Here is a 144179-nt window from a genome sequence, read left to right on the forward strand (position 1 = left end):
TGACCCGCTACCTCGAGGAGAACAGCTTCCTGGACCCTTCCCAGTCCGGGTTCCGCAGCAACTACAGCACTGAAACTGCCCTCATCGCCGCCACCGATGACATCAGGACCCTGCTAGACAACGGAGGAACAGCAGCCCTCATCCTTCTGGACCTGTCAGCCGCCTTCGACACGGTCTGCCACAGCACACTGCGAACACACCTCCACGACGCCGGCATCCAAGAGAAGGCCTTGGACTGGACCACCTGCTTCCTCGCCGGCAGAACCCAGAGAGTCCGCCTTACCCCCTTCCGCTCCGAAGCCACCGAGATCATCTGCGGCGTACCCCAGGGCTCATCCCTCAGCCCAACACTGCTCAACATCTACATGGCACCACTCGGCCACGTCGCCCGACGTCAACATCATCTCCTATGTCGACGATACTCAGCTGATCCTCTCCCTTACCAAAGACCCCCACACAGCCATTACCAACCTCCACGAAGGAATGAAGGCCGTCGCCGAATGGATGAGGAACAGCCAACTGAAGCTGAACTCGGACAAGACGGAAGTCCTCATCCTCGGATCCACCTCCTCGGCCTGGGATGACTCGTGGTGGCCGACCGCACTGGGAACAGCCCCAACACCCACCAACCACGCACGCAACCTAGGGGTCATCCTCGACTCCACCCTCTCCATGACTAAACAGGTCAACGCCATCTCCTCCTCCTGCTTCAACACCCTCCGCAAGCTTCGCAGGATCTACAAGTGGATCCCACCGAAACGAGAAGAAGAGTCACCCAGGCCCTCGTCAGCAGCAGACTGGACTACGGAAACGCCCTCTATGCATGAGCCTCGGCCAAACTCCTGAGACGGCTGCAACGCATCCAGAGCGCCTCTGCACGCCTGATCCTCGACATCCCTCGCCGCAGCCACATCACACCCCACCTGAGAGACCTGCACTGGCTCCCCATCAACAAGAGGATAACCTTCAAGCTCCTCACCCACACACACAAGGCTCTCCACAACACCGGACCAGCATACCTCAACAGATGACTCATCTTCTACACCCCAAACCGCCAGCTTTGCTCCACCGACCTCGCCCTCGCCACAGTCCCCGCATCCGAAGAGCGAAATCTGGTGGCAGACCGTTCTCCCACCTCGCCGCCAATAACTGGAACACCCTCCCCACCCACCTACGGCAGACCCAAGACTTACTGACCTTCAGAAGACTCCTCAAGACCTGGCTTTTCGAGCAGTAGCAGCATTCCCCACCTCCCAGCGCCTTGAGACCCTCACGGGTAAGTAGTGCGCTTTATGATTGATTGATTGATTGAACCCTATTTAGTGTCAAGACGAGGTCTTTGCAGGCTCTTTAAACAACACATGGCTGGCGTTTTTCTTTTGGCAACCCTACTTTATATTCCTTTTAATGAAATGCATTCTCACACTACTGCAGTAGATGTAAAGTGCAAATGTAAGGAAGGAATAGGCAGAGTGGGGATCCACGGGGTACTGGAGGCAGAAAAAAACCGAAGCCTCTGTAAGCAGTTTACAAAGGTATGTAAGTACGCAATTGGTTTTTAAAGACCTGTGAACAACTCGGCCGTTCCAGATATAAGACTCCAGACACTGCCCAGCCCAGCCCACAGCAGCTCGAGCTGCAGCAGCCCGGGCTGAGGCACTGATGGGGGGCAGGGGGAAGGGCGCTGAAGCCCTTTCAGCTCTATGGGCATTGCCCGCGTGCCCTATGGACATCTAAGACACTGCACAGATTTACAGCTCTCTTGTGGAGGGCACAACCTGAATACACACAAACTATTTCATTTTTGCTTAATTCAATGGGGCTCTCCAAAGGTTAACCGGACGTCCTGGATTTGCTCAGACGGGTCCCGTTTTTCAGGGTCTGTCCTTAAAATAAATCCATGTCCTGGCTTCGAGGCACTAGTGAATAACGTTATGGTCATCGGACCCCGCACAGAGAACAGTTGTTTCTAGACTCCCCTGCAGCCTCCTGGAGCTCAGCGGAGTTTAAAAAGGGGGTGGGGGCATGGGCGTAACAATAACCCCCGCAGCCCCAGCGGTGCGGGGGGCCCCCTTGGGCACTGTGCACGGCCAGGCATGAGAGCTCGTGTCTGGGTCTGTAGCGTGGCCCAGCCGTACCAAGTATCACGGGTTGGCCTAGCACATTTGAAGGCATGTCCCCACATCACCGCAATAAAAAGGATTATCACCCATATTGTTCGCCTCTCCATTTATCAAAGCGCTTTGGGGTCACTTCGGCGTAGTTCAGCACTCGTCTGTTTACTCATTACAATGTGTCCCAGGAAGTACGAGCCCGGGCCCAGAGGCAAGGTAGCAATGGTTGCTGTCGAAAATCACCTCTGGGCCCCGATTGCTACAATTTCATTTCTTGCACTCCTTTTGTTACATTTCGTCAGGACCTTGGGACCCCTGTGTAATGTCCGGCGCGCGCGAGGCGTTCTAGCCTTCCGCTCTGCCGGGGTGCGCTAGCGCTGACGCGTGACGTCAGACACTAGCCTGTATAAATAAAGAGGCGTGGCCTCGGTGTGGCAGTCGGGAGCCGCGTGTAAACTATAAAATACCGGCTCCTGTGATCCTTTAGCGCAACCGCGCAAGCATGGAGATTAGAGCATTAGAAACGCTACACTGGCGACGAAGGGTGTATTGAGCCCTGCATTGATGTTGGTATGCCCCACTGGTGGTATGTCGGCCACACATGTTTCCTGGGCCTGTGGTTGGTGTCCCATCCTAGTGGTGACCCAGCTGAGCATGCTGGTGGTTCCTGTGGGAGACACTGAGGGAGCCCTGGAGGCCCATCCTGCAGCCTGTGGAGACCCTGAGAGAGCCTTGGAGCCCCACCCTACAGCCTGTGAGGAGGCTGTCTCGCCTGGGTGGTGGTAGGCCTGATGCCACGAGGAGCCTGATGACGGCCGCACCCTACCCCTGAGCAGGCCCAAGCCTGGCGGGATCGCCCAAGCCCCTGAACACCCTGAGGGTCCCGATGATGACTCCTGGAGATGGTGGGGGGACCACGCGCGACGCCCACAAGGGGGTGCCCACCGATCGGCTTCGCCGAAGAGGAGAAGTAGCCGGCTTCCACCGCGTGCTGCGCACGTGTCAAGATGGCGTTGATTCCTGCCATTGAGCCGTTTGTCGTCGACGGTGCCCCGTCGTCCCTCGCCCCGTGCTAGAGGGATTGGACAGACCGCCTACAAATTTATTTCGAAGGGGCAGGCATCTCGAGGGAAAGGCGCAGAGCACTGCTACTCCACCTAGGAGGCAAAGACATCCACCGCATCTACAAAACCCTTGTGGAGGCAACGCCGAAGACTTACCACACGCTGCTGAACGCTCTCAACGCCCATTTCGAACCCATGGCGAATAGAGACTATGAAAGATTCATCTTTCGTCAAGCCAAACAGGAGGCAGAAGAGTCCCTTGATGCGTTCCACGGCCGACTGAAGGAGTTAGCCAGCACGTGTGGGTTCCGCGATGAGCAAGAGGAGATCCGAGGGCAGATCATACAAGGGTGCTACTCGTCCAAGCTCCGGGTCACAGTCCTCCAGGAAGAAGGAAAGCCCCTCGCGGACATCCTCACCCTCGGACGGTCGAAAGAGCTCTCGCAGGAGAGGGCCTCGCACATGGAAGCAGCCCTACATCGCCCTGTGAAGACGGAACAAGTGCAGGTGGCGGAAGCGGTGAACGTGGTACGGCCCAAAGGGAGGCCGGCCGGAGGGAAAAGACAACCGGAGACGAAGAAGAAAGAATGCGGATACTGTGGCGGCCAGCCCCACCGCATGCAAGACTGTCCCGCCGGAGGGAAAAAGTGCAGCGCCTGCGGGTGGATGAACCACTTTGCGGCGGTGTGCCGGTCCACCAGAGTCAAGAAAGAGGCGGCCCATGCGGTGCAGGAAGGGGCGGATAGTGAATGTAGGAGAGTAGGGTCTGCTATCCTATGGTCACCCCAAATTTTTGCTTTTTGCTTCACTGGTTTTTTGACATATTGAGGCTGTGGGCCTGCTAATCAGACCCCCAGCCTGCTGTTCTCTCTGCTAAATTGACACTATGCACTATAGGTGCATAACCCATTGGAACTGGATCACCCTGGGAGCCCCTGTACTAGTGTACTCTAGGTACCCAGGGCATTGGTGTATCTAAGGCCTACCAGGGGCTGAAGCATGTATTGTGCCACCCCTGGACTGGCCTAACAAATTTGACACAACTGGCTGATCACTCAGCTGGGGTACGTTGGTGTATCCACCTATTACTTAGGTGTAGTATACCTATACCTAACCTTAAATGGGACACATGTTAACCTATAAGTCACTCCTATGGCAGGCCTTAACAATCCTGAAGGCAGAGTGCTTGGTTTCATGTGAGATGGTGCTCTGGCATGAGCTGAGCCTGTCTGCAGTGGTCGGAACAACTTCCTTCTACTGTTTCCAGATATCGCCATACCATATACTCTTAAGTGCATTATGGACCTCGCGGTTAAATGCTATCTTTGGTTTGGCTTTATTAAAACATGTCGAGTAAGGTGTCATACGAATTGGAATACTAACCCCTCGCCAATTCTGGCGACGGGGTTAGCATTCCACCCTCCTAGAGGGACACGACATGTACAGAACCTGAAACCCGGGTAAAATCAGACATAGCCTCAGCTCCACAAAATGGATGCTGCCACCACAGACACAAGTCTGCCCTCCTGCTGCTGGGAGTCCTTCCAGCTTGGGAGACGTGGACAAAGGGTTTCCTGCCAGGGGAGGTGCGAGCACCACCCCAGACAGAATTTTGTGTATTGGTCAGGTAGGGCTTGAATAGAAACAGACATGCCTGAGGCTCACACGGAGCCTCGGTGCATATGCCAGTTCAAACCGGTCCTGGGGCACACCAGCCCCGGACCTGGGGCGAGCTGGACAAAGGATTGGGGGTGTAACCACCCCCCTTCCTGGTCCCACCCTTAGGGAGGGACCTAGCAGGTAGTCCGGCCCCTAGAATCCGCTTAAAGGTAGGAGCTGTGTCCCAAGACTTTAGACATCCTGGAATCAACTTGAAACTAAGAAGAAGACAGGAACTTCGACGTTCTGCTGCACAGAAGACTGAAGGAAATCTCCCCTGTGGTCAGGGAGTGACCATCTTGCTAACGCAAGCACCATCCAGTAAATCGACGTCTGCTTTGCCGCCGCCTCCCGCTGGAGCCCGAGCCCAGAGACCGACAAGAACTAGACCTCCAGACCACTCACAGCCCGATCCACAGTCCCTGCAAAGAAGGAACCCGTGGAGGCACCGAGACACGCGGAGCCAGCCATCTTGGAAGACACTCGACAAGCTGCAAGCGCGACAACAGAGGCTCCCTCCAAGTTGTGCTTTGGGTCCTGAGAAGCCCAACATCCGAGCAGCATCTGCACCAAAGGTGAGCCCTCCAGCATCTCCACGATCTGCGTGGGGCCCCTCTGCACTTTGCAACTCAATGCGCCTACCCAGTCCCTGGCCCGTTGGCTAGTGGCCATCTTGGCGACCATCTTGAAAAACTACAATGCTGGTCTGGTGGCTCCAGACTGGCCCCTGCTTCCCTCCAAAGGAGCAGCCCCTCTGACCTTGCTGGTCAGAGCTAACAGCTTTCTTCGATTCCTGCGACTCCTGCTTTTGCCAAGGCTTGTTTGCTTCTTCTGAGTCGCCGACACCGCCGACAGCGAGAGCCTGCGTGGGACAGCTCGTGATCCGACTCCTGGACGTCGTCAACCTTCAGGGACCACGTGGCTGCAGAGACAAGCTACATCTCTTCACCTGTTTGCACCCAACATCGCCTGGTACCTACCTGGTGCCACGCCGGTCACTGGCTAGTGACTGTGAACACTGTCCCCTCTGCTTACAGGTCTTCTACATGTCCAATCCACCCTTGGATCCACCGCATCTCTTCTGGACCGACCGCCTGCAGCATCTTTGTCATCAGGCTCCATTGAACAGATAGACGAAACCCGACGCACTTCGAGCCCTATGCACCCGCTTCCTGTGGGTGAGGTAAAGCTGGCACTCCGGTGCACAAGTGTAGAGTAACATCTCTAATGTCTAGGTTTTAAGTCTTGAGTTCGTAGTCCAACCAGAAGACCCTTCTAGCAGTAACTTTTGAACTTTTACGCACCCATTGAAAACCTATGGGCGCCCGCGTGTGACTTTCCTCACTGCACACGCGACCCGTGGACCTCCTGGTCACTAACTAAAGTTAGCTCCTTGTAGGCCCAGCGATTCTAGAGGCCCTAGGCCTTTTCCCTTTCCTGTTCGTGGTACTTATACCACTATTTTAGTATATGGTTTGAGTGGCCACCAGGGCCTATCCATCTAAAGTGCAACTTCTGTATATTGTGATACTTTCTTGTTTAACGATTTGTGCTCCTGTGCTTATAAAGAGTCTAGGGGATACTTTGAGTAATAAATACATATATATTTTGAATATATATCTGTGTGGTGTCCTTTCATTGGTATAAAGGGGGGTTACCTATGGTAAAACAGCTTGCTTAACATGCCAAAACGAGTTTAGCCTGAAAGACTGCTTAGCCTACGCTACCACTAGGGCAGCTGGTCCGAAAAGGTTGACTTACAACCACACCATAAGGGTTGCTTGGCATGGTACAAGGTGGTCACTTTAGGTAGTGAACATCATATACCAAGCCAACTTCTCACAGTGAAGACATGGACGATGACACCGAAGAGTACCCAGTCCATTATGTGTTTGCGATCAACCAGCCACAAAAGAAGAAGCGCAGACTTCCAAAGTGTCGCATCTTGGTCCAACAACAGGAGGTAAAGGCGACAATTGATACAGGGGCATCCATTGAGCTGATGGCCGCCAATGTCTACCACCAACTGCGCACCAAGCCTCCGCTGTGAGAGGCGAAGATCCGAGTGTTCGCGTACGGCCAGAAGACACCCATCCCTCTCATTGGGTGCTTCAAGACAGAGCTGCAACATGGAGAGAGGAGGATCAGCACCACCATCTACGTCACCGAAGAGGGCAGTGGGTTGCTGCTGAGCGGGCAATCGGCCGAAGAACTGAGACTAATCTCGTTTGCCATGGCAGTCTTAGAGGAAGAACTGGATACCATCATGGAAGAGTTCGGAGAAGTTTTCAAAGGCATCGGATGCCTGAAAGGGAAGGAAGTGTCCTTATACATCGATCCGTCGGTCCAACCAGTGGCGCTGAGGCACAGGCGAATCGCGTTCCATCTGAGGCAAAAGGTCGAGGAGGAGCTGGAGGCCCTGGAGAGACAAGGCATCATTGAAAAGGTCAGCGGGCCAACCCCGTGGGTATCCCCGATCGTCATCGCCAGGAAGCCGAAACAGCCAGGACAAGTCTGCATCTGTGTGGACATGCGCCTCCCCAACGCCGAAGTAAAGAGGGAACGACACCTGACGCCCACCATTGATGACATCTTGGGAGAGCTGAATGGGGCCAGGTGGTTTTCGGAGATGGACCTACGATCAGGCTATCACCAGCTGCCACTTCATCCGGACTCGAGGTACATAACCACGTTCTCCACACATGTGGGCCTCAGACGGTATCGGCGTCTCAACTTCGGCATCTCGAGTGCCGCCAAGGTATTCCAAAATACCATCAGAGAAGTATCAGCGGGCTCCCCGGCGTGCTCAATGTGAGCGACGACCTGCTGATATACGTGTCAACCATAGAGGAACACCACCAGCGGTTGAGAGGGGTCCTCAAAAGGATTCAGGAGTCAGGCCTGACCCTGCACCGAGAGAAGTGTCAATTCCTGCAGAACAAGATTAGCTTTTTCGGATACACCTTCTCGGATCAAGGAGTGGCCCCAGACCCGGACAAGGTGAAGGATGTCCAAGAAGCCCCCGCCCCGACAAACATCTCGGAGGCCAGGAGTTTCCTGGGCATGGTCAACTTCTGCGGCCGCTTCATTCCGGATCTCTCCAACCTCACCAAACCCCTCAGGGAGTTGACCAAGTCGTCGACCACGTGGCAGTGGGGCCCGGAACAAGAGCAAGCGTTCCAAGCAACGAAGGCGGCCCTCTCGGCGGACACTACCCTCTCGTACTTCGACCCTGCGAAGCCCACCAATGTGGCGGTGGACGCAAGCCCTTTTGGTCTGGGAGCGGTGTTGACTCAACTCCAGAGCTGAGGAAATATGAATTTTGTGATCAGTTATGTCCCCTATCTTAGACCCCAACGGCTCCATGTATATGCTACAAGTACATGTATGTTCCCTCCAGTTCCAGTTATGAAGACGCAAACACATGTGCGTCCACCGTCAACATGTCCTCTTTCAGATCCGCCATGAATGGGCCGGATATTCCATTCCTAAGTATGAAAGGCCACCGACTTTATATGGTTTATTTATTTCATTTTGCAGTTCAGGCGAGTAGGCCCTGAATTCTGCCATCAAGCCTTTTTCTGCCTTCTACCTTCGACAGCTCCAGTCTGAGTTCGCATCTGTATCCATGAACTTTGTCCTACTCCCTGCGCGGCTAACGGTGCCTGACTCGGCCTGTCTGCCTGCCAAAAACTGTATTTCACCTTCAAGATTATCTGCTCCGCTCCTCATCCAATGCATTCCTGTCTAGTAGTTAGGGTAAACATCCTTCCAGCTACCGAGCAAGGGGCCCGGTTTCTCTGTCTTCATGCAAGTAATTCATAGTCCCTGTTACCATGGAAGATTTCTGCCCCCTCGCATCTCATGTAGACACTTAGACGCTTGTACACGCACTCACAGTCAGTATAGAATAGATTTCGTCCGAGAGACCTTTCCTTTTGGATAACACAGTTCTTTAAACATAGGATGTAAGATATGATTTGGGATTAGGTTGACTTGACCCCCCAGACTTTTGTCTCCACATGTAGAGCTAAATGTCAAGTCCCCTTCACCCCCTAGTTGCACGTCAATCACACGTCATGCGGCTGCGCGCGCATCTCTGCCAAGTATTTCTGCTGACATTGCAAGATTCTTTCATGGATCCACCCATTTGTGACATCATGTATAATGACGTTTTCTAGTTACGCCCACATGCCCGCCTATTTTAGTTACGCATGCATATTTTTATCTGCTTTATCAACTGTTACGCCTCCTGCATCTGTTTCATTGAATGCCTTTTTCTATAAAAATGATTACCTGTCAATAATGTATTGCCTTCACTTCCTGAACCCCCGTGGTGATGGAATATGACGCCTGCAGTTCGAACTGTAAAGGAATAAAGCCCTTTCAGAACCTCTAATACCATGGATTCTGCCTCTTATTTTACTGAGTTATTCTTAATATATTCTACTGCATCAAAAATAGTATCAGTAATTAAATATTTACCACATAAATTGGCGCCCGAACAGGGACACTTTCTCATCTCACGCGCCGGAGGTGCGTTGCAGGCCCGGTCTCCTGCCACAGCTGGACGGACAACAACGCGTACCCGCAGGATTTCCTGTATCTCCCTCCTGCCAAGCGGGGGTGACTGAGGCTGCGATCAACACCCAGACGAGGCGGTGAGAAGTGCGAAGTATCCCGACCAGAGCCTAGCTGAGAGAGCAAGATCCGAGGTATACAGAGGCCCACCAGGTTCCGAAGTTCCGTGTCGAGTTGAGTCCAGTCCGGTCCAGTCCAGTTCAGTTCAGTTTCGAGGCCTTCCGTTCCGAGCTACCCGGTGAGTACCATTGCCGGGGAGGCATTTAGACGTGCACATAGTTTGTGCCGGTCAAGACGGGTTTGGGTACACAAATCCGGTCTGCACTGTTTCAGCAGTGTATCTGTACTGTTTAGCAGTATATCTAGTATGTCTAGTATATAATTCAGTATCACCTAGTTAGTGTCAAGTATTATGCTAAGTGACTAGTTCCCTATAGCCATTATTGTTCGTTAAATGTTAAATGTTAAATGTTTAAATACTCTCTACATATTGTGGTGTGAATGACTGTTCATTATTGTGTTTATTGTATTAAGTGTGTTCCATACTAAGTAACCAGATCTCAAAATGCCGCTCTTCTCGAAATTAAGACAGATCAAAACTAGAAAAGGGGTACTCGAAGAAGCTGTTCCCATTCCTCCTAGGGACACTCCAGGGTACTTCATGTATCATAAACATGGCCTAGACGCCGTATTATTTCTTGATTTATGGGTGGACTACACCAAGGAATTACCAGAAAGTCAGAGGTGGCCCGCAGCTGGGACCTGGGATGCAGATTGCATCATGAGAGTAGAAGAAGAACTATGGAAAAAGAAAGCCAGACAATCACAGAAAGATGCCATTGAATTATGGCGTAAAGAATCCTATAGGCGTACAGAAAAAGCACTCAGACAGGAAGAGAAAGGTAAGGAGAATTCAAATAAAGCCCGAGAAAATCTATTAATTGAAGAAGGTGCCCGAGTGAAATCAGAACAAGTAGACAGACAAAGAAACGCCCTTATGAATGGTATGTATCCTCTTCTGACCGAGGGGTTACCTAAGGCTACCCCGGAAATACCCAAAGATTTGCCACCTCCATTGTTTCCGATAAAAGTACATCCCAAAGGGCATCCCAAAACCGCAGAGGATGTTTTCCTTTCCTCTTATTTAGATGACGCAGCCCCCGAGTATGTTAACACCGCACCACATAGACCGCTTGCCGATGGTGCTCAACGCCAAGACCCTCCGTCTGTACCTCCGCAACAACAAACTCTGACACACATTCCGACAAGCACATCTGTTTCTACCGCTTTTCCCGCATCTACGGTTTCTGTCTTACATCCAACAAATCCTTTCACGTCCAACACCTCAGACGGTGCTACAGGAGGTACGACAGACATTTTTTCTACGCCACCCAGAGGAAATAAACTTTCCCTTAGAGAATTAGCACACCAACGTACGCACAAACTAGCAACTCCCGACATGCTTAAGGAACTTCTAGTAGATTGTAGATATGATCCTGTGCCCGGTAAACGGGACGAAATGCTGCTGTCATCATTACGTATCCGACGAGCTACAATATATTTAGCGATGCTACCAGGAATGACGACACATTTAGAAAATATATATCACTTTGTCCAATCAGGGCGAGGTCCTGAAAGTATTAGCAGAGCCATGGAGTACCAGAAAGCGGAGGTACAGGGGCAACTGTTACGTTTCCTCATAAACTGTGTAATCAGAAATCAAGACCGGCCTGGGGTAAATCCGGAAGAAATGCAAAAACTTGTCACTTGGGGGCGGAATATATCAGAAGGGAAACATGATAAACAGTTATGTATAGTAGCTATGTGCCGAAAGATCCGCAAAGAAGTAGAACGAATACACGAAGAAAGATTAGAGATAGACGAGCCTGAACAAGACAGAGAGGAGGGGGAAGAATCAGGAATGCCAACAGGACAATTGGACACGATGGCTTATGTAGGTAGAGGAAGATCTTTTAATAATACTAGATGCTTTAATGATTCGGTACGTCCGATACGTCCAGAAAATAATAGAAATTTCCAAACCCCTATAATAAACATAAGATCTCCCGAACACTTATTCCAAGCCGCTGACAACTTACTCCGAGAACGAAGGGGATATCATATACTTGATTCAATGGACGAACAAGAATTAGCTAGATCAGCAGTACTATGGGCTGACAGTCCCGGAAAGTACGGTGATGATGCACTAGCACACACGTTTTTGAACCTTACCCCAGATGAACAGCGTTTAGCTGGTATATACATGATTCAACAACTCCTTATATTATATAAAAGCCAACACTCCGATCCTGGTCCTTTACCTGATATATTGACTGAATTACTCACGAATAAATGGAGAGGTTCAGGTACTGATTTAATTAGAGAAATACTAGAATTCAGAAACCAGTACATTCTTTTTGTATGCCCAGAACATGTCTCACTGCCCATCAAGGAAAGAACGACGTATTATATGGATAGACAGAATCCCTTACGCGAGGTGCACCCAATAAAAGGGGATGACAATCAGTTTAAACGCGTGTTTGTATACACACCCATATCTAAAATGGAATTATTAGAAATGAAGAAAGTGGTACCCAGTCATGACAAAGACCCAGCGGGTTTCCACCGTGAGATTAAAGACATGTTACTCATGGGAGAATATACCTACCCCGACATTATGAAAATATTGAAAGTACTAATGCCTGCTGGCATTTACGAAAAACTCAAAGAAAAAGATTGGGAGGTGGGAGACCAAAAGATAGATTGGACAGCATTAGAAAACGAAGAAAAGGCCCGAGCTGCAGGTTCAGGGCTTGGGGAAAAGACTAAAACACTACCAGGTTTACTAGTACAGGTACTGCCACGTTTATTAAGTACGAAAAAGGAAGACTGGGGTGCAATCTCAGCCTGTAAACAAAAGCAAGATGAAGACACTAGTGATTTCTATTCTCGATTCGAAAAATGTTTTGGTATAAATAGTGGCATAAAAGCAAGTAGCGAATCATATCCACATCTGTTTGTGACAAAATTAGTTGAAAATTCCCTGCCCCAAGTTAAGAATAGAGTATTGAAATTCGAGAGTACCTGGCAAGGTAACACCCCGTCACAAATGTTACAGATGTTACAATATCACCACAATAGAATTAGGGAGGAACAAGAACATGAACAAAGACGCATGAAAGACACGAAAATGAAAATGCTTGTTGCCCAGTCAGTTCCAGTTGACGGTCATAAAAAGGGTATGACACCGTCCAGTGATTCAGCAGGTCCTGTGAAAGGGACATGCAACTATTGTAAACAGCCAGGTCATTATATACACGATTGTCCAGTCTTAAAACATAATATCGCCACAGGTAAAACACAGGAAAGACCACGGCCACCTAGACAGGATCAGAACCAACAAGGAGTTCCGCAGCATGCACAGTCCATGCCAGCCCCACAACAGTCCATGCCAGCTCCACAACGGAACGTAGTCACATCACAGCAGCAGCCTATTGCTGCCACACAAGCAACAACGCAACAGATGTACCAGTATGCACAAACTGACTATCCTGATTATCAACGATACGTATGAAATAGCCTAGAGAGGGAAGTTGGCTTACCCCTTATCGAGGTTCCTGTAGATCAAGAGGGACCTTATGTACATAGTGAACTATTAGGTCAAGATAGAAAGTTTTTACTTGATACAGGGGCAAGCAGAACAACGATACGACGCAGTGAAGTTCCAGGGGCACCCCTCTCAGGCTCACAGAATATTTCCCTTGGTTTTTCAGGAAAACCTATCATTAATGAAGTGTCACAACCTCTTCCACTCACGGTTGGTCCGTTGACACGAACTACAGATTTATTGCTTACTAAATCATGTCCAGAAAACCTGTTAGGTATAAAAACATTGAAAGCTCTAGGAGCTATAATATGTTGTTCTCCGGAAGGAGTAAGATAATTTTTACGTGATTTCAAGGGGCACTATGTGTCCAGAGATATGGATCACAGACTGCAGAATTTACCTACACATTTATGGGCACAAGGCCCCACCGATGTTGGTTGCATGAACATTACACCATATCGAGTCACACTAAAGGCAGGAGTGGTACTACCACGAATGCGACAATACAAATTACCACCAGATGCTGTAGTGGCTTTACTGCAAATCATTGACGAGCTTATTTCCCAAGGAGTGGTTGTGGAAACTAACTCCAATGTATGTAATTCCCCGATATTTCCGATTCTTAAACGAACTGATCCAAAGGCCCCGCCAGTATATCGATTGGTTATTGATCTGCGCGAATTAAATAAATGCATTGTACCACAATACCCCGTGGTCCCAGACATTTCTTCATTACTGACAGCCATTGACTCCGAAGCAACATTCTTTACTGTAATTGATCTCAAGAATGCCTTTTTCAGTGTCCCCATAGATCCGGAAAGCCAATACTTGTTCGGATTCAGTTTAAATGGACGAAGTTTTAAATTCACACGCGCACCTCAAGGATTCACAGAAAGCCCCAGCATCTATAGCCAAGCACTGAAACGAGAACTTGACAGTATCCACATGCCAGCTAACACTGCCCTGCTTCAATATGTCGATGATCTGCTGATCACCGCTCGAAGCGAACCTGAATGTGAAAAGGCATCACTGACGGTTTTACAATTTTTGGCCGACAAGGGGCACAAGGTGTCCCCTTCTAAGCTGCAATTTTGTGTCCAGCAAGTTGTTTATCTTGGGCACTCGCTGTCCAAGGAGGGAAGACAGCTTACACCTGACCGCATCCAGTTAATTGCTAACATGCCAATACCCAAGACACAAAAGGAGGTGCGGGCTTTTATAGGCCTCACTTCGTACTGTAGGCAGTGGATCCCTCAATATGCATTCTTAGCAAAACCACTCATTCAGTTGACAACACAAGAGGCAGCCACATCGACTGTCCTCCCTTGGACTCAGGAACATACACAAGCCTTTGAAAGCTTAAAGAAAGCTTTATGTCAAGCACCTGTTTTAGCAACGCCATGTTACAATAAACATTTTACACTCTTTGTTACAGAACGCGAAGGTACTGCCTTGTCAGTACTCACTCAGGAACAAGCAGGATCACACAAACCATGTGCCTATTTCTCTAGTACGTTAGACCCCGTAGCTCAGGCTCTTCCTGCGTGCCTGAAATCAGTGGCAGCAACAGCTTTAGTAATCAGACAAAGCGATGCTATAGTGTTAGGACATCCATTGACAGTACAGGTACCACATGCAGTAGAGGTTCTTGTGAACCGAACGCAAACACAACACTTGACTATAGCAAGACTTACCGGTTATGAATTAACATTGTTTCAGCCACATATAGAAATCAGACGTTGTAGTACATTAAATCCTGCCACACTTTTGCCAGTAAACGGAACAGACCCACTAGCACATGATTGTAGTGAAGTTATTACTATCACGACGAAACCCAGACAAGACTTGACAGACGTCCCATTGTCAGATCCAGACCTGACGTTGTATGTAGACGGTTCATGCATGAGAACGAGTACAGGAGAGTTAGTGGCCGCGTATGCAGTCACAACAGACACTGAAGTCCTTGAAACAAATTGTATTAACACCTTGTCAGCTCAAGCAGCAGAGCTCATCGCTCTGACACAAGCCTGTATTCAAGCTAAAAATAAGAAAGTAAACATATACACGGATTCACGTTATGCATTCGGAGTTGTACATGACTTCGGCGTGCTATGGCGAGAGAGAGGTTATTTAACTTCTCACGGTGCCCACATTCAGCACGGATCCCTCATTCATGCTCTATTAGACGCAATTCATCTACCCACTGCAATATCGATTATGAAATGCAAAGCTCATACGAAAGTTACCGATATCATTTCTCAGGGTAATGACCTAGCTGATAGAACAGCTAAACAAACTGCTCAAACTCACACAACTGACGTGACAAAGACAATAGTTCCGACACCAACACAGTGCATGACGGTTAAGGATCCCACTCTTGATGTAATTGACATACAGACACATGCTACACCAGAAGAAATAAAGAAATGGACTGAATTAGGAGGGATCCAAACGGATCAAGGTTGGATGACGAAGGAAAAATCTATATGGTTTCTTCCCGACTCTATGGTTCAAGTCATCATTAACACAATACATAGTCCAGCGCACCTAGGAGAGAAAGCTATGCTAGACAGCATTCAACACATTTGGTTCAACAAACATTTACGAGCAGCAGCTAAACAAAAAGTTCGTACCTGTATGATCTGTTGTCAGTTTAACCCAGGTAAAAGCATTCCCGTAGAACAGGGTGGATTTCAGCCTCCCGATCGCCCTTTTGAAGTCCTCCAGATGGATTATATCCAGATGGAACGATGTCGAGGATTCAAATATGTTCTCGTAGTTGTCTGTGCTCTTTCCCGTTGGACAGAAGCCTACCCGGTTTCAGATTATACTGCCCCGACTACTGCCAAACAGTTAGTTCGCGAATTCTTCCCACGGTATGGTTTACCACGTGTTGTCTACTCAGATAACGGCCAGCCGTTCTCATCCGAACTGATGAAACACGTTTCACTTTTGTTAGGTTACCAATGGAAATTCCACTGTGTCCGACACCCCGAGGCAGCAGGTCTTGTGGAACGCCATAATCAAACTCTGAAAATTAGATTGTCCAAGATATGTAGGGAGAAAGGTGTTGATTGGGTAGTAGCCTTACCAGTTGCACTCTTTTACATGAGAATGGTAGCACATTCTCGAACAGGGCTATCCCCGTATGAAGTGATCTTCGGTAGACCACCAAATATGTGGGGGACGCCTATACCTCGTAAAATAACTGATGTTGACTGTAATATGCTGACAGATTACCTGGCTTCCTTGATGTCTGCACTACAATCTTGTCGTTCACAGGTAGCCGCAGCCTTTCCCGATAACACCGAGGTAAAACCCCATGACGTAGTTCCCGGGGACCTGGTGCTGGTACGGAATTTTGACCGGAAGACTCAGCTAGATCCCAGGTGGAAATCGCCTCAACTCGTTCTGCTAACAACAAGGACAGCCGTGAAGATCGAAGGTCGTAAAGGGTGGTTACATTCGAGTCATATCAAGAAATTTCATGGACTACCATCCGATGTGAACATTACGCCTTGCATTTCTTCACCGATTGATTCAAAGCCCCCCTTGGTTGAACAGTCGGATAAAGAACTTTACAAACTGAAATTAAGGTCTAGCAAGTCAGACAATTTGATTGTTTAAGTCCTCTCCAAGGTGAATCGGTTGAATTTGTCTCTGACATGTATCCTCTAGACCTAAGTAGAGAAAGAAATCGACAGATGCAGCTTAAAAAGCACGTGTATTGCAAATCACTTCGTAGTCATTGCATAGTGACCTTATTAATTATGTTCTTCTTAAGTCTTCTGATCATCGTCGCAAGTATATTGCTTCATATATATTACCCTATTTCTAAAAGTGCTTACAATGTTACTGCTGAACATTCTTTTAGCGAATTACCCCCGCATGAGTTGTCCTATAGATTTGCGCTGCGCAACAACACTTTTATTAGTATGTTACATCACTCCCATCAGACCAGCAATGCTACTAATTGTTGGATATGTGGCCGACTCCCTCCCTATCAGAACTATAAGGGAGTCCTGCCTCTCTTTCCATATCCGTTCACACACAATGGCTCCTGTGGAGGATGGTTTAGTTTAATTAATTCCTTAGATTCAAATTCAGTAGTTTATCAAGACAATTGGGTATGGGGAAACCTGAACCTAGTTTTACTCAAAGTCTGCTACCCTAACAAGGAGGGACTTCCCAAGAGAACAGGAACTGATTTAGAAAATGAAGTATATGGATTAGGTAACTTTACGCTTAACCTCATGATCCTAAATGTTGAATCCGAAGCTGTACCAATTTTGCCCGCTATGTCAGTATTTTCAGTTAAAGGTGAATTGTGTGTAAGAAAGAATGGTTCAATACATATGGGCCATAGTAAATGCACCACTGTCATAGAATTCAATGATCAAGGCAAGTCTACATTTAGAGCTTCTCGCCATTCCTATTTCGTATGTGGTCAGACTGCATATATACGTCTGCCTCTAGATTGGGATGGTACCTGTTACATCGCATTTCTCTTGCCACCTGTTTTCCTAGCCCCTCCTGATTATCACAGAAATACCCATTTAGTACACAATAGAGAACGGAGAGATCTCCCAATTGTCGATTACACTGAAACGGCATGGGAAAAATATACAGATTTCAATAAAGGTCTCTTTCCCTATATAGGTACAGTCACCAATAGTAAGCTGATACGTAGATTAACTAGGACCCTTGAAGCCGTAGTAAATGAAACTACTTCCGCCTTAGGCAACTTAACAGAGGAGCAGTCTGCGATGCGGATTGTTGTTCTTCAAAATCGTCTTGTCCTTGACGTCATCCTGGCCGATAGGGGCGGAGCTTGTAGGGTCATCGGATCAAGTTGCTGCATATTCATCCCAGAAAATTCGCCATCTGTATATAAAGCCATAACCCGTCTTCACAAAATTGTAAGCCAGATACACCAGAATCCAGGCACCTGGACTTGGTCCGGTTGGTTCTGGAGCATGTTGTCAGCCTGGGGATGGAGGATCCTATCCTTCCTAGGTATTGGCTTTCTCATACTATTCAGTTGCTGCTTATGTCTACAATGTGGGCCAGCGATTTGTGGTCTGTGTGCCACATCGTGTATTCCACATCCAAGTTTTCGTTCAAAATCCCGGATGAAGAAAGAAGAACAAATGATGCTATATGAACAGATCGATGGATTGATGAAGATTGATATCTCCTGAGGGTCCGTAGGGGACAAGGAGGGAATGAGGAAATATGAATTTTGTGATCAGTTATGTCCCCTATCTTAGACCCCAACGGCTCCATGTATATGCTACATGTACATGTATGTTCCCTCCAGTTCCAGTTATGAAGACGCAAACACATGTGCGTCCACCGTCAACATGTCCTCTTTCAGATCCGCCATGAATGGGCCGGATATTCCATTCCTAAGTATGAAAGGCCACCGACTTTATATGGTTTATTTATTTCATTTTGCAGTTCAGGCGAGTAGGCCCTGAATTCTGCCATCAAGCCTTTTTCTGCCTTCTACCTTCGACAGCTCCAGTCTGAGTTCGCATCTGTATCCATGAACTTTGTCCTACTCCCTGCGCGGCTAACGGTGCCTGACTCGGCCTGTCTGCCTGCCAAAAACTGTATTTCAACTTCAAGATTATCTGCTCCGCTCCTCATCCAATGCATTCCTGTCTAGTAGTTAGGGTAAACATCCTTCCAGCTACCGAGCAAGGGGCCCGGTTTCTCTGTCTTCATGCAAGTAATTCATAGTCCCTGTTACCATGGAAGATTTCTGCCCCCTCGCATCTCATGTAGACACTTAGACGCTTGTACACGCACTCACAGTCAGTATAGAATAGATTTCGTCCGAGAGACCTTTCCTTTTGGATAACACAGTTCTTTAAACATAGGATGTAAGATATGATTTGGGATTAGGTTGACTTGACCCCCCAGACTTTTGTCTCCACATGTAGAGCTAAATGTCAAGTCCCCTTCACCCCCTAGTTGCACGTCAATCACACGTCATGCGGCTGCGCGCGCATCTCTGCCAAGTATTTCTGCTGACATTGCAAGATTCTTTCATGGATCCACCCATTTGTGACATCATGTATAATGACGTTTTCTAGTTACGCCCACATGCCCGCCTATTTTAGTTACGCATGCATATTTTTATCTGCTTTATCAACTGTTACGCCTCCTGCATCTGTTTCATTGAATGCCTTTTTCTATAAAAATGATTACCTGTCAATAATGCATTGCCTTCACTTCCTGAACCCCCGTGGTGATGGAATATGACGCCTGCAGTTCGAACTGTAAAGGAATAAAGCCCTTTCAGAACCTCTAATACCACGGATTCTGCCTCTTATTTTACTGAGTTATTCTTAATATATTCTACTGCATCAAAAATAGTATTGGTAATTAAATATTTACCACAGAGCAACGGAGAGTGGGCCCCCATCGCCTACGCAAGCAGGTCTCTGACCGAGACAGAGCAGCGTTACTCGCAAATCGAGCGAGAAGCCATTGCCATCCACTGGGCCTGCAGGTACTTTCATGTATATGTGTACGGCCACCACTTCACGGCGGCAACCGATCACAAGCCCCTCATACCTCTCTTCCAAGGGTCAGCCTCGAAGCCGCCACCCCGGATCGAAAAGTGGATACTCCAACTACAAGGGTACGACTACAGGGTGGAGTACAAACCGGGGGCCACGAACCCGGTGGATTATCTGTCAAGGCACCCGCGGAAAGCCACAACGAAAGAAAAGGAAGTAATAGCGAAGTTTGAGAAAACCATCGCCACTCATGGCATATTCGGAGTGGTCAAGACTGACAATGGACCCCCCTTTCAGGGGCAGGAGTTCGCAGAATATCTCAAGAGTTGGGGTATCCATCATCGCAAGGTGACACCACGATGGTCCCAAGCCAATGGAGAGGTGGAGAGGTTTATGAGGACACTCAACAAAACCATACGCATAGCCATGGCTGACGGATCTCCACTGGAGAGGGCGATCTACAGTTTCCTGAGGGAATACCGGATGACCCCTCATGTCACAACAGAGGCAGCGCCAGGAACAGCCACCATGGGAAGAATAGTGAGTGACACGATCCCTCACCACCGACTTGGATTCCGGCACAAGCCACTAATGAAAAGACTCTAGCCAATCGGACGCGCTCGATTGACCAGGCCAGCCGACGAAGGGGAGCTAAGGAGTCCACGATACAATGGCAGGATCAAGTGTATGTGAAGGACCGCTACCCAGGCAGCAAGTTCAGACTTCCTTTCGAACCACAACCGTGGATCGTCACCCGCCGGACAGGCACGATGATGACCGCCCAAAGAGGAGCTGAAACGGTCACCCGAGATGTGTCCTTCTTCAAAAAAGTCCATCCAGGGACACCTTCATGTCCCAGAGCCGAACCAGAGGGACCCGGCCCCGACCAGCTGAGCGGAGACCAGGAGGGGGAGGACGGTCTGGGTGAGGATTGTGGCCCTACCCAGAGGCGGCCAATCCCGCTACAGCCTGCGGAAGAACCGGGCACCGTCGTCCCAGTTGGCGGACTATATGGTGTAACCTGAAAGGACTGGCAGACTGGTAACAGACTCATCGTTGGTTTTGATTTTGTGTTTTGATTTGATGTTTTATAAAGGTTGGAAGGAGTGTAATGTCCGGCGCGCGCGAGGCGTTCTAGCCTTCCGCGCTGCCGGGGTGCGCTAGCGCTGACGCGTGACGTCAGACGCTAGCCTGTATAAATAAAGAGGCGTGGCCTCGGCGCGGCAGTCGGGAGCCGCGTGTAAAGTATAAAATACCGGCTCCTGTGATCCTTTAGCGCGACGGCGCAAGCATGGAAATTAGAGCATTAGAAACGCTACACCCTGTGCTGCTGTGATTGAATCACGCTCTCAATGCCACCCAACCCTACCCTTCCGCTTCTCCACTGCCACAACCTCAGAATTAGCCTGAGTGAAATTTTAATTATGCCGCTGAAATGTGCTCTGCGAAACTTGAATTACCCAATGTCACACAATTTTCACCCGCAGGAAACTTGTTCTTGCAAATAAAATAAGCATTAAAAATGCAATAGGTCTCGTCTTTTATTAAGTTAAAAAAGCCATTTGCTTTGCTATACAATGCCATTAGCAAAGCAAATGGCTTTAACTTAATCAAAGGCGAGACCTATTGCAGTTTCAATGCTTGTTTTTTTTATTTGTCTCCCACAAGTGCTTCCCCTCCCCCCACTCCATGTTGCTTTCTATCATCCCATCCGCTTTTTCTTCCTGCGTGCTATTCTCTCCTTTTCTTTTTTTTGTTTTTGTTTTGTTTCTGGTCTAAAAATTCATATATTTTTTCTACCATCATAGATCAGTACACCATGGTACCTATGTTATTCTGCTGGTGCACACGCGTTCTGAGGCATGCTGATGCCAGTGGGATTACACGGCCGCAATCGCACTTTTTGAACCATTTTCTACTAAATGTTCCTTTAACAATGCTGCACAGCACCCCCCAGCCTGTGAAGCATCACCGAAAGCAACTGCCAAAGCCATTCTGTCCTAAAGGTGAGACCGATTGGCTTTGTCCATGCTTGTTAATGACTTCTTGTGGTTTCTGGACATGTACACGCTTCGCATACATTACACTAGTTGTACAGTGATGTTGTGAGCTCATAAATGACGTCGGTTGAGGTGTCACCAGTGGTGATGTGTGAGGTCATAAGCAGTGCATGGCAGGGGCATGAGTTGTCAACCATAACTGGCCAATATTAGGAACTATTAGGTTTTATTTTATAAACCGTGTTTATCTTTTAGTAAGATTTTTTTTTAAGTTAGATTTTTGGATATGGCTCTGGCTCTGGGCGGGTGAAAAGTTACTTTTTCCATGTGGGACATCCGCATGGCATAGCAGGGAGCTTGCATCGCCGGAGGCAGCACGGAAGAGCAGCAGTTGGGCAGCAGGGCGCCGGCTGCTCAGAATACCAGTGACGGCGCCTCACGATGGCTCAGCAGCAAGGCAGCAGACTAAAGATGCTCCTTGGAATAACGGAGGCATCCTAGCGCAGTGGCGGCGTTGAATAACAACCGAGGAGTGATATACAGGCAGGGAACACAGCAGAACACGGAGGCTGCCCATAATAAGGGGGGCAGCACAGCAGGAGGGAGTGTGGGTTACCAGCATGAAAACAATGAGCCAGCAGAGAGTGACGGCAGTGAGGCAAAAGCAAGGAGGGTCTCAGAATTATAGGAAGACCGCACAGTGGGAGGTGACACAGAAGTGAGGCAGCACTGCGTACAAGCCAGGAGGCCAGGCAGAAAGACCGCAGTGAGGCAGCGTTTCAATCAGGCAGAAGTAAATAAGAGTCTGGAGGCAGGAGGAGAGAGCAGGAGTAAAACAGCAGAGAATAACAAAGGAGGGAGGAATGTTGAAATCACCAAGCAGCGCTGGCCGTACACAGGGGCAGCACGGATAGCCTCGAGGAATATTACCGTTAAATGTGACGCTAGTACAGGCGGACGAGGGGAGCGACGCTAGTACAGGCGGCCGAGGGGTGCAATGCTAGTACAGGCGGCCTCGAGGAATATTAGCGTTAAATGTGACGCTAGTACAGGCGGCCGAGGGGTGCGACGCTAGTACAGGCGGCCGAGGGGAGCGACGCTAGTACAGGCGGCCGAGGGGTGCAACGCTAGTACAGGCAGCCTCGAGAAATATTACCGTTAAATACGACGCTAGTACAGGCGGCCGAGGGGTGCAACGCTAGTACAGGCAGCCGAGGGGTGCGACGCTAGTACAGGCGGCCTCGAGAAATATTAGCATTAAATGTGAGCTAGTACAGGCGGCCGAGGGGTGCGACGCTAGTACAGGCGGCCTCGAGGAATATTAGCGTTAAATGCGACGCTAGTACAGGCGGCCTCGAGGAATATTAGCGTTAAATGCGACGCTAGTACAGGCGGCCTCGAGGAATATTAGCGTTAAATGCGACGCTAGTACAGGCGGACGAGGGGTGCGACGCTAGTACAGGCGGCCTCGAGGAATATTAGCGTTAAATGCGACGCTAGTACAGGCGGCCTCGAGGAATATTAGCGTTAAATGCGACGCTAGTACAGGCGGCCGAGGGGTGCGACGCTAGTACAGGCGGCCGAGGGGAGCGACGCTAGTACAGGCGGCCGAGGGGTGCAATGCTAGTACAGGCGGCCGAGGGGTGCAACGCTAGTACAGGCAGCCTCGAGAAATATTACCGTTAAATACGACGCTAGTACAGGCGGCCGAGGGGAGCGACGCTAGTACAGGCGGCCGAGGGGTGCAACACTAGTACAGGCAGCTCGAGGAATATTACCGTTAAATGCGACGCTAGTACAGGCGGACGAGGGGAGCGACGTTAGTACAGGCGGCCGAGGGGTGCAACGCTAGTACAGGCGGCCTCGAGGAATATTAGCATTAAATGTGACGCTAGTACAAGCGGCCGAGGGGTGCAACGCTAGTACAGGCGGCCGAGGGGTGCGACGCTAGTACAGGCAGTGGAGGGGTGCGACGCTAGTACAGGTGACCAAGGGGTGCAACGCTAGTACAGGCGGCATGGGGGAATATTAGCGTTAAATGTGACGTTAGTACAGACGGCTGAGGGGTGCGACGCTAGTACAGGCGGCCGAGGGGTACGACGCTAGTACGTGCAGCCGAGGGGTGCGACGCTAGTACAGGCAGCCGAGGGGTGTGTCACTAGTACAGGTGGCCTGGGGGAATATTAGCGTTAAATGCGACGCTAGTACAGGCGGACGAGGGGTGCGACGCTAGTACAGGCGGCCTGGGGGAATATTAGCGTTAAATGCGACGCTAGTACAGGCAGCTGAGGGGTGCGACGCTAGTGCAGGCAGCCGAGGGGTGCGACGCTAGTACAGGCGGCTGAGGGGTGTGACACTAGTACAGGCGGCCTGGGGGCATATTAGCATTAAATGCAATGCTAGTACAGGCGGACGAGGGGTGCGACGCTAGTACAGGCGGCCTGGGGGAATATTAGCATTAAATGCAATGCTAGTACAAGCGGAAGAGGGGTGCGACGCTAGTACAGGCGGCCTGGGGGAATATTAGCGATAAATGCGATGCCAGTACAGGCGGACGAGGGGTCCGACGCTAGTACAGGCAGACGACGGGTGCAATGCCAGTACAGGCAGACGAGGGGTGCGACGCTAGTACAGGCGACCTGGGGGAATATTAGCGTTAAATGCGACGCTAGTACAGGCGGACGAGGGGTGCAATGCTAGTACAGGCGGCCTGGGGGAATATTAGCGTTAAATGCGACACTAGTACAGGCGGACGAGGGGTGCGACGCTAGTACAGACGGCCGAGGGGTGCGATGCTAGTACAGGCGGCCTGGGGGAATATTAGCGTTAAATGCGCCGCCAGTACAGGCGGACGAGGGATGTGACGCTAGTACAGGCAGACGAGGGGTGCAACGCCAGTACAGGCAGATGAGGGGTGCGACGCTAGTACAGGCGGCCTGGGGGAATATTAGCGTTAAATGCAACGCTAGTACAGGCGGACGAGGGGTGCAATGCTAGTACAGGCGGCCTGGGGGAATATTAGCGTTAAATGCAACACTAGTACAGGCGGACGAGGGGTGCGACGCTAGTACAGACGGCCGAGGGGTGCGATGCTAGTACAGGCGGCCTGGGGGAATATTAGCGTTAAATGCGCCGCCAGTACAGGCGGACGAGGGGTGTGACGCTAGTACAGGCAGACGAGGGGTGCAACGCCAGTACAGGCAGATGAGGGGTGCGACGCTAGTACAGGCGGCCTGGGGGAATATTAGCGTTAAATGCAACGCTAGTACAGGCGGACGAGGGGTGCGATGCTAGTACAGGCAGCCTGGGGGAATATTAGCGTTAAATGTGACACTAGTACAGGCGGACGAGGGGTGTTACACTAGTACAGGCAGCCTGGGGGAATATTAGTGTTAAATGCGCCGCCAGTACAGGCGGACGAGGGGTGCAACGCTGGTACAGGCAGACGAGGGGTGCAACGCCAGTACAGGGAGATGAGGGGTGCGACGCTAGTACAGGCGGCCTGGGGGAATATTAGCTTTAAATGCAACGCTAGTACAGGTTTACGAGGGGTGCGATGCTAGTACAGGCGGCCTGGGGGAATATTAGCGTTAAATGCGACACTAGTGCAGGTGGACGAGGGGTGCGACACTAGTACAGGCAGCCTGGGGGAATATTAGCATTAAATACGACGCTAGTACAGGCGGACGAGGGGAGCGATGCTAGTACAGGCGGCCTGGGGGAATATTAGCGTTAAATGCGACGCTAGTACCTGCGGCCGAGGGGTGCAACGGTAGTACAGGCGGCCGAGGGGGGCGACACTAGTACAGGCGGCCGAGGGGTGCAACGCTAGTACAGGCGGCCAAGGGGTGCTACGCTAGTACAGGTGGCCTGGGGGAATATTAGCGTTAAATGTGACGCTAGTACAGGCGGCTGAGGGGTGCGACGCTAGTACAGGCAGCCGAGGGGTGCGACGCTAGTACAGGCAGCCGAGGGGTGTGACACTAGTTCAGGCGGCCTGGGGGAATATTAGCGTTAAATGCTACACTAGTACAGGCGGACGAGGGGTGCGACGCTAGTACAGGCGTCCAAGGGGTGCAACGCTATTACAGGCGGCCTGGGGGAATATTAGAGTTAAATGCGATGCTAGTACAGGTGGACGAGGGGTACGACGCTAGTACAGGAGGCCTGGGGGAATATTAGCGTTAAATATGACGCCAATAAGGTGGCTGCGATGGAGACCGTCCAAAAGGGCCTCATGCACCGAGCAGAAGATGCGGAAGGACGGGCCCGACGTAACAACCTCAAATTTGTCGGTTTTCCAGAGGGCTGCGAGGAGGGGAACATGGAGCGCTTTCTCACCGCCTGGCTGGAGGGTTGGCTTCCCCCGGAGGCGATGTCCAGGTGCTTTGTGGTGGAGCGGGCTCATCGGGCTCTACTGCAGAAACCCCCGGTAGGGGCACGCCCGCGGCCTGTTATCGCCAAATTCCTGAATTATCTGGATAGAGATGCCATCCTGAAGCAGGCTAGGGCCAACGAGCCCCTCCTTTACACGGATTCTGATCTTCCCTGACTATACGCGCCAGGTCCAGCAGCAGCGTCAGTCCTTTATGGCCGCCAAGGCTCGGCTGAGAGAACTTAAACTCCCGTACGCTCTGCTCTTTCCGGCCCGGCTCCGAGTGGTCTTTCAGTCGCACACTCACTTCTTTGATACTCCGGAGGAGGTCTTTAGATGGACAGACGAGACGGTGCGGGTGCGGCCTCATCCACCGCCGGGTGGGGAATCAGACTCGTCTTTGGTGGGTACGGCGTGGGGGGGCCCCCGTAGCCGGAGGCAGAACAGGGATAGGCGATCAAGGTCCAGGCGGCGCTCGAGGTCTAGTGGAGCCGCCAGTCGCGGGGGACTGGCCCCTGGGGAACAATCATTGGAGCCTTAATGCAGGACACAGGGGCTGTGTAATGACGCTCTGTCTGTTGGTTTCCGGGATGCCTTGAATTGGGCTCACTCTACCGCTGGCTGTGAGCTGGCGGGTGCCCTGGTGGGAGGTTATGGGCTTTGATATGGGGATCCATTGGTTGGGGAAGTCTGCACCCCCCGTTGGGGGGTGGGGGCCAGCCCCGCCGCGACAGATACTTCAAGAGTTCTATTGAGGTATGGGGTGGGGGGTTTGTTGGGGAAGGGTTGTTGTTGTTGGGGTCAGGTCGCACGTCCACTGCAGGTCCACTACAAGCGGTACACACGCTCCGAGGCTCCCTGGTTATGAGGGATAGCGACACAGTCCCTCATGGCTGACATATCCGGGGGGGAGGGAGATGCAGGGAGGTCTTTGTGTCCTGAGTTGGAACGTGCGAGGGGTCTTGGATAAGGTGAAGCGGGGGGCCGTACTCTATCATGCGAAGCGGATGAAGGCGGATATCCTGCTGCTGCAGAAGACTCATCTCCAGGGCACGAAGGCCCTCTGCTTGCAGCGGTATGGGTACCAACAGGTCTTTCACGCAGGCTTTGTGAGAGGGTCTCGGGGGTGGCTATCCTGATCCATTGCAGGGTCCCTTACATGCATGAACAGCAGTGGGTTGATGGGCAGGGTCGTTACCTAATTCTCCGGGGCAGGGTCGGTGGGGAATCATTGATCATTGGTAGTGTGTACGCCCCTCTCCCGTTGCAGTGGAATCTCATTGAGCGGCTACAAACGTTGTGGGCAGATATGCCGGATGTGATGTCCGTGGCGGGTGGGGACTGGAACGATGTTATGAGCACTAGGGTGGACAGGTCGGGGGGGTGGGGTCGTGGGAGAGCTCCTCCAACCAAACTACACTCTCTGGTGACGGGCATGGATTGGGTGGACACATGGCGGAGGGCTCATGGCGTGGCTAGGGAGTATACGTATGTATCGGCTGTTCACCATTCCTTCTCCAGATTGGGTGGTATTGTACACCTATTTAAGACCATATGGTCAGTATTTCTAAGCGCATTTCAGACCATCCTCAGATTTATTCCAAACTTCATACATTCTGTATTTGGAAGCATTTTTGGAGGTCTACCTCTGATCCTGCTATCAATTACGGGAATTCTGATTGTCATCTATTTGCTACGCAATGGACGGCCCTATCACCACCAACATCACCAACAAGATAGCGAAAGCGCTTCTGGAGCGTAATTACTGTGAACGCTTGGTACAGCATCTGGGCACACCGCGCCTACGGGAACTGAGCGCCTCTTAGTTCCTGTCATTTCGACCCGTCTGAATGGACTACATCTTACCTGTACTTTGATGCCTGTTTTGCGGTGATGAATGCGTGTTGGACATCTGTCTGACACTTGCGACGGACACGCCTGCGGACTTGAATACTAGGCTGGAACCATTAAGGTCCCATGTTTGGCAGTGTCCCCAGCGTATTCCTATCCTGATTAATGCATTCCTCGAAAACCCACAGGTGCCTCTTATAACTGGGTAGAGCATTAGCTCTACTTCTAGCACCCTGGCATCGACTATAGCACCGGCAGTCACTACACCAGCTATTGGCTCTAGTGAATATTGTCTGTGCTCCATTGACGTGCTCTGCGAGGTGTTACAAGGACCGTCCCCTGCAGCAGCAAGCAACGATGATGTTGCGTCTCCCAGCCAGGACATTTAATCTAGAATTGTCTCGTCGTGTGCGGGGAAAGAATTTGGGTTTTCTTTTTTTTCTAAACCTAAAGTAGATTTGGAACATTTCCTACAAATTGACACTTTCTCTCTAAAAAGCATGGCCTTTTGACGCTTGTTGAAATTGAACTTGTGTGAAGGAACTCAGTTAGGACTATAACTTAAAGCAACAATTCCAAACAACTGATTTTCGCAGTAAATAACGTTTTTTCACTTCCACCTTTTTAGACTGGTTTTTAGACTGTTTTCCAACTGATTTTAAAGCAAATTTTTACAGAGCCCATTCATGGTGGTTTTTATGTGTTACTATCTAGTATATGAACCTTTTTACTTAGTTTTGTCCTGGGTGCCGAAGGAGGGTTTCCCTGAACAATGGCGATCTATGACTTCATCTTTAGACAGACATAGTATGAATGAATATTCATGAGGGTTCTTAGAAACCAGGCTGGGGCTACACCACTTTCCCCCCCAAATCTACATACACGGTTCATCCCGGACGTCATCCTCAGAGCCAACAATGGCTAATAGAAGAGATAAGGGACAAGAGAGCACTATATACTTTCTGTATAAATATAGCACCTCTTGCTAGTATTAGGCAGAGGGAACCAAGACTTCCAGGCAGACACACTGACCAGAGACGCTGAGGCCCCTGCACGCAGATGCTCCAGCTGAAAGTGGTCTGAACATCCCTTGCGGGGTGTCCAACTTGAGACCAAGACGGGCTCCTACATTCACACCTCAGGTAATGGGGTTCGACTAAATCCTAGAGGGATTCTTGGCTACATACCTACTCACGTGCTGGTTACACTTAGGTACATTTATATTCGCTGTACTGCTAATCATATATCTCTGCTATTGTCTAATGGTTGTTGCAACTCATATATTCTACACAAGAATAACAACTGTTCAATAAATCCTTATTGAAACGCCCAGACTGTTTATTCTGTGTATCTCTGAGACATAATCAGTACGCATGAGTGACTGAGCAAAAAGTAGTACATTGTTTCCACGACTCTGAGGGATCAGGGTTGTCATGTTCTGAGGCTGCCAGAAACTATTCTCTCCCCGATAAGAGGGGACATTAGTGGCACTGTGAGCTAGCCATTTGCAAACAGACTAACATTTTCGGTGGGGGTGTACAGAATCAGTCTGCCACCAAGCCCACAGTGTATGTTCTCCAAACACGCAGGTCCTGCAAGGGTACTATAGGAACTACACGATATCCTTTACTCACAAAATAGGTACATCAGGGTGTCAGCAGTCTGAGCTTGCTTCTCACAGAGCAGGTACATCAGGGCTGCAGCAGTGCAGGCTTCCCTCACTCACAGAATAGGTACATCAGAATATCAGCAGTCTAAGCTTGCCTCTTATGGAACAGGTACATCATAGCATCAATAGAGCAAGCTTCCATGACTCACAGAACAGGTACATCAGGGCTGCAGCAGTGCAGGCTTCCCTTACTCACAGAACAGGTACACCAAGGCATCAGCAGTGCAAGGTCCACTCACTCACAGAACAGGTACATCCGGGCATCAGCGGTGTAAGCTTCACTCACTCACAGAACAGGGACATCTGGGGATCAGCGCCAAAGATTGTCTCTCACAGAACAGGTAAATAAGGGCAGGCTTCCCTCACTCATAGAATAGGTACATCAGGGTATCAGCAGTGCAAGGTTTACTCACACACAGAACAGGTACATCAGGGCATCAGCTGTGCAAGCTTCCCTCACTCACAGAGCAGGTGCATCCGGTCATCAGCATACCAAGCTTCCCTCACTTACGGAACAGGTACATATCACCATCATCAGTGCAAGCTTTCCTCACTCAAAGACCAGGTACATCAGGGCACCACCAGAGTAAGCTTCCCTCTCACAGAACAGGTATATCACGGTAGACACAGTAGAAGCTTCCCTCACTCACAGAAGAGGTACATCAGGGTATCAGCAGTGCGAGCTGTCTTTGACAGAACATGTAGGTCACATCATCAGCAAAGCAAGCTTCCCTCAGTCACAGGTACATCAGGGCATCAGCAGTCTAAGTTTGCCTCTCACTGAACATGTATATCACGTGAGCAGCAGTAAAAGCTTCCCTGACCAGAACAGGTACATAGGGCATCAGCAGTGCATGCTTCCCTCACTCACAGAACATGTACATCAGGGCATCAGCAGTGCAAGCTTCTCTCACTCACAGAATAGGTACATCGGGGTGACAGCAGTGCAAGCTTCCCTTACACACTGAACAGGTACAGCAGGCAGGAGCAGTGCAAGCTTCCTTCTCACAGAACATGTATATCATGAGAACAGCAGTGCAAGCATCCCTCTAACAGAACAGGTATAGCGAACAGGCACATCATGGTAGCAGTAGTGCAAGCTTCCCTCACTCACAGAATAGGTACATCAGGGCATCAGCAGTGCAAACTTCCCTCACTCACTGAACAGGTACAGCAGGCAGGAGCAGTGCAAGCTTCCTTCTCACAGAACATGTATATCATGAGAACAGCAGTGCAAGCATCCCTCTAACAGAACAGGTATATCATGGTAGCAGCGAACAGGCACATCATGGTAGCAGTAGTGCAAGCTTCCCTCACTCACAGAATAGGTACATCAGGGCATCAGCAGTGCAAGCTTACCTGGCTCTGAGAACTAATATAGCGAAGGCAATAGTATTTAAGCGTCCTTTATTCAGAACAGAGAATAACGGCAGCAATATATTCTTCCCACACAAACAAACTACTAGTTTACTGGCCTGAGCAGCATTGTTATGGTAAGGCCAGTAAAAACATTGAGAAACGAGCAAACGTTTATCTTTTTCAGCCTTTAAAACAAAAATTAAAATACAGGAAGAAAACACTTTAGAAAGTATTTTAGAAATGTTTATGAGATTCCTAAAAGATTTTAAAAAGCGAACTTGCAGAGTTGTCATGTAAAAAACATAACACAGAGGATTTTCCAGAAACCAATCTACAAGCTCCAGTTCTGCATTTACAGATTCTCGAAACATAACCACATGACGCGTAAATGGTGTCACCCCAGAGTCAATCAGACGCAGCAGAGGAGTCAGTTCCCTGCTCTGACTGTAACATGAACCCGGAAGTCCCAGCGCAGCCAGAGACGGGCAGACGCACAGACACGCCCACTTCACAAAGAGAGAAACTAAAACCAAAGTTCACTTCCTGCATTTCTGAATCATGGCGGCGGCAGCTCAGCTCGGGAACCTCAAGGAAGAGGCCACTTGTTCCATCTGTTTGGAATATTTTACTGATCCGGTGACTATTGATTGTGGACACAACTTCTGCCGCTCCTGCATCACTCAGAGCTGGGAGGGAAGAGATGGAAACTTCCCCTGTCCACAGTGCAGGGAAATATCTTCTGGGAAAAGCCTCCGACCCAACAGGCAACTGGGGAACATGGTGGAAATGTTAAAACAGCTTCATCTGCCCCCCGTGAAGCCCCCGGAGGAGAATCTGTGTGAGAAACATGAAGAGAAACTGAGGCTGTTCTGCGCAGAGGATCAGAGGATGATATGTTTGGTGTGCCGGGAGTCCAAAGACCATAGAACTCACTTAGCAAGTCCTGTAGAGGAGGCTGCAGAGGAGTACAAGGTATGTGCGTGGGCATTCATGGATTCCAAAGTCCCAGTGTGAGCCCCATTGAGCAACCTGCTAAGGAGCACAAGGTGGGTGTGTGGGTGTTCTGGAACGACAAGTGAAGATCACAGGGTATGTCTGTGGAAATTCAGGGTTCACAAAGTCCCTCTGTGAGCCCCATCAGGGAGGCAGACTGAGAGCAGAGCTATGTGTGCAAGTGTTCAGTCATTCACTGCACCCCATACAGGAAGCTGCAGAAGAGCACAAGGTGTGTGTGTGGGGGTTCAGGATTCACAAGTTAATACATTACTGGAGTCTCTCAAACGATACACTATCTGGGTGTTCAGGGATCAAAGGCACCCTGCTGGTCCCACATAAATGGTTGTCCAAGAGCACAAGGTATGTGAGTGGGAGTTCAGAGTTCACTAACGAAGACACACTATAATTCTCACAAAGGAATAAACGGCATTAAAATCAGATTTTAGGGTTCACAGGTTAGTCGATCCTCCTAGAAGAGGCCAAGGGAAATCTGTGATCATTCAGGGATCACAGTTCACTCTGTGGGTCTCCGCGGGTCCCTGGAGAAGGCTACTCATACGCATTAGGTAAGTTTGTTAGTTGTAAGTGAGTTTCAAAGTGTGACCCATGTAAGAAACTGTAGAAAGATCGCACCACATAAGTAGCTGCAGATAATCAGAAGTCATATGTATGTGGGTGTTTTGTCGGTGTTAGAAGACTTTGGGGCATATTTACAAGGGCATTGCATCACAGTAACGTCACTTTTAATGATGTTCCTGTGGCGCAGCGCCCTGCTCTATATTTACAAGCTGGCCATAAGCCGCTTAACGTGGCTTAACGTCCACTTGTAAATATGCCACTTACCGCAGCAGTCCGCGGCAGCAAAGGGAGGGGTTATGGGTGTTTCTGTGGGCGTTCCATCACATAAACCCCATTGCTTTTTGACGCTGCCCCTTATTTACAAGGGTGGTGTAAATATGGGACAGCACCAAAGATAAGACCAGGGAAACCTGGTCTTAAACAGGTGCAACGAGGAGAAATGATTAATTTCTCTTCGTTTTTGCTGTTTCTGTGTGTGTTGCGTTCTGCAGCACACACTGAAACAGCAATTCACCATTAGTGATTGTTCATGTGCAGCAAGGGGTCCCTTCCTGCACATAAACAATCATTAAAAAAATGACGTTTTCCAACTTCTATATGTGCTGCATTCTGTAGCACACTTAGAACATACAAATCGCCATTAGTGATTGTTTATGTGCAAATGAAAAATCATTTGCTGCAACACAGGCACCCTTGCGGCGCTAGGCAGCTAAATTTAGTGGCATCACTAGGGAACATGCAGGAGTGCGCCGCATTCTTGCAAATACGGCGCATCCCTGCGTTTTGAAACTGTTGAAGCGCGGCGTTAGCAATTTTGGCTTAACACCACGCTCCGAATGTTTCTTGTAAATATGCCCCATGATGTGGCAATGCAGGGTTATCTTAGGAGCTCATGTGGTTATGGTACACAGCAGAGGCGGTGCAGTAATGCAGGGTTCAGCAAACACAGTCTCATGGTCATGGTACACAGCAGCACAGGTGCAGACAAAGAGCTGCAGTAACGCAGGTTGTGGCAGAAACGGTCTCATGGTCAAGAGACACAGCATAAGAAGTGCAGTAATGCAGGGCATAACAGTGTCTCACATGGTCATGAGACACAGCAGATGATGTGCAGTAATGCAGGGTGCAGCACACACGGTCTCATGGTCCTGGTTGACGGCAGAAGAGGTGCAGATGCAAAGGTGCAGTAATGCAGGGTTCAGCACACACGGTCTCATGGTCATGATAGACAGCAGAAGAGGTGCAGAGGGGCAGTCATGCAGGGTGCAGCACACACGGTCTCATGGTCATGATAGACAGCAGAAGAGGTGCAGTAATGCAGGGTGCAGCACACACGGTCTCATGGTCATGATAGACAGCAGAAGAGGTGCAGTAATGCAGGGTGCAGCACACACGGTCCCATGGTCATGATAGACAGCAGAAGAGGTGCAGAGGTGCAGATGCAGAGGTGCAGCACACACGGTCCCATGGTCATGATAGACAGCAGAAGAGGTGCAGAGGTGCAGTCATGCAGGGTGCAGCACACACGGTCCCATGGTCATGATAGACAGCAGAAGAGGTGCAGAGGTGCAGATGCAGAGGTGCAGCACACACGGTCCCATGGTCATGATAGACAGCAGAAGAGGTGCAGAGGTGCAGTCATGCAGGGTGCAGCACACACGGTCTCATGGTCATGATAGACAGCAGAAGAGGTGCAGAGGTGCAGTAATGCAGGGTGCAGCACACCCGGTCTCATGGTCATGATAGACAGCAGAAGAGGTGCAGAGGTGCAGTAATGCAGGGTGCAGCACACACGGTCTCATGGTCATGGTAGACAGCAGAAGAGGTGCAGTAATGCAGGGTGCAGCACACACAGTCTCATGGTCATGATAGACAGCAGAAGAGGTGCAGAGGTGCAGTAATGCAGGGTGCTGCACACACTGTCTCATGGTCATGGTACACAGCAGAAGAGGTGCAGACCCAGAGATGCAGTAATACAGGGTGTAGCACACGGGCATACATGGTCGTTAGACAAAGCAGACCAGGTGAAGATGAAAGAGATGCAGTAATGCAGGGTGTGGCACACACTGTCACATGGTCATGGTACACAGCAGAAGCGGTGCAGAGGTGCAGTCATGCAGGGTGCAGCACACACGGTCTTATGGTCTTGATAGACAGCAGAAGAGGTGCAGATGCAGAGGTGCACTAATGCAGGGTGCATCACACACTGTCTCATGGTCATGATAGACAGCAGAAGAGGTGCAGAGGTGCAGTAATGCGGGGTGCTGCACACGCGGTCTCTTGGTCATGGTACACAGCAGAAGAGGTGCAGACCCGGAGATGCAGTAATACAGGGTGTAGCACACGGCCATACATGGTCGTTAGACAAAGCAGACCAGGTGAAGACGAAAGAGGTGCAGTAATGCAGGGTGTGGCACACGCTGTCACATGGTCATGGTACACAGCAGAAGCGGTGCAGTAATGCAGGGTGTGGCACACACGGTCTCATGGTCATGGTACATAGCAGAAGAAGTGCACATGGGCTCACATTGGCTTCGGCGCAGTATTGTTGTTTGAATATAATTGGTAGCATCTCATCTAAACTGTATCCATAATATATGCTTCGAGCACCGCCCGCTATGTACCGTTAAAGTCAATAAAATGTGTTAATAATAAAAAAAGACTGCACTCCATATATCTACACTTATTTCTTGCACTCTCATCTCTGCAGGTAAAACTTCAAGAGTGGCTGCGTCTTCTGAAGAAAGAGGAAAAAAATATTCAGGAGTCTAAAGTCAAGGAAGAGGAACAATACAAAACCATGAGGGTGAGTGGCTGCAGTGAGTGCTGTGTCTCTGTGTGTCTGTGTGTGTCCATGCCCATGTCTTTTTGTGGCCTCTTAGAGTTCAAGAACACAGAGGCTGATGAGTCACCCTACAAACTGGGTCATGGTCCCCACCAAATAAATATACTGACGGGAGTCACTGCACTTGGATATTGGGGCTGAAACCAGCCACGGGCTCATCCTAAAAACATCATAAAATCAAGAATTACTCTTCTGATCCTAAGGTAGTACTTACATACTCACGCAGTGTGTGTTAGAGTATGTGTGCACAGGTGTGGCATTAGCTGGCTGTGAGTGCGTACACGCTTAGGTGTGCATGTCTAAGTGTGTGTTCAAGTATGGATGGCCCTGGAGTTATCTGTGGGAGTGCATGCATGTCTGAGCATCTCTATATCTGTTTGTTTTTTGGGCTTGGATTAGTGCTTGTGTGTGTCTGCATTTGCATATATAGGTTTTGAGACACAGAGTATGCAAATACATGTGCGTGTCTATGTGCATGTGTGGTTGAGGGTTGTGTATGCTTTAGTCTGTATTTATTGGCTGTGGGTTTGTACTTGCGTATGTGGATGCCTCTCTGGGTTTGCGTATCGCAAGGTCTGATATATGAATAAGTCTTGAGCAGGGGTCTCCAACCCTTTCTGTATTGAGAGCTACTTCAGCTCATGGGAAGTCCTGTTGAGCTACTAGCAAATGTTATCACTGTAAAATATTGACAGCACATGTAAACATTAAACTATGACCACCCTAAGTAGGATTATCATAGTACCACCCAAGTATTCCAGGTGATAGTGCCAGAAGATATGCTAGGGAAACATTTATCAATATTAAATGCTAAATGCCCACACCTGACTGATAAAGTAACATTCAAATCTTCACATGCCTTGTGGCACAAAGCAATAAGTCTCCTCAATTCAGCTTGGCTTATCTTTCAAGTATCAACTTTAAATGTGTTTTGGAATTGCACGAATAGTTCATCTAAACCAAATGCCCTCTAATCTTAGCACGTTTCGGGACATTTACCTTCCCTTCTTCAGGACATATGCATTTTGAATTCCAGAAATGAAATGGGCAGAGCTCAGCTTCAGCCCCTGACCTTGGACATTCTCTGTTCTGCTCAATCCTCATTGCAAGGTTTTCCTTCAACAGCCTCATTAATCGGCCTTAGTTTGACGCGTCAGTTTTTATGCCTTCATTAGACCTTTCTTACAGGGATAGGCCACAGCCGACTGGTATTTCCCAGGATAACTGGCGCACTTAACTCTGCCTCAGGATGGGAGAAAGGGCAGGCCTGTAACGTGGAAGCCCCTTCAGCAGTGGTGCACATTTATCACCACTCTGACACTGTCATTGGTCGTGATATTTAAGTATTCAACAGGGGGTGTCTTGTAGAGATACATTTAACAAGGGTGTCATTGCCATAAACCTTTCATGGTATCTGATAATCTCTCCCACAGTTTTCATGAAGTGTTTCTCCTCATGTGCACTCTTCATTCTGTAGTGGTTGTTACCTCCTTGTCGCTATAACCCCTGGTAGTATTGACAGCCGAGTGCCCGTTCATTGCTGTAAAACACTGCGCACCAGATCCTAGCCCTGCGCACGAGGCTCAGGGTTTGAGCACGGCCAGACCACGGTCAGGGGCAGGAGGGACGCAGGTCAGAGAGGGGCTAAGGATCATGTTGGTTGAGGGTGTTTGCCTCTGGTGTCCTGCGGTCCGTCCTACAGTGGCTATGAAACAGACCACCGACATCCCTTTCTGCACTTGACTCGCAGGATAACGGGGTCGAGCAGTCAAATGATTCTGACGGAGGCAAAGGGTGCGGCAGGCACTCAGAACCCAACAGTCAATAAACAGACACAATAATGTTATGTCGAGCCCGGTACTTATTTTTAGTAAGAACAAAAAAATACCACCCAGTTCAATAAAGGTGCAATTACACGTTTGCACTGTACGATCCCCAGAATAGCGCAGCGTGCCTCTGGTGGCCTCTACCCTCTGTAAGAGTTCTAGATACTATTGTCCCCGGTATGTCATATGAGCATAGGTATTAATCAAGCACAGACTCTGGGTTACCCCACTGACTATTGTGTATATCAGTTCAGTGACTTTTGCCTCAAAGAGTTCACCCAGGCAAAAACTATATTCTTCAGACTGCACATTTCTCTGCCCTGCTATACCTACTTGGTGGCGGCGTGCTCGGAGTACCCGTTCCTCTAGCACAGGCTTTAATTGTACGGAGCTGTAGGGCAGCCTCATTTGAGCCAAGCACTGATCGTGTTAATCAGTTTGTCAGGTCTCCATCGCGCCACTTGTCTTTGACAGTGCGGGCTTCAAGGACGGTTGCACACAGATGCTCGAAGATAAAAGTTGCAACCGCAGAGTTGAGTCTTCAGCCAATAGTGGTCATTGGCAGTTGTGACTAAAGCTCCAAAGCTTTAAAACTGATTTAGTTAGTCTCCGGGTCATGCCATAAAATCCAACATTATGCAAATCTCCTTTATTGCCAGCTCACAGCAGCAAAAATTGAAGAATATAGAACTTCAAAAACATTTTAATATTCTATAAAGTCCCGCCGCATGCAGTGTTCTCCCTTTCGTTGTTGCTTCTGCTCTCACGATAAGTACAGCCTTCATAATACTAATACTTAGGGCTGATTTTGATGTCAGCGGTCCTGACCGCCTCATTAGGATGCGACGGAACACTGTTCTGTCGCATGCCTATCTTCCACTATGGGAGCATGCATTCCGGCTGTAAACCGGCCGTAATGCATGCTCCCATAGTGAAATTGGAGGTGCGGTTCATCCCTGCCCCCAGTGGCAGGCACCTCAAGGTGCCTGCCACAAGGTGCAGGGATCAGCAGGGGGGCACCATAGGTGCTCCCTCGTCCTCCAACGAGAGGACGTGCTCTAAAAAGGGCCCTCCTGGGGGCCCCCAAACATGCTTTCGACATGGTTTCCATGTTAGACATACCGGCCCTTGAGAGTACAGGCCGGCTGCCAACTGGCAGATGGACTCTCCGAGCCCATCGGAAGCCAGCCGGGTTAACCAGGAGGTTTACTTTCCGACCGCCTATATCTTATATCTCATCCTAATTAGGTCATCGGAAAGTAAACCGACAGGCCCATTATGATGCGGCCCGAAAGGCTCTGACCTAAGGTCGGAGCCTTTACAGGCCGCATCATAATCAGCGCCTTACTGTGTTATTTTACCTTGAGATATCCCACCCTCCCCTATAGAAAATAAGGATAATATCCCCCTCCTACCCTGGTGCTAACACGCTCAACCAGTTTATTGTGTAACTTCCCATGTGTCCCAGTGCCTTTTCCTAACCCTAGGAAGGAGGGTGGTTGCTTTTTTATATTTAACTTCCCTCTCTCTTACAGCGTCGGGTTGGATGTCCCACTACCTCCGTACCCGACACAACTTTTCGGCGTTTACCTCGGCTCCTTAAGGCCGAGAAATACGCCATTGCTGACTTTTCTTTCAAAGACCGACCCCACACCACTTGTTGCTGCGGGCCAGCTTTCTTTGAAAAGAGTGTGCCCGCACCCTGCTGCCATAGTAGCGGGAGCTTCGTGAAAGAAAAAAAGTAAAGACCGACTCGCGAAGGACACCTCCCACAGAGGCCGTCGAGCTGCGCACGCGGTGACTCACCCATCAGCAGCAGTCCAGTGGAGTTATCTCACAAACGCGGCCACGGAAGAGAGTCCGTCTACTTAACAAAGATGCCGGCAGCCCTCCTTTCCCCTCAGCGACTACTGGCCCATGTAAATAAAGGCAATGGTGCAATGCACAATCATTGCACAGTTTAATAAAAAAAAGAGATAGTCCGGGGCACAACAATAAAGAAAGGACCTCACAACTAGAAGAAAAACCCTAAAGAGATGGTCAGCCACACTCTGTATGTGCTGGGGCCATTTTAGGAGATTGGGTCACCTTAGTAAAGTCACTACAGTGGCCATTTTAACTGATTGGGCAAACTGCTTGAATTCTGGCAGTTGCAGTCCAACAAACTGCCAGAGCAGCTGTTTCCTTACACTGAGCCCAGTAATCTTAAATAATATTTACCTTCTGCCATGTCCCTTGCACCTTCAGAGAATACTATGGAGCACAGACTGGAAGAACTTCTGAATAAGGCACTGGATAAGGTAATGGGACACTGGATGACACAATTAATAAAAAAGTTTAGGTTCTCTCCAAGAGGGGTTGGCCAGTTGCTGTCCCAGGACACCCTGAAGGGGGAGATGGGGTGACTAAGGCCCAGAGGAAAGAGGCTGCAGGGGAAATCCTGCCAAAGGGTGTAATAAAGCACAAACCCTCAAAACAAATGACTTCACGCTTTGGCGGTGACAAGGATGGTGCCTCGGGCACTGCAGATGGGCAAGAAAAAGGCCCAGAAGTACCTGTTCCCATCCATTGTGATGAAACATTGGAGGATGAAATTAACATATCCTGTTCCTTCGTTTTTGATACGGATATTGAGGAGATGGACATGAGGAATATGGGTACAACTGACGAGTCATCAAAGGCCTCCAGGTCAAAAAATAGGCATTGTTGACCCATTCGGAGAGAGTATGTTTGACCCGCACCTCATCAAACACCCCTTGTCTCCAGAGTTGGCTCCATCGCGGCATTTTGCAGAGTACCTCTCCTTTTGGCTTAGGAACGAAATACCAAAGAGGTCAGGTCCCGTCTTAGATCCGATTACCCACGCCCCGCCCTCCCGGATAAAGTTGGGTCTACCTCAGAGTTAGACGCAAAGGGGGTGGCTCTAAGCGTCAAGGGAGGAAAAGGCCCTAGGAAAGGTATCGATAAAGGCCTTAAGTCCTGCCAAGACTGTCTGCTTGATATTACTGGCCCACTCACAAAGACGTTTGAGATGGCTGAAGTGGCTCATCTTACAGACACCCTCACTGACCCCAAGGAATTGCGCCAATGGGAACAAAGAGCCATCTGCCTCCTGGGGAACGCAAATACTGGACTCTCAAATGAGAGAAGAAAAAGCATATTGCAAAAAATAGATCTCAAATTGGTCAAACTCGCCACTAGCGGAGGGGTAGCTGCCTCCCAGGGTCTACTTTTTGGGGGACAGTTTTATTAGGGACATAGCTAAGTACATGGGAGCTTTTATCTCAATTCAGAAGCCCTAGAAAGCCATCAAGAAAGTTTTCCAGGATAGGGTTTTTGGCAGGGCAGGAAGAACAGGGGGTCGGTTCCTTAGCCGTGGCCAAAGCTCTTCAAGACCCTACCTGGGACATGGCGCAAGATTTCGCAGCCACACTTTGCTCCACATTCGTCATTTATACCCCCAGAAACAAATACCTCACGGGAGAGGCTTCAGAAGTGAGCGGAGACAAAGAGGCTTTTCAGTAGGTAAGAGCTATGAAAGACCTTTCGGATACCCCACAAAGGTGAGAGGCAGAGCAGCCCAATTTTGTGGAAACTTGAATTTGGTGAATCAGGACCCTTTGGTCCTAGACTCAGTGAAGGGATACATGATCAAATTTACAGATACACCTTTACAAAGGAAAATTCCCCCAGAACTGATATTCTCACAAGAAAATTATATTTTTGTAACACAAGAAGTAGAGGATTTGTTGACCAAAGAGGCAAAACAAGAGGGAACGGAGTCAGGTTTTATCAGCAATATCTTTCTAGTGGAGAAGAAGGACATGGTGATGAGACCAGTGATAAATCTAAAAGAGTTGAGCGAATGGGTGGTCTACCACAATTTCAAAATGGAAGGGATGCACCTCCTTAGAGATGTGCTAAGGAAAGGGGATTGGCTAACTCGGTTAATCTAAAGGATACATACCTGACCATACCAATTTGAACTCCACACCAAAAGTTTTTCCAATTCACCTGAATGGGTGGACTATGGCAATTGTGCAGTCTCCCTTTCGGACTTTCTTCATTCCCTTGGTGTTTCACCAAGGCTCTTCATCCCATAGCGGGATGGCTAAGGGCGAGATGGGTGAGACTAATAGTTTACTTAGACAATATCCTGATAATGGCACAGTCCACATAAGTGGTCTCACGCCACATAGAACTTACAATGAGCCTACTAGAACCCCTGGGTTTTGTCATAAAAAGGAAAAAATCTTGCATGGACCCAAACCAGGAAATGCAGTTCTTGGGTTTTGTCCTGAACATAATAAGGGCAGAATTGAAATTGCCAGGGAAAAGTTAAGGAAACTTCACAAGAATTGAGGAATCTCTTAGGGAGGAAGAAACTCCCCTTGTGGGCTCTAGCAAGGATCCTAGGCCTTCTGTCCTCAACAAGCCGAGCAATCTACCGTGCACTCCAAAGACTCAAAGCCAAAGCATCAAGACCTTGTCAATCTTATTCTCAAATGCTGTCTCTGGACCTGGACTCAAAGAAGGAACTACGTTGGTGGCTGAGGAATGAAGAAGCATGGAATGGCAGAGCCATTTTTGGGGAAGACCCGGAGATAGTGATAGAATCAGACGCAAGTTTAGAGGGAAGGGGTGCAAGATGTGGCGACTCATCAGGAGGGGGACGCTGGACCGATCAGGAGAAGGAGTTACTCATCAACTGCTTGGAATTACTGGCCGGTTCATTTGCAATTCGCTGCTTCACCAAAGACTTAATGAAGTGTTCTGTAATGTTGTGCATGGACAACGTATCTGCGGTCAGATACGTCAACAAAATGGGGGGCCCTCACTCCAGGGGTCTTGCAGATTTAGCCACGGTCTTCTGGGGTTACTGTCTGAGCAAGGGTAGGCATGTCAGCAGCAGCGGAGCATATCCCAGGATAGAGAAACAGTGTTGCGGATTGGTTCTCCCAGAATTTCAGAGACTCTATCAATAGGAGGTTGAACAAGGACATTTTCCTCAGTTGCCAGTCGATATGGGGACCCTTCGGGTGGACCTCTTGGCGGACAGATTGAACACTCAACTGTCAACGTGTTTCAGCTGTATACCAGACCCTCAGGGTGGAAGCCTTCCTTCCGAATTGGCAGGGCCTAGCACTTTATGCTTCCCCTCCTTTTGTTATGCTACCAAGACCTACTACTGCTACCTAAGCTACTGTTGCACGTTCGCAGAAGCAAGGAGGTCTCAGTAGTGATAACACCGCTCTGGAGGTCACAGGCATGGTTCTCAATTCAACTAGAAATGAGCATAGGCTTACCAATCTTAATTCAAGCTTTCAGGGAAGTAATTACAGGCCCAGGCAGACGGAGAGTCACATCCTCTTGTAGAGCAGGGACATCTGACGCTGATGGCCTGGAGGATTGCAGGAGACAATGGAAGATCCTAGGCCTTTCGGCAGACGCTTGTAGACTCGTATCCGAGTCATGGGCGCCTGGCACAAGGAAAGCATATAGACTAATTGGGAGGAATGGGTTTGTTCCTTTGAAGGAACTACAATCCCGTTTCAACTGATTTACTACATGTAGTTAATTACTTATTGGATTTATTCACTTCAGGACTCTCTTATAGAACAGTTAATTGTGAGAAGGTGGCCTGATATATGCTGTCCACTAGTTCTAGTGGGCACCTTGTATCAGTCCAAACAACCCCTTATGGTGATAGGTTAAAGACAACCTTTATTGAAAGCTATCCTAGTGATAGCTATGGAGAGCAGCCTTCAGGCTAAGTCTTGAAGGAATGTAAAGCAGCTTGTTTTACCAGTCTATAATCTCTTGAAGGATCAAATGAAAAGACAAGCACACCAGGTATATATTCAAAATATATGTATTTAAGATAACACACACCCCTCTAGTCTCTTTATGAGACTGGAGTTCGAAGTACTTAGATTGCAAGTCAGCAATTATCAGTAATAGCACAAATACACGTTTGGGCCCTAGGGGCGTACCAAACCATATACCAAAAAAGTGGTATAAGAACCACGACTGAACTAGACACAAGGCCTAGAGCCTGTAGAATCGCTGGGACCCCAAGGAACCACCCAAGGTAGTGACACAGGGGACCCACGGGGACTGTATGCAGTGTGTAAACCGCGGGTTCCTGTTATCTTCTATGGGCAATGTCGCTGTTGGAAATGTAAAGATTAGGGACACTTCTAATCGAGTCAGGACCAAACCCTTTTGGACTTAAGAAGTTCTAGGGCCAGCACCCACGGGAGCACCGGAGTACTCGAGTTACCTCACCCAGGGAAGCCGGGTGCATAGGTGTCTTTTGGTGTCGGGTCGTGTCGTCGATTTCAATGAAAGCCTGCAAAGAACTACTGCTGCCATGAAGAGGAGAAGTGTCCGAAGAGATCCAAGCCTGGATCTAGGATGGAAGGAACCTGAAAGCAGAGGAGACAGAGTCTGGGTCACTAGCCAGTGACCGAGGACAGTATGAACCAATGCCCACAGATGTCGGGTGCTTCAGGTGAGTTGATGGGTGTCTTGACTCTTCAGTCACGAGGTCCTGGAGGCGTCGACGAAGTCCACGAGCCGGATTTGAGCTGTCCCACGAAGTCTGTCGAGTGCTGCGGTGTCGGCGACTAGATTGGACCCAACAAGCTTTGGCAACGGCAAGTCACTGGAAATCAGAGAAAGGACTGCGGTGCAGACCAGCAAGGTCTGAGGGACTCACCCAGCGAGGGTAACTCAGGGCACGTCTTGAGCAACCAGGAAAGCCCAATTAGAAAAAGAGTTGCCTTCCTGGGAACAGGCTAGCCAACGGGCTAGTGATCGCGAACGACCCTCGAGCGGTCGCACTTGAATGGCCCACGGGTCACTCGTGGAGTGGAGGCCAGCAATCTTTGGTGCAGGAGGTGCTCAAGGCTGGGGCTACTCGGAGCCCAAAGCACAACTTCGAGGAAGCCCAGGAAGATGCTGTTGCTGCAAAAGACCACGGTGTCCAGGGGACACGGTTCCACGTCACCCACGATAGCCACGGGCCTCAGCTTTGCTGTGGACCCAGGGTAACCTCGGGGAAGTCTGGAAATCCACCTTTGGTGATGCGAAGTCTTCGGCGTCCGGCGGGAGCTTCAGTGATGCAGACCGGTCAGTTGCTTCTTTGGTGCCTGCCAAGCAGGGGAGTCACTCCTTGACCCCAAGGGAGATTTCTTCAGTCTTCTAGTCAGGATAGAAAGTCGAAGGTCCAGGATACATGGTGCAGAGTTTCGTCCAGGGTAATCTAAAGCCCTAGGGACTGGATTCCTATACTTATAGTAAGCTTAGGGGATGGACTAACTCTAAGGCCCCACCTATGGGTGGGCTTGGAAAGAGGGGTGGTTACACCCATTTCCTTTGTCCAGTTTGGCACCAGAGCAGGGGCAGGTAGCCCCTGCAACCAGTTTGAATTGGACTATGCACAGGGACAAAGTGTGCCCCTAGTGCAGGACTTCAAAGTACCAGAGAGTGCTCCCTCCCAGCCCCAAAACACATCTGCCTGTCTGGGGAGGTGGTCACACCTCCCTTCGACAGGAAACCTATTGTCCAGGCCTCCCCTGCCAGAGTTTCGGTCAGCAGCAGGTGGCCAGACCCGTATCTGTGGCAGAGGCATCCATTTTGTGATGCCTGGGCTCAGGAAAGTCCTAGCGGGTTTAGCCAGTGTGAACATGTCTCTCCCTCTAGAAGGGTGGAATGCTACCCCCGCCACCAGAACTGGCGAGGGGGGGGGGGGGTAGTATTCCAAAGCCTTTGACACCAAACATGTTTTGATGCAGCCATTTCAAAGTTAGCATTTACCGTGAGGTTATAATGCACTTAAGAGTATATGGTATGGCTGTATCACAGAACAGCCATAAGGAAGTATTTCTGAAAGCTGCAGAGGGGCTCAGCTCATGCTTGGGAACCCTCTCACACAAAACCAAGCACTCTGCCTTCGGCATTGTCAAGGCCTGCCATAGGAGTGGCTTATAGGTTTATATGTGTCTGTATAATGGTAGTGATATAGGTAGCCTATACCACAGTAAGGGGTGCAAGCACACCCTTACCCAGGCTGCAGTACCAGACCTGTGGTGCCATTTTGGAGTGCTTCCCAGGGGTGGCATAATACATGCTGCAGCCCCTGCTAGGCCTCTGAGGTACCTATGCCCTAAGTACACAGTATACCATATACTAGGGGCTTATAAGGCACTCCAGAATCCAATTAGATATGTACCTAATGCACATGCAGACCATTTTAGAGAGGAAGCAGCTAGGCTGGGGTCCTGATTAGCAGGGCCACAGCCAGACTAAGGCCAGCAAAAAGTGGGGGTACCCCTGTGAAGCAGATCCTACTCTCCTACATTAATGTTTGCAGATCAGCTTTTGCAGCATGTCACTGCCTTGTAGACGGAGTCTCTGTGGGACAAAACGTACTGACTAAAACATTTATGCGAAGTATGTGGGTACTAAACCCACCTTCTGCAAAATATCCTGCATTATGGACATTCGAGATGCTGAATGAGGTAAAGATTTAGTTAATATCAATAAATAACAGAAAAGCAACACAATCTTTAAAGAAGGTAGTGCTGGACCTTTTCCACATTTTTACTACATTAGAGATGTCCTACAGGTATTAATGTGTTGGGGAGAGAGTTATAGGTTATCCCCAAGACGTATCTCTTATAAACTCACTGTCTTGCTATGCCTGGTATCTTATAGATGGACCGTCAGACATAAATGCCTTAGACATCACCAGCAGGGCCTACCAACCAGAAAGGGTTTTCTTTTATTTAAAAGGCGAACAGAGACCATGTCAACTTCTGTTTACTACCCCTTCTTTACACAGAATGCAAGAGTTTGTGTAGTGAAATGCTTCTTGGAATATGAGAGAAGGACTGTGAGTATGAGAGGAAATACAGAACAATTGCTAATATCCTATAAATCGCCTCATAGAGCAGTTTCCTCCCCAACAATAGCAAGATGGGTGAAGGAAGTAATGAAAGAAGCAGGTGTAGACATTACTATGCTTGGTGTACACACCCTTAAGCCTCCAAACCTCTCTTCCCGGGAGATATCCTTGGGGCTGCGGATTGGTCCATTAAAAGTATGTGAAAGAAACTGTTCATCCAAGTGAGATTTAAAGATTTATTGTATATAAATGCAGCACAGCAACAGGAACAACAGATGCTTTGACAGCCCCAGTGCAACTGGCTCAGTCTCAGCTCAAGTTCTACAAGATGGTTCCAAATGGAACTGGAATGTACAACAAATGATAACACATCTGGCACTGAGTAAATGTGAGAATACAACATACCTCCCTTATATACAGAAAAATGAAATGAAAATGAAATAAATGAACAAGGACAGGAAAAGTGGAACTATCTAGCAAAGTCTAACAGCTTCATGGGTAAACATCGTGCACAAGTGGAGTCCTTAACTCTAAGAGCAGCAGAGTCATTGTGTGGAGCTGTGGTACCCGAACCAGTGGAAGGCACCTGCGGGGACCCAGAGGGAACATATAAATTAGAAGACAAGGGATGAGTATTGCTATAAAAAGATTCAGACCTGGACCTAAGATTTGTTGGACACCTAGAAACCCGTCTGACATTCCAAAGCTCACCATCCTGAGTTATAAGAGAATTCTTGAATATTTTGGTGATCTTAATGGGTTTAGAAAACCTACTCATGCACTTCCCCAGAAAACCCGGTTTTTTAATTCTCACCCATTCCCCTACCTTAAAATTGTGTTCCTAGTATTCCATTTCCTGTCATACCATTCTTTGTACTTTTTTTGTTTTTCCTTCACCCTACTGCTGGTATCCCTTATTTCATGAACATTCTTTATTTTATGGTTACATTTCTCTTTAAGCCACCATGGACAAATATAAGAAGCTGGATCTCTGCCCTTCAAAAGGCGACATTGACTGACTTCAGTAAGAGAATGTGGAGTAATTCTGTACATCCATAATCTCTCCCTTAATGCATTTTTCCAATCCTGAGTTTGTTTAACAACCTCCGAAATGTAACCCTTTAAAACACGATTGAAACGTTCAACCCGACCATTGTCATGTGGTGCATACAACGATGTGTGACATGTATGATATGGTGACATTTAAGATACTCCTCCACATCTCTTGAAGTCAATTGAACACCATTATCAGTAACAATGATCGACGGACAACCTTCCCTTGCAAATATTTCTTTAAAGAAATCCAATACTCTAGTAGTAGTGGCCATTGGGACACACTTGACCTCTGGCCATTTCGAGTGGTAATCTACTAAAACCAAAGCATACTGTGAATCCAAAGGAAGATTTAAAAATGGGCCAGAAATATCAAAGGCCAGTTTCTTCCAGGGTTCCTCTGGCCAATCTGTACTTTTAAGAGGGGGAACATTGATCTTAAGCATTTTCTCATTTGAGATGCAAATATCACATTCTCTAACCACCCGATCTGCCATGCGATCCATCCCTGGCCACCGAAAATATGATCTGATTAAGCGTTTCATAGCAGACATACCTGGATGTGATTTATGAGCTATTTTAAGCATTATCTCTCGTATGCCAAAGGGTGGAACGCATTTTCCTGTTTTGTAAACAAAATCCCCTTCTAATTCTAAATCATCTGCAACATTAAAGAGGCGCATGAGTTCTTCAGAAACACCCCTTCTCTTGGGCCAGCCTTCCACGATATATTTCTTCACCAATTCCCATAACGAATCGTTTTCCTCACTGGATTTCCATGATTCCTCTGAAATATCAGAGAATGCGCCTACTACCACGTCCTGAATAGCTGTGACAATATCTAATTCATTATCTTTTCTTTCAGGGTATGAGTCACAGGGATGACGCGACATAAAATCAGCAGTTGTTCCTTCTTCCTTACGGTTTAAATATCTTCTTCTGTAAATTCCATAAATCATTCAAATTGGGTTCAGGAACATTAATCTTCGGTGCTGCTTCTTTGTGTTGAGAATAATGTTCCTCCGCTCGTCGCCATCGAAAGAAACTGTTCATCCAAGTGAGATTTAAAGATTTATTGTATATAAATGCAGCCCAGCAGCAGGAACAACAGATGCTTTGACATCCCCAGTGCAACTGGCTCAGTCTCAGCTCAAGTTCTACAAGATGGTTCCAAATGGAACTAGAATGTACAACAAATGATGACACATGCGGCACTGAGTAAATGTGGGAATACAACAGTATGGTTAAAAGTTGCTATTTTAGACCTGTTGCAAGCGCCATTGACCATGTATCAAATGCACTTTAAACTTGCATAATGCTAGCCTCTGTGTCATGCCATAAAATTTAGATTTTTCACAGCCTGGTGGGCAGAAAATCTGGATTTTATTGAAGACACGGAGGCTAAGATTATCTCTCCACATTGGAATGGAGAAAAGTTATTGATTTTGAATTGGGTTTTTCTTTTCCAGAGTAAGAAGTTTTCACTGATGAAGTTTTTTGTTTAAAAGTTATGGATCTTAGAAACTATCTTGTTCGCAGCGCCAAAAAAGGGAGAACACCGCGTGCGGGAGAACTTTATAGCCTATTAGAATGTTATTGAAGTTCTATATTCTTCGATTGTTGCTGCTGTGAGCGGGCAATAAAGGAGATTTGCATAATCTTAGCCTCCGTTTCCTTAATAAAATACAAATGTTCTGCCCACCAGGCTGTGAAAATTCTAAATTCTCTTTCAAATGTCATTTTTTGGATGTCTCTCACACAAACCCTTTGTGCAAGGTGATATCAATCACAATAGGCCGCCCCTCCTCCCTCCTCCTGGACCCCCACTCTCAGGACGGCCTATAGGAAGCTTTATAAGATCTAACCACCATTTCTTTGCTTCTGACAGAACAAGCTAAGAACTGAGAAGAAGACACTTGAATCTGAGATTGAAAAACTGCGGCGACTCCTGAAAGAAAATGAGCAAACCCTGCACGGGAGACTGGAGGAGATGGAGAAGAAAATTACCATGGTAGAAAATGCAAATATCACCAAACTGTCCAATCAAATCACCTCTCTCAACGCCCTGATAACGGAGATAGAGAAGAAGTGTGAGGCGCCGGCGTGGGAACTCCTGAAGGTGAGATGCTGTTTGGGAAATAAAACAAAAGAAGGAAGTGAAATATTCCTATATTGTGTGCATTAATAAATGTATGAGTGGAACACACATGATCTCCTGGCAGGGTCAATGCACAGTGACCCCACGCACTCTGACAGCCGCACACAATATACAGTCATGGATTATTTACACTGTCCTACTTGATGCTGAGAGCACAATTCAATATACAAACAGTGCAATGTACAGTGACCTCTTACATTGTCATATACAAGTCAATGCAACACACCGAGCAATTCCAGTGGCAGACTATGATATGGAGACCAAGGAGCAAAATGTGAAGAAAGCTGGATAAAAATGTAAAGCATAATGTGAGCAAACATCTTAGAAATTTGGAAAGAAACCAAATTCTCCTTTTCTAAGAAGTGTGAAAACATTTCTGTTTTAAATTGATTACTTTTCTCCTGATGCAAGTGGCCACCTACTTTCGCATGCACTGATCTCTTGTTAGGGTGACCAGCTATGTGACTAGGCATTTGCAATAGGTGATGGCGTGTTGCCTCAGATAAAGGTAGAGATTTCCACACAAAACTCTTTAGTTTGAAGAATAGTGACAATTTTATATTGTGAGTATCCCTGGATTATATTACAAAGTGTGCGAAATTAATGTCTGCAAATTGCTGCCAGGCAGCATTATCAATCAATCAATCAGGGGTTTGTTAAATCGCGACTATTCACCTGTAAGGGTCTCAAGGCGCTAGGGGTGGGGGGGAGGTCACGTGCAGATTCCATTCCATCAAGGAGGGGGTCTGTGGAAGAGCCAGGTTTTGAGGTTTCTTGCGAAGATGAGGAGCGTTGTTGTCTGTCTGAGGTGGAGCGGATGGGCGTTCCATGCTTTGGCCACGAGGAAGGAGAAGGAGCGGCCTCCCGATCTGGTCTTTCTGGTGCGGGGGACCACGGTGTAGGAGAGCTGGGCTGAGCGTAGGGTCCTTTGGGATGCGTGGAAATTGAGTCGGCTGTTCAGGTATGCTGGTCCGGTGCCGTGGAGGGCCTTGTGTGTGTGGGTGAGTATCTTGAAGGTGATTCTCGCCTCGACGAGGAGCCAGTGGAGTTTGCGCAGGTGCTGGGAGATGTGGCCGTGTTTTGGTAGGTTGAGGACCAGTCTTGTGGCGGCGTTTTGGATGTTCTGTAGCTTGCGGGTGAGGTTTTTGTTTATTCCGGCGTAGAGTGCGTTGCCGTAGTCGAGTCTGCTGGTGACCAGGGCGTGAGTGACAGTCTTTTGGTGTTCGAGGGGGATCCATTTGAAGGTCTTAAGAAGGAGGCGGAGGGTGAGGACGCAGGAAGACGACACGGAGTTGATCTGGCAGTCCATTTTGAGCTCGGAGTCCAGGATGATTCCCAGGTTGCGTGCATGGTCCGTGGAGTTTGGCGGATTTCCGAGGTCGGGGGACCACCATGTGTCACTCCAGGCGTCGGGGTTTGGGCCCATAATGAGTACTTCCGTTTTTTGGTGTTTAGTTGTAGGCAGCTGTTTTTGATCCATTTGGCGACAGCTTCCATGCCTTCTCGAAAGTTGCATCTGGCGGTGTTGGGCTTGTTGGATAGGGAAAGGATGAGTTGGGTGTCGTCTGGCTATGACACAATGTTGAGTCCGTAGGTTCTGACGATGGGGGCGCGTGGAGCCATTTAGACATTGAAGAGCATCAGGCTGAGGGAGGAGCCCTGGGGGACTCCGCAAGTGGTAGGTGTGGGGTCCGAGAGGAAAGGGGGGAGTCTGACCTGCTGCGTCCTACCGGAGAGGAAGGAGCGGATCCAATCGATTATTACTCATGCAGCTTTGGAGAGACGTATTATTAATAATATTACCATGGGCCAGGGGCATTGCACCTATGGCCGTCATGTATTACTCATGCGGCTTTGGAGAGGTGTATTATTAATATTATCATCATGTGCCAGGGGCATTGCACCTGTGGCCATCATGTATTACTCATGCAGCCTTGGAGAGACGTATTATAGATATTATTGCCATGGGCTGGGGGCATTGCACCTGTGGCTGTCATGTATTACTCATGCAGCTTTGGAGAGACGTATTATTAATATTGCTACCATGGGCCGGGAGCATTGCACCTATGGAAGTCATGTTTTACTCATGCAGCTTTGGAGAGACGTAGTATTAATATTATTACCATGGGCCGGGAGCATTGCACCTATGGATGTTATGTATTACTCATGCGGCTTTGGAGAGACGTAGTATCAATATTGTTACCATGGGCCGGGAGAATTGCACCTATGGATGTCATGTATTACTCATGCGGGATTGGAGAAACGTAGTCTTACTATTGTTACCATGGGCCAGGAGCATTGCACCTATGGATGTCATGTTTTACTCATGCAGCTTTGGAGAGACGTATTATTAATATTGTTACCATGGGCCGGGAGCACTGCACCTATGGATGTCATGTATTACTCATGCGGCTTTGGAGAGACGTAGTATTAATATTGTTACCATGGGCTGGGAGCACTGCACCTATGGATGTCATGTATTACTCATGCGGCTTTGGAGAGATGTATTATAAATATTGTTACCATGGGCCGGGAGCATTGCACCTATGGCTGTCATGTTTTACTCATGCGGCTTTGGAGAGACGTATTATTAATGTTGTTACCATGGGCCGGAAGCATTACACCTATAGATGTCATGTATTACTCATGCAGCCTCGGAGAGGTGTATTATTAATGTTATTACCATGAGCCGGGGGCATTGCACCTATGGACGTCATGTATTACTCATGCAGCCTCGGAGGGGTGTATTATGAATAATAACACCAAGGGCCAGGGGCATTGAACCTATGGCTGGAATGCTTTACTCATGCAGCTTTGGAGAGACGTATCATTAATATTATTATTATTACCATGGTCCGGGGGCATTGCACCTATGGCCGTCATGTATTACTCATGCAGCTTTGGACAGACGTATTATTAATAATAACACCATGGGTCAGGGGCATTGCACCTATGGCTGTCATGCATTACTCATGCAGCTTTGGAGAGATGTATTATTAATATTATTACCATGGGCTGGGAGCATTGCACCTATGGATGTCATGTATTACTCAAGCGGCTTTGGAGAGACGTAGTATTAATATTGTTACCATGGGCCGGGAGCATTGCACCTATGGATGTCATGTTTTACTCATGCGGCTTTGGAGAGACGTATTATTAATGTTGTTACCATGGGCCGGAAGCATTACACCTATAGATGTCATGTATTACTCATGCAGCCTCGGAGAGGTGTATTATTAATGTTATTACCATGAGCCGGGGGCATTGCACCTATGGACGTCATGTATTACTCATGCAGCCTCGGAGGGGTGTATTATGAATAATAACACCAAGGGCCAGGGGCATTGAACCTATGGCTGGAATGCTTTACTCATGCAGCTTTGGAGAGACGTATCATTAATATTATTATTATTACCATGGTCCGGGGGCATTGCACCTATGGCCGTCATGTATTACTCATGCAGCTTTGGACAGACGTATTATTAATAATAACACCATGGGTCAGGGGCATTGCACCTATGGCTGTCATGCATTACTCATGCAGCTTTGGAGAGATGTATTATTAATATTATTACCATGGGCCGGGAGCATTGCACCTATGGATGTCATGTATTACTCAAGCGGCTTTGGAGAGACGTAGTATTAATATTGTTACCATGGGCCGGGAGCATTGCACCTATGGATGTCATGTATTACTCATGTGGCTTTGGAGAAATGTAGTATTAATATTGTTACCATGGGCCGGGAGCATTGCACCTATGGATGTCATGTATTACTCATGCGGCTTTGGAGAAACGTAGTATTAATATTGTTACCATGGGACGGGAGCATTGCACCTATGGATGTCAAGTATTTCTCATGCAGCTTTGGAGAGACGTATTATTGATATTGTTACCATGGGCCGGGAGCACTGCACCTATGGATGTCATGTATTACTCATGCGGCTTTGGAGAGACGTAGTATTAATATTGTTACCATGGGCCGGGAGCACTGCACCTATGGATGTTATGTATTACTTATGCGGCTTTGGAGAGACGTAGTATTAATATTGTTACCATGGGCTGGGAGCACTGCACCTATGGATGTCATGTATTACTCATGCGGCTTTGGAGAAACGTAGTATTAATATTGTTACCATGGGACGGGAGCATTGCACCTATGGATGTCATGTTTTACTCATGCAGCTTTGGAGAGACGAATTATTAAAATTGTTACCATGGGCCGGGAGCACTGCACCTATGGATGTCATGTATTACTCATGCGGCTTTGGAGAGACGTAGTATAAATATTGTTACCATGGGCCGGGAGCACTGCACCTATGGATGTCATGTATTACTCTTGCGGCTTTGGAGAGACGTAGTATAAATATTGTTACCATGGACCGGGAGCATTGCACCTATGGCTGTCATGTATTACTAATGTCGCTTTGGACAGACGTATTATTCACATTATTACCATGAGCCGGGGGCATTGCACTTATGGATGTCATGTTTTACTCATGCAGCTTTGGAGAAGTATTATTAATATTATTACCATGGACCGGGGGCATTGCACCTATGGCTGTCATGTATTACTAATGTCGCTTTGGACAGACGTATTATTCACATTATTACCATGAGCCGGGGGCATTGCACTTATGGATGTCATGTTTTACTCATGCAGCTTTGGAGAAGTATTATTAATATTATTACCATGAGCTGGAGGCATTTCACCTTTGGCCTTCATGTATTACTCATGCAGCTTTGGAGAGGTGTATTATTAATATTATTACCATTAGCCGGGGCAATGCACCTATGGCTGTCCTGTATTACTCATGCAGCCTCGGAGAGGTGTATTATTAATGTTATTACCATGGGCTGGGGGCATTGCACCTATGGATGTCATGTTTTACTCATGCGGCTTTGGAGAGACGTAATATTAATATTGTTACCATGGGCCAGGAGCATTGCACCTATGGCTGTAATGCTTTACTCATGCAGCTTTGGAGAGACGTATTATTAATATTATTACCATGGTCCGGGGGCATTGCACCTATGGCCGTCATGTATTACTCATGCAGCTTTGGAGACACGTATTATTAATGTTATTACCATGGGCCGGGGGCATTGCACCTATGGCCGTCATGTATTACTCATGCAGCTTTGGACAGACGTATTATTAATAATGACACCATGGGCCAGGGGCATTGCACCTACGACTGTCATGCATTACTCATGCAGCTTTGGAGACACGTATTATTAATGTTATGACCATGGGCCGGGGGCATTGCACCTATGGCCGTCATGTATTACTCATGCAGCCTTGGGGAGACGTATTATTAATATTATTACCGTGGTCCGGGGGCATTGCACCCATTGCTGTCATGTATTACTCATGCAGCTTTGGACAGACGTATTATTAATAATGACACCATGGGCCAGGGGCATTGCACCTATGGCTGTCATGCATTACTCATGCAGCTTTGGAGAGATGTATTATTAATATTATTACCTTGGGCCGGGGGCATTGCACCTGCAGGCATCATGTATTACTCATGCAGCTTTGGAGAGACGTATTATTAATATTATTACCATGGGCCGAGGCATTGCACCTATGGCCGTCATGTATTACTCATGCAGCTTTGGGGAGACATATTATTAATATTATTACCATGGGCCAGAGGCATCGCACCCGTGGCTGTCATGTATTACTCATGTATTACTACTGTGGAGAAGTATGGCTCAATGATTAGAGCGGCAGACCCTGATGCAGAGGTCTAGCCCGGGACCAGGGTTCAATTCCCCGCCTCGGCGGGTCTTGGGCTAAAAAATTCCACGGACCTGATAATTCTCGCCTCGGTGCCATTCCAATCATGGAGTCCCACTCTGCAGCACTTCTGTTTCTAGAGAAAGCTTCACACCCACAGGCGCCGCACTAGCAATGCAGCTGATGCACTTCTGTTTCTAGAGAAAGCTTCACATCCACAGGCGCCGCACTAGCAAAGCAGCTGATGCACTTCTGTTTCTAGAGAAAGCTTCACATCCACAGTCGCCGCACTAGCTGATGCACTTCTGTTTCTAGAGAAAGCTTCACATCCACAGGCGCCGCACTAGCAAAGCAGCTGATGCACTTCTGTTTCTAGAGAAAGCTTCACATCCACAGTCGCCGCACTAGCAAAACAGCTGATGCACTTCTGTTTCTAGAGAAAGCTTCACATCCACTGGCGCCGCACTAGCAATGCAGCTGATGCACTTCTGTTTCTAGAGAAAGCTTCACATCCACAGGCGCCGCACTAGCAAAGCAGCTGATGCACTTCTGTTTCTAGAGAAAGCTTCACACCCTCAGGCGCCACACTAGCAAAGCAGCTGATGCACTTCTGTTTCTAGAGAAAGCTTCACATCCACAGGCGCCGCACTAGCAAAGAAGCTGATGCACTTCTGTTTCTAGAGAAAGCTTCACATCCACAGGCGCCGCACTAGCAAAGCAGCTGATGCACTTCTGTTTCTAGAGAAAGCTTCACACCCTCAGGCGCCGCACTTGCAAAGCAGCTGATGCACTTCTGTTTCTAGAGAAAGCTTCACATCCACAGGCACTGCACTAGCAAGGCAGCTGATGCACTTCTGTTTCTAGAGAAAGCTTCTCATCCACAGGTGCCGCACTAGCAATGCAGCTGATGCACTTCTGTTTCTAGAGAAAGCTTCACATCCACAGGTGCCGCACTAGCAAGGCAGCTGATGCACTTCTGTTTCTAGAGAAAGCTTCTCATCCACAGGTGCCGCACTAGCAAAGCAGCTGATGCACTTCTGTTTCCAGAGAAAGCTTTACACCCTCAGGCGCCGCACTAGCAAACCAGCTGATGCACTTCTGTTTCTAGAGAAAGCTTCACATCCACAGGCGTCACACTAGCAAAGCAGCTGATGCACTTCTGTTTCTAGAGAAAGCTTCACATCCACAGGCGCCGCACTAGCAAAGCAGCTGATGCACTTCTGTTTCCAGAGAAAGCTTCACATCCACAGGTGCCGCACTAGCAAAGCAGCTGATGCACTTCTGTTTCTAGAGAAAGCTTCACACTCACAGGTGCCGCACTAGCAAAGCAGCTGATGCACTTCTGTTTCTAGAGAAAGCTTCACACCCTCAGGCGCCACACTAGCAAAGCAGCTGATGCACTTCTGTTTCTAGAGAAAGCTTCACATCCACACGCGCCGCACTAGCAATGCAGCTGATGCACTTCTGTTTCTAGAGAAAGCTTCTCATCCACAGGCGCCGCACTAGCAAAGCAGCTGATGCACCTCTGTTTCTAGAGAAAGCTTCACATCCACAGGCGCCGCACTAGCAAAGCAGCTGATGCACTTCTGTTTCTAGAGAAAGCTTCACATCCACAGGTGCTGCACTAGCAAAGCAGCTGATGCACTTCTGTTTCCAGAGAAAGCTTCACACCCTCAGGCGCCGCACTAGCAAAGCAGCTGATGCACTTCTGTTTCTAGAGAAAGCTTCACATCCACAGGCGCCGCACTAGCAAAGCAGCTGATGCACTTCTGTTTCTAGAGAAAGCTTCACATCCACAGGCGCCGCACTAGCAAAGCAGCTGGTGCACTTCTGTTTCTAGAGAAAGCTTCTCATCCACAGGCGCCGCACTAGCAAAGCAGCTGATGCACTTCTGTTTCTAGAGAAAGCTTCACACTCACAGGTGCCGCACTAGCAAAGCAGCTGATGCACTTCTGTTTCTAGAGAAAGCTTCACACCCTCAGGCGCCGCACTAGCAAAGCAGCTGATGCACTTCTGTTTCTAGAGAAAGCTTCACATCCACAGGCGCCGCACTAGCAATGCAGCTGATGCACTTCTGTTTCTAGAGAAAGCTTCTCATCCACAGGCGCCGCACTAGCAAAGCAGCTGATGCACCTCTGTTTCTAGAGAAAGCTTCACATCCACAGGCGCCGCACTAGCACAGCAGCTGATGCACTTCTGTTTCTAGAGAAAGCTTCACATCCACAGGCGCCGCACTTGCAAAGCAGCGGATGCACTTCTGTTTCTAGAGAAAGCTTCACATCCACAGGCGCCGCACTAGCAAAGCAGCTGATGCACTTGTATTTCTAGAGAAAGCTTCACATCCACAGGCGCAGCACTATCAATGCAGCTGATGCACTTCTGTTTCTAGAGAAAGCTTCACATCCACAGGCGCCGCACTAGCAAAGCAGCTGATGCACTTCTGTTTCTAGAGAAAGCTTCACACCCTCAGGCGCCACACTAGCAAAGCAGCTGATGCACTTCTGTTTCTAGAGAAAGCTTCACATCCACACGCGCCGCACTAGCAATGCAGCTGCTGCACTTCTGTTTCTAGAGAAAGCTTCACATCCACAGGCGCTGCACTAGCAAAGCAGCTGATGCACTTCTGTTTCTAGAGAAAGCTTCACATCCACAGGCGCCGCACTAGCAAAGCAGCTGATGCACTTCTGTTTCCAGAGAAAGCTTCACATCCACTGGCGCCGCACTAGCAAAGAAGCTGATGCACTTCTGTTTCTAGAGAAAGCTTCACATCCACAGGCGCCGCACTAGCAAAGAAGCTGATGCACTTCTGTTTCTAGAGAAAGCTTCACATCCACAGGCGCCGCACTAGTAAAGCGACTGATGCACTTCTGTTTCTAGAGAAAGCTTCACATCCACAGGTGCCGCACTAGCAAAGCAGCTGATGCACTTCTATTTCTAGAGAAAGCTTCACACCCTCAGGCGCCGCACTAGCAAAGCAGCTGATGCACTTCTGTTTCTAGAGAAAGCTTCACATCCACAGGTGCCGCACTAGCAATGCAGCTGATGCACTTCTGTTTCTAGAGAAAGCTTCAAATCCAAAGGCGCCGCACTAGCAAAGCAGCTGATGCACTTCTGTTTCTAGAGAAAGCTTCACATCCACAGGTGCCGCACTAGCAATGCAGCTGATGCACTTCTGTTTCTAGAGAAAGCTTCAAATCCACAGGCGCCGCACTAGCGATGCAGCTGATGCACTTCTGTTTCCAGAGAAAGCTTCACATCCACTGGCGCCGCACTAGCAAAGAAGCTAATGCACTTCTGTTTCCAGAGAAAGCTTCACATCCACAGGCGCCGCACTAGCAAAGCAACATTATTCAAGAGGTGCAGACAGAGCCGCTGCATGCAGGGGTTGGCAGAGGCAGTGCACACACATCCATGACTGCGTATCCCGCCTTGTATATCAGCCAATGGGAAGCGTCCAACATGGACTGGAAGCACACCAGTCTCTGTCAGTGGGCAGTCTGACGTCACTCGCTCTGCTCCACCCCTCCCCTAGCAAAGCTTAGTGGCCAATGGGATCAGATGGTGTGTGCGACAGCGGGCAGGAATGGATAAGAGTCCAAAAAGCCTAAAAATAAACAAAATTGCAATGACAGGCTACAAAAGTGGGGGTCAGGCTGCGAGCTACGGACAGGATGTTGGCAAGCTACCTGGTTGCAGACCCCTGCTTCAAATGTTTGTTGATTTTCTCCCCCATAATTCTAGACAGTAATTTCATTAACCATTAGCCAACATACGGCCACGGGACGCTTGCTTATTATTCTGAAATTTTACCATCCTGAACTCGTACTGTATTACCGTTTTAGTGCCTCTTGGCCATCTCAGATCGTCTCCGAGGCTGCATGGTTCACTTAAATGATGAAGTCTACATTTTACCAATCAGAAAAAGTATATTTTTGTGCCTCACTCATCTGGCTTCCCCTTGTGATTTTATTTTTCACTCCTCTTTTGTTTAGCTCTCTACACCCTGTAATTTCATGGCCCGTTTTCATTATGTTTTTTACCATATTCTGAACATCTTCTCAGGTATCTCTTATGTCCGTTTATCAGGTTAATTTTCTGTCTTGTAAAACATCTTAAGAAAACATGAATCCTGTAAAATAGTTTATCACCATAACCGTTACTTACAGTAGAGCGACTGAAGGGAAGGCAGCAAGGGATAGAAAATGACCCATCACTGCGTGGCTCCATAATAAAGCCATGCTGTGATTGGCCATGCCCTTCTGTAAAGCAAAACCTGCTGCCCCCAAGACTAGGCCTACACTTCGCCTCTTGAGCCAATCAAGAAGCTGCTTCACAGCATAAGAGCAGCGTCGGGATTGGCTGTAGCAGGCAAAGTCAGCGCTCCTTAGGAGGCCAGGGAGGCTGCGGATATGATCCCTGGCTCCCTAACGTTGTGCGGGTAGGAGAGGCCTTATGTCCACATGTCGGGTTAGTCGTAGGAAGACACCCATTCACCCTCACATGCGCACTTGCACATCTTTAGACCCAGACACTCTTCCGGTGCTGTCTATAATGATGCCACGCCCCCCGCCCACTCATAAATGGGAAGTCTGCTGCTTGCAATGTGCAGCCGGCCCGCGGCTGTAATATAAGCACCGTGGCCAGTAATATAAACAATAATTGCATATTAGGGTCCAGGGGGGCAGCAAATACAGGGCGGCAATGCCCCCATAGATAAACCGCCGCTAGGCAGAATTACGTCTAGTACATCAGGACTAGAATTTTGTGATTGTTGCCCCCGTATGTCATGGTTTTCCTCCCTTATGCCAAGAAACATCTCCAATGAGCTAGTGCCAGTATTTTGTCATAGTTACTCCCTATGCCAACAATTGCCTACTGTGTGCCAGTAGCAGTGGTTTTCACAGGTGCCTGCCCATGCCGACAATTGCCTCCAGTGTGCCAGTAGCGGTGGTTTCCACAGGTGCCTGCCCATGCCAAACATTGCCTGCCGTGTCCCAGTAGCAGTGGTTTTCACAGGCGCCTGCCCATGCCGACAATTGCCTCCAGTGTTCCAGTAGCAGTGGTTTTCACAGGTGCCTGCCCATGCCGACAATTGCCTCCAGTGTGCCAGTAGCGGTGGTTTCCACAGGTGCCTGTCCATGCCTACAATTGCCTGCCGTGTGCCAGTAGCAGTGGTTTTCACAGGTGCCTGTCCATGCCTACAGTTGCCTCCAGTGTGCCAGTAGCAGTGGTTTTCACAGGTGCCTGCCCATGCCGACAATTGCCTCCAGTGTGGCAGTAGCAGTGGTTTTCACAGGTGCCTGTCCATGCCTACAATTGCCTCCAGTGTGCCAGTAGCAGTGGTTTTCACAGGTGCCTGCCCATGCCGACAATTGCCTCCAGTGTGCCAGTAGCAGTGGTTTTCACAGGTGCCTGCCCATGCCAACAATTGCCTCCAGTGTTCCAGTGGCAGTGGTTTTCACAGGTGCCTGCCCATGCCGACAATTGCCTCCAGTGTGCCAGTAGCGGTGGTTTCCACAGGTGCCTGCCCATGCCGACAATTGCCTCCAGTGTGCCAGTAGCAGTGGTTTTCACAGGTGCCTGCCCATTCCGACAATTGCCTCCAGTGTGCCAGTAGCAGTGGTTTTCACAGGTGCCTGCCCATGCCGACAATTGCCTCCAGTGTGCCAGTAGCAGTGGTTTTCACAGGTGCCTGCCCATGCCGACAATTGCCTCCAGTGTGCCAGTCGCAGTGGTTTTCACAGGTGCCTGCCCATGCCAACAATTGCCTCCAGTGTGCCAGTAGCAGTGGTTTTCACAGGTGCCTGCCCATGCCGACAATTGCCTCCAGTGTGCCAGTAGCAGTGGTTTTCACAGGTGCCTGCCCATTCCAACAATTGCCTCCAGTGTGCCAGTGGCAGTGGTTTTCACAGGTGCCTGCCCATGCCGACAATTGCCTCCAGTGTGCCAGTAGCAGTGGTTTTCACAGGTGCCTGTCCGTGCCGACAATTGCCTCCAGTGTGGCAGTAGCAGTGGTTGTCACAGGTGCCTGTCCATGCCGACAATTGCCTCCAGTGTGCCAGTAGCAGTGGTTTTCACGGGTGCTTCTCATGCCAACAATTGCCTCCAGTGTTCCAGTAGCAGTGGTTTTCACAGGTGCCTGCCCATGCCAACAATTGCCTCCAGTGTGCCAGTAGCAGTGGTTTTCACAGGTGCCTGCCCATGCCGACAATTGCCTCCAGTGTGCCAGTAGCAGTGGTTTTCACAGGTGCCTGCCCATGCCGACAATTGCCTCCAGTGTGGCAGTAGCAGTGGTTTTCACAGGTGCCTGCCCATGCCGACAATTGCCTGCCGTGTGCCAGTAGCAGTGTGTGAGAAAGTGGCTCTGTATATACTGTTCCTTAATAGGTACAGGGTGTACAGAGTCCACAGACCCCAAGGGTTTAACAGAGGTTAAAGTTAGATATAACCTTACTCTCTAAAGTGGTAGCTTGGTCGAGCAGTAAGGCAATACCAGAGAACAGTGTAAAGCATTTGTTGTACACACTCAGTCAGCAAATGGTTCCACACACTCAATAACTGAACTCTAGGCCAATGGTTTGTATATAAAAAATATATGCTTGTTTTATTTTAGAACCAACACTTGGAATTAAAATATACTTTCTCGATAGGAGATGTTTCATAAAAATACTTTTGTATATGCAATAGACTTTTCAGTAAACAGTTACAAGTAGTTGCAGTAGGCAACTCTATTTCTAAACACAATACATTGAGCTCAATGATAATTTCAAGATATTTGTAACAGATTATTTTTTAGATTACTTTTGTAATTCCAGGTCTGGATCCTAGATTCAGCCCTGGGTCAGTTCTCAGAATCAGTTGATGAAAGTCGACTTTGGTACTGTAATGATTTTTAACTAATATTTAGCTATTTTAAAAGTTAACACTTAAATATTTCAGAGCAAACAATCAATGATTCCCTATGGAAGAAAATTCAGGTTATAGGTACAGTAGGTTATCGTTACTTTTGTAATCCAGTACTGGGTGCCTAGACTCAGTACTGGGACATTTATCCAAAACAGGTAAGTAATTACGTTTTCAGAAGGTATACGATTTTTGAAGAATATTTAGAAATTGCAGAAATCAACACTTAGAAGAAATTTCACAGAAAAACAGTCAATGGTTTCCTATGGAAGAAAAATGAGTTAACGGTAAGTATAGTTGTGGGTACTTCTCAGAGTCAGTGCTGGGCACCAAGATCCAGCACTGGGAGCTCACCTAAGAGCAGGTGAGTAAATTCGTTTTTGTCACTCGGCTGATTTTTGGTGAATATTTGAAGATTTGAAAAGTTCACACTTAAAAGAATTTTCAGGAAAAACCCAGTCAATGTTACCCTATGAGGAAAATAGAGTTTGCGGTTTAAGGGTAAGTACTCGACTGGCAGAGTTGAGGTTCTGGGCATAGACTCAGGGGTCCCCCAGTGTCAGGTAGGTACGGTCAGTTCACCCTCAGCGGTTTCAGGACGGCCGGGTGCAGAGAGAGTTAGGCCCAATGTTATCCTATGAGGGATAGGGGGGCCTTGTTTGGTGGCTGCTGTCTGGCAAACCACGCGGCTGTGGGAGCTGGGCTCCTGGTCACTTACTCAGGGCAAGTGGGGAAGTAAGAAAGTGTAGAGTTTTCACTGCCAGGGCCACTCGGGCGGCTGGGTGCAGAGGGCTTTTGAGCCTTTGGGCGCTCAATGGATTCCAATGGGAAATCTGCGGTTTGGAAAAAGACTGCAGGCTCGGGGACGAGGACTCTTCAGGTGCCACCACCACTTCGAGAGGTAAGTTGGGTAGTTGGAGGATAGGTAGGTACCCAGGGATTGGGCACAGAGGGCCGTGGGGCTCCGGGTGCAGGGGTGCCTTTTGGTGTCGGAAAATCTTACCCTCTGTTGATCGCGGTTGGGGTGGCACTCTGTTCTGAGGCTGCAGGCTTCTTCAGGATTGTCGAGGGGGGTCCTTGGGTGCCGGACTCGGGGTCACAATCGCCGTGGGGTCGTCCTCGTGGGTTTAGTTCACTCCGGCACCGGCCAGGCTTGGCTGGTGCAGAGTGGGCTGGGATCGCGGTTCCGGGCTGCTGCCAGGGGTGAAAGGTAGGTTCTGAGTAGAGCCTCTACTCATGGGAGTCCCAGGGGATCAGAGTTCAAAGGTAGCCAGGTCCTCCGGGGTTTCTGAGGTTGCTGGCCACAAGAGATGCCGGGTTTGGAGCAGGAGCAGGTTTGAGGTCGACAGGCCGGTAGGGCTGGGGCCAAAGCAGTTGGTGTCTCCCTCTCCTTCGCAGCTGCAGGGCAGGTCTTTTTTTCTTCTCGCTCTTCTTGTAGTTTCGGAATCTGGAATCTGCGGAAGGAAGGTTCAGGGTGCCCCTAAATACTAGATTTAGGGGCGTTACAGGTAGTTGAAGGCCAGGGACGAATGGGTCCTTGTCCTGGGGTGGGTACACCCCCTATCCTGCCTCTCTCCTGTGGGAGGGGGGCAGTAGCCTAATCCTGATAGGGTAGGGCCTCCCATCTTCAAGATGGCGAGAGCCCGGAGATGTGCTTCACCTCGCCTCCCCCACCTGAGGGGTGGTGTGGGCAGGCTGGCACATCCCCTGTCCTTGTATGGGGTTTCCGGCCAAGCTTCCCGCCAGAGTGGGGGGTTGCAGAGGCCTGGGGAAGCTCACTGAGGCGGCAGGCCTTTGAAGCTTCCCTTTGCTCATCCTGGGGGAGGAGATTTTTCACCTCACCCAGGATGTGCATTGTTGCAGGCCCGGGAGAGCAGGGGCTCTCCCACCCAGGGGTCCAGCAACGTGTCTGCTGTGTGGCAGCCTGGGCAGCCTCAGAGCATACGTGGATTGTAGGTTAGTTGTAAGGGGGCATCTCTCAGATGCCCCCTGGGGTGCTTGGTACATTAAATCCCACACTGGCATCAGTGTGGGTTTAATGTGCTGAGAAGTTTGATACCAAACTTCCCAGTCTTCAGTGTTGCCATTATGGTGCTGTGGAGCTCGTGTTTGACGAGCTCTCAGCACCATGTACTCTTAAATGGCAGCACTGCACTTACAGTGCCCAGGAATGGACCTGGATACTGTAGGGGCACAGGGCTCCTGCTCCTGTGCCCACACCATGGGCATAAGGCACCCAGCCAGAGGGGTGGCTGACATATGCCTTGGCAGTGTAGGTGATGGGCATGGCACACAGAGATGTGTGCCATGTCGACTCTTCATTTTGTCCTGCACCCAGACACTCATCCTGCAAAGGCAGTGTGTGTGTGTAAGGGTACAGGGCCTCAAAGAGTGGCACAATGAGTGCTGCAGCCCTTAGAGGCCTTCCCAGGTCACAAGGCCCTGGGTACCTAGGGTACCATTTACTAGGGGCTGACATGTGGCCAGGGTTTGCCAATTTGGAGTTTGTGTGTTTTAAGGAAGGAACATAGGCCCTGGGCACCTGATGGGCAGGAGTCCAGGGTACACTCAGTCAAAGTACATTCAGCAATTTAGCAAAAAGTGGGGGCATACCATGCAAGAAAGATGGCACTTTCTCACACAGTGGTTTTCAAAGGTGCCTGCCCATGCCTACAATTGCCTGCCGTCTGCCAGTAGCAGTGGTTTTCACAGGTGCCTGCCCATGCCGACAATTGCCTCCAGTGTGCTAGTAGCAGTGGTTTTCACAGGTGCCTGTCCATGCCTACAATTGCCTCCAGTGTGCCCGTAGCAGTGGTTTTCACGGGTGCCTGTCCATGCCGACAATTGCCTCCAGTGTGCTAGTAGCAGTGGTTTTCACAGGTGCCTGTCCATGCCTACAATTGCCTCCAGTGTGCCCGTAGCAGTGGTTTTCACGGGTGCCTGTCCATGCCGACAATTGCCTCCAGTGTGCTAGTAGCAGTAGTTTTCACAGGTGCCTGTCCATGCCTACAATTGCCTCCAGTGTGCCAGTAGCAGTGGTTTTCACAGGTGCCTCTCCATGCCAGCAATTGCCTCCAGTGTTCCAGCAGTAGAAGTTTTCTATGGGTCCCTCTATAAGCCACAAAGTACCTTCAGTATGTAAGGGCCAATGGCAGACTAGCGAGCATTACATCATATTCTCACTCACATTTACTCAGCCACACTCAATCATTCATTCTCACTCAGTCTACCTCACTCTCACTCATTTTTACTCTGAGTCCAACATACTTACTCATACTAATTGCTCTAATTGTCATTCTCACGCACTCTGTATCACCCATTCTCTCTCCTTCATTCACACTCACTCCAACTCCTGCTCACTCATACTTTTTCACTTGTGCACTCACTCTTATTGTCACTCATTCTGACTCTCATGCTCACTGCCACTCATTCTCACTTATTCTCACTCACTACCTTTTAGTGGCTCTCACACACTACCGGTCGCTGACACTCACTTTTACTTACAAACACTCATGCTCACACGTACAAACACACTCACAAACACACAACCACACTCCGATCCCCAAGCACGTACCCTACATACATTTAAAAGCATTTTTTTATTTTAGACATCTGCTACAGAAGTTCTCATTCTAGATCCTCGTGCCCCAGTTTTTTACTACACTAACAGTGAATAATAATCTATTATTCACTATTAGTTTAATATAAAATTGGTTGAAAACAAAGGCGGAGCACGACTCCCATAAAGGCGAGCTTCCACTGTGTTTTCGGTGCTCATTTTGCTTCCTCTCAAGCCAGAAGTCGCACAAGCAGTGCCAGGGGTAAACCAGGAGTCACAGCTGCGACCCCTGGCAATCCCTAAATGATGCCCATGCATGTGACCCTGTTGCGAACATCATACAATGTGTCAGGTGACTCCATTCAGAATATCAGAATGTGCTGTGTTTTGTGACCCCATTCAGAATTACACTGTGCTCTGTCATTACCATTCCGAAGATCAGTTTCTGTTATATCATGTGACCTCATTCAGAATCCCTCATTCTGTGCTTAGTCATGCGATACCCCAGAATGTGCTGTGTCATGTGACCCCAGTCACTGTTTTTTAACCATAGATAGAAGTGTGTCACTCCTAAAAATACTGCCATAACTTTAACATCTCCTGTTGAAACTGATTTCTCTGTATTTCTTTCTCTATTTTTCAGGATGTCAGAAGCACCCTAAGCAGGTAAGGCCGGTTTATTATCCTCCTGTCAGTGTGTAAGGAGCAGGTCTCACTGCTGCAGTGTGTAAACACCGCTACTGAGCTCACACAAAGTGTTAGGAAACATTCAGACCCTCATAACATCACTCCACATTCTGAAAAATACCTTTAAGTCCTCAGACTCCCCTGACAACTTAATTTCTCAGTAAACTCCCCTGTGTCATCAGGAAACTCTTAAATTTTCATAAATCCCTGCGAGTTGTCAGAAGACTCCTGTGAGTCCTGACATAATTGCAACAAAAATGAGCTGCTGTCTTCACAAAATCTATTTGCATCTTTAAAGTTTAACTGAAGTCCTAAGAAAAGTAACCTGAACCCACAGAAAACGCAAGCACATTCTGGAAAGATCTCTTTACGTGTTACTCAAATCAGAGTTGTGCAAAAACGAAGTCCTAATGTCCTAACTATACAAACACAAATGGTGGCTCTGCTCACAACAATTGCAGATCCAATTTTCAGCACTATTGTCAGGGATGTTAGATCATACACATATATCTTCATGTGGGGTAGAGGTGCCACCATGGTACAGCAGACACCCTGCCACCGAGGGTGTTCCCCTGCTTAGGACAATGTCCTTGGCAACAATTATACAAATAATAAGTACTAGAGCACACGTAGAAAGGCCATTTAACCCCTTCAGTGCCCGCCCCTTTCCCCGCCCTGTGCCGGCCGTTTCATTAGCGGGCGGGGTTTATGACGAGCTGGTCTCGTCATGGGCACAGCGCAACCGCGGCCCATGACGAGACCAGCTCGTCACGGGCATTGAAGAGGTTAATAAAGAAAGTAGTCCTAATGTGAAGTCCATCAAATTATTTGCCCTTTTTTGTGAAGTTAACTTATTCCATTTGTAGCTTCCACAATGTTTGGTTTATATACAAGCAGGAACGGCCAATATCTCGTCTATACAAGCAAAAGCAGCCGACCCATGTTTCGTCCATTGGGCTTTGTCAAGGCTGCAGACAAAATACATACATTGAAATGGAACATCATCTCTCATGAAATCTTTTACGTAAAATTCATATGTGTCAACCTCATATAGCAGTGATGAGCCGAAGGAAAATAGTGACATGAAATTATATATGCCGGTCACAACGCACTGAGGATATTGTGTAAAAATGCATTGTAGCGTCGGCTCACCCAAAGCCATAAAAAGCGGTACCCATGATTGGTGATGTTGACCGAAAGAAGAGAACCCATGGAGGCCACAGGGAATGCCAGTATATATTATAATGCAAGTGAATAACTAGATTTTGCATGCATTGTGCTCTCTAAGATTCAAAGAAATATGTGCATTTGGTGTTCCTTTTTGCATGCAAGGAAAGAATATATATTAGTTGTGAGATTTAATAAGAATATAGAATACCTGAGCGCCCTGTAGTAAGGACAATGTCCAAAAGTAGTCCGTTAGATACAGAGAGGATCTTGTCAGAATCTATTTAAAATATATATAAAACTGCATGTATATGCAACCATGCTGAGGAAAATATAGGATTGTGCAGAAAAGTAAAAATCAGTCCACCGTAAGGAGAGCAAAGTCTCCTGAGTAGTAAAAAGGGAAGTGCAAATAACAACATATAAAAGTAGACCAGTTTAGAATGAAAACTGGTCACCCAGGTGAAACGAGGGAAGTGATTCCATGTGTAGCGGAATACAATGAAAAGGACCAATGTACCAATAGTTGTCCCGTGAATTTACGGATGGAGTATATAATTCCATTTCTAGGGCCTTGAAAAAGTCACTCTTGTCACTGCTTTAAGCAAGCAGATATTCCGGCCATTCAAAAGGTTGTGTATGAGTATGTAGCATTCTGTCACGTCCGCAACCCGGCCACTCAGCTGAAACAAGAGCCCCGAGCCACCCATATGGATACCTCTCTGGCATAGGATGAAAAAGTGGATGAGTAAAGCTGTCCCCTCCATTTTTTGGGGAGTTTCTGGGCTTCTGTCTCCAACATATGTGTCTCTCGGAGGAGAGCTAAATGAACTCTAATCCTTCTAAGATAGATGTGTGTACTATACTGTTTCACAAAGGAGTTTAGACCCCTCACATTCCATGTGGCAAATATAAAATTTCACCCATCTTGTAACATCCCATCCCCCCTCGCTCTCCTCCTCTGCAGACACACCTCTCCACACCATTCCCAAACCCCCGCCACCCTCAGACACACAACTGATGCTTCAACAACGATAATAACCCCAAACCATATGCGACTCCCATTATACCACCCGAGTAAACACCTTTCAACTTAGCTAGTGTCCTCCCACACATAATGCTACTCCCACCCGCCCAAAAACAGTCTCAATTGTACTACAGTGTGTGTACAATCCCTCTATTGGGTATAAACTTGTATTATATCTTAGGGGCAGAAAACAGTCAGATCTCACCCCAGGGGGCGGCTCAATCAGCAGTTCCACTCCCTAATACCCTAAGGTACTCACACTGGTAGTCAGGTAATCAGTCACACCACAGAAAAGTACAAACAGGAGAAGGTGTGGGATAAAAACAAGAAGTAAAGTATAATAGAGTCACTGGAACCTCTTCCTCATCGGCTACTCTCTCCTCTTTAGATTCAAGTTCGTCATCTGTCTTCCCTGGAATAAGTAGTAGCTTTTCTGCTAACGGCCAGATGCCGCCTATGGTCTAGAAGCAAGTACCCATATCTAACTCAGACTTTCACTAATATAGAGGTGCATTCTCTCATGGAAATTTCCAGCTCGAAACCTGCCGCCCACCAAATTCCTGTACCTCCCCGTGCCAAGGACACGTTCCCAGCCGGCCGGCCTGATGTAGTGTCTTCGGCAGGGAAAAAATACACTCCTTCGATAAGGGCCGGCCTGAACCGGTTCTCTCCGAGCGAATAACACCTCATAACTAAAACATCGCCCTCCCTCTAGAAGTGTCCCAAGCTGCCGGAGCAGAAAGAAAGATGGAGTCTCTCCTGTCTGAGGCCTACCAGGCCTGAATTCAGCACGACTCCATGAAATACCCTCACTATAGGGCAAGTTATCCTCGATGCTAACGAATCTATCCCCTAGGCTATGTATGTAGGCCCTGATCTATGGGTAGGAGCACGGGATTATGTCAAAGTGTCTAATAGATAGGCCCTATTCACTACTCTAGTCCTTAGACTTGGATGGAAAGAGACTGAAGTCATATTGATCGCTCTACAACACAAGAAGGCCAGGAAAATCAAGCAGTACACACTCACCCACCCGAGAAAATCCTCCTGCACCGAACCGCTCCCCTCTGACTACGTTTGGGATGACCACTAACAACAAAGCTGCAGGCATTTAAATTTTGAAAGCCAAGCTTAGAGAGCGCTTGTCATGTCACTCCAGGTGGAAAGGTTGCCATGCTGGAGAGGGTAACTAAGTTTATCTTTAAGTCACTTGGGGGTTCCAGGAGAGCCCCAAATTGGTGCCAGGTCCGCATTGTAATCTATCCTGAGAATTCTCCTAAAGGATTCCCACACCCTCAGGGTTGTTAAGAGTACCTTTAACCTACCTTGTTTAAAAACTTTGGGTCCCCAAACTTAAAGAAAAAACGTTTTCAAGCTTAAATGCTTCAACATAGCTCCACACAATTGACCCATGTGAGAATGATCTAGCTCTCCAGCCAGGAGCCAGGAATTCTTGAACTGGAAAGAATAACAATAGCCTTGAAAACCCGGAAGAGCGAGCCCCCCTTGATTCAGTCTCATCCAGACCTTTTTTCATGAGATCCTGGCTCCCCTGGATGCCCATATAAAGCTGCCGACCCTCCCTTGCTTCAGTCTCCTCCGGAGCTTCTTTCATAAGATCCTGGCTCCCCTGGATGCCCATATAAAGCTAACGACCCTCCCTTGCTTCAGTCTCCTCCGGAGCTTCTTTCATGAGATCCTGGCTCCCCTGGATGCCCATATAAAGCTGCCGACCATCTCTTGCTTCAGTCTCCTCCTTCTTTCATGAGATCCTGGCTCGCCTGGATGCCCATATGAAGCTGCCGACCCTCCCATGCTTCAGTCTCCTCCGAAGCTTCTTTCATGAGATCCTGGCTCGCCTGGATGCCCATATACAGCTGCCGGCCCTCCCTTGCTTCAGTCTCCTCCGGAGCTTCTTTCATGAGATCCTGGCTCCCCTCGATGCCCATATGAAGCTGCCAACCCTCCCTTGCTTCAGTCTCCTCCGGAGCTTCTTTCATGAGATCCTGGCTCCCCTCGATGCCCATATTAAGCTGCCGACTCTCCCTTGCTTCAGTCTCCTTTGGAGCTTCTCTCATGAGATCCTGGCTCCCCTGGATGCCCATATAAAGCTGCTGACCCTCCCTTACTTCGGCCTCCTCCCGAGCTCCTTTCATAAGATCCTGGCTTCCCTGGATGCCCATATAAAGCTGCCGACCCTCCCTTGCTTCAGTCTCCTCCGGAGCTTCTTTCATGAGATCCTGGCTCCCCTGGATGCCCATATGAAGCTGCTGACCCCCCCTTACTTCAGTTTCCTCCAGAGCTTCTCTCATGAGATCCTGACTCCCCTCGATGCCCATATGAAGCTGCTGACCCTCCTTGCTTCAGTCTCCTCCGGAGCTCCTTTCATGAGATACTGTGTCCCCTGGATGCCCATATGAAGCTGCTGACCCTCCCTTGCTTCAGTCTCCTCCGGAGCTCCTTTCATGAGATCCTGGCTCCCTTGGATGCCCATATGAAGCTGCCGACCCTCCCTTGCTTCAGTCTCCTCCGGAGCTTCTTTCATGAGATCCTGGCTCCCTTGGATGCCCATATAAAGCTGCCGACCCTCCCTTGCTTCAGTCTCCTCCAGAGCTCCTTTCATGAGATCCTGGCTCCCCTGGATCCCCATATGAAGCTGCCGACCCTCCCTTGCTTCAGTCTCCTCCGGAGCTTCTTTCATGAGATCCTGGCTCCCCTGGATCCCCATATGAAGCTGCCGACCCTCCCTTGCTTCAGTCTCCTCCTTCTTTCGTGCGATCCTAGTTCCCCTCGATGCCCATATAAAGCTGATGACCCTCCCTTGCAATTTCTGCAAAAGCTTTTTGGGGAAAGGAAGTAAACAAGACGATCACCTTCGGCAGAACCAGCTTCTTAATGGTGTTCACCCTCCATAGATACCGAGGGGCAGATCTTCCCTCCATCTTGTAAGGAGAGCATCTATATCACGGTGTTGTTTGAACATGAAAAACCTTTGAAAAACCTTTGGCAAAACAGGAACAGTTTGTTTAATTAAACATAGCGGCCGGGAGAACAGTTACAGACACAGGGTCTGAGGAATGTCTCAAATTACAATCAATCTGTAGCGTTCTTTTATACAATTCATTATAGGCAATAAAATGTTTCTGGAGATACCCACGGGGAGCACGTGATCACTGCGTGTTCCGTGTTCTGCTTTGCTCTATGTTCCTAACTCATGTGGCATCTGACTTTATGCTGTTTTTGGAGCGCGCGTACCCCCTCCAACCATGTGCACTTCTTTGGGGCCAATCTCCCTTAACAATTGTAGTGTCTCTTCACTAATCTGTGGGATTGATCTCGGATTTCCCGTCCATGCATTTGTCTGCCGGCTACGTGCCACCCCACCTGTGGCCTGTCAATCAGTAACCTTGGGCCTCGGTCTCAGTGCTTGCCAGGCTACGTATATGCGAGTCGGGTTGATGCGGTGTTCACATCGGGTGAATTTGTTAATAAGGACGTGATTTTGTTCACATAAATAAACGTATCATTTGTCATATCAGCATCGATTTTTTCCTAATTGACAGTGGGATACCCTAGTTAAGTTTTATAGATATTTCCTCCAAACTCTGAGTTACGATGCTCCCATGGTTCCTAATCTGATTTCTGGTTTGAAGCCCTACTTTCTCTCTAGCCCGGTCTTTCCCTTATTGATTAGATACCCTGACAGACTCCCAAAATCTCCGGCATGCGTCTCAAGCTGTGGAACAGAGAGCTCTGGCTTCGATGCATAATAATAATAATAATACAGAATTTTGTAGAGCGCGAACAGCTACCTCACAAGGAGGTGTCCCGGCACTGAAGACTGCTGGGGAACCCGTCCTGGCTTTCCCTGTGAGATGGTCCCTTTCTGGGTATCTCCAAGGTGAAACCAGGCATCCCCGGCGTCTGTGGGGGGCCGTTGTAGAGATGAGGCAAGCTTAATGCCCAGAGTTGCCGAGTGTGTTCCTGGTTAGAGTAGGTACCGAGGCGAGAATTATCGAGTCCATTTTGACCCTGGTCCATGACCCTGCCGCATCAGGAATTGAACCCAGGTCCCTGGCCGAATCTCTGCTTACGGGTCTGCCGCCTCTAACCAGTGAGCTACACCTCTCCACATACAGAACTATGTCATCAGCATGCAGTGCTAGTCTGGTTGGTAACCCTGCAGCTTCAAAGGGAAGAATGGTCTAATCCTGCCGATTCATCTGGGAAAAGGGATCAATATATACACGGAACAGAATTGGTGACACAGGACACCGCTGTGTAGTTCCCCTGGATATCTGAAATTAAGCTGTAAGTTTGCCATCCAAAATCTTAGCGACCGGCACCTTATATAGCATTTGCACAACTTCGGTAACATTGCTGCGGAAACGATAATCCTGCAATACCTCCCAAAGATAGAACCAATCAACCATATCAAATGCTTTAGCAGCATCGATTCTTGCGATTGTCAACAGGAGATTAAAGGCCTCGGCCATATCATTCGCACCGATAAGTCAATGGGTTCATTTATACAGCTTCCTTCCAGGCACAAACCACTTTTGATCGAAATGGATCGAAATGGATCAACTTTTGAAGGACATCTGACAACCTCTTAGCCAAGATTCCTGTAATCATTTTGTAATCACAGTTCAACTAAGATATTGGTCTATAGGAATCTCCTAACCTAGCACCTTTAACCGGCTTAAGGATCATAACTACAGGTGCCTCATACCAGGAAGGTGGAATTTAACAGCCTTCCAGAGAGATCTCATCAAAATAAGATACCCAGAAACAGAAAGAGGATTCAGATGGGATCCCGTCTGGGCCTGCTGCTTTCCTTTTACTGAGCCTCCGAACCTGTTTCCTTATCTCTCCCTCTGTGATCCCGTCTGGGCCCGCTGCTTTCCCTTTACTGAGCCTCCGAACCTGTTCCCTTATCTCTCCCTCTGTGACCCCCCTGGGCCTGCTCCTTCCCTCTTCTGAGCCTCCTAACCTGTTCCCTTATCTCTCCCTCTGTGATCCCACCTGGGCCCGCTGCTTTCCCTTTACTGAGCCTCCTAACCTGTTTCCTTATCCCCTCTCTGTGATCCCGTCTGGGCCTGCTGCTTTCCCTTTACTGAGCCTCCTAACTTGTCCCCTTATCTCTCCCTCTGTGATCCCGTCTGCGCCTGCTGCTTTCCCTTTACTGGGCCTCCTAACCTGTTCCATTATCTCTCCCTCTGTGATCCCCTCTGGGCCTGCTGCTTTCCCTTTACTGAGCCTCCGAACCTGTTCCCTTATCTCTCCGTGTGTGATCCCGTCTGGCTCTGCTGCTTTCCCTTTACTGAGCCTCTGAACCTGTTCCCTTATCCCCCCTCTATGATCCCGTCTGGGCCCGCTGCTGTCCCTTTACTGAGCCTCCGAACCTGTTCCCTTATCTCTCCGTTTGTGATCCCCTCTGGACCTGCTGCTTTCCCTTTACTGAGCCTCCTAACCTGTCCCCTTATCTCTCCCTCTGTGATCCCCTCTGGGCCCGCTGCTGTCCCTTTACTGAGCCTCCTAACATGTCCCCTATCTCTCCCTCTGTGATCCTTCCCCTACAGCCTAAAATCTGCTGTTCTGTACGACGTGGGAGTTTTTGTTTTGCAACCACTTTTTCATTACTAAGCGGTCTGGGTTCAAATCTTCCTCTCTCCAATATCTTAGCTGTAGAGAATGGTGACAAGGTTTACACCGGCAGGGATTGGATGTGACAATGTTGTGTTGTGGGCGCTGTCAGGAATTCACGTGGACCTCAGGTAGGAAGGTATTTATTAAGTATATACACAAGACCCCACCAGAAGCAGATGTAACCTGTCTCTGCCCCCCTCTCATTGAGCTAACGGCCACTCCTTGAGACCCACGCTGTGGCACTCCGTGGCATCACATGAAGCGCGCTGGTCTCACTGAGCTATCTGCCTTAGAACACCCACATCCTGTCATAAGATGTTAAAGGTACTTTTGGATATCGTTAGAGCTTTGACTGTTGTGTATGAACAGTAACTCACACTGAGCTCTAGTCCGCAGGCGCTGCTCCTAATACTGAATCGTATTTCAAATACAGGTCCTATGTGATGTTCATCCTTTGTTCCTGTAGCTGTCATTGCTCTTAAATACAAAGATGCTGTGTGTGTTATTACAGGTGTAATAATGTGAAGATTCAGAAACCAGAGGTGGTGGTGAAGAGTTATAAAGGTAAATACCATTGCGATGATTAGCTCTGAATATTACTGTTTATGAATATGGTATGGTGTGGTATGGTATGGTGTGGTGTGGTATGGTATGGTGTGGTGTGGTGTGCTATGGTATGAATGAATGAATGAATGAATGAATGAATGAATGAATGAAAGGGCATTTGTAAAGCGCATGGCTACCCGGGAGTGTCCCAGCGCTAGGTGTGGTATGGTATGGTGTGGTGTGGTGTGGTATGGTATGGTGTTGTGTGCTATGGTGTGGTGTGGTATGGTGTGGTGTGCTATGGTATGGTGTGGTAGGCTATGGTATGGTGTGGTATGGTGTGGTGTAGTGTGGTATGGTATGATATGGTGTGGTGTGGTGTGCTATGAGATGGTGTGGTGGGCTATGGTATGGTGTGTTATGGTGTGGTGTGCTATGGTATGGTGTGGTGTGCTATGGTATGGTGTGCTACGGTGTGGTATGGTATGGTGTGGTGTGCTATGGTATGGTGTGGTGGGCTATGGTACGGTGTGGCGTGGTGTGCTATGGTATGGTGTGGTGGGCTATGGTATGTTGTGGCATGTTATGGTATGGTGTGGTATGGTGTGCTGTGCAATGGTATGGTGTTGTGTGCTACGGTATGGTGTGGTATGGTGTGGTGTGCTATGGTATGGTGTGGTATGCTATGATGTGGTATTTTATGGTATGTTGTGGTGTGGTATGTTTTGGTATGCTATGATGTGGTATGTTATGGTGTGGTGTGGTATGCTATGGTATGTTGTGGTGTAGTGTGGTGTGCTATGGTGTGATGTTGTGTGGTGTGCTACGGAATGGTATGGTATGTATGGTATGTTATGGCATATTATGGTGGAATGGGATCAGATGGGATGGTGTGGACTGGTATGTTATGGAATGGTATGATGGTATGGTATAGTGTACTATAGGGTGAGATCATTGTATAATATGGTATAGTGGTATGGGATAGTTTGTTATGGTGGTAATGGATTGAATGGGATGGCGATATGGTATGGTGTGGTCTGGTATGGTATTGTATGGCGTTTTATGGTAACGTGCACTCACGTCAGGGTACAGTTACTTGATTTGTGTCTCTAAACTTTGTCTTTTCCAGATTTTTCTAGATTTCTACTTATCTCCATTCTGTATACGTGCTGCCGCATTTCCTTTGTTTAAATCATTCTTCCCCTTGGACATTCATGCTAACTTTATTGGAAATTCAGATGCTGTAATTTCACACCTCACATTAATGATACTGCTGGGATTGACAACTGCGGGCAACTCAGTTACTGCAGTATTCTATTGAATGGGAAATTACCTCAAAATGTGGTATTTACCACATAACATTCTATTTCCCAGAGTTTTAGCACCAACAGGGACCTAGCGCATGCATCTACACGGACCCAACGCATGCATCTAAACTGACCTGGCACGTGCACCCGCACTAACCTAATCTACACGGACCCAGCTCATGCAACTACACTGACCTAACACATGCATCTACACTGAGCTAGTGCATGCATGTACACTGACCTAGTGCATGCACCTACACTGACCTAGTGCATACACCTACAGTGACCTAGCACATGCACCTACACTGACCTAGAGCATGCACCTACACTGACCTGTGCATACACCTACACTGACCTAGAGCATGCACCTACACTGACCTAGTGCATGCACCTACACTGACCTAGCGCATGCACCTACACTGACCTAGTGCATGCACCTACACTGACCTAGAGCATGCACCTACACTGACCTAGTCCATGCACCTACACTGACCTAGAGCATGCACCTACACTGACCTAGAGCATGCATCTACACTGACCTAGCGCATGCACCTACACTGACCTATTGGATGCACACAATTCATGAGATCTTCCCTCACAGTCCACACTCTCACTCTGCACTTGCAGTTAGGCCCGTCGCATCACGCACATATGCACTCATGCCATGCATGCACACACACAACACCAGACAACAGTAGAGTACTGCTGCCCTGATTTCTGCAGATAATTCCTGAATACTATTTGTCGTTTTCCTGCTACAATTTCTGTAATTTCAGCCAAAGTGGAATGTGTCCCCAGTAATATCTGGTTGATTTGAACCGCATGTGGTTATACTGCACATGGCAATCATGCACGTGGGAATACTGCATGTGGTAATCCTGTATGTGGAAATACTACATGGGGTTATGCTGCACATACTACTGTATGTGGTTATACTGTTATACTGCATGTGGTAATCCTGCATGTGGTAATACTGCATGTGGCTATGCTGCATGTGGTAATAATGCATGTGGCTATGCTGCATGTGGTTATGTTGGATGTGGCTATACTGCATGTGGAAATCCTGCATGTGGTAATACTGCATGCGGTTATGTTGGATGTGGCTATACTGCATGTGGCAATCCTGCATGTGGTAATACTGCATGTGGTTATGCTGCACATGGCTATACTGCATGTGGTAATCCTGCATGTGGTAATCCTGCATGTGGTAATCCTGCATGTGGTAATACTGCATGTGGTTATGTTGGATGTGGCTATACTGCATGTGGCAATCCTGCATGTGGTAATACTGCATGTGGTTATGCTGCACATGGCTATACTGCATGTGGTAATACTGCATGTGGTAATTCTGTCACCTGGAATACCACCTGGAATACCAGTTGGGCAGAAACTTCATTTTTTTGTCAAGTTAGTGTTGACACAAAACTGGAAATAGGAATCTTTGGACTGTGGCTTCTGACAGGGTGTTGGAGTTCAGTAAGATATTCTGGCTCAGCCCCTGTAGTGTTTCTACAAGATACCTTAGTCTCAAATATGTCTGTAAATAATCAGACACCCAAATTGTAATCTTGCTCTGTTCCCACTGTAGCCTTCTGACCCACAAACGATGTGCGGTGGTTTATTTCCCCAAATACTTGGAGTTTTAAATAAATGTATTGGGAAAACGTGAAAATCCTCCCACACAACCCTGTAGTCTCGACTTCACTAGAGCTTAGCTCAGGCCTGGGACCGGCCCCGGCTGGAAGTGAATCAGATTAAAATGATCCTCTCTCCGGCTGCACTGACCTGAGGTAGAAATGTTTATTCCCTCTCAGACATTCCTAAGGCTAGACAGGGGCCCTGGGAACATGGACGTGAGATTGGACATCCCAAGAGATGGACCTCGGCTCTCCGGCCTTCACGTCACAACCAAATGTCTTTCGTTCACAGCACTTCTGATCAGAAACTTAACTGTGACCCCCAAATCCTGGCTGAGGTCTAGTAGGAATAGGGAGGCGGCGTCTGTGGACAGCTAAAGCCAAAGGCAGTGTCTGCAAAGTCTGTGGGACTCTAAAAGACACGGGGACCACCAGCAAGATGTGCAGAGTGGTATCTGTGCATGAGTTTACCTGCTGCGGACTTACACCTGGAATAACAGCTGTATCTACACTCAATAATTCTACTAATACCAACCAATCGAAGCATCCCTAAAGGGTGGTGTCTACCTGGGCCACTAAACTAGCACAGTATACCTTCTAGTAGCTCTGTCATTCTGTACCATCTGATACTGTGTGCTCACTAGTACAGTATACATTGAAGTAGCTAATTTACTCTGTACCATCTAAAGCAGTGTACTGACTAGTACAGTATACCTTGGGGTAGCTCTACCACTCTGTACCATCTAATATAGTGTGCTTACTAGTACAGTAGACCTTCGAGTAGCTCTGACACTCCGTACCATCTAATGCCGTGTACTGATCAGGACAGTATACCTCCAAGCGGCTCTGTCACTCTGTTCCATCTAATGCAGTGTACTGACTTGTACAGTATACCTTGGACTAGCTCTGCCACTCCGTACCATCTAATGCAGTGTATTGACTAGTGCGGTATACCTTCTAGAAGCTCTGATTCCCTGTGCCATCTAATACAGTGTACTCACAAGTACAGAATACCTTCTAGTACCTCTGTAATTCTATGCCATCGAATTCAGTCTACTGACTTATACTGTATGCCTTTCAGTAGCTCTGTCACTTTGTACCGTCTAATACAGTGTACTGACTAGTACATTATACATTTGACTAGTTTGGTCACTCTATTCCAACTAATTCAGTATACTTACTAGTACAGTACACCTTCTAGTAGCTCTGCCACTCTGTACCATCTAATGCAGTGTACTTACTTATACAGTATACCATCTCGTTGCTCTGTCATACTGTACCATCCAATGCGGTGTACCGACTAGTACTGTATACCTTGGAGTAGATCTGCCACTCTGTGTCATCTAATACAATGTACTGACTCGTACAGTATATTTTCTAGTAACTCTGTACCATCCAATGCAGTGTACTAACTACTTCAGTACACCTTCTAGTAGTGCTGTCACTCTGTACCATCTAATGCAGTGTACTGACTAGTACTGTATACCTTGGAGTAGCTCTGTCACTCTGTACCATCTAATGAAGTCAACCGAGTAGTATTGTATACTTTGGATTAGCTGTGTCACTCTGTACCATCTAATACAGTGCACTGCCTAGTACTGTATACCTTCTAGTAGCTATGTTACTCTGTGCCATCTAATATAGAGTACTGACAAGTACAGTATGCCATGGAGGGGCTCTGTCACACTGTAACATCCAATACAGTGTACTAACTGGTACAGTGCACCTTCGAGTAGCTTTGTCACTCTGTACCATCTAATGCAGTGTACCGGCTAGCACAGTATGCTGTCTAGTAGCCCGATTGCTCTGTTCAATCTAATACAGTGTACTGACTAATACTGTATACCTTGGAGTATCTCTGTTACTCTGTGCCATCTAATACAGTGTACTGACTAGTACAGAATACTTTGGGGTAGCCATCTTACTATGTACCATTGAATGCAGTCCATTGACTAGTACAGTATACCTTGGTGTAGCTGTGTCACTCTGTGTCATCGAATGCAGTGTACTGACTAGTACTTTATACCTTCTAGTACCTCTCTTGCTCTGTATCATCTAATATAGAGTACTGACTAGTACAGTATGCCTAGGAACTATCTAATGGATGGTACTGACTAGTACTGTATACCTTCTAGTACCTCTCTTACTCTGCACCATATAATGCAGTGCGCTGATTAGTACAGTATACCTTCTAATAGCTCTGTCACTCTGTGCCATCTGATTCAGTGGACTGACTAATACATTACACCTTTGGGTAGGTCTGTCAGTCTGTACCATCTAATACAATGTACTGAGTAGCACTGTATACCTTCTAATAGCTCTGTCACTCTGTATCATCCAATGCAGCGTAGTGACTCTTACTTTATACCTTCTTTTTAAAAAATAATCTTAATTCAATTTATTTTAAATACCTGTCGATCCACCCCCTCTCGTGACCCCCCGACCCCCACCTCAGACAGGTAAAACATCATTGCATCAAACATAATTAATCAAGTGTAGGTCAATAGATGACATCATTTCATATTTAAAATACATATAAACTCCCACGGATCTGTCAATCCGATACAATCCTGTTACAGAGCAATTTGTGTGACGCGCATAAAAAATTCCTAAAGTGACATGTGCAGATTTCCTCTTACAATATAAACGCCATTATTCAGCCAGAAAAAACCACACGGGAAAATAAATACACATACTCTATCATGACACGCTCTGACCTTGAATCCAAGTAATCAGGAGGTCCCAGATTTTCATTCCATGCTGTGTACTATTTATTGCAGTGTACTGAGTAGTAATGTATACCTTCTAGTAGCTCCTCCACTCTGTACCATCTAATGCAGTGTACTGACTAGTAATGTATACCTTCTAGTAGCTCTCCTACTCTACACCGTCCAATGCAGTGTACTGACTGGCACTGTATACCTTGGAGTAGATCTGTCACTCTGTGCCATCTAATGCAGTATGCTGACTACTACATTATACCTTCTAGTAGCTCTCTTACTCTGTACTATCTAATATAGAGTACTTACCGGTAATCTTCATTGCTCCGAGTATAGTCTTCCTCGCCACATGAGTAACGAAGAGAGCTTCAGCTCCACATCAGAACCCTCCAAAGCAAAAGTTAGCCTCCCATGCCTCCCATCCCTTCCCAACATGGCCGACCTCTATCACCCCTGACCTCTATAAGAGGAGGATCGGCCCAACCCTCAGCCTGAGAACTACCAAGCAGAAACATGAAGCCGATAGCAACACAGGGAGGGAGGGATGGGAACTCATGTAGCGAGGAAGACTATACTTGGAGTAAGGAAGATTACTGGTAAGTAACCGGGGCATTATCTCCTTGTAAGTCTTCCTCGCCACTTGATTAACGAAGTGAGCACATACTAAAGCCAAGCGGCTTCATGGAAACTCACAAGAAACTAATGGACCAGAAGGGGATGCCAAAGAAGCAGGGCAAACCCAAAAACACAGACGAGCCGAAGAAAACACCCAAGAGACAGGCAACCATGAGCAGGGAGAACCAGCCCGGGACAGAGAGACACCGGGAGGGGAGGGCCGAAAACCCAAAACCCCTGAGACCCGAAGGGCTGCCAGAAAATCCACCCGAACCAATGACTGAAGGAGGACAGAGAAGGAACGGAACCAGACCGTATGGAGCCAAAAGCAACAAACAAACCGGCACCACAACAGCAAGAGGACGGCTGGCCCAAACTGCCAAGACTGCCCGACAGACAGTCAAAAGAGAGAGGGAAGCAAACGCCCCAGGCTCTGGAATCGAAGGAAAGAGGGCAACGCCACCACAGAGACAACAAGATGCCACAGCAGCCAAAAGACACAGTCTGACGCAAACACAGCAAAACAGCACGTTGGACCACCACACAGAGAGAACAGAAACCACCCCAAGTCCAGTGACCGGAGGAAAGAAGGAAACAAAACCCACCAGGCCGGCGGTCAACTGAGGAAACCGAAGGCAGAAGCCGAGGAACCAGACACAGCCAATCAGACCGGCAGGAGCCGCAAGAACGGAGGAGAGCGCAGAAAGGAACCCAGCACCCCCTCCGACCCGCAAAACGGAATGCCAACAAAACACCATCGACACAGTGAAAAACAGGCAGGCCATGGACTCTATTGGCTCAAAAGACACCCCGGAAGGGAACGCAACACCAGCAAAGGCACAGGGCAAAACAGCCCCCGGTAGCCACAGGAAACAACCCGGAAGCAACCCGGCCACCAAAGCAGCCAACAGCGGAAAGCCCGCAAGGCCGCCCAAGGAGCCCGAAAATCAGAAGGAACCAGGTCCATGGCTAAGCCACCAGAAAGGAAAGCGAAGTCCAATCACAGGGCCACTATGCACAAGGCAGCATACAGCACCAGCAGCATGGGGAACGCTGGGTGAACGAGTGTGACATCCCAGCGCAGGGGCCAAGCAACCTGTCCCTGTAATGGTTCACGTGTAGTGAACGAGCTGCCGAAGCGAGGACCCAGGAGGCCACCAAGCCAGCCAATGACCAGGCTCGACCCAGCTGAACAACTGAGAGCCACCAAGAAAAGGAGCGTACAGGGAGGTAAGGCCATAGGCAGAAACACACCAATGGCTAGAAGGAAAGAAGAGCCGGGCGAAACGACCCCGAGGCAATGACAACACCTCCAGGGAGCAACCCCAAGCCAGCAGGTACCAGTACCTACCCCAGAGCCAGGGATAAAGAAGAAGAGGTCACAAAATCCGGACAGGAAGCGGAGAGCCCCGCAAAGGGTATGGAGGAACTGGGAAAGCCCAGCCACCACGGACAATCAACACCCAAAGCGGCAGAAACCAAGGGAGAAGAACCCAGGCGAGCACCACCAACAGGTCAAATGACCCGTCCAGGCCAAACAAGCCCAGAACCCGCGTAAGCAAATGGAGTGGAGGAAAGCGCAAAGCCTGAGGCCCGAACGAGGAAGCCAAAGAGAGCCACCACCGAGGACACAAACCGAGCCCAGACCAAAGGAAGCCAGCTGTCCATAGGAAGACGGAAGTCATGGGAGGAAAAAACCTGCACCAGAGAAACAACATGCAGAATACCCCTGGGAGAGAAACAGTCCCGATTGACCACCCCCGGATCCCAGCCAAGGCCAGAACAAATTGTCAAAGGAACGGCCAACAGAAGGTAGATGAGAAAGCAGGGGGACCAACCGACCCCGCACAGACCGGGAACCCAAGCACGCCCCACAGGCCGGAAAAGACCACAACCACCTGGGAAGGGGACACCAGAAAAGGAAGACCCCAGGCCGCAACTGCAGACAGGGCAGAAAGGGAGCTGCATGCCCGACCCGCGACCAAGAAAAGGGGAAAAGCATGGACATCACCAACCCGGACCGAACCCGTGGAGCACAACCGCCGGCATAACGGAACCGTGGGCGGGACTAGAGAACGTAAACCCACGAGGACATGTGAAGACGAGAATGCACCAGAACGGAAAAAGTTACCACAATCAACCAATGAAAGCTGTTAGGCAAACACAGACCTGCCGTGCAACTGGTGTCTGAAACCCCTCTCGGAATATTAAAAGATATGTATACATAAATATCACACTCCCCCAGAGTACCATGATCCTGTATAACAGCACTGGGTCACCACGATCCCAAAAAACAACGATATGCCAGAGTCCGAACCGTGACCGCAGCAGAAGAGCCAAGCAGAATCGAGAGCTCCTACCATTACTTGCTCACTTTTCCTGCCATCTGAAACCCAGGATTTCAGTTTCGCTGCGTGAGAATAACGTAGCGTGCATGCGTGGGTGCCAGACACCTCAAACAACATATACACAACGGAAGCTACGTGTAGTAAGGTGAGAGAAACACAACTCACTACGTATGTAAAAGAATCAGAAAGAATCCCACTAAGGACTGGTGCCATGCAAAGGACACCAGTAAAGTACAAGCCGCACGCCCTCGGCCTGAGGAACGGATGAGTAATGCGGCATCATACGGGACAGGGATCGGCTGAGGCAACGGCCGCAGCGTGCGGCTCCAGGATGAATGAAGCTGCGCGCAGCTCCTGGTAACTCGCGCGCCCACTCCGGAGGAAGCTGCAGGGATCCAACCTGTCCAAAGCGGCTACGCCCAGCAAGAGGACTATCGCGGCAAGCCCCATGAGTCCGGCTCCACATCAAGGAGCCGTAAATGCGATACGGGGCAAACCGCCAACCGAGGCCGCTAGAGGTAGCGAAGCCCTGCAGCAGCCTGTGCCCCGCCAGTCCCTCAGGACAGAAACAGTATAGTTTTGTCCCGAAAAACCAAACAACCACGAAGCGCGCCCGGGAACCATAGAACGGACCGCCGGGCGCCCCCACCCTCACCTCACACACAAGCCCCAAGCCACCCCAGCAATGGGAGACGTGGGGACGTCAAGAGCCTCACCAACAAAAGGAGCGCCACCAGGGGGGGTGGGGAGGGGAGGGGGTCCCGGGCACAAATATAACCACCAAACGGACGAGGGGAGAGGAAAAAGGCTGCCAGGAAGAGCCCCAGCCCCCTCGTCCGTCCCCCTGTAAACCCTTGACTCGCTAAAGCAGAGCCTAACTGGCCCAGATCTGACAACGGGGGAAGGAAGGAAGATGGTCCCAGAGTCCTAGGGCCCGCTAGAGCAGGGCCACCAACCAGGGACCCAGTTCCAGCTACAGCAGGAAACACTTACCTGAAACACGCGCTGGAGAATCTGCAGTGCAGAACCAAAAAAACAGGCTGAGGCTTGGGCAGGCCCTCCTCTTATAGAGGTCAGGGGTGATAGGGGTCGGCCATGTTGGGAAGGGATGGGAGGCGTGGGAGGCTAACTTTTGCTTTGGAGGGTTCTGGTGTGGAGCTGAAGCTCACTTCGTTAATCATGTGGCGAGGGAGACTTACGAAGAGGTAATGACTAATACAGTATACCTTGGAGTACCCATCTTACAATGTACTATCTAATGCAGTCTACTGACTAGTACAGTATTCCTTCTAGTAGCTCTGTCACTCTGTCCTATCTAATGAAGTGTACTGATTAGTACATATACCTTGGTGTAGTTCTGTCACTCTATGCAATCTAATGCCGTGTACTGACTAGTACAGTTTATCTTTTAGTAGCTCTGGTACTCTGTACTATCTAATGCAGTATACTGACTAGTACAGTACACCTTCTCGGAGTTCTATCGCTCTCTACCATCTAATGCACTGTACTGACTTGTACAGAATACCTTCTACTCTGTCATTCTGTGCCATCTAATGCAGTGTACTGAAAAGTGCTCTATATTTTCGAGTAGTTCTCTTGCTCTGTACTATCTTATATATCGTACTGACCAGTACAGTATGCCTTGGGGTAACTCTGTACTATGTAATGCAGTATACTGACAAGTACCGTATACCTTGGAGTAGCTCTGTCACATGGTACCATCTAGAGTGTTCTACTGACTAGTACAGTATGCCTTGGAGCGGCTCTGTCACTCTGTAATATCCAATACATTGTACTGACTAGTACAGTACACCTTCTGGTAGCCCTGTTACTGTACCATCGAATGCAGTGTACTGACTAGTACAGTATACCTTCTAATAGTTCTCTTACACTACCATCCAGTGCAGTGTACTGCCTCGTACTGTTTACCTTCGAGTTGCTCTCTCACTCCGTACCATCTAATATAGAGTACAGACTATTACAGAATGCCTTGGAGTAGCTCTGTCACTGTGACATCGAATGCAGTGTACTGACTAGTATGGTATACCTTCTAGTAGCTCACTTACTCTGTACCATCCAATGTAGTTTACTGACTAGTACAGTATACCTTCTAGTAGCTCTCCTACTCTGCGCCATCCAATACAGGGTTCTGTCTAGTACTGTTTACCTTGGAGTAGCTTTGTGCCTCTGTCATATAACACCGTGTACTGACTAGTACAATATACTTTCGAATACGTCTGTCACTCTACCATCTAATGGATTACTACAGTACACTTCTAGTGCCTCTGTCACTCTGTGACATGTAAGGAAGTGTACTGACCAGTACTGTATAGCGCAGGGGTCTCCAACCTTTTCTGTAGTAGGAGCTACTTCTGGTCAGTAAAAGTTGTCGTGAGCTACTAAAGGCAAAGCAACTCGCACATTTTTTCGAGAGACGCCCCACGCCCAGTTTAATTGACTTTAAGCCTAATTTCTTTGGAGCCCTTACTGTCGTTTAAACAAAAGGGGCAACACTCCCTCTTTTGAAGTGACCGACAGCCGCAGGTTGTGCTTCCTGAAGCTAAAGCTTGTCTTGCTTGGATGCATTCCTGGAAAGTGTAACGAGCTATGTGGGGTACAAGCCTAAGACCTCCTTTTGTGATTCTCTATCAACTTGTTCACACTGCAAAAGTTAAATCTCAACATATATTCCTTACCAGATGTGATTTATTGAAGTCTAGCTTAGATGTGCACTCACTAGTTTTCGAAAAAGAGACCCAATTATTTCCCCTTCACCACATACTCTTTTTTTGTAAAGTTTAGTCTACTGCTTATTAGTGGTATTTAAGTTTATCATGTGTGACACTTTTAATAAAATGTTATCAAGAGAAGTTAGAAAGAAAGCGTGTATGGGACAAAATATCAAATCATCCTCCATGTATTGAAACACCTAGATTCGATCACCGATTCCACCGTAGGAGAGTTTCGGATTTCCAAAGCTGTTGTGCATCAGGTTCCTTAGTACTGTGTGTAGGAGAGTAGGGTCTGCTATCCTATGGTCACCCCAAATTTTTTGCTTTTTGCTTCACTGGTTTTTGACATATTGAGGCTGTGGGTCTGCTAATCAGACCCCCAGCCTGCTGTTCTCTCTAACTAAATTGACACTATGCACCCTAGGTGCATAACCAGTTGGAAGTGGATCACCCTGTGAGCCCCTGTACCAGTGTACACTAGGTACCCAGGGCATTGGTGTATCTAAGGCCTGCCAGGGGCTGAAGCATGTATTATGCCACCCCTGGCTTGGCCTAACAAATTTGACACAACTGGCTGATCACTCAGCTGGGGTAAGTTGGTGTAACCACCTCTTACTTAGGTGTAGTATACCTATACCTAACCTTAAATGGGACACATGTTAACCTATAAGTCACTCCTATGGCAGGCCTTGACAATCCTGAAGGCAGAGTGCTTGGTTCCATGTGAGATGGTGCTCTGGCATGAGCTGAGCCTGTCTGCAGTGGTCGGAACCACTTCCTTCTACCGTTTCCAGATATCGTCATACCATATACTCTTAAGTGCATTATGAACCTCGCGGTTAAATGCTATCTTTGGTTTGGCTTTATCAAAACATGTCGAGGAAGGTGTCATATGAATTGGAATACTAACCCCTCGCCAATTCTGGCGACGGGGTTAGCATTCCACCCTTCTAAAGGGACACGACATGTACAGTACCTAAAACCCGGGTAGAATCAGACATAGCCTCAGCTCCACAAAATGGATGCTGCCACCACAGACACAAGTCTGCCCTCCTTCTGCTGGGAGTCCTTCCAGCTTGGGAGGTGTGGACAAAGGGGTTCCTGCCAGGGGAGGTGCGAGCACCACCCCAGACCGGATTTTGTGTATTGGTCAGGTAGGGCTTGAATAGAACCAGACATGCCTGAGGCTCACAAGGAGCCTCGGTGCATATGCCAGTTCAATCCGGTCCTGGGGCACACCAGCCCCGGACCTGGGGCGAGCTGGACAAAGGATTGGGGGTGTAACCACCCCCCTTCCTGGTCCCACCCTTAGGGAGGGACCTAGCAGGTAGTCCGGCCCCTAGAATCCGCTTAAAGGTAGGACCTGTGTCCTAAGACTTCAGACATCCTGGAATCAACTTAACCACAAGAAGAAGACGGGAACTTCGACGCTCTGCTGCACAGAGGACTGAAGGAAATCTCCCCTATGGTCAGGGAGTGACCATCTTGCTAACGCAAGCACCAACCAGCTGTTTAACGTCTGCTTTGCCGCCGCCTCCCGCCGGAGCCCGAGCCCAGAGCCCGACAAGACCTGGACCTCCAGACCTCTCACATCCCGATCCACAGTCCTGCAAAGAAGGAACCCGTGGAGGCACCGAGACACGTGGAGCCAGCCATCTTGGAAGACCGACGACAAGCTGCAAGCGCAATGACAGAGGCTCCCTCCGAATTGTGCTTTGGGTCCTGAGAAGCCCAACCACCGAGCAGCATCTGCACCAAAGGTGAGCCCTCCAGCATCTCCACGATCTGCGTGGGGCCCCTCTGCACTTTGCATCTCGACGCGCCTGCCCGGTCCCTGGCCCGTTGGCTAGTGGCCATTTTGGCGACCTATTTTGAAATCAACGATGATGGTCTGGTTGCACCAGACTGGCCCTAGCTGCTCTCCAAAAGAGCAGCCCCTCTGACCTTGCTGGTCAGAACAATCAGCTTTCCTCTCTTTCCACGACTCCTGCCTTTGCCAAGGCTTGTTTGCTTCTTTCGAGTCGCCGACACCGCCGACAGCAAGAGCCTGCGTGGGACAGCTCGTGACTCGACTCCTGGACGTCGTCGACCTTCAGGGACCACGTGGCTGCGGAGACAAGCTACCCCTAACCACCTGTTTGCACCCGACATCACCTGGTACCTACCTGGTGCCACGCCGGTCACTGGCTAGTGACTGTGAACACTGTCCCCTCTGCTTTCAGGTCTTCTACAACTCCGATCCACTCTTGGATCCACCGCATCTCTTCTGGACCGACCGCCTGCAGCATCTTTGTCATCAGGCTCCATTGAATCGATAGAAGAAACCTGACGCACTTCGAGACCTATGCACCCGCTTCCTGTGGGTGAGGTAAAGCTGGCACTCCGGTGCCCAAGTGTAGAGAAACATCTCTAGTGTCTGTGTTTTGAATCTTAAGATCGTAGTCCCTCCAGAAGACCCTTTCTGCAGTAACTTTTAAACTTTTACGCACCCATTGAAAACCTATGGGAGCACGCGTGTAACTTTCCTCACTGCACACGCGACCCGTGGACCTCCTGGTCACTAACTGAAGTTAGCTCCTTGTAGGCCCAGCGATTCTAGAGGCCCTAGGCCTTTTCCCTTTCCTGTTCGTGGTACTTATACCACTATTTTAGTATATGGTTTGAGTGGCCACCAGGGCCCATCCATATAAAGTGCAACTTCTGTATATTATAACGTTCTCTTGTTTAACGATTTGTGCTCCTGTGCTCATAAAGAGTCTAGGGGATACTTTGAGAAATAAATACATATATATTTTGAGTATATATCTGTGTGGTGTCCTTTCATTGGTATAAAGGGGGGTTGCAATTGGTAAAACAGCCTGCTTAATACGCTTTAACGAGTTTAGCCCCAAAGACTGCTTAGCCTACGCTACCACTAGGGCAGCTAGTCCGAAAAGGTTGACTTACAACCACACCATAAGGGTTGCTTGGCATGGTACAAGGTGGTCACTTTAACTAGTGAACATCGTATACCAGGCCAACTTCTCACATTGGTGAGCAGCGGTTGGATTTGAGCTTGCTGTGTTTTACCATTGTAATCTCTTGGTTACCAATTGAAAGATCACATAGGTACCTGTAGGTACATATAAAACAAGAATAGTTATATACTTAAGTTCTACTGAACTTAGTTGTCGTAGAGCAAAGGGAGTAGCACACCCTGACTACAACTACTAGATAGGTTTAGTAGGAAAACCCAAGTGTAGGTAGATTGCAAAACATCCACCCACACTTAAGAGCAATGGAGGGGGCAGAGGGGTCCAATGTACACGTCTCTGTCGAGAGTGACCTCCAGAGGGCACCAACTCTCTTTGCTACCCTAAATCAAAATGAGCTCAGGCAGTTGGCAAATATCAGGGGCCTTAAACAGCCCAAGAACCCTACTTCTGCTGAACTCAGGGAGCTTTTACAAGCTGATGAAGATCAGAGAGCTCTCAAGAAAGCCTCCCAGTTAGGCCCCTCAGGGACTGGAACAGGAGGCCCCCCTTCTGAAGATGCTATTGAGGTACCCCTTTCCAATAGTCACCCCTTAGATGAGAATCATACTACAGAGGATGAAAATGATAGGGGTACAGATGTTAGTGGGGATGAAGGGAGAACTAGCCCAGTGCCAAGTGTTATTATCAAGGCCTTTTAGATGAAGATGAATTGCTGTATTTAAAAGTGAATCGTCCACGTTATCCCTGTCTATATACTTTGCCAAAGATTCATAAGGACCTCCCTTTTCCACCAGGGAGGCCCATTGTGGCAGGGATAGGTGGTCCTACAGAACGAATTTCACAGTATGTCGACGTGTTCCTACAGCCGATGGTAGTGAATCTGCCATCATATATTAGGGACACGAAGCATATTTTAAATATATTGAGTGATATTACTTGGGAATCAGGAATGAAACTAGTGTCGTTGGATGTTGTATCACTGTATACGAGTATACCCAACGATCTAGGTCTGAAAGCTATTGAATATTTCATGATGAAAAAACCAGCTAGCCAATGGGGACATACTCAAATGTTATTAACAATGACGGATCTTATTTTGTCAAATAATTATTTTCTATTCAATGGGGAATGGTTTAGGCAAACCCAGGGAGTGGCTATGGGTTCAAGATTTTCGCCTGCTTTCGCGAATCTATTCATGGGCTGGATGGAAGAATCAGTGATATGGGGCCCAGCGGGTATTTACTGGAATGATGACATCTTATATTGGGGACGATATATAGATGACTGTCTTTTAATATGGACAGGAACAGAAGAAAAATTAAGTGGATTTATTGATTACCTGAATAACAATACTATGAATATCAAATTTACTTCTTGTGTTAGTTCGACTAATCTGGTTTTTTTAGATGTGGAACTGTTTATAGACAATGATAAAATCTGTAGTAGGATGTATCGTAAGCCTACGTCCTGCAATGCTATTTTACATGCGGGCAGTGCGCATCCCAAACATCAGATTAGGGCAATTCCCTATGGAGAAATGTTACGGGCGCGACGTAACTGTAGTGAGGACAACCAATTTAGAGAATGTATAAAGGACATGGAAAGGAGGTTCACCCAAAGGGGCTATGATAAAAGAGATCTTATGGTGGCGACACAGAGGGCTCTCAAGATAAAACGCGCATCCACCTTAAACCCCAAAAAAACTAAAGATAAATCTAATTTGATTAGGATGATAACGGATTTCAATCCTATAAATTCAATTCTCTATAAGAGCATGCACAAGCACTGGCATATCCTGAAGGCGGATAGGACGCTACGGGAATTTCTGCCAGACAAACCACAAATTACATACAGAAGAGGGAGAACATTGGGTACAATATTGAGTCTAAGTTACCCGAGAGAGGCTGAGAAGGAACAGTGGCTTACCCAAATGAGTAAGGGTTTTTTCAAATGTGGCCATTGTGGGATGTGTAAACATGCGAAAGACAAAACTAAACAATTTCAGTACAATGGTAAACGAGTATATGACATTGTGACTAATATTAACTGCAGTACTAAATATGTTGTATATGTAATTAATTGTATGTGTGAGCAAATATACGTGGGAAGCACAATAAGGGCTCTTAAAGATAGGATTGCTGAACATTGGAGAGCTGTAAAGAATAACGATCAAAGATATCCAATTGCGGAACACATACAAAATTGCACTTCGCAAGGTTTACATAAATCATTTCAATTTTGTGGCATTGAGCATGTTAAGAGGGAAGCGCGTGGAGGTAACAGAGAACTCGCACTGCGGAGGCATGAGGCAAGATGGATCATGCGCTTGAGGGCCGTGGAGGATGGTCTTAATTATGACCGTGAGTTACAGTATTTCCTAGGGGAATGAGAACTTAATGGAGGGGTCAGTTTGAGTAAAAGAGTGATCGATAAGCAGATCTTGTGTTGGCTTGTTGGAGTTGCGATGTTTCCTTTAGTTGGTAGCTATTTTCTAGCTGTATGTTTCATGCAGTTCTTAGTGTTTTCTGCATAGGTACTTATTCCATGTTATACTGTATTAGCAAAGAATTAAATAAAGAAAGATGCTCAGGTTCTATTAATTAGTGATGACGGTGGAGTTGTCACTTAATGTGTGAATGTTTAGTATAATGGATTGATTTAACTTAGTACTTGGAGATACCATTTTTAATATATTTGTTGCCATAACAACAGAAACGATTTACTGCGGGAAAGCTTTAAGGTTGCCCTGTTAAGAATGGCATTATTATCCAGACCTTATTATGGTACGCGTTTATGGGGAATTTGTAAACTCAAATCATAGGTATGGCGGGGTATAACTAAAAATAATTATGGCCTCGAACAGTTTCGTGGATCACCTTATTTTTCCGAATTAAAAGATAGGTCTGATTCGATTTGCAGTGTTTTGTTCGTAACATTTCGTAAATGGCGCCCGAGAAGTGCGTTTCTGGTCTCCCTAAACCTATCCAAAATGGCGCTCATTAAACTACGGAGTAGTCACCTCGTTTATGTTGATTGTAGTGATAAAGAGGGTTAGGAAACGCGACGCGATTAGACACAAAGACGGTTCCTTATCCGGGGACGTTGTTATTGCTAAAAGTAAGTAAGTTGGGAGATTTACAAAAGATTATTGGGGGATGCCATGTAGTAATGTTAGGATTCATATTAAAATCTGGTGTTCATTGTTATTTATAGGTCTCCGTACTTCAGAGACTTGGAATACATATTTGAGGATTACTGCTTAAACAATTGCGCTAATGGTCACGTACAGTGTTCAGTGATATCAGGTGAGACTATATTTCAGTCTATTTAAGACATGTGGCCTGACTGACATAATATTTTTAGTGCAGGGTCATTTACAGTTAAATTTGTATTTTAGGTGTTGTTGGATAACAAAACGACCATTAGGAAGGAGATACGGATATTATTGATTTCAAAGTGCTTTAAGGTATGTGATATTAATAATGAATATTTGGTGTTTATCCTCGCCATCCTTGCCTCATGTATACCGCAGTGTGTTTGACTAGGTGTTTTTGTACTTTTTTGGAACTTAGGAGACAGTTACACAAGATTAAGGTACCATTTGGCTTTATTTGGAGGCATGATTATTTGGTGTGGTTCACTGTTGGGAGAATGGTGCCATCACGATTGTGTATAGTGTTTCACTGTTACAATGGTGGATGATCTTTTAGAGTGAATATTCAAATGATGGGTCGAATTCCTTAATGTATTAATTATATATATTTATGTGATTATATTAATAGTGTGTTGTCACACAGCATGTTTTTCCTTTGCACATGCAACAATGTGGGCTATGGGATATGAAACAAGTGAGTTTCTATACTCCAATGTATATTATTTATTGCTTCCAGCCCTGAGGAAGTCGCATGGGTTAATCCCTATCGACGAAACGCGTTGGGAGTGGAAGAATGTTATGAATAAAAGAAGTTTGGAGATTCAAATGAAAATAAAGGAAGAAGAGAAGCCCACTACAATGTGTATTTAGTTTTGTGACAGTAACAGGAAACGTTGTTGGTTAATTTGCGAGTGCTTCGACACGAGAAAATACATGAATCAATTTGATTGTTGTTTTGAGGATTAGGGTGCCTATCCTCAAGTTGAAAGCACCGCACTAGGATAATTGTGGATCAATACTACTAATGGTGTGAAATTTGCTGGTTGCGCGTTCTTTCCCTTGACACCCATTCTTTTGTTGTTATACTTGGCCCAGCTAACTTAAGGCTACTGGGGACTGACAATGGGATCACCCCATTGGATCTCCCTAGTGGACTTAACCAGGGGCTTGGGAGGCAGAGGAATCACTCAGGTGAGTCTAATGCTTCTCATGCCTCTAGAGGCTCTCAAGGTCACTCCAGAAGGAGGATGACCACCCCTCAGAGGAGGGAGCATAAGGCCAGAATGCAGGAAGCTCAGCTGAGAATCAGGAGACAGGAGCTAGAAGTAGCTCTGATGGAAGAGAAACTGAGTAAGGCTAGGCAACCTAGAGAGAGTGGGTCTATACCCACTGGTGGCAGCATTGTCCCTAAGGACAAAGATAGGGTCTTTGACAATAGGAACCTGTCCAAGGTTGTGCCCCCCTACAAAAGTGGGGATGACATCCACAAATGGATGACTGCTCTTGAGAGAGCCTGCAAAGTGCAGCAGGTTCCTGAGGACCAGTGGGCAGCAATCTTATGGCTCTCCTTTGAAGGTAGAGGCAGAGATAGACTCCTCACTGTTAGGGAGGAGGATGTCAGAAACTACAGAGCCCTGAAGAGTGTCCTAGTTGATGGGTTAGGCTTAACCACTGAACAGTACAGGTTAATGTTCAGAGACACCCAGAAGACACAGACTCAGGACTGGTCTGAATACATTGAATGTGCCACTAAGGCTTTGGAGGGTTGGTTGCTGGGAAGTAAGGTATCTGATTATACAGGATTGTACAATTTGATGATGAGAGAACAGATTTTAAATAACTGTCAGAACCAGCAACTGCATCAACACTTGGTTGACTCAGATCTGACCTCTCCCCAAGAATTGGGAAAGAAGGCAGACAAATGGGTCAGAACCAGGGTTAAGCAAAAGAACCAGAACCAGGGCCAAGGGGGTGATCAGAAGAAAACAGACCAAAAGGGTGGAGATCAGAAATCCAAAGACCAGAAGTCTTCAACAGGGCCCCAAACTAGTACTAACGAGGGTGGGTCCCAGCCTAAAGGGAAGAAGAAAGAAGGTTCAAAGAAACCCTGGTGCAAATCTTGCAAGAATACAACTCACTGGACAAGTGATTGTAAGAAGGGTGGAGCCCCCAACACTGTTGCCCCTAAGGCACCTGCTCCCAGTACTACTGTTAGCAGTGTTGGTCCCCAGACAAAGGGTGTAGTGGGAATCACTATGGGAACTGAAGGAGATTCTGACTTAGACAGAACCCTGACACAGGCAGTCTTGATCTGTGATGGGGACATGGATTTGTCCCTAACTGTGAGCCCCAGTAACCTGGGCAAGTACAGACAGACTCCTTTAATAAATGAAAAAGTGGCTCAAGCCTACAGGGACACATGTGCCAGTGTCACTATGGTGACACCAGGCTTTGTGGACCCTGGACAGTACATACCAGGTGAGAATTACCTGGTGACCAATGCCAGCAATGCCACTACTTCACACAGTGTGGCAGTTGTTAACTTCTCATGGGGAGGGGTAACTGGCCTCAAAAGGGTTGTGGTTAGTGCAGACCTCCCAGTAGAATGTTTGTTGGGCAATGACCTAGAGAGTTCTCTATGGTCAGAAGTGGAGTACAGGACACATGCAAAGATGTTAGGTATATCACCACATGTCCTTGCTGTGACCAGGTCACAGGCCAAAAAGTGCCTTACTGAACCACAGGTCGTGGATCCTGGAACAATGGACCAAGCACCTACCAAGAAGAAGAACAGGAGGGTTAAGGCTGTGCCTTCCCCCCTGCCTCCAAGTAATGATCAGCCTTCCCAGGAAGATGATCTAGAGGACCCTGAAGGAACTGTCCCTGAAGAGCTTGAACCTGATCAGGTTGAGTTTCTGGGGACAGGGGGACCTTCCAGGGCTGACTTGGGGCAGGCTCAGTTAACCTGTCCATCTCTTGAACCCCTCAGACAGCTGGCTGCTGCTGAGGCTGCTGGGAATGCTCAAGGTACCCATAAAGTGTATTTTGATGAAGGGCTCCTTTATTCAGAGGCTAGAGACCCATAACCTGGTGCAACCAGGAGGTTGGTTATACCTCTGCAATTTAGGGGCTTCCTTCTTACCTTGGCCCATGATATTCCTCTAGCAGGACACTTAGGCCAGAACAAGACTTGGGACAGGCTTGTCCCTCACTTTCACTGGCCTCACATGAATGAAGATACCAAGGAGTTTTGTCGCTCCTGTGTAACCTGCCAAGCCAGTGGCAAATCAGGTGGCACAACAAAGGCCCCCCTAATACCACTACCTGTGGTGGGGGTCCCCTTTGAAAGAGTGGGAATAGATATAGTGGGTCCCATGGATCCTCCCACTGCATCTGGGCACAGATTTATACTGGTGGTAGTGGATCATGCCACCAGGTATCCAGAGGCAATTCCCCTTAGGACCACTACAGCTCCTGTTGTGGCCAGGGCCCTGCTGGGAGTATTCTCCAGAGTGGGGTTTCCTAAGGAGGTGGTTTCTGACAGAGGTACCAACTTCATGTCAGGATACTTGACAGCTATGTGGAAGGAATGTGGTGTCAACTACAAGTTCACCACTCCTTATCACCCACAATGCAATGGGCTTGTTGAGAGATTCAACAAGACCCTAAAGGGTATGATCAAAGGATTACCTAAAAAGCTCAGGCGAAGATGGGACATCCTTCTACCCTGCCTTCTGTTTGCTTACAGAGAGGTCCCACAAAAAGGAGTTGGCTACAGCCCCTTTGAATTGTTGTTTGGGCACCCTGTAAGAGGCCCACTGTGTTTAGTGAAGGAAGGATGGGCGTTACCTCTCAAAAAGCCTAAACAAGATATAGTGGACTATGTACTTGGTCTCCGCTCCAGGATGGCTGAGTATATGGAGAAGGCATCCAAAAACCTTGAGGCAAGCCAGGCCTTACAGAAAGCTTGGCATGACCAAAAGGCTATCTTGGTTGAGTTTCAGCCAGGACAGAAGGTATGGGTGTTGGAGCCAGTGGCCCCAGCTGCACTCCAAGACAAATGGTCTGGACCCCATACAATCCTGGAAAAGAAGGGAGAGGTTACCTACTTGGTGGACCTAGGAACTCCCAGGAGTCCCCACAGGGTACTCCATGTTAACAGGTTAAAAGCATATGTTGACAGGGCAGACATGGGCTTGCTCATGGCTACAGATGAGGGACAGGAGGAAGAGAGTGACCCTCTCCCAGACTTGTTGTCTCAGAACCCTGAAGATGGCTCAGTTGAAAGAGTGACCCTTGGAGGCAACCTCACTGACCATCAGCAGATTGAATGTAGACAGGTTCTACAATCATTTCAACATATGTTCTCACTGATACCTAGTCATACTGACTGGTGTACCCATGTGGTGGACACTGGTGACAGTCTGCCTGTGAAGAACAAACTTTACAGACAACCTGACCACGTCAGGGACTGTATAAAGGCTGAGGTACACAAAATGCTGGAATTGGGTGTCATTGAACCCTCAGAGAGCCCCTGGGCTAGCCCAGTGGTTCTGGTCCCCAAACCTCACACCAAAGATGGCAAGAGAGAGATGAGGTTCTGTGTGGATTACAGAGGACTCAATGCTGTCACTAGGACAGATGCACATCCTATTCCAAGGGCAGATGAGCTCATAGACAAACTAGCTTCTGCTAAGTTTTTGAGCACATTTGACTTGACAGCTGGCTATTGGCAGATCAGATTAGCTGAGGAGTCTAAGGCCAAAACAGCATTCTCAACCCCAGGTGGGCATTATCAATTTTTGGTGATGCCCTTTGGTCTGAAGAATGCACCTGCCACCTTCCAAAGGTTGGTGAATCAAGTCCTTACTGGGTTGGATGACTTTTGTGCAGCATATCTTGATGACATTGCTGTCTTTAGCTCCACCTGGGAGGATCACCTGAATCACCTGAAGAAGGTACTTGAGGCTCTGCAAAAGGCAGGCCTCACTATCAAGGCTACTAAGTGCCAGATAGGGCAGAGTAAGGTTGTGTATTTGGGCCACCTTGTAGGTGGAGGCCAAGTTCAACCACTGGAGAGTAAGATACAATCCATCAAGGACTGGTCTCCTCCAACCACCCAGACTCAAGTTCGAGCTTTCTTGGGCTTGACTGGGTACTACAGGAAGTTTGTTAAGAACTATGGGTCCATTGTGACTCCTCTTAATGATCTGACATCCAAGAAGATGCCCAAAAAGGTTCAGTGGACAGTAAGCTGTCAAAAGGCATTTGAAGACCTGAAGAAGGCCATGTGCTCTGCACCTATCCTGAAAAGTCCTGACTACTCCAAAGAGTTTATTGTCCAAACAGATGCTTCTGAGTTGGGTGTGGGAGCTGTGCTGTCACAACTTAATGTAGATGGTCAAGACCAACCCATTGCTTTTATTAGCAGAAGGTTGACCCCCAGAGAGAAGAATTGGTCAGCTATTGAGAGGGAGGCCTTTGCTGTGGTGTGGGCCCTGAAGAAGCTGAGGCCATACTTGTTTGGCACTCACTTCAAGATTCAGACCGACCATAAGCCCCTCTTGTGGCTAAATCAGATGAAGGGTGAAAACCCCAAACTGCTTAGGTGGTCCATTTCCCTACAGGGGATGGACTTTACAGTGGAGCACCGGCCAGGTACAGACCATGGGAATGCAGATAGTCTCTCCAGGTACTTCCACTTAGGACATGAAGACGAGACTGGTCAAGGCTAGTTTAATGTCCCTGCGTTTGGGGGGGGTTGTGTAGGAGAGAAGGGTCTGCTATCCTATGGTCACCCCAAATTTTTTGCTTTTTGCTTCACTGGTTTTTGACATATTGAGGCTGTGGGCCGCTAACCAGACCCCCAGCCTGCTGTTCTCTCTAACTAAATTGACACTATGCACCCTAGGTGCATACCCAATTGGAAGTGGATCACCCTGTGAGCCCCTGTACCAGTGTACACTAGGTACCCAGGGCATTGGTGTATCTAAGGCCTGCCAGGGGCTGAAGCATGTATTATGCTACCCCTGGCTTGGCCTAACAAATTTGACACAACTGGCTGATCACTCAGCTGGGGTAAGTTGGTGTAACCACCTCTTACTTAGGTGTAGTATACCTATACCTAACCTTAAATGGGACACATGTTAACCTATAAGTCACTCCTATGGCAGGCCTTGACAATCCTGAAGGCAGAGTGCTTGGTTCCATGTGAGATGGTGTTCTGGCATGAGCTGAGCCCGTGTGCAGTGGTCGGAACAACTTCCTTCTACCGTTTCCAGATATCGTCATACCATATACTCTTAAGTGCATTATGAACCTCGCGGTTAAATGCTATCTTTGGTTTGGCTTTATCAAAACATGTCGAGTAAGGTGTCATACGAATTGGAATACTAACCCCTCGCCAATTCTGGCGATGGGGTTAGTATTCCACCCTTCTAGAGGGACACGACATGTACAGTACCTGAAACCCGGGTAAAATCGGACATAGCCTCAGCTCCACAAAATGGATGCTGCCACCACAGACACAAGTCTGCCCTCCTGCTGCTGGGAGTCCTTCCAGCTTGGGAGACGTGGACAAAGGGTTTCCTGCCAGGGGAGGTGCGTGCACCACCCCAGACAGGATTTTGTGTATTGGTCAGGTAGGGCTTGAATGGAATCAGACATGCCTGAGGCTCACAAGGAGCCTCGGTGCATATGCCAGTTCAAACCGGTCCTGGGGCACACCAGCCCCGGACCTGGGGCGAGCTGGACAAAGGATTGGGGGTGTAACCACCCCCCTTCCTGGTCCCACCCTTAGGGAGGGACCTAGCAGGTAGTCCGGCCCCTAGAATCCGCTTAAAGGTAGGAGCTGTGTCCTAAGACTTCAGACATCCTGGAATCAACTTAACTACAAGAAGAAGACGGGAACTTCAACGCTCTGCTGCACAGAGGACAGAAGGAAATCTCCCCTGTGGTCAGGGAGTGACCATCTTGCTAACGCAAGCATCAACCAGCTATTCAACGTCTGCTTTGCCGCCGCCTCCCGCCGGAGCCCGAACCCAGAGCCCGACAAGACCTGGACCTCCAGACCTCTCACCGCCCGATCCACAGTCCCTGAAAAGAAGGAACCCGTGGAGGCACCGAGACACGAGGAGCCAGCCATCTTGGAAGACCGACGACAAGCTGCAAGCGCAACAGCAGAGGCTCCCTCCAAGTTGTGCTTTCAGGTCTTCTACAACTCCGATCCACTCTTGGATCCACCGCATCTCTTCTGGACCGACCGCCTGCAGCATCTTTGTCATCAGGCTCCATTGAATCGATAGAAGAAACCTGACGCACTTCGAGACCTATGCACCCGCTTCCTGTGGGTGAGGTAAAGCTGGCACTCCGGTGCCCAAGTGTAGAGAAACATCTCTAGTGTCTGTGTTTTGAATCTTAAGATCGTAGTCCCTCCAGAAGACCCTTTCTGCAGTAACTTTTAAACTTTTACGCACCCATTGAAAACCTATGGGAGCACGCGTGTAACTTTCCTCACTGCACACGTGACCCGTGGACCTCCTGGTCACTAACTGAAGTTAGCTTCTTGTATGCCCAGCGATTCTAGAGGCCCTAGGCCTTTTCCCTTTCCTGTTCGTGGTACTTATACCACTATTTTAGTATATGGTTTGAGTGGCCACCAGGGCCCATCCATATAAAGTGCAACTTCTGTATATTATAACGTTGTCTTGTTTAACGATTTGTGCTCCTGTGCTCATAAAGAGTCTAGGGGATACTTTGAGAAATAAATACATATATATTTTGAATATATATCTGTGTGGTGTGCTTTCATTGGTATAAAGGGGGGTTACATTTGGTAAAACAGCCTGCTTAACACGCTTTAACGAGTTTAGCCTCAAAGACTGCTTAGCCTACGCTACCACTAGGGCAGCTAGTCCGAAAAGGTTGACTTACAACCACACCATAAGGGTTGCTTGGCATGGTACATGGTGGTCACTTTAACTAGTGAACATCATATACCAGGCCAACTTCTCACACTGTGGTTCCTCTAATTTTTTTTTATTACATTCAAAATCTATTTCATTCATTGCAACAACTAACTGCCCCACCATCATTAACAACCTTAAAAACTCATTACTGCTCTCTTGCCCCCCCCCCCTCCCCCATCATTGAAATGCCTGCCCAGAGGCCTCAAAATAAACATACCAGGGACAGGGCAGAGAACCGGAGCCTGGGAGCGGCAATAACAGGGCGTCAGAGGAGGAAATAATACAACCTAAGACAGGGCAATAACAACATCGGAGGGGGCAATAAGAAGGCATCAAAGGAAGCATTCATTAGAGACAATAGAGAGGGCAATACTAGCATTGTTGTCATCAAAGGGGCTAATAAGGCCTAAAAGAGAACAATGGCGAGGCGTCTGTGAGGGTAACCAGACACGACAATAATATGGCACCAGCGGGGGCAATAAACAGGTACTGGGCATCATAGAGGGCAATAATGCAGCATCAGGGAAATGGAGCACCAGGACCAGAAATATCGAAATGATACCTACTTCACTTGGCCGCTGCCCGGTGGCAGAGGAGTCCTAAAGTTTGTGTGTCCGGGAAGCCGCAGATGGGTGGCTCACTCCGGCCTGCTAGGGCTGGCTGCAGCAGGCTGTGCTCAGCCGAGGCCGTGATTCCGGGACCATTTGCCGCCTGGCCCGCGGCCTCCACACAGTGATTGGGCTGCCACTGTCCTGAGAGTTCAGTGAGGGGCCGCCCAGTGATGCTCTCCTGGCAGCCACTTTGCGCTGAAATTCCAGGGTCATCACTTCTCCAAAGCGTCTGCATTCGGTCATACTATTGAAAACACACATTCCTATCCTTGAATATTGGATATCAACACATGCATAATTTACATGAGCGTGCCTGTGCTCTGTCAATGACCTGGCAGCCGAGGGTATGAGAGAGTTCAAACGGGACCGTGAATTCATAGCTCTTCTGAAGAGTGGGACAATGACATTCTTTGTGGGAGAGCAGACGGGAAGAGCTTTTCTTTATCGTGTGCCTTTGGTAAAGAAAACTGAAACTTGGCAACACACTGCCGTCCTGATTTACAGCCCAGAGCTGGAAAGCGGGAGAAAAAGATATTCCCAGTCTTTCAAAAGCCCGTGGCATACCAGCGGCTAAGGCGCACATCGCAGCTCCAGTCTACAGATCAAGGCATATGGCGTTTCCCGGCCAGGCCAGCGCTGACCGGGTTTGATCTGCTGCTGCAATATGTTCCAGGCAGAAAAGGGCAGGTGGTGGGGTTCATAGCAGGTCAATACTGCTTGCGCCGCCTGCATGGTAGCTGACTTTCCGGAACCTGCTGCTCCACTCTGACCGACCTGTTGCTTGCTCCGGCACATGTCTTGCACAATCAAGACTGCGGTGCCAAGCTGTGAAAGGCAGGTGGCGCGGACTCCAGTTCAGCAACAGCGTCATCATCTTTTGCCCTGCCCCGCCCCAGCTAAGCTCAGTTAGACCAATCTGAGCATGAGGTTTTGGTGATGGCAGGCAACGGCTTTGAAAATAGGCCTAAGAACAATAAATGACAAGAATAGGCTACAAAATTGAGATGAAATTCGCAAGCTACTGATGGGGGTTCGGCGAGCTACCGGTAGCTCGCGATCGACCAGTTGGAGACCCCTGGTATAGCGTCTAGTAGCTCATATCACTTCGTTCCATTGACTAGTACTGTTTTCCTTGTAGCAGCTCTGTCACTCTGTACTATCTAATATAGAGTACTGACTAGTACAGAATGCCTTGGAGTATCTCTGTTACTCTGTGCCATTTCATTCAGTGTACTGACTAGTACTGTATACCTTCTCGTAGCTCTCTCACTAGTGTACTGACTAGTACTGCTTCCTTATAGCGGTTCTGTCACTCTGTGCTATCTAATGCACTGTACTGACTAGTACTGCATACCTTCTAGTAGCTCTGTTACTCTGTACTATCTATTAGAGAGTACTGATTAGTACAGTAAACCTTGGAGTAGCTATCACTCCGTACCATCTAATCAAGTTACTGTTACTCTCTGCTATTGTAGTGTGCGTCATATGTGGTAGAGCAATGTAGTATGCTGCGTGTAGTGTGTAGTAGAATGTCCTATGTAGTGCAGTGTGCTGTTCAGTGTAGTGTGTGCTCTGAATGAATACGCACTCTAGTTTAGTGAGCAGTCTAGTGCCGCACGCTTCAGTGTAGTGAGCAGTTTAGTGTTGTGCGCTTTAGTGTAGTGAGCAGTCTAGTGCTGCACGCTTTGGTGTAGTGAGCAGTCTAGTGCCATACGCTTTAGTGTAGTGAGCAGTCTAGTGCCGTACGCTTTAGTGTAGTGAGCAGTCTAGTGCAGCGCACTTTAGTGTAGTGATCAGTCCAGTGCAGCACGCTTTAGTGTAGTGATCAGTCTTGTGCAGCACGCTTTAGTGTTGTGATCAGTCTAGTGCAGCACGCTTTAGTGCAGTGAGCAGTCTAGTGTTGCGCGCTTTAGTGTGTGAGCGGTCTAGTGCCGCTCGCTTTAGTGTAGTGATCAGTCTAGTGCTGTGTGCTTTAGTGTAGTGAGCAGTCTAGTGCCGCACGCTTTAGTGTAGTGAGCAGTCTAGTGCTGTGTGCTTTAGTGTAGTGAGCAGTCTAGTGCCGCACGCTTTAGTGTAGTGAGCGGTCTAGTGCTGCGTGCTGTAGTACAGTGAGCAGTCTAGTGCTGCGTGCTTTAGTGCAGTGAGCAGTCTAGTGCTGCACGCTTAAGTGTAGTGAGCGTTCTAGTGCCGCGCGCTTTAGTGTAGTGCGCTATCTAGTGCCGCGCTCTCTAGTGCCGCGTGATCCTTCCAGGTGTGGTGTAAATTAATCATATGTAAAACAGAAGCAGTAATTACAGCCTTTCTTTGTGTCATTAAATCTCTAATTGTGAATCTCTTCTCTGCAGTGATGGTGACTCTGGATCCGGACACGGCTCATCCACAGCTCCTCCTGTCTGAGGGGGGGCGACGTGTGAGAGAGACGGACACAGCACAGCGCCTGCCGGACACCCCCAAGAGATTCACCCACTACCGCTGTGTGCTGGGGAGCGAGGGGTTCACCTCCGGCAGACATTACTGGGAGGTGCAGCTGCCGCAAGATTGGGGAGCGTGGCATGTGGGGGTCGCAGCGGAGTCTGTGAACAGGAAGGGAGACATCACATGGTCACCGGAGGGGGGAGTCTGGGCTGTGCTGGGGTGTGAGGGTCAGTACTGGGCTCTCACCTCCCCTGAGACCCCTCTGTCCCCTCGTGAGAAGCCCCTGAAGCTGGGGGTGTATCTGGACTACGAGGGGGGGCGGCTGTCCCTGTACAATGCGGACTCCATGGAGCTTCTCTACTCCTTCCCGCGGGCGCCCTTCACGCAGAGGCTCTTCCCCATCTTTGGTTCTGGTGTCAGTATCTTGTGTCTCTGGAGAGGAACGGAGCTGAGGCTGGTGTGACCCCCCCCACACCACACCCCCCAACTGCCATCCAACGTTCAAACCCCAACATTCCAAAGGACCTTCTTCACAATGACCCTCTCACCTGTTTCCATGACAACCAGAAGCCTCACGTGAAACTATGTATCTCTTCTCCTTCTACATTTTTAAAACATGGGCAGACAATGTTTGCCGTGTGAATCATCCACCAAACCGCATGTAACATATGATAAAGTCTCAGCAGAATTAAACAAGCATTGGCTACGGTCTCGCCTTGTATGTTGCAGAGTAGTGTGGCTGCTGTGCTCCGTACTGCAAACTGGGGGCCAGATTTACAAGCCCCTTGCGCCACTTTTGCATCACTTTTCCCATGTTAAAAGTGACGCTAAAGTGGCGCAAGGGACTTGTAAATATGCCCCTTGGTGTCTAGTTCACTGACGTGAGCCGTGGCATGGTGTGGTGTGTTGGTATAAGGTGTGTGTTGGCGGGATGCATGTGGGTAGGTTGCTGGGGTGCATGTGGGTGGCATATGCATCTTTACAACAAAAATCCCCAATTGTAATTAGATTAATAATGCTTGTCTGCAAACTATTGTAAGGGCAATAAGGGTAAATGTAATATGCATGGCCCTATGGACCAATCTAACATGTTTATAATAGTAAAATAGCGATTGAAAACAACGAAACAACCAGCCTGTCGTTTGTGTTTCCAAATTCTTAAATCCCTAACCACATCGATTGGCGGCAATTTCCAAGAACACACAGTCACTCAATCCAATGATCTAGCAAAAAAATTTTTTTAAATCTCCGAAATTTACTGTTCCCTATAAAGTACAATAAATGCACCAAATTCTACCCCCAAAAAAAAGACTCTGGACTCACCCATCGTCTGCATCACAAACGCCCCCTCCCCATTACCAGATAAACTCTTCCAACACTTTTTAGTAAAGTGAAATCTAGTTCCGCTCTAGACCCCACACATCCCCACATACTCCTTCAAGGATGCAGCCACTACTTCCTTCCCACTCCCGCAGGAACCTTAATCGCCAAAGTTACCTTTACATTTTTATTGTTGCCTAAAAACGTACATATGTTTAATCTCAGCGCCAGTTTTATCTTGCATAACTTACCTTATCGTACCGCTTGCTGCTGTATGGTGTGCACACGGATACTGGCATCTGTGCGGTGATACATTGGAGGTTTCTTTTTTTATGGTTTGTGCGTAGGTTTTTGGTGCTGTGGAAATATTCCACTTCAGCACAAAGTGGGAGCTCACGGAAAACCATTCTTTGCCCTATCGACATTGATTTTGTGAAAGCTGCGCTGGTTACTGCCCCATTTCCACACACCCTACTATTACAATGAACACACTTAGAAGCACAACTCGTAATGTAAACATGTACGGTGCTGAGCACTGGCTTATATACGTGCGCGCACACTGGGTTGTTTATCCTTGAAACGTTGTTACAGTTATGGGGTTTTATGAAAAACGGCAGTTTGTGCCATTATTTTATCGGTAGTTAACGTACTCACCATCTGTTACAAATGTACTTCAACACATACTTCCCACAGAACAGACACATGCCCTCAAGCCTTTGTTTACTGTCTGGTGCTCAATTGTGTCAGTGTAATCTATGTCGCCATCTTTTGCTACTGAGGGATTAGCAGCAAATAGCAAAGTGTCCTGTTTGTAACCACATGCTGTGATTTGTAGCAGCTCCATGGCGCTTTCAGTTTGACAACAGCCAACAACAAAAGGAAGAACAGAAAGGAGCCTTGGCTACCTACTAACGTGTCGCCAAGTACCATTGGATTACATATATATTTTTGGGACGCAATATATGGTGGCAAGCATCCTGGTTAGTTAGCTGTAATGCAGGTCACAGCGTTTGTAATCTTCCAAAGATGCCATTTTCTTTCGTTCGTAGCACAACAAATATTATTGTTCGCTGATGCCCAAGCACAACTGTTCCCAAATGTGCCAACTTGCCACAACAAGCCTTTTACACTTAACATTCCACCAGCACGTGGAAGTAAAGTGAGGGTGGGGGAGAGCAGCGCGCATATTCACCAGAAACCAAACAAAGTAGAGCCTCTAAGGATACAGTAAGGGTCACCAAGTAGGCGTTTATGGAACCGTAAACTATATGATATATACATAAGCTGTAATATCGCATAGTGTTCTTTTTAGCTCCCCCTCCTTTATTTCGCCTTTGTCTAGACAGCCTCATGAAACCACTATTTTAGCATTGGGACGTAGATATTTTTTATACTTTTTATATTACACATGGGTTGGGTGGGTGGGAAAAAAAATGCATTTATCAAATGCAGATATATGTGTTAGCCTTATTGGTTAGGTACGGTAAATAGTACATTTTCACACACTGATTAAAACGGCAGTTTGCACCACTATTAGAAGTATTGTTATACAGGTACTGCATAGCTATTGCATACGGGCATATGATTTTGAGCATATGTATTTTTTTGAAAGGCGCAAGGCATAGGCTCATATACGTGCGCACCACAGTGTTCATATGTTGGTAACATTATAGTGATTTATACAATACCTTACAACGACAAGAACCGCACTTGTAAATACAACTTTAAATGCAAAAAATTAATGCGCAAGGCAGAGGCGCACATACGTACGCGCCCACTGGGCTGTTCAGTCTTCATATGTTGGTAACATTATAGTGATTTATACAATACCTTACAACGACAATAACGCACTTGTAAATACAACTTTAAATGCAAACAATTAATGCGCAAGGCAGAGGCGCACATACGTGCGCTCACACTGTGTTTTGCAGCTTTAAAATATCCTTGTTATTTTGGGGGTTTATGTCATACAACACTTAGTTCTCAGTTCGTATCTTGCTTCATTTCCATCTCCCCTTATGCTACACATTGGAAAAATCATTTTGTGGACGCTGCTATGCGTTTCACGGTTCTCTGTTCTCGGCATTTTTGGTTTGATGGACACACGCGAGCTTATCTTTATTGAGCTAGTTACATGCTGCTGTTCACTGCACTTAATGCATCTATACTATCTGGTGCACAGGAAACACCCACTTTCCCCTATATGCAATGCATTTGTTTAAAGCTACGCTGGTCACTGGCCCATCCAGTGTGCCTTGGTTTCATTGATTAGACACGACTGATCACTTTCCGATGGCATAATGATGTATGGCAGCTTTGTTCTGCAGGCACTGCGTAGCTTTTTGCACACAGGCAGAGGTTTTTGAGAATATGTATTTTTATGTGGGGTGCAAGGCACAGGTTTAAATATGTGCGCGCCCACTGTGTTGTTCAGCCTCGGAATATTGGTTGAATTACGTTGAATTATAAAATGCGGCAGTTTGTGCCACTGTCTCGCTTGTTTCTCGTTATGTCTCCCCTTTTGCTTCTCATACAGCTGCACCCCCAGCTCTTCCATTTTTTTCAATTTGTCCACTCTGGGTATCAACTTTCAAATGTTGATAAATAGTTCACTTTAGCACAAAGATCTGGTGCATGGAAAAAAACAATTCCCTCTATTGGCATTGGTTATTTAAAACCTACAAAAAAACAAGCACCTGCAATGCAATAGGTCTCGCAGTTACGCGAGTTTAAGCTATTGGCATTGTAAATTACAATGCCTTTTATTTATGTTTTTAAAAATAAAATAAAAATAAAAGGCATTGTTATTTGCAATGCCAATAGCTCAAACTCGCGACCTATTGCATTGTAAATGCTTGTTGTTAAATTGGAGCCACTGAAAATGTGTATTAAAACTTGACTAACAACAAGCTATATTGTTCACATTGGCAGGTTATTTTTGATTTTTTTCTCATTTGCCTTTTAATTCTCTTGACCATTATTGTTTCGAAATATTGGCCATCGAGGAGGAAGACCCCCTGGAGAGGGCGAGACTGCTCTAATTCTTGTTGAAGGAGAGCCACCAACAGACTGCGCCCTCGGCTCTGGACGGTCATGATGGACCAGAGCATGGCATGGGCTGGAAGGCTGATCATTTTACGATGCTTTTGTGAATCCAGGGAGCACACACCTTTGAGATCTGGGTCTATGGGATCTGAATCAGACTTGTTTCGAAATAGTTTGATACAAAACAAATCTCTAGATTGCGAAACCAATTTAAACCTCTTTATTAAGGCCTGAGACGGACTCGACATGGAAAGATTATGAAAGGTTTTTCGGGTTTGGCGGCTTGAACATTGGACACAAGAGTTGCTGGGCTAAAGAACGGCTGCCGCCGGGCACCTTGAGATTGGTAACCTTTCGTAATTTGATCCTCTGTGAAGATCCAAGATGCTCACTTTAACCTCTCGTATATTTGTGAATAATAACCCAGAATAAAAATTTTAAAAAAACGTTTTTAAATAGCGCTTCTCACAGCGCTCCTGTCATTTGTAAGTGCTCTAAATAACAGCTGTTCGTTAGTATTTCCTATTCAGTGGTACTTCCACCTCCGGGGTTCAACTAGGATGCAATATGGTTTTCGACCCCGCTTCCATAAGAGCTTGAGAGGGATCACGAGGTGAAGAAAGGCACGGAGACCCAGGGAATATATAATGGCAGCCGCAATGCATGCCAAGATACATCGGAGGGCAGCGAGTGGCAAAGAGGCAGCCTTACACCCTTGATGAAGTGAGTAAACGCAGGGTATGAACAGAAAGGGGAGCAATGGACTTATTAGGTGTAGCGGGACCCCGAACATTTGATGAGAGTAAGGTGGACTTGAGAATGTTATATCCCAATCCAGATACCCGATTAGGCAGGGAGATGCGAAAGGGGTGACGCAAGCATTACAAACAAGCGGCTCTGCGGCCACGAAAGTGATCGCGATCAAACATCAAAGCGGCCTCGAAAGTGAAAGTAATCACGTCAAGCGCGGCGCGTGCCCGTGCACATGCACTGGAGCTCTAGACTGGCCTGGTAGCACTTTTTGGAGCCCTCTCAAAAAGTCTCGCCAGTGCAGCGCATGCGCTGGGTCAGGCGAGACCTAAAAAGCAGATGGCCATGCGTGGGTTGAGGGGAGAGGGGGCTCCAGAAGAGGTAATGAACTGCAGGATCAATTAGAGAAATCTGTGGCAGATCGACAAACGCATAGCATTTTACGGTTTGTTCACAATCTTAAAAAAAATATAAAAAAATAACCATCTCAGTACCAGAACAGTCCCGGAGATTAGGGGAAATGGGCACAGGATGTGTACAAGGGTTGCCTCTGGTTTACTGGGCACTGGTGGAATGACCAGCCGAGGAATGAGCCATCGAAGACTTGTACTTTCATTTTCGCAGCAGTGTTCGGACAAGCCAGGTGGCAATAGTGGTTCCTGTGACATCATCCGCCATGCACTGACCTCCGCCGAGGCTAGTGGTGAGGCTCTAGCCGAGGCCTCCCCGCTAGAAGACCGACTCTTAACAGATCCCCTAACACGTAAGGCTAGATCGCTTACATACCGCAATTTAATAAACAACAAGCCTGACCCGCTGGTGCGTCGCCAACAGCTGTGGGAATCAGACCTTGGGATTTAGAAGATGAGCCTTCTCCTCCCCCAAAGAAGTTGCAATTCCAATGCGACTACGACTGATTCAACTCAAGATCTTACACAGAGTCTACCTAGCGGCACGTACACTGGTTAAGATGGGACGTCGGACGGATCCTGGGTGCCTCAGAGGGTGCACAACTGAGGGTACATTTTTCCACAGGGTTTGGGAGTGTCCATCCATTCAACCATACTGGGTGAAAATCGTTTCCACACTTACAAGGATAAGCGGGAAGAATATTACTCACGCCCCGCAACTTTGTTTATTGAATGTGTGGGAAGCTACTGATTTGACTCACACTGAGCACACATGGGCATCATTGGGGTTTGTTCTAGCCAAGAGGAATATTGTCCATGTATGGGGGACTGGGGATCTGCCTAAATGCCAACAAGCATTGGCAATGCAATAGGTCTCGCAGTTACGCAAGTTTATGCCATTGGCATTGTAAATAACAATGCCTTTTATTTATGTTTATAAAAAGAAAACAAAAAGAAAAGGCATTGTTATTTGCAATGTCAATAGCTCAAACTCACGTCAATGCGAGACCTATTGCATTGCAAATGCTTGTTTTTTTTGGGTGCAGTTTTATATAGCGCGCACTCGACCCGGAGGTATCAGAGCGCTTTACATGCACTAGTTATGTTACAGACGGACACATACATTTTACAATAGCGATCGCTTTCAGTGCCGCTTGTTATTGCAGTCTCTTGATTGGCTACAGGCCAATTCCTGTTTACTAAGGGTTCGTCCCCCTTATAATTCTTTTCGTGACGTCCCGTTCCAACAATCTTGAAATGTTGTGATCTGATGATTGTTTTATAGTCTGTAAGTTTTAAGGGATCAATTTTCCGAAATAACTTTATAGTGATGGAGCTGCGTGAATCACTGCCAGGGGCAGATGCCGGGTGCCATCAGGTGCAGGTCAGGAGAGAGCCTGGCACATATCGCCAGCTCGCACCAGTATCCGACCGCTGCTTAGCGCCTGGTTCAAGTTCCCACTAAGTGGCACTACAGGTGGACCTTGGAGCTAGGCACAACTCTCCAGCTAGCGCCAACGTGTCTTTCTGGCAGCGCCTCAAAGGCAGCCGGTTAGACGCCAGCCTGACATCCCGGGCTTCAAAGAATAACGTTTGGGCGGGGGGTGGGGGGGAGGGTGATCCACAGGGCTGCGCACCCACAGGATCCCATGATCCTGCCTCACGTGACACTACGGATAGGGAGGATTCATTCTGAAAGTGAATGAACCCTCCGGGGGAGTATAAGCGAGCAGAGCCCCTCTGCGCCCCAACCCCGGCCCTGGCTCAGTGCTTCGAAGGGTCCAGCTTCGGAGGCCAGGCACAGGCCATGAAGGCTGTCCTATGACCACATGTCCTCTCTGAGGCCTTTTTTGGGGAGTCGGGGGACATACTAGACGTGCAGAGGAATGTAGTCCCAGCAATCAAGGTCACCGTATTCCTTCATCTTGATCCGCAGCTAAATTGTTCAATTTGAGTTAAACCAGAACTACAACTCCCACAATACTTTGTCGTCTACTTAAGGACAAGACAGGAACATAAAGTCTCTGATGACGTGGTGGCCAGTCACCTTAAGGGACCGGTCTGGAGGCGCGCGCCTTACACAGACTCCTGGGTAAAAATGCCTGGTTTGAGACCCCCCCCCCCAACAAACCCCCCCTACAAGGGATACTTGTGAGGGTTTCTCTGGGGCGATGATACATGCTCACAGAGCTGCCAGGCCAGGCCTTAGAGCCAGATCTGAAAGGCTTTGATGGGCCATGCGCCATGCCCAAGGGGCGGAGCTTGAAGGGACATTTGAGGAGCTGGCATGAGGAACACCCAGTGCTTAATTTGTAAGATCATAAGTGCCAGGGCTCTAGTCGGTGGGCCACTGCCGCTTGCACCCGCCATAGCCCCTGCCAGCGCTGCCAATGACAGTATCAACACAACTACCAACCCTCACACTCCTACAAGGGTGATAGTTCAGACTGTTGCGACCAGAACTACTATGCGAAAGGCTTGGGCCTTAGATGTTTACTGCAGCGGCTGTTCGGGCGCTGAAAGGAAGTTTGGAAACCTATGAAAATGTTTCCTCAGCGCCTCAGTGGTGCCTGCCAGAAAGTATGCAACTGGCAGCTGCAGTGTCGGATTGAATTTCAGATTCATCTTGCTTAAAGTTCCCTGTACCTCCGACAAAACAACTAAATCCCTTTCTGCGTTGGGAGTTTAAAACAAATATCAGTGCATAATCTCAAAGCTCCAGTAGAACCAACCTGCTACAGGGCTTAGGCCTTCGGCTCCATGGCGGCAGCTACAATTTCATCAGGGGTCCACATGGGGAAGATTTTTCTTGCCTAAAAGTGACAAAATCCCTTTTTCGCGTTCGGCCTTAGAAGAAATTTGGATTATTTTCTTCTGCAAGTGACAAAGTCCCATTCTGAAGTGGGGCTTAAAAACGTTTTTGACTTTCAGACTTCAACCAGGATCAATCCACTAAGGTTAATCCTACCAGGGAGCCCACACAGTTCAGCCTTAAATTGTAAGAAAAAATTCCACCCTCAAGAACAAGGGAGAAGGATGTCACCTGCCACCTGATAATAAAGGAGCGTAGCCACGTCTCCAAAGGATAACAAACACACCCTAGATTTAAATCCGGGGAGAATAAGATACATAACAAAGAACATATAAACAGAAACATAGTACAAGTACAATATTTATTTAAAGATATAGTACATTCATATTATTTGATTTTCAAAAATATATGAAGGAGCAAGTCAAAGGACAAGGAAAACACAGAGGCCTCTGAGTGTTTTATACCTGGGCCTTTTTTCCTTTTCCTCTTCTAGCGCCATTTATCAGCGCTCGATCCGTTTCGTTTCATTCGTTTCAAAAGCTTTTATTCGATTTGTACATACAAATCATACAAGCAAAAACACAATTGAAATATTAAAATCACCAAATAATCTTTCCTAAAAAATGGAAAAAGCTAAAGTGCAACAAGTGAAAAGTAATCATGCCTCTATAGATCAACATGTTTTTATAAAATACACGACGGTCTTACATAGACTAACTGGGAGTCAGAAAAAATTACTTACTAGGCCTTTACTGGGAACTGTATATTAAAATTATTAAATAATCATTCAATACTGTGGGGGACTGCATAAATACCTTAATACAGACATGGATATAAAATTCAAAGAGAAATAAAACATATGTATACAGACAGGGATAACAACATTAATTTCATCATGAATAAACCCTGGCAGCTGTATAACACAGGTACAGACAGGTCAGTAAACAACATTAAAGTACAATACTTTTCCTGGCAGCTGTACATTTTAAAATAAAAGTAGCCAAGAAGAAACAAATCTCCTCGTTCACTAGTAAAGATAAAAATATCAATGCTGTTTGTGTGGTACAGATGTTGTATTTAATAAAAATTGGTTTAAGGTATTTAAGCCTAAAATACTGATAAAATTTACAAAAAAATAAAAAATGGCAACTACTCTGACGAGAAGTACCATCACACGGACAAGGTGTGTTTGAACTAGTCTTTGTGTTTGGAAAAGCAACCAAGTGGTGTACTATACCCAATCTGACCCGTGTTAATACATACTGGTGGGAAGGGCGGGTCACAAATACAAGATAGGATTGTAGTCCAGGAGCTAAATTTAGATCTTTGTAAAATTTCAAAGTAGCAAGATTTCCAACAGCTTTGTCTCGCTCAGCCTTACGAAAATTAAGGAACGTTATCTTAATTTCTTTTTTTGAAATGGATACAACCTTTTCCGGCTCACGGAACACATTAATGTTGAACAAAAGTAGATACCAATGATGGATGTATCTTAGCCATAATACCCGTGAGGAATGATCCAAACCTATACAATCAAGGATAATATCCTGAGTGAATCGGGTCTCCGGTTTAGCCCAAATAGATCGCCACAATAAAAGTGGCCGAACTGCTGCTAAGTCAGAGATGTACTCGATCCCAACTTCGTCATGGATCAATTGTATGGAGGCGGAAGGGGGAACACATAATAACCTCCTTAAGAACTTGTTTTCCTCCTTCTGCAGGGAAATACCCTCACAGTGACCCCATACCCCTGCCCCATACAGAGCAGAGGAAGCACAACATACATTATATATGTTCGTCATATCATAGATACTTCGTGAGCCAAGTTTAGAGGCAAAACGAAAAATACTACTAGTGGACCGTAACATTTTTATTTTTACGGCATCAAATTCCGCATTCCAGGACCCACTGTTACTATATGTTATTCCCAAATAACAAAAAGATTTAACAGAGGTCAGTTTTTCCTTATCTAGAAAGAAAGTATGTTTTACCTGCTTGGCTGCCTGACCACATGACATTACGTATGTCTTAGTTTTATTCACACGAAGCTGCCTAGCTTGTATAAACTGCGTGAAATTATCAATAAGGCGCTGTAGGCCCAACTGTGTTCGAGATAAAAGAACAGCGTCATCCGCATAAAGTAACAGCGGAACAGGTTTACCACCAATCAGGGGGGCATCTGCTAAAATGTTGATCAAGGATCGGTCTACACCATTAATAAAAAGGGAAAATAAAAGCGGGGCTAAAACACAACCCTGACGAATGCCCCGGGACACTTTAAAGAACGGGGTACATTCGCCAAGGGTGCCATAGCGGACTTTACATGAAAGTTTTTCGTATAGTCTGGCTAAAAAATACACTATTTCCCTTGGTGCCCCTGCATCAAGCAGAACCTCCCAAAGAATACGATCCATCTTTCGACTCTACTGCTTGGATTAAGAGCATCTATTGAGCTCTTACCCACTGGACGCTCAGTAAATTAGTTAATACTCTTGTTGCACTCTGCTCTCTTTTTCTATCTTGGATTTGAGCACCCTTGTTATTATTTTTTTTTACTATGTTTTGAGATTACCTGATTGAAATCTAGGGTGTGTTTCTTATCCTTTGGAGACGTGGAGAGGGTGGAATTTGTTCTTACTTGTGCTCCCGAAAGTCCCTTCCTGCATTTGTTTTTCTCGGGGTCCCTCTGACTTTGGCCTTGCAGCCTTAAATTGTGCCTAAGTCTCAGTCTACCGCTTAAGTAAACTATCATTGGTGCTTAGTGCTTTTTTTTGCGCTATTTCTAATTAAAACAGTAAAAATTGTTATATACGTTAATTCACTTGTTAGAATATTATTGTTTTCGTCTTCTTTTTCTCATATTTGTTTCTTTTCATTTAAAAATTGGTTGTGGAGTTTTATTGTGTTTTGTGTGACTTTCTCTCCTCTCTATGTACCGCTCAAGTGCTTTCCATATTGCCTTTGATTTAAGCCTGGCTGCTTTGTGTCAGGTTACCAGGGTTTCAGCACAGGTTTATTTTATTTCATTTGTGTGACATCTAGCATATAATGGCATTATCCTTTGAGATGGTCACTTGTCCACCCCAAATAATAATACACTTTCCTACACATCCCTTAAGGGGACATGGCTAGTCGCTAGGAAGCACCAGGGACTTCCGCTCCCATTCAGATCTGAATAGGCCATATAGAGTAGTTATCCTGGTGGACAGTAAACTATTGCTTACTCCTCTCTCGTTCACAGATGAAACCCTCTTTGACTGTAAACAGACCATGCCATATGCTGTCCCTTAGACCTCCAAATCCGAATCAGCCTGCAAACTGTGTACACGTTTGTTCTTTAGTGGACACTGAAGAGCACGTACCTAGTCTGCGTGTAACCAGGGCATGCCAGGGCTGTCCCTAGCTTCTGGTGGGTGAATCTAGGGAACACTTCCTGCCTGTTCCTGTGGTCCTAGAGATGGACCCTTGTAAGTAACAACCAAAAGTCACCTGGCACCACAGAGTCTTCATTGCAATGCAGTGAATGTTATTGCATGGCCTTGTAATTGGTTATCTATCACATCTGACTAGAGTTTTTGCAACCTAGGGTCAGAGCTGCATGTAGGCAGTGCCTGTCAATGGAATAACCTGTTGTACCCCTGGCTGCCTGCATCATGCATCTCACTTTGATATTCTCTGTGGCTCGTCTATCTTACGTTCTATGCCCGCCTGGTGTACTTTTAGTCTTTATTAGGGGTGGGCGGAGTTGGAGGAATGTAGTATTTCCATGTATGAATTCCACTGCTCCGTCAGCGGGATTAATCGCCACTGTAATCTTTGTACTTATGTAAGCACAACAAGGGGTATGCAGTGCACTGCAGTGCAGCCCATACCCCTCATTGCCCTTAGATAAGTATGTAAGGGCACCAAGCAGTATGCACTGCACTGGAGTGCATACCCCTCAGTCCCTTTCATACTTATGTAAGCACAACAAGGGGTATGCAGTGCACTGCAGTGCAGCCCATACCCCTCATTGCCCTTAGATAAGTATGTAAGGGCACCAAGCAGTATGCACTGCACTGGAGTGCATACCCCTCAGTCCCTTTCATACTTATGTAAGCACAACAAGGGGTATGCAGTGCACTGCAGTGCAGCCCATACCCCTCATTGCCCTTAGATAAGTATGTAAGGGCACCAAGCAGTATGCACTGCACTGGAGTGCATACCCCTCAGTCCCTTTCATACTTATGTAAGGTCACCAAGCAGTATTAACTGCACTGAAGCGCAGCGCATACCCCTTTGTTCCCCTTAGATAAGTATGTAAGGTCACCAAGCAGTATTAACTGCACTGGAGTGCATACCCCTCAGTCCCTTTCATACTTATGTAAGCACAACAAGGGGTATGCAGTGCACTGCAGCGCAGCGCATACCCCTTGTTCCCCTTACATAAGTATGTGAGGGCACTGAGGGGCATGCACTGCACTGGAGTGCATACCCCTCAGTCCCTTTCATACTTATGTAAGCACAACAAGGGGTATGCAGTGCACTGCAGCGCAGCCCATACCCCTCATTGCCCTTAGATAAGTATGTAAGGGCAGCAAGCAGTATGAACTGCACTGGAGTGCATACCCCTCAGTCCCTTTCATACTTATGTAAGGTCACCAAGGGGTATGCAGTGCACTGCAGCGCAGCGCATACCCCTTGTCCCCCTTACATAAGTATGTAAGGGCCCTGAGGGGCATGCACTGCACTGGAGTGAGTACCCTTCGGTGCCCTAACATACGTATGTAAGGTCACCAAGAGGTATGCCCTACATACGTATTTAAGCACGCTGAGTGGTATGTACTGGAGTGGTTACCCCTCAGTGTCCTTACATTTTTATGTAGGGGCACCGAGAGGTATGCACTGCACATTGCGGGAGCCACTTCCTGAAATTCCATGGAATATTGCAACATTTTTATGTAATTCCGCTGAATCAATCTCCACCAATGCTGCCCCCACTAGATAAGATGGCCTTTTATCACATAACCTGTTGGCTTTATACAGACCACAGACCTGGGCCGCCATCCTTTTATCCCAAGGATTCACGTGTGATAGAGTAAAATAATTGTGCTTAAATAAATGCCATATTTTACACGAGGCATTAGCATGACAATACGTAATAGAATGAAACATAGGAAAATGTACCTTTTCTTAATCTTGAAAAATGAGTGTGCAGCCGTGGACTCATTTGAGGCTAGTTAGGGTGCCGCAGCTGCGACCTCCAACTTGGCCCCTGCTACTCCTGGCCTCAGAGGGGGGCCAAACCCGTTGCAGAGGTCCCGCCCTGTTACAGTCCCTCGTCTTCCCATTTGTCCCTGACATGTCCCTCAGGCCCTCATCTGACTATATCAAGAGTACAATGAGGATAAAAAGAGACAGATGGTGAGGAAGATCCCATTTGGTCCTAAAACTTTGGAACTCAATGACATCTGAATTGCGACTTCTAAAGGACCTTCGTAGCTTCAGGAAGAAACTTAACACCTGGCTGTTTCCATGGCCTGCCCTCCACATCGGTGGCCTCCCAGTGCTGGGAAGCCCGTGTGCAGCTATGAGCTTTACAAATCACATACATCAAATAAATAAATAAATGGACTAGATGCACTCATAGACACGTTGCAATACTGGGTAGAAACTACGCATTCAAATGTTGTGACTTGCCTTTCATTAATATGTTGTCATTGGTGGAACTTGTGGAAACTGATGAAGGGCTGTTTTGCTGATGCCGAGAACATTGTATATAGATGCCGAACTAGGTTGTCTAATCTAAGCTATGGCTCTGCTATTTATAATTAGGGCTCCTGGTTTTATGGTATTTATTTTTTCAACATTTCCGTCTGTATTTATCCATATTCATTTTATGCTTTGAGAATAAATTGGGTCATAAAATTGTATTTGTACACATTAATTTTAATTGATAAGCATGCACTTATACTTTGATGTCTGTCGTGTTTAAGCAAATTAACCCCTTCGATGCGCATGACGGAGCGGTTCCGTCATGCGCATCGGTTGCGCTGTGCGTATGACGGAACCGCTCCATCATGCCCCGCCTGCGCAATAGTACCTTCAGTACAGCGCGGTAATCCGCGCCGCGCGGAAGGGTTTAAGCAGCCACATATAACAAAATACTACATGTATGAGTAAATATAACCATTATATACAAATATATGTTAAATATGCCTGTATTTAAGGGAATCTGATTCTGCTTCTAAATCCCCACGTTACCCTGCTTAGCCGTTAGGTCAACAAGGAGAGTCACTCACAAGAAGCACCATTTTCTGGGTTTTTTCGATTTTAAAAATAAATACAGACAGGAAATAGATTGTTTTCAGTCTGTATTCATCTGTAAAAATCAGAAAAAGGGAGCGCCTTATTTATAATGTGCCTGTTTAGTTATGTGATTATACTATACACATCATGGACCGAATCGTATTTCGGTGCCTGAAAACATAGTCGCCGGGCTACCCCAAACTAGGGGGTTTGAGAAAAGAACCAGCTTTTTATCTCTTCCCTGAAATACAGATGAGATTGCTTCTCCCTCGGATGCATTGGAAGTCTTCCCGAGCCTTGGTCCATGGACAGAGGGTATTCAGTAGCTCTGAAAAAGAGACTTTAGTTATAAAAGACCTCCAGAGCGGAGCAAGGCTGGTATTTGGAAACGAGCCCATGAAAGCACTTCTGACCTGAGGGTGCTCATCAGTTAGTTTTCCTTTAGGGTGCTCCCAGGGTAATGTATGGTGGAGACGGCAATCAGCGCTGTATAGAAGCCCCCCTCGCCTTCCCCGTTGTCTGTCTCCAAGGGGATGTTGCCCTGTTTCCCGTCAGCACATGAACTGTCCCGCAGTCTAAGTTCGCCCCATAATATCTCACCCTTGCACTGTAACTCTTATTTCAGTCCTCGGAAGGCAGGGCCACGTTCTGCTGGCGAGGGGTGGGGGCTGCACCCCTCCCAGTGCTGTACAATCTCACATGATCCACCCAGTGGGAATATGTGGACTCTGCTTTGGTGGCTGTTGTTGCTGCCTCGTTTTTGGTGCAGACGAAGGCCTCTGGTTGGGCAAAGGGGCTGTATGAACACAGGGGGAGTTAGCCAAAGCTCTCCGCTTGCTTCATTGGTGGTTGCGCGCATCTTTGCTCGGGATAATTCCTTGCGCTCAAACACAAATCCAACTCCCAAGCAAAGTGAAGACCCGATGCAAATCACAGGTAGAAATAATGGCCGTTTCCCGTTTTAGGATGGGTATGGCGCCAGCTTCCAAAGGCACATCTGCCGGTCAGGACACTCAACGCCATGGAGACCTTTCTGTAGAGCCCCATCATCACAAGTAATGTGGCTTCTTACATTTCTTTTCAAGTGCCAATCCGATACAAACATGTCTGCTTCCAGGCATGCCGCCGTGCCCCGGGCCATACATTAGTGTTGCCTGCTCTAGGAAAACCCAATGCGCGGGGCTTCAGCTCACCTTCATCCTCACTGGACTTGCTCAATTGCTTTACAAGCTTTGCGGTGTTGTTCTGAAAGCAGAAATAAAAAAAAATGAAATTTAAGTGCCAAAGTCACATAAATCCGATTCTGCACAAGAGAGCACGTGGCGCTCTATCATAGACTCGAGGTGCAGAGATGTCCATCAGGCCCCCAGGACAGGTCATGGATAATACAAGACCTCACCTGCTGCACAGCAGAGGCAGACACAAGGTTAGGCTGTGGAAAAGATGGCCCCTTTTACTAGAAGCCAGATTGCTGCCTTTCTGCAACTCTCCCGGGGGCTCGGCGCCCTATTGCTGCGTGCTGGTGCAGGTCCTTTACTGTTACCCCTGTTCCAGCCCCCCCAGTCCTCCTTTTCTAGGCTCACTCTTATTGTGTCTAATGGCAGCCCCTCCCTCTTCCTCAGAGGTCTACCAGCTCATTCTCTGGACGCAGGTTCAATGCAACTCCTCTGCTGGCAGGGTTCAGAGCACCCACATTCCTGATCCTGAACCTAACAAATGGGAAGCATGCAATAGTTTCTCAGACTCCATCCCTGTCGAACCATGGATTCTGGCTGTTGAGAAATCTTGGCACCTGAATAGTGTTCCTGTCCCATATGTGTCCCTAGTTTGCAAACAGAGTATGTATATTCCGCAAGTGGGGCTTAGAACCAATTTCAGACATTTAACTTTTGTGTAATTCCCCTGGACTGGTCAAGCCACAGTCTTTGTCATTTAACGTGTCAGCAGGAAGGTGGGGTAGAGCTGGGCGCTCCCAGAGTAAGAAGGCCCAAGAAAAAGGCACAAAAGATAGCGGGGCTTACCCACTGAGCTACATCCCGACTTGCTGTGGGGAACACTTCTGGCCAACTTTGGAACAGGAAGGGGGGAAGGGTTTCTGTTACTTTCCAAAGGAGCCATTTATCTCCCACCTCTACATTCCAAAGGCTGGTGCGCTACAAAGAACCTCGAGACTACTTTGAGGGCTCTACAATTCGCATTGCTCTCTGGCGGTGTCTGTCTTCCATTTTCTGTACCACTCAGCTGCAGGGGGTCAAGACGTGTTCCTGGCCTGCCACAGATACACATGGTGTAAAGTAGGGCAGTGTGAAGTGGCGAGTCCCTGATCCCACACGTCTTTAAATTATCTGAGAAACTTTCAATTGTGTGATTTCGTTCAATATTTCAAAAACGTTATTTGGAGGAAAACACTGGGACAGGTTATTGTGTCACACTTGTAATTTAGCAAAATATATTGCAACCTGTACATTATGGACCACACGCATTAAGAGCCAGGTTGCAATGCTGGGTGGAAACTGTGCATTTACATTTTGTGACCTATCTTTCAATACTGGGAGTTACCTATTTACAAGTGGGCGGTGTCAGAAAATGTCCAGTCACAGGGGGTCACAGAAGGACCTGTTAACAGATATTAATTGAGCAGGTAGGTATTCCCAACCCCTGCATTTGGCTATAAACTCATGGGCGGGGGACTACAAGGGATATCAAACCACTATCCCCGCCTTTACGTATGAAGAAGAGAAACATTTTTTAAAGAAACATGTTCAGTGGATGAACAGATGCAACTTCTTAAAAAACCCTGCCTGGTTGTGACAACTGGCTCCTCTCTCAGAAGCTGTCAGGCACCATTTCCAAAGGAGAGGCTTTCCAACCAGGATACCTTCTGCTTTGCAAATAAGTTGCCACCTCATCTCCTTTCATGGTTTCAGCTTTGGTCACAAACAAACAAGTGATCTAACCAGGGCCACTGGAATTATGCGAATGTGCAGCTGTGGCGATGTTGCATAATTAAAGATTTGCTGCATTTGCCACATAATCCATCATCTGTCGCACAATCTGCAGATTTTAGCAAAAAAATTGTTTCTAGCTCAATCGGTGCTAAAAATGCATCAACACGTGTTGCTGCGCAGTGGAAGGCCTTGTGCCAAGCTGCACGGGACACCTTTCTGATGCATATAGCTTTATTTAGGGATTAAACTAGTATTGATGTGGTGCGATCAATGCTCAGACACATTTACCAAGTTTAGAAATAGTGAAATAAAACTATTACAAAATGTGTCGCATTATGCTGCATAATTTGTCTTTTCTTGCTGCAAGATTTACTCAGCCCTCCTGCATATTTTGGCCTTCTCCTGCCGCTTAATTCCAGTGGCCTTGGATATATCTCACTACAAATAGAAAGGGGGGTACCTATCAAGCCCTCTCCTAACTGCAATTTGAAATGAGCTGAAAATCCTTTTTTACGAGCCAGTAAGGATTTTCTTTCGCACATCCTACCACACGCACATAGAGTAATTTCGTATTTCATGTCTCGTCGGCCTGGTGCGCGCACATATGTTTGCTATGGGGTGCAAGCTGCTGCGATACATGCAGGAGACCTTTGCAGTCGCCAGGGCGTAAATGCGGCCACTGGGGTAATTCTGCTGTCTCAGGTAAAGCCTCTAAGAAGGTATAGGGTCTCAGAGCTATACACTGTGGCAACACTCACTCTTTGAGGGGTTTATGCGTGGATATTACTGTGATAAATCAGAAATGCTTGTGCTGTATTGAGGAGTTAAGCAAATGTTAGCAGAGATGCAGAACAATATATTCTAGGGAATTCACGAAAATTCAGAGTTCATGTCTGGCAGGATTTTCATTAATGCAGCCCCCGGCAGATGTCTGCTTTATTATTGATGTTGCTTCGGGAGAGTTTGAATGCCTCCAGGGCAGGTACTCCGACAGAGCCTCACTAGGCAGCTGCCTTACAGCACAACCACAGGTGGCCACCTGCGATGCCACATTGCAACGAATGGCCTTGTTGTTCTGGCAGGTGGAGCACCCCTGGTAAAATGCCATTTTGCTGGGGGCCACAAAACCCGCCGCAGCCGAACTGAATGTCTCTGATAATGCATTACTAGGATTGGTTGGGAATGCATCATGGCTTTAGGAAACTAACATTAACATTGATAAAACTGAAATTGAAAACATTAACTTGAATTTGCATAGCTAAGGATGACGTGTGCTTTTAGGTGTGAATAACTTGTTCAGCCTGAATAATGCCCCGGCTTTCCTGGCCAGAGTGCCTCACCTGTACATGAACGGGAGCCCTCGATTTTTTGATTGGTCTAATTTGAATCCTATTCTAATGGACTTGGACATCCCAAGGGGGGCTGTAGGAAAGATGAAGCCTGACTGCGATTTAAGGATCGCGGGTGTGTTCACCTTCTTACATGGCTAATTGTGCTCTATTTCTCAACAGTTGTGTTAAGTAAACTGCATCATATGAGTGTAAGCTAATGAAAACACTGTGTAGATATATAGCACGTATTAGACCAGTGTTTCCATTCTCGCAAGCGGTGCCTAATTTAACAGAGCTTACTCGGACCTACAACCACTGAATATTAGGCATGTCAAACTTTTGGTGAAGCGAGAGTGTTATTCCATTGCACTGGAACAGAGCAGGGGTGTCCAAAGTTGGCCCAAGGGGCCAATGCCTACAGCATATTTTAGGACTACTATGGAACAGGTAATGTTTCTCATTTAGAGAAGTTGTGCGACTTTTCTCCAAAAATTGGCCTGGATCCCGTCTTCCAAGATCAGCACTGGGCATCTCTAATCCAGTGGTTCATCTGTGCTCTACTCCAAACGGGAGATGGCAAATGTTTGTCCTCAGATTAGCAAACTGAGAAGTGTCCCTGTGAGGGCTGATATTTTTTTTAATCCGGTCACAACTCAGTTTGATACTTTCTTGGCGGCAGTTGGGTGTAACAGTGAGCAAATTGCAAAGTTCAAGACCTCCCAAATTTGCTAAAAAAAAATTGTTTTACTTTGCTAGCAAACGTTAGGGCAAAGAAAATACCTCCTGCCCCGCAGGCCCCGAGCACATCCCACAGCAGCGTCTGCAATCCGTGGAGCAACTATGGTTTCAGGGCCCCAGGGCAGCTACAAGTGAGAGTGGAGAACTATCCAGCCTCTCCAAACGGAACAAGCCTCGTCCATGTTGGGTGGGAGATCCGACTGCATGGAATGTGCGGCTTCAACATTATTTGTGAAGTGATCTTTCCTGACTGCAGGACTGCGCTGGAGGTGACGCTTTGCATTCAGTCGCAAGTCATTGTAACGACTTGTGTTGTAATGACTGCGTTGTAAATGTATCACGGTGTAAAGACCGCGATGTAACGTCATACGTTTGTGAGGGGGCCATATATTTGATCACATGCACTTATAGACTAAGGCATCTATTCTAAGCATGACTGCACACAAGACCAAGATTCGGATCATGGATCGCAGGAGTAACATCAGATGCCGGCGTAACACCATTAGGATGAGTATTTATTTTATGCAACAGAGTCACCATGAGAATGGCACCAGATGTCCTGTGATCGAAAAGCCCAGACCTCTGAGCACCATGCAGGATTACAGCTGCTCTCTTCCGTAGAAGGAAGAACAATGGATTTTAGAGGGATTACACATGTCCGCTGCCTAAATGATGAACTATCATGGACTGTACTTGAGTTCGTCCTTTTAGGTCCCTGGTGACATGGACTTTGGAGGCAGTGAAGAATCTTATCAGACTGCAACGTTGTAGTTTTTCTCTATACTCAGGACGGTTTTAACCATTATTTGTTACTACCCGCTGTATCTCCATCTCTGTATAGACAACACTATGCGGTCAACTCTTTAATCGCCTATTTATATAATTAGCCAGACTCAAGATTAAGAAGACTGAACGCCCAGGCCATACTGTACATTGTTAGTCATTACTCCAGGAATTGAGTTAGTGACAAATGCCTGACATACATAGCCACGTCCATATATGTACTTAATAGCTGTTATTCTGACTGATATGTTTGTAGCACCATTTTTTGTGCTAAATAATTTGACATTCAGCCTAGTGCAGTGGAAAGAGATAATGATGTGGGTAATTCTGGAATAGGTAGAATCCCCTTTCATTTAGAACATCTACGGAAAAAAAAAAAGTTTACTACTTTTCTTAAATTGCAAATGTTGAAATTCCCACAAAGTGACTTGGTCCTTTGTCATACATAATTAACAAGGGGATTTTTTAAATGGGTTTTCTCCCTTCTATCACAGAGAGAAAAGGTGATTTCATAAAGTGGTGTCTCCACACCACTAACCAGAAAGATCATGCGAAGGGTGATAAAGAGCCCAACCCTTATCCAGCAACAACACAAGAAGCTTAGCAAAGATGACTCCACTACACCAAACCTCCCTAGGATTCGTCAAACAGTAGACAGAACTCCACAAATTTACATTGTGTAGGTAAAACAAAAATTCTCCCTTCTACTTACACATTTACACATGCTACACTCTGTTGACACTGAACACTATTTCATGTAAAAATGCCTAGTTTATTCAAAATGTATAAACCATTACATATTCAACGTTTAGAAATATACTGTATACAGTATTTTATTGCAGTAATTAATATCTTTATTTAAAAACAATATTCATACCATGTACAGAATACCTCTCCGCCAAGTCCTGGAATGACCTACCCCTCCACCTGTGAACGGCGCCCACCCTCACCGACTTTCGGAAAGGACTCAAGACCTGGCTGTTCGACAAGAGGCTGCCAGAACTTCAGTGCCTGGATACCCCCCAGGGGTGATGAGCCGCGCTTTACAAATACGTGATAGATACGTGATTGATTGACACACTCCTGTTAGAAAATACCATCTTGTGCATAATATTCACCCAGATTTTTTTGCCTTACTACCATAGTATACTGCACCCATTTTCAGTGCCCTCTTAGGACTCTGCCTGTTTTACTTTAGTGGCAAAGTATTTGTGCTCTCCCTTTGAAGTCGGATAAAATTGCCATCCACCTTTTTGGTGCAATTAATTTACCTATAGGGCCCTAGTAAATGATACTACATGTACCTTGGGTCTGTAAATTAAATGCTATAAGTGGGCTGCAGACTCATTGTGCCACCCACAAATTAGCACAGTAAAACATGTCTCAGGCCCGCCACTACAATCTGTATTGCAATTTTAAACTGCCATTTTAGTCTGGCAAAAAAAACATTTTACAAGACCTATACCTTCCTTTTTAATATTTGTAAGTCATCCCTAAGGTAGACCCTAAAAACTCATAAGTCGGGGAGCACGGTTTAAAAAAATAGGGCATGTATACTTAAGTTTTGCATGTCATTGCAGTGAAACCCCCCCCCCCCCCCAAAATCCTTTTTCCTTTTGGCAAGGTTGGCTCTTCCATTGAAAAGCACTGGGTTACATTGTAACAAGGGCAACTGCAATTATGTGATTGATTATGCGGTAGGGGCATTTTTAGCATAATCTTGGATTTGCCGCATTTGCAAAAATAATTGTTTCTTGCTCATATGGTTCAAAAGTTACAAAAAATGCATCAACGCATGTTGCCGCGCAGTAAAAGGCCTTTTACAAAGGTTGACTGTTTACCTTTCTATTGCTTATTGCTATATTTGACAGTATTAACACGTGTAAAAAAATGATAAAATAATGAAGTAACACTATCACAAAGTGGCCGCATTATGCCACATAATTTGCATTTTCTTTCCTCATAATTTAGTCAACCCTGCCACATAAATCCAGTGGCTCTATTTATATATATTTATAATGCATAACTAAAGTTTGGGAACAGCTAGAATAATACGTTTTCCACTCATGTGAATTGTAATTAAAATTCTTTTAAATGATAAAGTCAGATTTTAAATTACAATTTTGAAAATATCATTTTGAGAAAGATGCCAAAACTAAGTGTGTCTTTCTGCCAGTGTCCAGGGTCACATGACTATTAATGGCTCTTCTGTGCCAGATAGTCTCACCACACCAGCCTGATCCAGACGGTACTAAGTGACTTGGCTGGGGAAAACTTCAGAGAGTGATCAGAAGCGGGTCGAGAGACTGTGTGACCCCCCCTGTGCTTAGCAGACCTTGTCTGGTGCCGGAAGGGGAATTGAGGGACCTCTTGATTGAACTGGGACAGCCTCTGGCCAGTTTCTGCTCTGCATAAACTGGGTGAACGTGATCCAGTGGTGGCCAACACCTCATTTGTCGACTAATGCCTGGTTATTCTGATAGGTACTCCAGCCTTCTCTCCTGGGCCCTGACTGAGTGTGACTCTGGACTTAAATCAGTCAAGTAAGGGGTGGGGAGGCTTTTATTCTAATCTGCGGGCAGAGTAGTGGGTAGGTAACTGAGTGGTGAGGGAAGGATTGTAGCACGGAGGCCCACATTCATATTATCAACTGACCTGCTGAATATCATTTGCACTGCGTTACAGCGCTGAGTGCTTGTATGTGCAAGTGTGCTTCATACAGACTTGCTGATATCCTTTGCACACTGTTACGGTGCTGTGTGAGTGTGAGAAAGTGTGCTGCGTGGGAACAGCGTGGTATTCATTGACCGCGCAGAGGTGTTTTACTTATTTGTTTCATTACTTAAAGAATAATCCATTTTCATATTGATTTTACCCCAGCAGCCTTGGCCCACGGTGCTGCTGAAAAGTTTTATAAATTCCTGAGTGTACACATTCCTGGTATCATTACCAACTGAGGTGCACTGTAGAAATGTGTGGATTTGAATTGTGTTATTGCCAGGGTGGGCCCAATTCTGACAACTTATTGCACTGCATGAAGGTGCTGGGTGCAAAATAGGATTTTTCCCAAGTGTGCATATTACTGATGTCATTTTAACGTTGTTGGGCCTAGTACTGCTAGTAATATTTACAAGTGTGATTTATACCCAGAAATACGTGATGTACATGTCGTGTTAATTAATGTGTGTGTTGAATACAATCTTTATTTACATACACCACTTGTGGTCTCTTTTGTGACACTCGGTGTATTTATTGTGAGTGAATGCTGTGCCAATGCTTCACACATTGCCTCTGTGAAAAGCCTGACTGCTCAGTGCCACGCTACCAAGGGGTGAGCACAGGTTATACAGTGCGTGTAATCAATCAACCCTGACAGGAGTGGGAGGTTCTGCCTGGCTTGGGCACCGCCTCAGCCAACCAGAGAAGGGCCAGTTCCAACTCTTCCCAACTAGATCATAGTGACAACAAATGAAGTCTTTGAGAAAAGAAAAAAAAACATATGCGGCATGTAGAATTCCCTCTGATAGGCAAAATTGCATTGGTCGTATCAACCAATGTTAGTCTCACAGCATGCAGAGAAAAGCCGACCGTGATGTGAGCAGTTCGCCTTCAAGATCGCGTAGGTACGCGTATCAGAGCGAATTCTACATGCCGCGTATGGTTTTTTTTTCTCTCAAAGACTACATCAACTGTGGACATACATATACCAATAAGTTGAGCTTGCCAGAATGTTATTAAATCTGGTGTTCCTTTCTGTATCCCTTACTTCAAATACTGCCTTGATGAAGCCCTATTCAGGGTGAAACGCATTGGCTGCATCTGTTTGCCCTGTACATCCTTGTGTATAGAAAAATAAATGAAGCCTCAGTGACACCGAGGACTCCAGATATTGTGTCATATTCCCAAGCATTATTTATGTTGTCTGTGTTGCCTCTCTGCACATTGTGTTTTTGTATTGTAATTGTTGGGTCCTTTGACAGCGGACCTTAGAGGTGGGTATCTGGACCAAGAGTGACTTGTTATGTTTTGTACATAGTGGCTAGCCAGGAAGTGCGGCTTAAATGATCCCTTGCTGACTTTTCCTTCTTTTTCAGGACAGAAAATTAGCCTTGGTGGAGAATAAGATACAGCTGGCTCGTGCAATGAGTCAGAAGGAACTGGATGTAAAGACCAAACAGCTCTCAGAGTCCAGCAACAATGGTGGTAGTGAAGTTACATTGTTCAAAGGTGACAAGAGAGTCTACAAACCCAAGGGCTTGGTGCCTAGTTTTGTGGCGGATGAGAACATACACCAGTGGTTTGTAATCTATGACGTAGCTCTATAGATGCATAGGGTCCCTGAGGAGGCTTAGGGAGCCAATCTCCGGAGGCATATGCCCACTCAGGAGAGGGATTCACTGTCGGCCCTAAGAGAGAGCAGTATACAGTATCCTCTTATGATGGAAGCCCACACTAGGAAGTATGGTCTGACCCCTGACAAGAACAGGTTGAAGGTCATTGAGCATCCAAAAGATGTCAACCCATTCCTGAGTAGATTTTGTGGAGTACTCCAAGAAGGCGCTAAATGGTTCAGTGAAGGGCAGTATTGTGGGAAATTATGATGAGCTCTACAATTTTGTAATAAAAGAACAAATATTCAAAAATTGTTTTAGAGAGTTGCACTAACACCACATTGATTCCAAGCGTACTGTCCCGAGTAAGCTTGATGATGAAGGGGACCTCTGGCCTAGCACGAGGGTCCACAAGAAGGTACTTGGGAGAGACCCCTAGAGGGCGCACAGGACACCCCTCATAAGATGGAGAACAAAAGAGAGCTCTCCAAAGTCCCCCAAAAGAATGTTCAGTGGAGGGAATCCCAATCTAACCCTGATCAGAAGAACGATGGGTTGTATCAGAAGAAACACCAGGGCCACTTCCACCCCAAGTGCCATGGGTGTTAGCAGTATGGTCACTTAAGAGAGGATGCCATTTGTTCCACAGGAAGCAGCCCTGGACTGGTGGGCCTACCCCAGGAATGATAAGTGTAGTGCTGGGGGAGGAGACAGTCCCAGTCAGTGTTGGGGGAAGTGCAGAGGTAAATCTAGTGTCCCTGGTTGACAGAGAGATGGTGCCAAATGCTCACATGCCTGACAATACTAAGAAGTATAGGCAGTGGGTCACCATCAATGGGCATCAGTTGGAGGTTTTGAGAGCCACAAGAGTCAGTCAGCTGGTGTCCTCACAGCAAGTAGTCCCTAAAGTAGTCCACCAGGCTGTGACAGCAGGCATCCACGTGAGTCACCATTCACTGGCTCTCCTTGAATGGGTGGGGGTCTCAGGTTCCTTAAAGGTAGCTGTGAATCTGTCCATGCCTGTTGACTCTGTCAGGGAAAGACCTTGAACACACCAAATGGAAAGAAGTGGAGCACAGGTCTCACCTCAATATGTTGGGATTGCCTGATTGGGTGTCCCTGACAACATGGTTCCTGGCAGCCCGAGAGGGGGAGTTAGGAGGACCTGGAGTATAGAAAATGGGATAGGGACCAGCCAAAAGAGAAAGTGCAGGGGATATGGGAACCCTGCCCCCAGAAGTTCCCATTGTCCATGAGGAGGCTGAACCTGAAGGTGAATCCTCAGAACCTACAGGGGGAGACATTGCTGCTCTGGGAGACCTACCTAAACTAGCCAGATGGCAAGCTGAAGGAGGCCCATCCCATGCAGAGTTCTTCCAAGCACAGAAGGAGTGCCCAGCTCTTGAGGGCCAACGGTGGCAGGCTGAAGCCCAGCCAACTATAGGAAACCTCTAGTGATCACCTTATTTACTGGTAGAATGGTCCCCTGTATAGCAAGTCTAAGTTTCCTGAGCCTGGGTTAGCCCATGTGTTAGTGGCCCCCCAGTGTTATAGGACCACCCTACTGGAGCTGGCTCATGATGTAACTCTGGCAGAAAATCTAGAAAAGGACAAAACCTTTGACCAATTTGTCACCCACTTTTATTGACTCTGGATGAGAGCGACCACAGATGTGTTCTGTAGGTTCGGCACTAATTGCCAGGACAGTGGGAAATCAGGGTAAAGCAGAAAGCCCCCCTGATTCTCTTCCTAGATGAGGGAACCCTCTTTGAGAGGGTGGGAATCTATAGTTGGGGGTAACAGGTCGTTTCTGGTCTTGGTGGACCATACCACCCGGTCCCTGGATGCCATACATCGGAGGTCAATGACTACACCTGGGGTGGCCAGAGCACTGATGGAGATATATACCGATCTGCCTACATGATGTTCATGTGGGATGAGTGTGGGGAAACCTGTAAGTTCTCCCCAACATGCCACCACCAACCAATCGGCTTTTTGGAGGACTCACCAAGACCCTCAAAGCCATGGTTATGGGCCTGAAGTACACAAAAGGTGATGGGAGGAATGCTTGATATTTGTCTAACCACTGGCATTCGCTCGGGGTAGCATCTCAACCAGTTGTTCTTTTGCTCACTTTGCCACCTCAGTTTGGACCCAGCCATATGCTAATCCGTCTTGACCCTGCTACTCATGGGAACATTCCAGCCCAAACTGCCACTCCAGGTCCTTCCTGAATCAGAACACAAGCAACACAGAACTGGCTTTGTTCTAGCTATGTGGGTCCTGTGCTCACGGTCACTGAAGCCAAGCTGTCCTTGGCTTATATGTCCCAAACTAGGGCAAAACCGGTCCCAGGTTACTTGTTTTCCAGTTCAGGGAGGACCTGGCTTGACAGATTGAGCTGGACTGCTGCCATTGGGTGCAGGGTCAAGACTGATTTGCACATGGCTGGGTCCAAACTGAGGTAGCATGGTGAGCAAAAGAACGATGGGTTGGTGTGCTACCCCGAGTGGTTCGATTTATTGCCAGCAGCCTCGGATCACCTTTTGTGTGTTTCAAGATTATGGCCCTGCCGGAGTCCTTGAGACATAAGTAGGAATTTCTCTCACCATGCTTGTTGTTTGCCTACAGGAAAGTGCCTCAGAAGAGGGTGGGGTTCCTTCCTGCTGAACTTCTGTTTGGCCTCCCAGCCTTGTGAAGAAGCGGTGGAATAAGCACACAAGAGCTCCCCCCCCCCAAAAGATGTAGTGAGCTACATGTTGGCTCTCCGGTCTCAGATGAAAAAATATTGGAGGGAGATCATGAAACACTAGCATGACCAGAAGGCCACTCTGGGTGAGTTTGAATCTGGCCAAAAAGTGTGGGTGATAGCGACTCTGGAACCCCGGGCCTTACAGGATCAGTAGACTGGGCCCTATGAGTTCAATGAGCAGGGTGGGGAAGTCGCCTTCCTTGTGGATCCCGAACACCCTGGAACCCTTTAAGGGTCCTGCATGTCAACCGCCTCAAAAGTCCCACTTTGAGATTAATGAGGTTGGTCGCAGATGAAGGGGAAGAAGTAGAGAGCGAAACTCTCCCAGACCTCCTCTCCTCTAAGGAGCAAGATGAGTCAATGTAGGGTGCGATCCTCTATCCCACACTGACTCCAGAACAGGAGAAATTGTCGCTAGTTGCTTAAGCACTTCTTCTAACTGTTCTCACTTACCCCTCTGGCTCCCCACTTGCTGTACTCAGGACATCGACACCGGGGACAGCATGCCTGTGAAGAATACAATCTATAGGCTGTCTGATAATGTGAGAGCCAGTATCAAGGAAAAGGTTTCAAAGAAGCTGGAATTGGGGGTGACTGAGTACCTTCAATAGCCCATGGTACAGTCCAGTGGTGCTGGTACCCAAAGCTACCCCACATGAGTGTACCCCAGAACTTTGAATCCGTGTAGACTACCGGGGGCTCAGTCATAAAGGCTGAAGCTCAACCCATCCCTCCAGGCGATGAGTTCATTGATCATTGGGGAGCAGCACAGTTCCTGAGTTCTTTCGGGTTTGACATCAGGGCACTGGCAGATTGTCTTGACTGAAGTGGGCAAGGACAGGTTAGCATTCGCCACCCATATGGCTACTTTCAATTCAAAGTGATGCCCTTTGGAAGGTGGCAAATGTATCCTTTGACCCAGAGGTTGCTCAACCAGGTCCTGGCTGGAATAGAGAACTTCTGCGCTGCCTACAGGAGGACATTGCTCTCTTCCGCTCCATCTGGGATGACCACCTGCACCACCTCCAGGAAGTGCTTCAAAATGGAGAGAGGGTGCATTTTGCACTAAGAAATAGTGCTAAATTCAGCAGAACACCAATAGTAAGCACAGATACCCACAGGCGCCTGTTAAATGGGCTCTCGTAGTAGGATTTTTCCTCCAAATTACTCTTAATTAAGCAAGCGAGCAAAGTTGCATTATTATCGGTAATTTGTGTCAAAAGGTGTTGCAAAATTACCAAAATTTCTTCAATCTTCTGGTGTAATTTAAATTCCGTCCATGGCTACTGCTCTTAGCGCCTGATATCCACTGCCTTCAAGTTTGCGAAATGAAGGACTGTATTCCTCTATCCCTGCAGATTTAAACCCCTTCTGAGCCTCGCTGTTCCTCCCCTGATAATATGTAGAATGACAGTAATTCACTTTAACCAGACCGATCCCCAACCTTCCTTTCTCTTGTAATTGTCTCTCCCTGCTGCAGCACCATAACTCAACTGGCTGAACTGGATAGAAATTCACTACCTCTAAGGATCTGCAGAGCGTATCTGTTCCACCAGCTAACGTAATTTAACCTGCACATCTACCTTTAACACCCATAATACAAACTTAGGGCTTGATTAGGATGTCTGTCGGAAAGCCTTCAACCGACAGTCAGATTCCCCTAGATTGTGTTGGAACCCATCGTAATCGATCAGTCGGAATTGTTTCCGACCGATTATGATACTCGTGGTCGGAAGGGGAAACCATTCTGTCTTTCTGAATCGTTTCGAACGGCATTCAGAGAATCCAAGTCGGTCGGAGTCAATTCGTACAGCTCTACAGACAGCGTGAAGATTTCAAGGTGTGTCGTCACAGAGGCCGCTAGCCAACGGGCAAGCAACCGGACAGACGCGGCAAGCAGGAAAATGCAGAAGGGCCCCACGCAGGACTCGTGGAGTGTGGGGGGCTGATCTTCGGTGCAGATGGTGCTTGGGGTTGGGGCTTCTCAATCCCCGGTGCACAACCTCGAGGGTGCCTCAGAAGCTGCGCTTGAAGATACTAGCCACTTTTCCCAGGTAGCCGGTCCCACGTCTCTCGTCGCCTCCACGGACCTCAGCTCTGCTGTGGATGTGGATCAGGGTCAGAGAAGTCTGGAAGTCAAGGCTCTGGTCGGGCTCTGCAGTTGGTCCCTCGTAGAACTTCAACAAAGCAAAGGGTAAGTCTCTTGATGGTGCTTGTTTGCACAGGGTAGCCACTCCTTGGCCACAAGGGGGATTCTTCAGTCTTCTTCCGTAGTCGAATGTCGAAGGTCCAGAGTTTCTGTTCAAGTTGCAGGTTCAGGATAATCTAATCTCCTGGGGCCCAGCTACCACTCTTATACTAATCTGGGGGGCTGGGTTGCCTGCTAGGTCACGCCTTATGGGTGGGACCTGGGAGGGGGGTGGTTACACCCCCTTCCCTTTGTCCAGTTTCGCGCCAGGACTGGGGCTGGAGTGCCCCAGCACCGGTTTGAACTGGACTATGCATGGGACACCTTGTGTGCCCCAGGCAGTGTCTCGTTTCTTTCATCCCTCCCTGCCCCAATACACTAAGGCCTGTCTGGGGTGGTGCTCGCACCTCCCAAGGCAGGAAACCTATTGTCCAAGCCTCCCGTGCCGGGATCACTCCCAGCAGCAGGAGGTCAGACTTGTGTCGTGGCAGCAGCATCCATTTTGTGATGCTGGGGCTCTGGTTAACTTTAACCGGGTAAGTAGGTTTCAACATGTCTTCTCCCTCTAGAAGGGAGGGATAATATCCTCATTGTAGGAAGGTGGATATCTGACTATGGTTACCCCCAACTTTTTGCCTAGTGTCTAGCTGGTTTTTCGACTTAGTTGGCCTGAGATCCTGCCATTCAGGGTCTCAGGCTGTCTGCTCTCTCTGTAAAATGGACTCCATGTACCCTAGGTACATACCCAATTGGTAAGGATCACCTTATTGGACCCTGTATAGTGTACCCTAGGTACCCAGGGCATAGGTGTACCCTAGGCCTCCCAGGGGCTGCAGCATGTATTATGCCACCCCTGGTCTGGCCTTCCAATCAGACACAACTGGCTGATCACTCAGCTGGGGCAAGGTCGTGTAATCACCCCTTGCTTAGGTGTAGTATTCCTATACCTACCTTATATATAGACACATGTGTACCTATCAGTCACTCCTATGGCAGGCCTTAACAATCCTGGAGGCAGAGTGCTTGGTAACATGTGAGATGGTGCTCTAGCATGAGCTGAGCCTGTCTGCAGCTTTCGGAACCATGTCCTTATAGCTGTTCTATGATATAGCCTACCATATACTCTTAAAGTGCCTTATAATCTTAAACGGTTATGGTAACTATGGTTGGGCTGTATCAAAACATGTCGTGTAAGGTGTCTAACACTTTGGAATAATACCCCCATACCATTTCTGGACATGAGAATATTATTCCCCCCTTCTAGAGGGAAAGACATGTTAAAATCATACTTCAACTGTTAGCCTCTGACCAAAGCCTCAGCATCACAAAATGGATGCTGCTGCCACGACACAAGTCTGACCTCCTGCAGCTGGGAGTGATCCCAGCCAGGGAGGCCTGGACAATAGGTTTCCTGCTTGGGGAGGTGCTAGCACCTCCCCAGACAGCCTTTAGTGTATTGGGGCAGGGTGGGCTGAAAGGAATGAGACATGCCTGGGGCACACAAGGTGTTCCTTGCATAGTCCAGTTCAAACCGGCGCTGGGGCACTCCAGCCCCAGCTCTGGCGCGAAACTGGACAAAGGGAAGTGGGTGTAACCACCCCCTCCCAGGTCCCACCCATAAGGCGTGACCTAGCAGGTATCCCAGCCCCCCAGATTAGTATAAGAGTGGGAGTTGGGCCTCAAGACTTTAGATTATCCTGAACCTGCAAACTTGAACAGAAACTCTGGACCTTCGACATTCGACGAAAGAAGAAGACTGAAGAATCTCCCTTGTAGCCAAGGAGTGGCTACCCTGTGCAAACAGGCACCATCAAGAGACTACCCTTTGCTTTGCGACCGTTCTACGAGGAACCGACTGCAGAGCCCGACCAGAGCCTTGACTTCCAGACTTCTCCGACCCTCATCCACATCTGCAGCAGAGCTGAGATCCGTGGAGGCGACGAGCGACGTGGGACCGGCTACCTGGGAAAAGTGGCTAGTAACTTACAGCGCAGCTTCTGAGGTACCCTCGAAGTTGTGCACCGGGGATTGAGAAGCCCCAACCCCAAGCACCATCTGCACCGAAGATCAGCCCCCCACACTCCACGAGTCCTGCGTGGGGCCCTTCAGCATTTTCCTGCTTGCCGCGTCTGTCCGGTTGCTTGCCCGCTGGCTAGTGGCCTTTGTGACGACGCTCCCTGAAATCTTCTGCGCTGGTTTGGCTCCTCCAGACTGGCTCCCGCTTCTCTGCAAAGAAGAAGCACCCCAGACCTTCCTGGTCTGCACCAGAAGCAAGTCCTTTGTTCTTCGTGGGTTCCGCTTGCCAAGGCTTGGTGAGTCCTAGTCCAACTTCGACGCCGCCGACAGCAAGAGCCTTCGTGGGACAGCTCGCCTCCTGGTCCTGGTCGTCCTCGACGCTTCCTGGTCCTCCTGGCTGCAGCGACAAACTTCACCTTCACCTGCAACTCTTCACGACATCGCCTGGTTCCTTCCTGGTTCCACGTGGTCACTGGCTAGTGACCTTGACTCTGTCCCTTCTGCTTGCAGGTTTCTTCTCTTCTTGATCCCAGCCTTGGGATCCACCGGACACTCTCCCCTGACTGCCTGTCAGCATCTTTCTTCAGGCATCCATAGGAGTCGACGACGAAAACGACGCATCTTCACCCCTATGCACCCGCAGCCTGTGGGCTAGGTAACTTGGGTACTCCGGTGCTCATAGGATAGTGACTATCCTAGTGTCTAGTTTTCAAGTCTCAACTTCCTAGCTACTCCGGAAGTGTCCTAAATCTATCTATTTCTAAACTGTAACATTGCTATTGACTTTTACGCATTACGCGTGAGTGTTTCCACTCTGCACACGAATCCCGTGGGCCTCCCACTTCCTAACTAACGCTAGTGTAGTGTAGCCCCAGCGATTCCCTAGGCCTAGGCCTATTCTATTTCCGTGACAGTGGTTCTTATACCACTTACTTAGTATATGGTTTGCGTGGCCCCTAGGGCCTAACTGTATTACTTACCTGTGTGACTTACTGTATGCATTAATAAGACTGTGTTGTACTTACCTCTAATCTCATAAAGAGTGCTGAGGGTTTGCTTAGAATAAATACACTTTATTTTATATATATATCTGTTGTGGTGTCCTTTCATTTGGTATTCAAGGGATTATATATGGTATCACAGCTGGCTTCACATGCCATTCAGAGTTTAGCCTAAGACTGCTCTTGTCCATGCTACCACTAGGATAGCTGGTCTATAAGGTTGACTTTACAACCAATCACCATAAGGGTATTTGGACTGATATAAGGTGTACACTATAACTAGTGACATCATACATCAGGCCAACTTCTCACACTCATCCCCAGAAATGGTATAGGAATACTACACCTAAGCAAGGGGTGATTACACGACCTTGCCCCAGCTGAGTGATCAGCCAGTTGTGTCATAATGGAAGGCCAGGCCAGGGGTGGCATAATACATGCTGCAGCCCCTGGTAGGCCTAGGATACACCTATGCCCTGGGTACCTAAGGTACACTGTACAGGGGCCAATAAGGTGACCCTATCCAAATGGGTTATGCACCTAAAGTACATAGTATTAATTTAGAGAGAGAACAGCAGGGCTGTGGGTCAGATTAGCAGGCCCACAGCCACATCTAAGTCGAAAACCAGTAAAGCAAAAGCAAAAAGTGGGGGTGAACATAGAAAGCAGACCCTACTCTCCTACACAACCCCCCCCCAAACTTAGGGACATTAAACTAACCTTGACCAGTTGAGTCTTCATGTTCTAAGTGGAAATATCGGGAGAGTCCATCTGCATTGGCATGGTCAGTCCCAGGTCTATGTTCAACTGTGAAGTCCATCCCCTGTAGGGAAATGGACCACCTAAGAAGTTTGGGATTTTCACCCTTCATCTGATTTAGCCACAAGAGGGGCTTATGGTCTGTCTGAATCTTGAAGTGAGTGCCAAACAAGTATGGCCTCAGTGAAATGAAGTGCCTTCAAAGGTTTCTTGTATTTTGTATAGGTTTATTCATATCACAGCATCCCAGCAAATACAGCTCCAACAACTCTATCTTTCTTGTAATAACTGCTCCCACTAGAATCCTCTCTCATTTGCATTCTACTCGTAACCAGGTGACCAACCTGTGACATCAGCACTAGGTATCTCTACATATCTCCTTTTTTTGCAACAAATAATATTAAACACATATATATATGCAATGATTATATACAACACTTGTCTACAAAATTTTATCTAAAGTTGCACACAATACATTACTTAAATTCCTTACTAAAATTCCTATTTACATATCCTAAATTCATTACAAATACAAGCATGTTTATGGTTGACACACTTTACAAATATTTCCTAAACTCCAAGTTGTACCATCTTCTAAGTCGACAACATTGGATCTCACACTTTTGACTTGAAAAGGCCCAAGATATTTGCTTTCTCCTTTTCGGACCCACTCATTTCTCCGCACTACTACCCAATCTCCACTTTGGACATACACACGTTTTACACCCTTCCTAAAATCATATCTCCCTTTCATTTTTTCTTGATTCCCTTGCACCTTTTTTGATATTTCCTCACGGTCAACCCATATTTTTTCCTTCCTACATAACCATACAGGACACTCCTTCTTCCCAGGCTCCCTTCCTTTAAGTGACACAAAAGGAGCTACTCCTGTACCAGAATGGGGAGTAATTCTGTGCATCCACACCATCTTTCTTTATTCTTCTTTCCACGATAATCCATTAGCCAGTGATAACTGTATGTTATCCATAATTATTCGGTTAGTTCTTTCCACCAAACCATTCGCTTGTGGTCTAAATAAAGCCACTCTCTCATGCACAATTCCCAACTTATTTAAATAGTCCACCATCTCTCTTGATGTGAACTGCACTCCATTGTCAGTCACAATACTCCCTGGTAATCCCTCTTCCAGGAAAACCTTCTCAAGAAACCTTATGACATTACCCGTACTGATTTCCCCCATAGTTTGAACCGTAAACCATTTGGAATGATAATCTACTAGGACTAGGATAAACCTATCCCTCATTCCTAATTTATTAACCGGACCAATGAAATCCATGGACAGTTTCTCCCAAGGTTTTGTTGGAAACTTGGTACATCCTAGAGGAGGTTGACGTACAATTTTTGATTTATCACTATTCCGGCAAAACTGACAATCCTTTACTAAAGCCTCGACATCGCTATCAATTCCCGGCCACCAGAATGATTCTCTAATCCTTCTTTTAGACATTCCCTGACCTGGGTGACCCTCATGAATTATTTCCAAAATCTGCTTCCTTACTTCTTTCGGAGGTACGATCTGCCACCTTCTCATAATGTTAACACCACCAAGACTTAATTCTTCTTTTACTTTGAAAAACTCTGTCAAATCAGGATCCTTACAATCATCCAAATGCCAACCCCTAACAATTCTTGTCTTCACCTTTTCTAACACTGAGTCATTCTTCATTGCTTTCTCCCAATCTTCAGACAACAAAGCACACACTCCTACATTACTACAGATATCCCCATTTATATCACCACACACTTCCTCAGAATTCTCCTCCAAAGGCATTCTCGACAAACAGTCTGCAACCAAATTCCTCTCCCCCTTGACATATTCCACATCATAATTGAATTCCATAACAGATAGTAACCATCTAGAAATCCTTGGTGTTACACTTCCTTCCAATCCTTTTCCCCCTTTAAAAATGTACAGTAAGGGCTTATGGTCAGTTCGGACTTTGAATGGAAGACCCCATAAATAAAATTTAAAGTGGCACATGGCCCAGCAACACGCTAAGGCTTCCCTCTCTATTACAGAATATGACCTTTCTGCACCTTGCAATCTCCTACTCGCAAACCCAACAATTTTTTCCTCACCTCTAATTATTTGCGACAACACTGCACCAATGCCAACACCACTAGCATCTGTGGTTAAAATAGTTCTCCAATCAACCTCGAACCGTCCTAATGTGGGTGCCTCAGAAATTTTCTTTTTTATAAGTTCAAAGCTTGTTTTGCACTTCTCTGACCACTCAAACGGGACACCCTTCTTCATAATTTCCCTTAAGGCCTCAACAGTCTCTGCAAAATTACTTACATATTTTGAACAATACTCTGCAAGTCCTAAGAAAGATCTTAGTTCATCTTTACTCTTTGGTTCCGGTGCTAAAGTCACAGCCTTAACAATGTTTTTCTTTGGTTTTATACCTTTTGCACTTACTTCATGTCCCAAATAGTCAACTACATTCTTTCTCAACTGACACTTCTCTTTTTTTATGGTCAAATTATATTTCTCAAGTCTCCTCATCACCTCTTCAAATATCCTATCATGATCAGAATGATCTTCCCCAGCAATCAAGATGTCATCTTGAAAGCACCAGACCTTCCTCATGTCCCCAAAAATAGTCTTCATTGCCCTCTGAAAAACAGCCGAAGCCGATGCTAGTCCAAACGGCATCCTTATGTATCTAAATGCACCTAAAGGCGTGGCAAACGAAGTCAAATGTCTAGATCCTTCATGCAAACTAATTTGATGGTACGCTGCCGACATATCTAAAACACTAAAAACTTGTCCCTTCCCCATAGTTGATAGCATCTCAGATATATTAGGTAGAGGTTCTCTATCAACCCAAATGTTCTTGTTTAGATCGCGCAAGTCAATACAAAGGCGAATTTTTTTACCATCCTTTGGCGCGATTACAATTGGAGCCAACCATTCAGAGGCCTCTATCGGCTCAATAATTCCTTGATTCAATAAATTGTCAATTTCTTGGCGTAAAGGTTCTAGCATTAAATTGGGTACATTCCGTACCTTGTGGACAACAGCCTTTGCATTATCTTTTAAGATGATCTTATGTGAAAATCCCTTTAATAGTCCTAATTTGGAAGAAAACACATTAGGATATTTATCAAATAATCTCTCATTGTCAGATATATCTTGTACATTTGCCTTTTCTAAGACCATAACAGGTTCTTTGGCATTAGGATCAATGACAATATTCAAGTCTTTTTGGTGTCTCCATCCCAAAAGGTCTGACCCAAAGTCTGTAATATAGATCCTACCCTTGACCGCCTCACTTTTGAATCTTAAAGTCATCCAACACACTCCAAGAATTTCAATCCTTTTCCCAGCATACCCTACTGCACGGATATCAGACTTATCCATTGTTGGACTATGGCCCTTAGACCAATTTCTCTCAAAGGAATTTTTTGACAGAAGAGTATACAAACTCCCTGAGTCAGCTAATAATCTAACTTCTTTCCCATCAAGTGTGACATTACAATGTGGCTTTTCCAACTTATCTGTACTTTCCATTTTCACATCAGCTTGAGACAGTTCCTTGATGTCATTTACCTGAGGTTCTTCATGAATAACATCAATCATAAGAAAAATATCATCCACATATTCACAAACATCTTCTACTTCTTGAACCCTATTTTTCCCAATACCCTTCGTTCTACACATCTTAGAGAAGTGTCCCCTCTTACCACAATTTCTGCACAATGTCCCTCTTGCAGCGCAGTTAAGGCTAGTAGCTATATGCCCTGGAGCACCACATCTAAAGCATTTAATATCTCTTGGTTGATAACTTGTTCTAGACGATTGGAAAGGTAACAGCTTATTGTCAGGATTTTTCTTCGCATCAGTTTTGTTGTCACCTTTTTTCTCAACAAGCTCTACTTTTTCTTGTTTGAAGTCATTAAGAGGTTTATCCATTTCTTTTATCCAAATATCTGTATGTTCCATTGCCTTTGCACTCCCAATAGTTTCATCTAAACTATATTCTTTTGTTAACAACTTTTCTCTTATCTTTTTGTTATTTACACATCGTACTAATTGATCTCTAATTAAAGAATCGTTCAACTGCTCAAATCTACATGTTACTGCTAACCCTCTCAAGGTTGATACATACGATTTTATATCCTCACCATCTTTTTGGTTTCTAGTAAAAAATTTATGACGTTCAAGTACAACATTCGTTTTTGGTTTAAAGTGCAATTCTAACATTTGTAGGGACATATCATAAATATTAGAAGGTTGGCCATCTCCCATACCTAAAGATATTTCTGGAATTTCTTCATAAATTCTTCTACCTTCTACCCCTAAATGATGCAAAAGAATTGCTTGTCGTCTAACAGGACCATATTTGTCTCCCCCAATAGCTAAGAGATAAGTTACAAATAATTTTTTCCATTGTAGCCATGGTATAGATGGTTCTCCTGGAGACACTAAAAAAGGAGGTGGAGATGACATGGATTGATCTGACATATTTCCTGCAAATAAATAAGTTAATTTTAAAACAATAATCTAAAATAATGAATTAAAATAATAACTTAGATATAGAGTTGAAATATTGTTATTGTTATTGATGTTTTCGATTGTAATTTCAGCTTTTCCAATCCTTTTCATGTAGTAACTCGTGTTTCCCACAGTCTATTATGAAGATTGGTCCTTCCACAGTGTTTATTGCACTAATAGTCCTTTTTTTCTGTTCGTGTTTTTGCACTCTGCAATGTTTGGAGCATAGAGCAACTGTTCCAGGAAAGGCAAAGACAAAACACGGTATTTAACCTTTTCTTCCTCTTGTAAACACTCTTGTTGTAAAAAAAATGTTTAAATGCACACGAACATTATGCTGGCTCAATGTTGACTCGAAGCGGTGGCTCAATGTTGACTCGAGCGTGAAGCAACGCGCTTTAATTCGTGAAGCATGAACAACGTTTGTCTGAGTGGCTCGAGCAGCCAAGCGCGAGGCGGAATGAATGCGCAATCAAAAGTAAACACTTGATCTCCTTTGATGACACGTTTTGTATTTACTTAGCAATTACGGATACGCTTTAAGTGGATTTCGGACTCCGGATACGCTTTTAGTAGATTTCGCATTCCGGCATATTTTCAAAAATGAAAAGCTTTTAAACGTACGCGCGTGCCCAAAATAGCGTGTCTTTACAGTTTAAACGTTGTTTAAGCCGCTTGCAATACCCTTCATATACAACAGCAGACTTCCAGCGCTTAGATGTTGATGTTAATGTTGGAGTTAGAGAATATAGCGCTTACAACTTCACAGTCTTTGAAAAGAAAAAAAAATAGAGTACTCACAGAGTGTTAAGTTTTCTTGCCTTTGTCGTGCTCTAATGCCTTTATCTACTAATGCCTTTATCTTCTAATGCCTTTATCTTCATCTTTGTTTACTCTAATACTTCTGTCTTTTTAGTTCATATGCCTTAATCTTCTTTTGTTAATCCAAGGATGGGATGCTGTTTCTGCTTCCTTGCGCAGACCACTCGTCGCCATGAAATGAAGTGCCTTCAAAGGTTTCTTGTATTTTGTATAGGTTTATTCATATCACAGCATCCCAGCAAATACAGCTCCAACAACTCTATCTTTCTTGTAATAACTGCTCCCACTAGAATCCTCTCTCATTTGCATTCTACTCGTAACCAGGTGACCAACCTGTGACATCAGCACTAGGTATCTCTACACTCAGCTTCTTCAGGGCCCACACCACAGCAAAGGCCTCCCTCTCAATAGCTGACCAATTCTTCTCTCTGGGGGTCAACCTTCTGCTAATAAAAGCAATGGGCTGGTCTTGACCATCTACATTAAGTTGTGAAAGAACAGCTACCACACGCAACTCAGAAGCATCTGTCTGGACAATGAACTCTTTGGAGTAGTCTGGACTTTTCAGAATAGGTGCACTGCACATGGCCTGCTTCAGGTCATCAAATGCTTTTTGACAGCTTACTGTCCACTGAACTTTCTTTGGCATTTTCTTGGAGGTCAAGTCATTAAGTGGTGTCACAATGGACCCATAGTTCTTAACAAACTTTCTGTAGTACCCAGTCAGGCCCAAGAAAGCTCTGACCTGAGTCTGGGTAGTTGGAGGAGTCCAGTCCTTTATGGTCTGGATCTTGCTCTCCAGTGGTTGAACCTGACCCCCACCAAGTAGGTGGCCCAGGTACACAACCTTGCTCTGCCCTATCTGGCACTTAGTGGCCTTGATAGTGAGGCCTGCCTTTTGCAGGGCCTCTAAAACATTCCTCAGGTGGACCAGGTGATCCTCCCAGGTGGAGCTAAAGACAGCAATATCATCAAGATAAGCTGCACAGTAGTCATCCAGACCTGTAAGGACTTGATTCACCAACCTTTGGAAAGTGCATTCTTCAAACCAAAGGGCATTACCACAAATTGATAATGTCCTCCTGGGGTCGAGAAAGCAGTTTTGGCCTTTGCATTCTCAGCTAGTCTGATTTGCCAGTAGCCTGCTGTCAGGTCAAATGTGCTCAAAAACTTAGCAGCTGCCAGTCTGTCAATGAGCTCATCTGCCCTAGGTATTGGGTGGGCATCTGTCCTAGTGACAGCATTGAGACCTCTGTAATCCACGCAAAACCTCATCTCTCTCTTACCATCTTGGGTGTGAGGTTTTGGCACAAGAACTACAGGACTAGCCCAAGGGCTCTCTGAAGGTTCAATGACTCCCAGCTCCAACATCTTTTGTACCTCAACTGTTATGCAGTCCCTGACATGGTCAGGTTGCCTGTAGATTTTACTCTTCACAGGCAGACTGTCACCAGTGTCCACCTCATGGGTGCACCAGTTTGTCTGACTTGGGGTCAGAGAGAACATATGTCTGTAGGATTGCAGAACTTGTCTGCAGTCCTGTTGCTGATGGACAGTGAGGCTGTCAGAAAAGACCACCCCATCAACTGAGCCATCATCAGGGTTCTGAGTCAACAGGTCTGGGAGAGGGTCACTCTCTTCCTCCTGCCCCTCATCTGTAGCCATGAGTAAGCCCATGTCTGCCCTGTCAACATATGCCTTCAATCTGTTGACATGAAGCACCCTGTGGGGGCTTCTGGGAGTCCCAAGGTCCACCAAGTAGGTGACTTCTCCCTATTTCTCAACAATAGTGTGGGGTCCAGACCATTTGTCTTGGAGTGCTGCTGGGGCCACTGGCTCCAACACCCACACTTTCTGCCCTGGCTGGTAAACAGTCAGTACAGCCTTTTGGTCATGCCAAGCTTTTTGGAGTTCTTGGCTTGCCTCAAGGTTTTTAGAAGCCTTCTTCATATACTCGGCCATCCTGGAGCGGAGACCAAGTACATAATCCACTATATCAAGTTTGGGTTGTCTGAGAGGTCTCTCCCATCCTTCCCTTACTAAACATAGGGGTCCTCTTACAGGATGCCCAAACAAAAGCTCAAAAGGGCTATAGCCAACCCCCTTTTGTGGGACCTCTCTGTAAGCAAACAGAAGGCAGGGTAAAAGGATGTCCCATCTTCGCCTAAGCTTGTCTGGTAAACCTTTTATCATTCCCTTTAGGGTCTTGTTGAATCTCTCAACAAGCCCATTGCACTGTGGGTGATAGGGTGTGGTGAACTTGTAGTTCACACCACACTCCTTCCACATTGCAGTCAAATATCCTGACATGTGGTTGGCACCTCTGTCAGAAATGACCTCCTTTGGAAAGCCCACTCTGGAGAATACTCCAAGCAGGGCCCTTGCCACAACAGGAGCTGTTGTGGTCCTCAGGGGAATAGCT

At 47.3% G+C, this 144179-nt stretch overlaps 1 protein-coding gene across 1 annotated transcript; it reads left to right on the forward strand.

Moving 5' to 3' along the window:
- The first annotated feature begins 31328 nt into the window (after positions 1 to 31328).
- Positions 31329 to 104060, forward strand: LOC146869141 (E3 ubiquitin-protein ligase TRIM39-like). Its single transcript, XM_085633076.1, has 6 exons — positions 31329 to 31781; positions 35095 to 35190; positions 48908 to 49138; positions 66028 to 66050; positions 74426 to 74478; positions 102872 to 104060. Exons 1-6 carry the CDS (start codon positions 31368 to 31370, stop codon positions 103402 to 103404), a joined length of 1350 nt encoding a protein of 449 aa, XP_085489202.1. The 5' UTR covers positions 31329 to 31367; the 3' UTR covers positions 103405 to 104060.
- The last annotated feature ends 40119 nt before the right edge of the window (positions 104061 to 144179 follow it).

Source organism: Triturus cristatus, chromosome 1_1 (genome assembly GCF_964204655.1).
Source record: "Triturus cristatus chromosome 1_1, aTriCri1.1, whole genome shotgun sequence".
In the NCBI taxonomy this organism is placed as follows: Eukaryota; Metazoa; Chordata; class Amphibia; order Caudata; family Salamandridae; genus Triturus; species Triturus cristatus.

Coding starts and splice junctions, on each gene's coding strand:
- LOC146869141 (XM_085633076.1), top strand. CDS start 31,368: ATGGCGGCGGCAGCTCAGCTCGGGAACCTCAAGGAAGAGGCCACTTGT. Junction 66,051..74,425: donor GTCAGAAGCACCCTAAGCAG/GTAAGGCCGGTT, acceptor GTGTTATTACAG/GTGTAATAATGTGAAGATTC. Junction 74,479..102,871: donor GGTGGTGAAGAGTTATAAAG/GTAAATACCATT, acceptor TCTTCTCTGCAG/TGATGGTGACTCTGGATCCG.